The sequence below is a fragment of the Rhipicephalus sanguineus genome, chromosome 4, assembly GCF_013339695.2.
Source record: "Rhipicephalus sanguineus isolate Rsan-2018 chromosome 4, BIME_Rsan_1.4, whole genome shotgun sequence".
Taxonomy (NCBI): Eukaryota; Metazoa; Arthropoda; class Arachnida; order Ixodida; family Ixodidae; genus Rhipicephalus; species Rhipicephalus sanguineus.
The window spans coordinates 102,108,123-102,252,301 of record NC_051179.1 but is presented as its reverse complement, the minus strand read 5'-3'; the positions used below and the strand labels follow the sequence as shown (position 1 = coordinate 102,252,301).

Genomic DNA, 144,179 nt, shown 5'->3' with positions numbered 1-144,179 from the left:
AGTGTCCCGTGCACGTAACACGAAAATATCCGGAAATTAAACGGAAACTCTTAGGGCAATAATGGTGGACACGTGTGATTTCCCTGTGGTCAATAACAGGCACACGTGTAAACAAACGAACCAAAGAAAACAAAGACGGGCTGGTAGGTTGCAGAAAGACAAACGGACACTTTATTTTTAGGTAGGCGAAAAGTAAAAGTCCCCAAGTTTCTTCTGGCTGTTTCGTCCATTTGTCAGAGCTGTAAACTGTTACAGATGCAATGTACGTTGAACATGGGAAAGTAGAAGAAAAAAAGCGCACGCACGGTTCTTAGGAAAGCATGCACTCACGAAACAATAACGAAAGAAAAGAAACACAACCGTTGCCATGCGCTTCATTCCGCGAAACATAGGCGAGGGAAACTTGGGTTGCGGTGTTTTAATGTATATTTTGTCTGGAATTCTTTTCTGAGCTCGCCGTTCCCAGCGAACATGAAACGAACTAGAAGTTGTTTTAGCCGGAGGCAACATTTGGCTTACCGCAAGTGCATTACACATCCTTCAACCTATTCTGCCTCTCTTCTTGAGCCTTGTCAGTGTTCGTGGACACATCAGTAAATCTACCATCAACAAGCACCGATCGAAATGAAAGAACGAAAGCTCGGCGCTGAAACCAGCCCGATGGCACTGGCCGCGTTAATATCTCCAAATTGACTGGAACTTCTTATCTGATTTTATTTAATGTTCGGAACCTTCTTCCCTGACTTATCATCAATCTATTCTGGTTCTGTTGTCCATCACTACCTCTCATTTCCTTGACTCCCGAGTTAAATTGCTTCTTAACCAATTAAGTTGAGTCTAAACCACCCTTTACCAGACAAACTAAAGGTGATTTATTCTTGTTTAGCTCTAACCGAACTTTTTCAGACACCGCGGAGATGGCAGCAATCGAAAAAAAAAATCTTTGCACACTCAGGGGCAAATAACTTTCCTTTTCTGTTAATCGTTCCCCACGTGTAGAACATTTTATAACGGTAAACAACTTTTGCTTTAACGAGAGACCCTAATCGTCTCAGAATGAAAATACCCCGAGGCACGGCAGATGATTCTGCGCGCAAACCTTTTATGTTCGGTGCTGGGCTTTAGTACGCTTTGTTCTTGCAACGAAAGTAAAGACGTGGAGACTATAATCCAGTTAGTCTCATCAAGCTGGTGCCGGAACTGTTACACACTTCGAGCGATAACGACAAATATGTGTATAACCTACTTACAGAATGCTCCAGGCACATTGACATCGGCAATGAAAATACTTCAACGCTTCTTTAATGACGGTGGTAAATGACGGTGGTAATGAAGGTGGTAATTTTCGATAAGTATTGGCTCGATTAAGTAGTGTGTGATTGTCTCGCATTTGCGTGCCCTAGACATTCATCGACATTGTTACAGTGATGACATTTGGACGATAACTCTTGCTTTCCGAACACAACAATTTTCGTTTATTTTTTCGTCTGCTCCGCTACGTTAATATAGTGCAAAGTGGTCGCTGTTGCCAGCAGACAATGACTACTACTGTATCATTTATAACTAGGTGAATAAGAAAAAAAAAAAAGAAAAACGCAATTTCTACTAGTGCACGAAAGTGCCCGGATTAACACAAACACCCTTCATTCACTGAATACTACACGCTGACAGTATTGCCGGCTTCTATGTTTGCTTACGTCTAGATTTCTCTCTTCAGTGAAAACTGATTTTGTCAAATTTATCCTCCTGCTCTTTAAAAAGGGTGAGCTTTAAAATATTTTGGTATGAATAGCTTTGCTTCTTTCGCTAAAATAAAAATAAAGGAAAGAAAACTGCGAGTTTAAATGACAACGTATTACGCACAAGGACCGCAGTCTGTAGTGAACAAAGATTATGTAGCCTGTACTTGGATTACAATATAGTATTTTGCGACTTTTGTTCAGCTTGAAAAAAAAAAGGACGAAAGAGGAAAATGCTCCGTAAATTAGTTTCCACACTAGATGCATAGTCAGCGCCAGAGGCAAGCATGTGTTAACTCATGCGCACGTACCTCGCTTCTATGGCGCACTTCCGCACTTCCGGCATGCGTCGTGCATAGTCCGGAAGTGATCGTTTACACGCGTCAGTGAGCTTTTGTCAACTTAGCTCTTCGGTTGGCTGGCGCCGGATGTTTAGCGTTTTCGCATAGTGAACCCTTTGTGTGGCCTTATTAGCTTCTTGATATATTCTCGGCGTAGCGTCACTAACTACATTCCATCGTTTAGTGGGAAGGAAAGTGCAAAACAGAGCAATTTAAGTGCACGAGTTATAGCACACAGAGATTTGCAGTCGTTCCAAAACAAGAGCAGCAACATGCTGTTTGCCGTCACTGACGCTGTCGCGTATTTGTATATGTAAACATCACGTAGGCCAGCGCGTAAAACAAAAAGCAAGTGACCGTGTTTTAAGTAAAACTCGAGGTTCGCTTAAAACACAGGAACTATTACCATAAGCTATTTTGCTGGAGATCGCGAAAATGAGGCATAGCTGAGATTCTGATTGCGAATAGGCAATAGCGAAACAAGAATCACTAAGTCTGTAGGAATGCGCCAGAGATTGTAGCTCGTGCTCATGTCTATGACTAATATAAACAAAAACTTGTGCTATAACGACTTCCCAACTTTGTTTGTTCTTTATACAACGGCACGAGAGCTATAGCGCGAGGCGCGTGAACCAATTGTTTTAGCCCTCAGCACAGCAGGTTTATGATGGGGCGCACTTAGGTCAGCGCGAAAAGAAAGGCAATTGTGCACAGGCTTTTCCCTAATCTTTATTCCAGAACAGCGGTGCTCTTAAGTGCTCACAGTCCCAGATTGACTGACTATCCTGCCCGTGCATTGCGTAACGAGCAAAGAGGATTTCACCAATAAGACGTTAAGCAGTCTTCTATGCATTCGTCGTCTTCTTCTGTCTTCGTTGTGGAAACCGAAGAAAATTGCCTGCGGTACTTCCCCGGAGAAGAGTGATTGTGTAAGTCCACTTTGGTTGAGCAAGCCCAGTGAATCGATTTCTGGATGAGTCAGGAAAGAAGATGTCAAACGCAGTACAGCCAGATTACGATTTATGCGATCCCTTAATCTGGTGGGTTTCCGTGGAAAAAGAGAAAGTTATTATTGCATAGCTTCAACATTGTGATGCCTGTCACTGTACTATTTCGGGTATGTCAGCCAATCCCAAGCATCGATCAAATCTTATCGGCAGTGTCTCAGATGTTTCCCAGGCTCCATGCACTTTATCACTTCGGCATTCAAGTCGCGGTATCGAGATACAGTTTGAATGAAGCGTCACAGTGTTGCGCAAAATGGTCAAAAGAGAAGCGCAGACAAGATGGTTCCGGAAGGAGTAAAAGTGCAGTGCCTTGATTTACGTGTGTCTTTGGTTTGCTAGTTTTGTGTAATTTACATAAAAGGGGGTGGGGGTGGGGTGTATTGGGTATGGTAAATACAGAGTTTTGTGACGCCACACGAAGTTTTCTAAGACTATGTTAACGGTGTACAGATCCCATAACTCTTCATCTATAAGATCGGGATACCAGCAATGTATTTCTTTTCAAAGCTGCAAATATATACAAGTATGCACTTCAACTTGTATATGAAAAGACCGAGGTGGGTGGCCTCATTGTACGAGGTTGAAATATTTGGCTACCACGACACATCGCTCCGGCCACGCTAGAATGTTTCACTTTTCGCGCAGTGAACTTTAAGTGCAGGCGCCTTACGAGTCCCGCTTCATATTGAGCAACGCGTTAAGATGCACCAATCAAGCACTATGCTTGTTCCTTCAACAGCGGTTAAATATATATTTAATGACAAAAAAACTATTGCTACTGTGGCACAACACTAATGGCCGCATCGCACCGCTTCTGCTAAACCAAATTACGTATTCGTTCGCGCACTGAACATCAACCTAAATTAATTTCTGAAAACCGGCCCATGTGCAGCAAATTATCACAACTTCTGCCGTCAAGTGATATTTCGTCATGAATCCGCACCGGGTAAATATGCATTTAACCTTCCAGAACATCCAGATCGCGCCCACGAGACGCACCACATAAACGAATCATGTCTATCCATCAGACGCACACTTCAGAGTAAAGCTCAGTTCCAGCTGAAGGCATGGTTGCATATACATAGGTGGTCGCATACTAATGTGGCGTCTCCTGAAAGGCAGCGACTTACCAGCAACAGCTGTTCTTGCATGTGAGACAAGCCAGAAACCTCTCCTTCCTCATCACGGTGCTGTCCCGGGCATCGACGTTGAGGCAGGGAAAACTAATCTCGCTTCGACTGGACGGACAGGAAGATGAATCGGCTAAAAGAGTGGTTCCAGCCATGGTCGACAGCTGAGTGGCGGCTATGGGAAGTAACAAACGCTGCCCAGCTTCGTGAAGTGTCAAGATGCTCTAATGCGTCGTATTTCAATGTCTTCTGTGTCATTCTGACTGCATACAACAAAGAAATACTGCTGTAGCAGCCAGCGGCCATAAATGACGAGTTGTAGTTGGTGTTAGCCGGTGCCTCACACTTCAGAAACTGCTATGCATGCCTAAGACAATGGCTTCTTCAGTGAAACTACAAAACAACATTTTTAAAGACCTAGACATCGTTATCTATAGTGTCATCGCAAACAATGCTCCAGAAAGGAGATGAGAAGACAGACTTTCTTTGCTTTCTAAAGCGCTGGTCTTTATACTGACCCTTCAACGTATACGATCTGCACCATATTGCCACGCCCACTTCTTGTCCTATTTTGATGTTTTTTGGGTTTGACCTGCAAGGGCGGTTATCAACGCTCGACGCTGCCCGCGAAGCAGTGTTCGAGAGACTTCTCGATTGTAGTAGATCGTTTTGTTAAGATTTCGCGCCGCACGCGAATGTTCCAGCTTTATCGAGAGATAACGCCGCCACCAGCGATATCGCTGGAAAGTTCCATAGCACCTGTATAAAAACCGACGCACTTGACCGCTTGTCAGTTGATCGACGGACGACGCCCTGTTCGCCGCTATCATTGTACAGCGTGTATTGCTGTAGTTCTAGTTCTCATTTTCCCGGCCACAAGTTCGGCCAAATAAACAGTTTCATTCTGCAAACGCCGACTGCTTTCTTCGTCGACGTCACGACCACGTGACATCTGGTGGAGGTGCTGCTCGTTCATGTTCCGGACGCCCCCGACAAGCCTTGAACCCAGCCCACGTCGCGAAGAAGACACCGACACCATCAGCGGCAGTCGAGCCAGCCGCAGACTGGAAGGACTACCCCCACAGTACGGACCCCTACCGGAGAAGACCAGGATCACAACGAAGACGACAACAGCCACAATGACAACCGCTGTGGCGCCTACAACGGTCGTCATGCATCAACCGAGGGAGCCGCCGACATTCCGCGGATCACCATGCGAGGATCCAGAAAGCTGGCTGGAGGCATACGACCGGGTCTCCACGTTCAACAACTGGGACTGCGACGAGAAGCTACGCCATGTCTACTTCGCCCTTGAAGATGGCGCAAGGACCTGGTTCGAGAATCGAGAGTCCACGCTAACATCATGGGACCTCTTCCGCACCGGATTTCTCAACACCTTCACGAGCGTCATCCGGAAAGAAAGGGCTGAAACCCTTCTCGAGACCCGTGTACAGCTCCCCAATGAGAACGTCGGACTGTACACCGAAGAAATGACTCGCCTATTTCGCCATGCCGATCCAGCCATGTCCGAAGAAAAGAAAGTTCGCTTCCTGATGCGGGGAGTGAAGGAAGAACTCTTCGCCGGACTTGTGCGCAACCCGCCGAAGACGGTCTCGGAATTCCTTTCCGAGGCCACCACAATCGAAAAGGCACTAGAAATCCGCACTAGGCAGTACAACCGCCGCATTCCTACGACGACCTACGGGGAGGTTCAGGCGCTGCAGTCTGATGACCTGCGTGACACCATCAGAGCGATTGTGCGGGAAGAGCTGCGCAAACTGTTACCTTCGCCGCAGCATCAAGTGCATTCAATCGCCGACGTTGTCCGCGAGGAAGTCCGGCAATCGCTTGGAATTCCCGAAACACCGCAGGCTCAGCCAGAAGCAATGAGCTATGCTGCTATGCTGCTATCACTGCGGGGAAGCCGGCCACACATACCGCCGATGCCAGTATCGACAGATGGGGCTACGCGGATTCGCCGTTAACGCGCCGCGCCCGCAGCCAGGCGAACGGCCTCGCGACATCGACGACTACCTCACCGGAACACAGTGGGAAGAACGACGAGCTTCCCGCTCGCCGTCGCCCGGCCGCTACATGTCACCGCACCGCCGGCAGTACACTGGCCCAAACCGGGGCCGGTCGCCTAGCCCGTATCCGGGAAACTAAGGGCAGCAACCGATGGAGGTGCGGTTGCTGTACGACGAACTGCCGAAGATCCTCCGCGGCCGCCGACGACGACAACGCGACGAGACCTTCAGAACACGACGCAAACCGGACGGAGCCCTCACAACGAAACTTCGCGGCCCGAAGAAAACCTGACGACGCAACGTCGAAACAGCGGGACAAATCGACGAAGCCGTGATCCGACGCCACGACCTAACCGCAACGCAAGACGACGAACAAGCGACCTCGATGTTCTTATCGACGGCCACAGCGTCACAGCTCTCGTCGACACCGGAGCCGACTATTCCGTCGTCAGTGGGCCATTCGCCACCAAGCTGAAGAAAGTAAAGACCGCTTGGAGTGGACCAGAAATCCGGACAGCTGGAGGCCACCTGATAACGCCGATTGGTGTCTGCACGGCGAGAGTCACCATCAATAACCGCACTTATCCTGCGAGCTTTGTAATCCTACAAGACTGCTCCAGGGATGTGATACTCGGAATGGACTTCCTAAGTGACCACGGCGCCGTTATCGACCTGAGGTCTGAGTCGATAACACTAACCTCAGACAAAGCGCTCCCGCCCCACGCGACGCCAGGGAACCATGCACTGAATGTTATAGAAGAGCAGGTGACCGTTCCGCCACGCTCCAGCGTCATTATTTCCGTTGGCACCGAAAAACCTGCGAACCTTGAATGCGTAATCGACGGCGATCAGCAACTACTCCTGAATCGTCAAATTTGCGTCGCAAGAGGTATCGCCGAGCTGCATGACGGTAAAGCAAAGGTACTGCTGACAAACTTCAGCCACGAATATAGGCACCTCAACATGGGTACGACGGTTGCCTACATCGACGAATGTGTAGCCGCCAGCGATGCTTTCGCCCTCTTCGATGCTGTCGAACCTGCTTCGACGAATAGAGGTCCCGAACGGGATTTTGACGTCAACCCGAGCCTTCCGAAGGTCAAGCAAGATAAGCTCAAAACCCTGCTCCTGCAATACAAGGACTGTTTCTCGTCGTCATCGCGGGTCCGACAAACGCCCCTTGCTAAGCACCGCATTATAACAGAAGAAAATGCTCGACCACACCGTCAGAGTCCCTACCGGGTTTCGACGCGGGAACGGGAGGCCGTGAAGAAACAGGTCGACGAAATGCTATGCGACGACATCATCCAGCCGTCGAAGAGTCCGTGGGCATCCCCCGTGGTGCTAGTGAAGAAGAAGGATGGGACTCTTCGTTTTTGCGTCGATTATCGTCGCCTGAACAAAGTCACGAAGAAGGACGTGTATCCCCTTCCCCGGATAGACGACACCCTGGATCGATTACACAACGCAAAGTACTTTTCGTCGATGGACCTCAAGACCGGTTACTGGCAAATAGAAGTCGACAAGAGAGACCGAGAAAAGACTGCCTTTATAACGCCAGACGGCCTGTTTGAGTTCAAGGTCATGCCTTTTGGTCTTTGCTCGGCACCTGCGACTTTTCAACGGGTTATGGATACAGTACTGGCCGGCTTGAAGTGGCAGACGTGCCTCGTGTACTTGGACGACGTCGTAGTGTTTTCCTCAAACTTCGACGAACACCTTCGGCGCCTTGAAGCTGTACTTCAAGCAATCAAGACCTCCGGACTCACATTGAAGCCTGAAAAGTGCCGCTTCGCGTACGAGGAGCTCTTGTTCTTGGGTCATGTGATCAGCAAGGATGGTGTTCGCCCGGACCCGCGGAAAACAGCTGCCATCGCTGACTTCCCGACGCCCACCGACAAGAAGGCCGTACGCCGTTTTCTCGGCTTGTGCGCCTATTACAGACGTTTCGTCAAGGAATTTTCACGGATCGCCGAGCCACTGACGCAACTCACGAAGGCCGACGTCGAATTCAGGTGGGAAACATCGCAAGTTCAGGCATTTCAAGAATTGAAACGACGCCTGCAGACGCCTCCGATACTTGCGCATTTCGACGAGCACGCCGATACTGAAATCCACACCGACGCAAGCAGCGTAGGACTCGGCGCCGTCCTTGTGCAGAAGACCGACGGATTGGAAAGGGTCATCAGTTATGCTAGCCGGTCGCTATCAAAGGCAGAAATCAACTATTCCACCACAGAAAAGGAGTGTCTGGCCATCATCTGGGCTACATCGAAGTTTCGCCCCTACATCTACGGCGGGCGGCCCTTCAAAGTTGTGAGCGACCACCACGCCTTGTGTTGGCTAGCCAACTTGAAGGACCCTTCAGGTCGCCTCGCACGGTGGAGCCTAAGACTCCAAGAATTCGACATTACCGTCGTTTACAAGTCCGGAAGAAAACACTCAGACGCCGACTGCTTGTCTCGTGCCCCCGTCGACGCACCGCCGCAGGACGACCACGATGATGACTGCTTCTTGGGAACCATAAGTGCCGACGACTTCGCTGAACGACAGCAAGCCGACCCGGAACTCCGGGGCCTTGTGGAATACCTCAAGGGCAGGACCGCCGTTGTTCCAAAAGTATTCAGGAGGGGATTGGCGTCATTTCTCTTGAAAAACGACGTCCTCGTAAAGAAGAACTTCTCTCCGGCCCGGGCTGACTACCTCATCGTTATACCTTCGGCACTGCGACCAGAGGTTCTGCAGGCCCTGCACGACGACCCGACGGCTGGCCACCTCGGCTTTTCCCGCACGCTCGCGAGGATACAGGAAAAATACTACTGGCCACGCCTTCCTGCCGACGTCGCCCACTACGTTAAGACTTGCCGAGATTGCCAGCGACGGAAGACACCACCGACTAGGCCAGCGGGACTTCTGCAGCCAATCGAACCACCTCACCGGCCGTTCCAGCAAATCGGGATGGACCTACTGGGGCCGTTCCCGACGTCGACTTCCGGCAACAAGTGGATCGTCGTAGCAACTGGCTACCTCACCCGCTACGCCGAGACAAAGGCCTTGCCCAAAGGCAGTGCCGCCGAGGTAGCCAAGTTCTTCGTGGAGAACATCATCTTGCGTCATGGCGCCCCAGAGGTCCTCATCACAGACAGAGGTACCGCCTTTACTGCGGACCTAACTCAGGCGATCTTAAAATACAGCGAGACGAGCCACCGCCGCACCACCGCCTACCACCCGCAGACCAATGGCCTCACCGAGCGTCTAAATAAGACCATCGCCGACATGCTGGCCATGTACGTCGACGTTGAGCACAAGACGTGGGACGCCGTCCTTCCGTACGTGACCTTCGCTTACAACACGGCCGTCCAAGAAACGACGCAGATGACGCCGTACAATTTGGTCTACGGAAGGAGCCCGGCGACGACACTGGACGCCATGCTACCGAATGTCACCGACGAAGAAAACCTCGACGCCGCCGCTTACTTACAACGTGCCGAGGAAGCTCGACAGCTCGCCCGCCTGCGCATCAAGACCCAGCAGCACACCGATAGCCGTCGCTACAATCTGCGACGACGCTTCGTGGAATACCAGCCCGGCGACCGCGTCTGGGTCTGGACGCCGATACGCCGACGTGGCCTTAGCGAAAAACTCCTTCGGCGATACTTCGGACCCTACAAGGTTATTCGACGTCTCGGCGCTCTTGACTACGAGGTCATCCCGGACGGCATTACGAACTCCCAGCGACGCCGCGCACGACCTGAAGTCGTCCATGTCGGGCGTCTTAAGCCGTTTTTTGCACGTTAGCGAATCTGGGGACGCTACTTTTACCTTTGTTATTGTAATTTATTTATGTATGCACTTGTGTTTTTTTCTCTTCTTTGTTCTTTCACAAGCATCGGGACGATGCTTTTTCAGAGGGGGGCAATGCCACACCCACTTCTTGTCCTATTTTGATGTTTTTTGGGTTTGACCTGCAAGGGCGGTTATCAACGCTCGACGCTGCCCGCGAAGCAGTGTTCGAGAGACTTCTCGATTGTAGTAGATCGTTTTGTTAAGATTTCGCGCCGCACGCGAATGTTCCAGCTTTATCGAGAGATAACGCCGCCACCAGCGATATCGCTGGAAAGTTCCATAGCACCTGTATAAAAACCGACGCACTTGACCGCTTGTCAGTTGATCGACGGACGACGCCCTGTTCGCCGCTATCATTGTACAGCGTGTATTGCTGTAGTTCTAGTTCTCATTTTCCCGGCCACAAGTTCGGCCAAATAAACAGTTTCATTCTGCAAACGCCGACTGCTTTCTTCGTCGACGTCACGACCACGTGACAATATACATGGCTTCGTGAACATACAAGCACATATGTACAACAGACGTTATGGTGTAGGCAATGTACAGATTGAATAATGTTAGCATGAAATGTATATATACAAGAACCCACGCGGATACGCGTGGGCTCCCTCGATTCAGCCACTCGGCCAAAGTTGAACCACTTGCCCAAGGGCCAGCCGTCTTGAACTGGTACGGCTGTTCATACTTGTGAACGTTGTCGATCAAAATGTAAATATCATGCATATCTGAGGTGCACATCACTAGGTAAGTATTAGGTGGCGTGTTCCTTTAATAGAAAATGCATACATACGTAATTTTAAGGACCCTAGTTCTTAAGCTGCGCTGAAAATGCATAAGAATGGAAGCTTGAACGAGTTGGTATGCGCTCATCTTTGTTGAAACAGCGCTCACTAGACGACGACGAAGTAAAAGAAGGCACAGGACAGGCAGCGCCTGTCCTGTGCCTTCTTTTACTTCGTCGTCGTCTAGTGAGCTCTGTTTCAACAAAGCTGAAAATGCGACCGCGCTGAAATTTGCCTTCCTCCGTGCCCTTCGCACGAGCTCATTGTTGTGTTTCGGTTTCGGTTCTGTATTGCACTGTACGAATGCGATGGGTTGGTGTTGAAAAACTTTAGTTTTGAGAAGGCCAAGAAGGTGAAAAAAAATATTTAAAAAATGAAAAAGCAGCGTTGTGGGCGGCCTTCAGGCTGCCGGTTGTGGGCGCCGCTCTGGCGTTCCTGTTTTACCCAGGCGACGTGTAAATAAAAGAGTGTGTGGAGAGTACTCGTTGAGTGCGGACGTTTCTCTGCAAAGGTCTTCGCCTGCTGCTGCGCCGGGACTACCAGCACGCAACACAGCACTCATGTTTCCCGACGTATTGCCAGATGGCGTCCATATCTCACACAGCGCCTCTTCTATCGTCTTTACACGACATTTGCAGCGAAGCACGCAGATACGCGGCCAATTTTTTTTCTTGACGAATACGTAAATCCAGTAAATATTTTCCGCAAAAGCAGAGCAAAAGCCGAAATTTTCGTCATTTGCGACTTCGTTCACAATGTGAACGCGGCTCAAGCAAGCCGTGTCTTAATCCGAGACGAGCCCATACCTTTATTACGTACCAACAAGGGGACTGTGAATGGCGACCACGCCTTTCTGAAAGCCCGCGGCCATTTCGGCTGTCCGCGAACGTCGTTTTCGTTCCTTTGAGTCACATTTGCGACGATTCGCGCTGGGCGCGCTCCAAGGATCGTCCGAATCAACCGGGATGCGGCCAAATGTGACCGAATTAACGAGACTTTGATGCCGTTAAACATGCATACGCTGGCCGAGACCAGACAAGACGTCCGAATTATCCGATTTTCCCAATTAACGAAGTTCATATTAACGAGCTTTTGCTGTATATATCGTGATGTCGCAGCCGCTGGCGTTCGAGTATATATGTGGTGTCAAAACATGGCGATCGTGGCGAGTTTACAGTTCCCAAAACTGAATTTGGCGTTCGCATTGCACAAGATAAAACACTTTTGGATACGGTGCTGGGACTCTGTGGGAAAACTGTTGCATGGGGTCGCATTTTACAGGCCGCCTACTGCTGAACGCGACTTTAAAATGTAATTGGAAGTGAACAAGATAATGGACAGCGCTTCGCATCAAGGACGCACTGCACTCATCGACATTAGAAAATCGGTTATCCCATGAACTGCATTTGTTATTTCTTGGGGTTAGGTGCGGAATGCGACTCGGGGATATTAACTGCTCGGATTCAGCATCGCGCGAGAAATTATTGCGAAAGTGGCTACAATTGACGCTTCCATTCCAGCAACTGTGAGTTTGAGCAGGCTCATGCAGTATACTCATCTTCACTGTCGCCAACAAATAAAAACGCAGGTCACGCAAGACTGCAACGCGGCAAGAAACTTCGTTATCCTGCACGAAGTGATTTACAAAATCAGCAATGTATGCTTTAATCACAAAAATTATCATTTCGAAGGGTTTCTTGCTACACTTACTTAAATTAGCACCAAAGGCTCTTGCATGCCAGTCATTTAAATAAAAACGCTGCAGTTATTTTCACACGCGCGCGGCTACTTTTGGTACTTTTACGGCCCTTGGCTCAAGTGGGCTACTTTTGGATAGTTTTTCCCGTTTCTGGGCTATATTCTGTCTCTTCGACCTGGCAACCCTGTATACTTACAAGACGGAGAGGTCGCAACAGGCATAGCCATGCAGTATTCGCGTACGCAGCTCACTTCAACTTGTAATAATAATATCTGGGGTCTAACGCCCCAAAACCACGATATGATTATGAGAGACGCCGTAGTGGAGGGTTCCGGAAATTTCGACCACCTGGGGTTCTTGAACGTGCACCTAAATCTAAGTACACGGGGCTCAAACGTTTTCGCCTCCATCGAAAATGCAGCCGCCGCGGCCGGGATTCGATCCCGCGACCTTCGCGTACACAGACGAGCGCCATAACCACTAGACTACCGTGGCGGGGCCACTTCAACTTGTCCAAAGCGCCTGCGTATGCTGTCCATATCGGGCACGTTGCGCTCGTACCAAAGCTTCGTTGGTTGGGGCATTTGTCTGAGACGGCAACACACCGAAAATTCAACAAAGGTTTCTGAAACTTTCAAAAAATCGTGGAGGACTCAGCCTGCCAGATGTATACCGACATATACGAAGTCACTGGCTGATAAAACAGCTTATTGCCCCAGGACAATGATTATCCCGGTCGTATAGCTTATTACTATACTGGACCAGAACTCTGCGAGCGGCATTCACATCTGAAAGGTACTGGGGCCCACAAGCAGAACACCCGCATGCCTTTTATAAAGCAGCAGCGGGCCTCAAGCGTTCGGTCGACGGCGACGCCGCAGAGGATTGTGTTGGAAAGGCTTACCCCCGCACGAATGAGCGAAATGCCGGGGCGACATGCCGTTACCGATAAGGAGGAGCACAGGTGGAGGCCCAATAAGTGGAAAAGATGGCGCAACAACCAAACGCGGGAAGTGGTTAGAGAATTTGGCTGGTTTTACGGCGGTGGGACGCGTTGTCCATTCGCCAGAGATTGTCGTGGTGGGGGATTAGTTCCAAACGATCGCTGTCCCAACCGTTGCAGAAGAGAAAAGCAGATTAAGGTTTGTCTTCTTTTGAGAGAATGAGTCTGATTAAAATCACTGCAATTGACTCGAAGAACGGGATTCATCCGTTTCCGTGCATTAAGACGGACATTTACGAGTCAAGAGACTCGCCCTAAGAACCTCCGATAGCAAACGACACGCACGAAAAGAAAATCGACCTAGAGCAGTTTAGATTTACGGTTAAGATTAAAGGCACTCGAGTGATCCTCTGTCCGTGTGATTTACCCGGCTCCACGACTCCGAAAAGATTAGGGATGACGGGAAGTGACGGGGCGGGCCTGATCGAGAGATTATCTCGCTACCAACATCTCGGGCATTCGTTAAAATTCACCTCTTCTTCACCTTGTCACACGCGTGAACCGGTCGGAGTATAAATAAAAGCGTCGTTTACTCGGCGATTAAGCGAAAGATAGGCGCACACCACGCGACGATAAAAGAAATAAAGGATATAAGGACTTCCGAACTACGTCACGCTTCGAAGAACAACTTCGGTGTTCCAGAGACACCGCGTGAAACAAGGTCGGGCTTCGTGTGTAACGATGTCTTCTGGGGTACGCGGACCGGAAGTGTAACGGCTGACTTGTTCCGGCGTCCCGACGGTGTCCATGTATACCGGCCACTCGGTCGTATCCGTATCCGCGCGGTCATCTTGCCGAGGCTTTACGGTCAAAACAGTGAACGGACATCGGTGACAGGAAGAGGCGAGGAACGGAACGACAAAAGCAGTATAGCGACTTAATAGCTGGTAATGATTATTGATATACGCCTACAAACAGCACGCATAGCAGAGATTAAGCGTCGAATGAACTCGCGTTGCGTTTTTCATTCACTCATTCATTCATGGTATAGAACTGGAGGTTCCAAATGAAGAGAAGCGCTGCCTGACGTCTGCCCAGAAAAACTGTGCGCTGTACATGTGACTGAACATTGTACGAGGGATTGTGCAATAACTTTCTGGATGCTCTGATTAAAAAATGCTGAAAGAACAGGAGGGATAAACAGACGCTAACTCTAAATTATGTTAACTAGTCAGTCAGTCAAGAACTTTATTCATCGGTCCTGAGGAGTTTAGGCCGCCGGGGGATCCAGGGGGGACACCCTAGCAGCCGCTACCGAAGGCGACGCCCGAGTCGGGGCGGGAACGTGATGGCGTTCCGCCAGTTCTTGGGCCCTCTGGACTGCCTTGAGTTGTTGGTGGAGCTCGGAGCTCCTGAGTGCCTCTTCCCAGTCGGACTCACTGGAGCCATAATTTTTCGCAGTACAGCTTATCAGAGGCGGTATTTTGCAGCGACGCGTTACGCTTTGTTCTATGCTAGTCTTATCATCCATCGCTCACGCCCAGAAGATTCCGTTGATAACACGGCCGGACTGTCGCTCTGACTACTACTGATCAAGCTCCAAGAGACATTACCTTCAGAAAAGGCATCGCTGCAAAATCCTGGCCCACGACGCGAACTTCGGGAATTAGAAAAAAGCACCATTGCCATTTATTTCGACGAATTAATCTCTTCTATCACCTGCACGACGAGAAATAGTCTTATCACGACACGTCGAACCAGGCGAGCTCTAATTGAAGTCGTTGGCACCCTGCTGGACAGAAGCTAATAGCGGCAGTAGACGGCTCGGACAGCAAGGGAGCCGCGGGAGGCACTTATAGCGTTCTGCAGACAAGGTTTCTCGGGCGGTTCGCCGCAACCGCGTGGTTTCCGGTAAGATAACGCCAGGTCTTCCGTCCTCCGTACGTGTGCGCACGATGCAATACAGCAGCGACAGGAAACGACTGCACAACAAAGGCGCCGCGGGAGGGGTGATCATCGTACACGACCGTCTGATGACCAGCGGGGATGTGTGGCGTGAGCTATACACACAACGCGATGTCTTGCACGACAATGACGTGGCGGCATATACACATGCGCATATCGTCTTTCTCGCGCACTCCGTAGGATATCCGCAGCGAAGGATAGAGTTATTTGTTGACGAGAAACGGACAGTGTAAGCGTCTGGTTCCGGGAAGCCAATCGATCTGCGGCGTGGGCCTCAGTGTAATCGACGTGCCTACGATTACAGCTGACGCTGCAGCCCCGAAAAAGTGACGACTTCGCTGCCCGAATTTGGTAACCGATCCGGCCTACGCCGCTACATAAATTTTGGTTGTAGCGGCCGTGGTACAGGTTACCTTGTTCTCTAACTCCGGCAATTTCCCGAGGTGAATGCATTTCAGTTAAGTTCACGGGGTACGTTCCACTCAGTGGCGTAGCCAGGGGGTGACACAGTATGCAGAACTTGTCGAAGTTTGCAGGCAGATTATAGATCAATATTTTCTTTTCCATCAGGAACATTTAGACTATCAGATAAAATTCTTATGTAGTGGTTAAAATTAACTAATAAACCTTGATAACGATCAAATCGAAGAATCACTATACGCAAAATGTTAACAAAATCAAGCAATCTGCCCATCACATTTATGACGGCTTTGTAGAGTGGTATCTTGAAAGTGCGACGAATTGCAAGTTGGTTGCAGTGTAGAGGAGAAGGAAGAGAAATTCAGGAAACGAAAAGGCGCAACTTCTGCCTTTTCCTTTCCTGAACCTTACCAGACCTTACTTTACTTCTCTACACTGCAGCCAAATTGCAAAAATGCAAGGCTGGTGAAGGCGGCGCAGGCTCTCGCGCAATCAGAACGCGGGTCGTTTTTCGTCCTCTTTCAAAGGCGCATACTCATTCGTGCATCTGCTCCACTACAATAATAATATTAATAATTGTTGGGGTTTTACCGTTTTACGCCTTAAAACCACGTATGAGGGAGGCCGCAGAGCGGAGGAAACCGGAAATTTCAACCAGTTGAAGTTCTTTAACGTGCACCTAAATCTAAATACGCGGGTTTCTAGCATATCACCAGCAAGCGGAGCCCTGGACTTTCAAATCAATTAAATTCTTTATTTGCAGGCGTGAAACATACAGGAATATCAAAACTGGTTGGACCCACAGCCAAAGGCTAGTTGCGGGTCCAAAAAGACAAATAAATGCGAGTTCCATGTACAAAAGAAATATATAATACATACATACACACAGTCATCGTACATCCTTAATTTGCACGAGCGATTGTGCCCCAACTTCACACATAGCCAGAATTTAGCCAAAATTTTGCCAAAACTTCGGCAGTTTTTCTACATTGTTGTCAGTTCGCCGAATTATTTTTATCTGCCTGCAATGTGTAGAGTGTAGCATGAACTCGTTTTCCTCCTAGCATTCGCACCGAGAGCCAAACCAGTGTAGCGGCCGTGCCAGTGTTGTGGTCACTGATCGTGAAAACTATATATCGGCGGTACGCAGCATTTATCTGATGACACATCCACGCTTTGCGCATACAGTTTAACCTCGATCGTTATAACGAACACTGATATAGCGAATGACCGGTTATAGCGAACTAAATGATAACTTTGGTTGCCCACGCTTCATTTCAATGACATTGATATTTTTTTTCTTATAACGAAAGTGAAAACGCGAGAGCTACTGTGATGTAGTCTGCAACGAAGAAATATTTGGTTCGAGTGAGGCTCTAAACTAGAACGGTAGCATAAAAAGCGGAATAAATGTTGAAAGATAATTAAATAGATTTTTTTAGATGTGTTTCTGAATTGCTGTTAACAGCCATCCTTCTCTGAATAAATGTGAACGCAGGCCTGTTTTATCAAACGAACTTTGTTGTGTCGTAATTTCAACTTCTCGTGTTTCGGTCTACTGAGTTTGAATTTCCACAAAGTAAGGATTAACGCTTTTATAGTGGGTTTGAAGCCTAGAATAGCGCGTTTTTGTACCGGGGATATTTTTGCGCGAGCCATATTGCCAACTTGTTAGAGCATATTTTTACCCCTGTTGTTGCAATGAATACCGGATATAACGAAATAATTGACGGTATCGATGCTACTTCGTTATAACGAGGTTCAGCTGTATTTTGGACTACTGGTCTTCGGCGCAGTTTACCAACGAGAGCTAACGTGACACTTTCAAGCGCGAAATGTAGATTCTTACTTGCTTTCTCGTATAAGTTGCCCGGCACGAATGCGAAACGCGCGTTCTGTACGAATTAGTGCCCAGCCCTAAGTAAACACGAGCCCGTGGTTATACAAGGGTAAATATTTGTGTCACGTTTTCTGTATGATGCTATCTCTAAGCGCACGACCTACGCTTGCTCTCCGAGTGCCTATATCAGAGTGAAAAATTAACGTACCACTTGGCGCGCCAAGAAAATCATGAATTTTTTGAGGCTATACAGAGCAGCCTAAAGAAAAAGCCTTAACTAAAAGACGACCTTCGGCTGTTTACAGCAGCGCTCCACGAATAGATTTCAAGGTTTGTTATTCCATCGTTAAGATACGTTCGAACGCTGTTCATCCTTCGCACCAAACAAGTCGAGTCCGCTGTATCTTGTATATCCAACGTTAGATTATTCGATAATTGCGACACATTCCCCACCTACAGTCGGGTACAACTTGAGAAGTCTATACAAAATTTCTTCCTCAAAGATGGATGCTCACCTCCTTCCCCTCTCATTTGATGTCCATATAAACACGGAAATATGCACAAACATTTCGTCTTGAGAAAGGTCAGGCGATGACCGAAACGTCGACGCAATAAAGAGTTAGTCTGCCATGGGGGGCACCAGATTTCACTGAGACCCCGCGGACGTCTATAACGTACACCTAAAGGTATACGCACATCGCATTCTGCAGGTATACTTATTCACCGCAGCCTGCGCGTGATTTGACTACGCAATACACGGAGAAAGATTACTGAGCGAGGAAAAGGGAAAAAGATGGTGACTGGTACGCAGCGTTCTTGATGTACCATAGCTGTATTCTTGCCCGGCTTCAACTATCGTCCAAGACACGCAGGAAAAAGACTAGAAATATATAAAATTAAAAAAAAAACAGGCGACACGTAAGGCGCGGGCGGGTATTTAGGAACGAGGTACACCGCCGCGTCGCGAGCTTTTTATAGCTCCGCATCAACGCCTTCGTTGTACACACACAAACACGCCTTGTACAAAGCCACACGAAGGACCTTGGAAGACGCTCGAAGCGACCGCACCGCGGACGGACGCGCTTGTGTCGCGCTGCGCGCGCCCGCAGGAGACGAACGGGCCACCGCCTTTTCCCTTTTCCCACGCAAGCAGCCACGCATCGCCGGGTTTCGCCTCTTCCACGCCTCGACGCCGAAGGCTTCGTCGTCGAGAGAGATTCCTCGCGCGCGCGAAAAAAAGAAAAAAAAATAAAAATAACGGCACGCCAAGGAAGCTTCGACGATGCCGTCGTCAAGAACCGCCACACGAAGAACCATGCCTCGCGAAGGCTGCGACGTCGCTCGGCGGTCGACGACGGTTTTTGGTCGCTGCTGTGACGCGTTTCCGCGTTCCGCGCGTCGCGAAGAGGAACGGCCCGCTTTTTTAACGCCCGCGCCTATTAGTACTCGAGATCGCCTCGGATACACACGCAGTGCGGTAATAAAGCGAGGTTCATTGATGCAGACACGTTATATTCGTCTGTAGACTTGTTTGGCAACAAGCTACGCTGTCCGTAGAGAACACTTATAGGCATTTTGAACAAAAGAAGGCGAATGTTTTCTTCCCGAGGGGTTCGTTTTATATGTTAGACACGACCGAATGATAGAACATCGGACGCGTAATTCGAAGGTTGTGAATTGAGATCCCACTTCAATTGGTTTTCAATTTATGTCCCAATTAGCAGACTACAGCTAAAGGCAGCAATTAACGTCCTCCGTGCTTTCTCTGGCCTAAGTGTCGGCTTGTTTTGTAGGCATTTCTCGTTTTAAGGCATTTAGCCTACCTTGCAAGCTAACCGCGAATCTGCTGAGATTGTCTAACCATCGACTAGCCGATCCCGCCGACTGCGCAGCGTATAGGCAGCCGCAGCAACTGCAACGCACGATATGCTGCCACGTCTTAAGAGTGGTTGTAAGTGTTACCGCTATATCTACCATAACACGGTAAACAGTGGTTTTATGTAAGCGGCGCTGAAGGTCTCTTGTGGGTAAGATCGCTGTTTACCAGTATTAAAGTGCGGTACCGCAATGTCCTGCGCCTTTACGGAAGTACGTAGACATCAAAGATAACCTCCTTGCTTCTAATTTCGCGCGTATATATATATATATATATATATATATATATATATATATATATATATATATATATATATATATATATATATATATATATATATATATATATATATATATATATTATATGGGGGGGCCGGGGGGGGGGGGCGTGAGTGTAGGTGTATGCGCCGTGATATAAGAGCATCGCAGCTGCTGCTAAGCAAACGCGTAGTTAACTGCACGGTGATTCCGCATAACTTGTGCAAACCATGAATCAGGCAGGCATGCAAATCGAGTGCCAGACAGGGTCGAGACACTCAGCGGGTGATTGTGCCCACATACGCGAACTGCGTAGAACACCAAATCATAGGAGCTTGCGGCACGCTGAGAGTCTGAAAGGGGGAAGAAATAGAGGAAAGAAAGGTCCGAGGAGAGGGGAACGGATGAATTCGCAAACCAAAAGTCAACATCGAGTTTACCACAAACTTTTCTGTTCTCTCTCCCCGGTGATGGATATCGGAATACTTCAGTGTCGCAGCTGCGGCGGCAGCGTTCCTCGCGTCAAGAACCGCCCGATCGACCCGCCGCCGCGACAGCGTAAACAAAAGGAAAATGCACACGACGAGATGCGTGCGCCACATCAATCACGTGACACTCAAAACGAAAAGAAGGCACAATGGATGAATGATTCGGGCTGCTCAAGCAGCCACCTGGAGATTTCGGTCATCCACTTATGTATATACTGTCGTGCTTCTTTCTATAGAGTTGGGAAAAGAACGATAGATACCCGTTGGTACTTTCGAGTCAGGTGACGCTCGAAGTAAAACGACAGCAGCGACTTCATCGAACCTATAGCTAGTGTGCTGTATGGAGTTAACGTTAACGGCGTTGTCGGTACGTTTTACTGGCGTCGTTAGGGAGAAAGTTTGCGCTGGAAGGCTATCGATCAGCGAAGGCTTTTAAGGACTTCACGGTCCAGAGCCTGCAGCTGAAGTTATTATAGCTCGTCAAACGCCATCTGGCGTTCCTCACTTCCCTGCTTCCTCCTCCCCCCCCCCCCCCCTCTCTCTCTCGCTCTCTAGAAGCTAGAGGCCTGTGCTAATGAATCATAAGACATGCGACGATGCCGGTACCTGCCATGCTCTTTTGCTCTTTGATCGAGAAAGAAACTCGATCGCGTTATTTTAATTTTTTTCTTTAATTACAGTGTACTAATTACCAGACTAAGCGAAACGAAACTGGAAGGATGTATGAATAAACTTTATTTTGGTCCCTCGGAAAGCGCCCTAGCACGTTGCGGCCGCTCCCATGTCGGAACAGAAAGACCAAGTCTCTCTGGAAAAAAAAAAAAAAAAAAAATCTCCCCGACGATGGGGTCCGAAGCCGCAACCTTCGTTTCACGAGACACGGTAATGCGGTACCGTGCGTGGAAAAATATGATTGCTTTGGCAAATACGAAAGATAATGCGGAATACTTCAATGTACGCAGGAACGTTCCAAGTCGTAAGCGAGAAGATTAGAAATGGAACAGCACGTCATTCCCATATTGAACTTGTAGATTAGGTAGATAAACATCAATACAACGCACGCATATTAAAGTTTTCATACAGGACAACCAAAAGATGTAAGTCGAAACCATGTATATCGAACCCACATATAACTAAGTATTGTATATATCGAACTGCTATAAAATCCCCTACGCGTATATTTTCGATGTATAAAACTTTTATACATCCACTTACCTATAAATACAACGCTGTCGTAAACACCTTCAGATTCGATATATCCAGATGCGACTGTATGTGAACCGATGATTCTTATTGCTTTTAGGCATAACATGCTTTCCATTAGGTATTGGTGTTACGTTTTTATGGCTGTACTGCTATCTGCGCTAAAATAATTTCTGGTCTTGTACCGTTTGCAGGGCAAAGCCAAATTCATGGTCTGACGGCTTAGGCAGGCCTGCAATTTGTACTGCCGCATTATTTTGCAGATATTGTATACATGTGTATATCGGTGCGTGTAAACGCGCCGAAATACCGTCAGACTTCCTTTTAACTCGCTACCTTAACGTTGTTACACCGCCAAATAAACCTCGTTAAACGCATTTTCCCCCGCGATCTTCGAAAGCGAACTCGTATAGTGAGTCACTTCAGCGACATTTGTCCTTATCGGCGACGAACACTGCGCTCCTGATAACCGTCGTCGCGGTCGCGCTCCCTCTACCTTCGAAGTAGAGCAGCAAAAGATCGGCCGCCCCGCCTGCTTTTTAGAGGAACCGAGCTCGGGCACCTGCTTATCAGTTTCATCTCAGCAACGTTACGTGATACGAGATGAAAAGATCAGTGTCTAATACCCTTGTCACACGGGTAAGCTTAACCGCTGTTATACCCAACTGCAGTTAGCGGACGTAACCACAGTTACCGCAAGCCAGACAGAGGCGCTGTCACACGTTTTCAGCGCTTCCAAGCGTTCTTTAGTTGACACATGGCTGCGTTCGTGCAACACCGCTATTACACCGCCTTGTACAGGGCTTCACGCTCGATTATGGACGCGTCAGCAGCGTGTTTTGATGCGCGTCTATCAAATAGCGTGAAGCCCTGTTCAATGAACAAACGCAGCCGTGTATCAATCTCGTGAAATGCATACGAGATTTTTGCAGCACGGACAAACTTGTACCTCAAAGCCGGCAATTCATCTTCCCAAATGCGTATCAACGCCTCCGTCGTCGCGACGGTCCAGTTGACAAGCTTTTGGCTCGATATTTCGCTGGGAGCCGAGCTGCTCGTGTCCGACATGGGGGCCGCCATGTTGTCAGTTTACGGCGCGAACAGGGGTTGCCTACCTCCGTTTACGAAAACGGTCGTTAGGGGATTAACTGCGGCTAGGGTTGTCGTGTGACAAGGTACAACAGCCGTTAGACTTTACGGCCGTCGTACTTAACTGTGGTTAGACTACCCGTGTGACAAGGGTATAACTCACGCCTTACCTAAAATATGTAGAATGAACTGCTTCGGCTATACACTTCAAAACAACCGTGATGTATTCAACAGCAAGTAGTGCTTATAGCATCTTATAGCGCCGGCACCGGGTGGGGAGAGCGTCTGCTACTGCCTTCGACAAAGCGCCCGTAGTGTGCTAGAATGATGGTTGTCATTTGACAATCCACGATAAAGGTGGTGAAAGTGAACAAAACCGTTATGACCTGTTGTGCAGAGAGCTTATTTCTTTTAACCACGAATATCTGGTACGCTAGAACCAAAACGTTCAAGGCCTAAACATTTCCCCTTAAATCACCGGCCACTGCAACCTAAAGCGGGGCTTAAAGGGACACTAAGGAGCAAAACGATTTTTCTCGCATTAGTAAAGTAGTCTTCCACGATACCAAAAACACCACGCATTCTGCGCGAAGACGCTTAATAAGCGAGAAAACGCGCAAAAAGAAAATACAGGTGGCGACACCACCTTGGAATTCCCGCACCATTTGCCGTGACGTCACATATTTTTGACGGCGCCTGCTTGGGCCTACGTAGTTCCTAGTCGGGTAAATCGAAGTACATTGTCCTGTGAGGGGGCCAGAGACTTGACATAACGAGTTTGTGGCGCCAAAATACGTTAAGTGTTCTTTGAAGTCTTTTACGTCACGAATTACAAAGTTCGGCGCAAAATTTAAAAATGAAACTTTGAACTTGGTTTTCTCCTCTAATAATAAACCTACGATGGTGAAATAAACTACACAAGAGTTCTCCGAGCATTCTTTATCAATCTAAACCAATTCATTGTTTCCCTTTAGTGTCGCCTTAAGGGAAGGGAGCTTGGATGGCGACGGCGGGGTGCGGGTCTAAGGAGCTTCGCTCCTAAAAAAAGCAAACCTAACGGTCCTCAAAGAACAAACGCCATGCGCGGCACTTCGATGTGCCTTGCATTTATGTCCTATACACATGTTCCGCGAATTCTCCCGAAAAAGCACTGGAATGCCGCCAGACATTGCAGAGAACGGCAAACGCTTCCAAAGGCGGCGTTGTCCGCACACGCTATAAAAACTCGACGGCCGACTTGGCGCGCTTCCATATATCGCAGTGTATACGCCTGTAACTTTGTTCGCAATGAAATAAAGAGGGGTACGCGCGCGAAAATAACTTCCCGTGGTTTCCTCGAAATGCGTGCGTGGAATAAATAACGTCGCCAGAAAATTGTGAATGAGAGAGAGACTGCGTGCCGCAGTCGGCAGCGCCGCAGGCATTGACCGTTTAAAATTAGACTTTTAAAAATTCACGCCGTGGAATGGCGCACGCTGTAGGCGGACGCGAAAGTAAAGAATTGTCCACCGGATGTAACCGTGACGACCAGAGATTGGAGCGCACACGCTCGCGCATGTAATCCAGCCATACCACATATACAGCTTACTAATTAAGAGCAACGTATGAAATAGGCGTTGATCAACATATAATAATAATAATAATAATAATAATAATAATAATAATAATAATAATAATAATAATAATAATAATAATAATAATAATAATAATAATAATAATTGCTAGAGCTTTACGTGCTACAGCCACAATATGATTACGAGGCACGCCGTAGTGGAGGACCCGGGATTAATTTCGTCTTTAACGTGCACCTAAATCTAATAACACTGGTGTTCTTTGCATTTCGCCCCCATCGAAATGCGGCTAGCGCGGCCCGGGATCGAACCCGCTCCCTCGAGAATTAGTAGCGCGACACCTTATTAATCAAGATAAAACTGGAATCACCTGCAGTAAAAACTGAAATCGTCGGTGTATAGGGGGGAATAAAAGGGAGCCCGGTCCACGCTTCCGGCATCTTACGTGAGCCTGAGTGCAGAGAAATCGAACAAAACAACAGAAAAGTATGCCGCTCATCGAAAGTGGCAATTATTCTGGCTGGATTTGTCCACGAGGAGACAAAGAGACCATCGCCCTCGATACTGGCGCTTTTCATCGATAGCGCATCAGATCTACGCCCAGGAGGCTGCTCCCGCACAACGAACGCTCTTACTCAGGAGCCTGTTAACGCCTCCCCCATGAGCCACCTGCACAGGACACATTACGTGGGCAAGTGTATATATTTGCACCACCATCACCGTCACGCACGAAAGCATACATTCAGTCTTCCTATAGAATGAATGTCAGTCAAAGTTCCTATGCCCCGAGTTAAATTTGTCCCTGAAGATATGCGGTTTTTGTGCCAGAGCCACGATATCATTATGACGCACACAGTAGTGGAGGGCTCCGGCAATTTCTACCATATTGGTGCTCTTTAACATGCACTGACATCGCGCAGCACACGGGCCTCCAGCATTTCGCTTTCATCGAAATGCGACCGCCGGGATCGAGTCCGCGACCTTCGGGTCAGCAGCCGAGCACCGTAACCACTGTACCACCGCGGTAGACGATGTCTTGTTCCTTACATCAGTGGCGTAGCCAGGGGGGGGGGGGGGGGCACACCGCTCCCTCCCCTCGAAATTTATTTTTGCCATGGCATACAGAGCTAAAAATGACACTCAATAACATTTGCCTGGCCGACCCCCACTTAAGATCAACGAGGTGCCCCCACCGAAAAAAATTTCTGGCTACGCCCCTGCCTTACATCACACGTTCATGATCACAAACTCCCCCCTCGGTTCTATACTTCGGCTACTCACATTGCGCCAATGGTTCCGCGGCGAAGCACTCGTGTATCGTGGGCGACCAAGCGTTGACACTGCAGGCTCAACAGTAAAAAGCACACCGCTCGGCGAGAACTTCAGTGCAGCGGCGACACAGTTGAACAGTCAGCGTGGCAAATATGAATAGACACTCGAGGGGTCTTGTATTCCTCAACGAAGGGGAAGTGGCCGATTATGAAGTCTCTATCTCGAAGAGGCTCCGCATCCGCTCCAACGTTACGCAACGCACCAATCTCGAGAAGAAGGAACACTGAAGCGTCACGGCTCGTACGTAATACGGGACACGACTCGCTGCATCTACTACGCGTGTAGAGATACACCAGTGTGCGCTGACTGGAGGGATGGAGACACCGCCCGCTGCAGGTCCCGAAGTAGTCATGCGGCGCCCGTGTGACGACCGATGTCAGGCGCCTAATGCCGCGTGGTGGCGCGCGCGCGACTGGTGTTGAAAAAAGCGGAACTCGACCTCATCCTGCTGTGGCATCCATTTTCGGTTGCACTGCCGACCGGGCGGCACGAGCGTGCGCGCATGACTGGCGTATAGGCGCTCATTCCTTACGTCTTACTTTCGCTTCCTTTTTCCTCCTCCTCTTCTTCGTCTTACGAAAAAGGAGCGCACGTTTTGCGTCGTCGTCTTGCGGGGATGTACACAGTCGTGAAGGAAGAGGTAGCTGGAGAATCTTGCGAACACGAGAGTGACATCGTTGTTACGTGGCGTCCGCTATACCATAGAAAACTTACAGCGAAAACAACACAAACTGCCGAGGAAGAACTGCTGGATTACAAAGTTATGTGTTAAAGAGAGAAAGAGAGAAGGGTAAATAAAAAAAAGGGGGGGGGGAGCGAGTTACGTGTGTACCTTATATACCTCAGTTGTAACAACGTAAGTGTTCGCCGTGACTGACGCTTACCTGGAGTGACGTCGCACGCCACAACCTTTCTTTATGTGTGCACAGCCATATGCAGTCACGCGTCGAAAATTCAGAGACCACTGGGTCTGAGAAAGCCTCAAATTTTCCAGCACTTCCTGACTGTATTCGGTCGAACTGCACAGTGCATCTTGTTAGCGCGTTTCAGAACAGTCAGGAAATCTAGGTTCATGGCTGCCTATCGATGAAGCGGAAATATTCAGCTCCTTCTTTTGTCTCGTGGTGTCTAAACTTCTGACACTGACTGCACCTCCAAGGCACCTCCGCAGGGTGCCATGGACTCACCCCCACCGCAACACCGTGAGGCGCTGCGGTGTGGTTGGCGTTTGAATAGACTGCGTGCAACGTTTGGCGACCAAGCCGTACCGAGCAATGCACCAAAGTATCAGTCCACACGCGCTCAGTGAATGAGCGAGCTCGACAGACCGGAGAAAGACGCCCGCGCTTCCGCGGGAATACGCAGCTAAACGCACCACCAGGCGTCTCACGAATACTCCAAAGCCGATCGGGCAAGTGATCAAGGTCGAAGGGAGCGACCTTTTTCAACGCCAACGCATAAAGAACTGGTTTAGTAGAAGAAAAATTCGTAAACAGGGGGTGTGTGATGGAACCGACGTTTCGCCAAGCGGACTCGTCTTCTTCAAGGCTGCAAGTGCATTGAGTTGCAGCCTTGAAGAAACACAGCTTCAAATCGCCGCGACGGAAGTCCATAATGCACGCAGCATTCCCAGTATATATTTATACAATCCATCAGGCACGTAGCCAGGATATTGTTTTTCGGGGGGACCCAAGGCCTAATTGTGTTCGAAAGAAAGTCTTTCCATGGCAAAAATAAAAAACGTTGCCCGGGAATATAGCTGGCCGGACGAATTTCGGGGGGGGGGGGGGGCGCCCTGCCCCCCCCCCCCTCCCCTTGCCTACGTGCCTGCAATCCATCCAACATATTCCACGGGTTCTCGTTTTTCCGCGCCTCATGCAAGGACGTACAAACGCAAGTGATCAGTATTCCGAAGGAATTCGCTAAAGACACCTTCCGGAGATTCGCCGCGAGCGCAGTTTAATATCTCGGTCGAGAGCAGCTGTCGTATATAGGCGGTTCACTGTACGCACTCGATCATGCGCCGCCGGCGTCAAGGATCCCACGTCATTGGCGGCGACGCACGCCTCGAGTCAGTCGTTTCAAGATCGGCACGTCGCCTCGAGACCGCGACACATCGGGGAATGCGTTCGCGGGACGTATACACGCGAAAGCTAACAAGTTTCGGAATGAGGAAGGCGCGGCGGGGGCCTTGTCAACCCACGCTTGAGCTTTGTTATAGCATCTCTCCTATATCACGTATCTCAACGCCGAGATGACGAACATGTATGGCGCTGAAAATCGCAATATGCGAAAGCATTCATTGAGGAGTTCCTCGTGAAAATCGGAGTAAATGCGTAATGATAATTTGTGGAGTTTTACGTGCCAAAACAAGGATATGATTGTACCGGTTCTTTAACGTGCACTGACATCGCGCCGTACACGGACCTCTAGCATTTCGCCTCTATCGAAATGCGGCCGCCGCGGCCGGGATCGAACCCGCGACCTTCGGGTCAGCAGCCAAGCACCGTAACCACTGTACCACAGAGGCGGACCAGATCAAATAAGTGCCTGTAACGCAAAACGCAAAGTAATGCGTTTCTCACAGCAGGGGCGTAGCCAGAAATTTTTTTCGGGGGGAGGGGGGGGGGGGGTCAACCATACTTTACGTATGTTCGTGCGTGCGTTTGTATGTGCGCGTGTATATATACGCAAGCAAAACTGAAAATTTTTGGGGGAGGGGGGTTGAAACCCCCCTCCTCCCCTGGCTACGCCCCTGTCTCACAGCAACGCGCTGCCCATAGAAATAGTACGTGGGGCACCGTTCTATAGAAAATACATGGGAACGCAATGGTGGGAGCGAGCCAATCCGGAAAAATCTGGGATTGGCCCAAATTTGGCGGCTGTCCTTCACACACTACGCCGATGCCTACTCAGATATTGTGAAGCTTCATAATTTTTGTGGGAATCGTCTAGTTCAGAGAGCCACACTTATACTATAGCGCATCAGCGAGAAGCCTGTATACGTTTACGTATACGCCAAAGGCATCATTGAACTCTTAGTACTCACAAGACTCGTTATGGTGAACGGTTAAAGGTCATTTACCGAACGCACGCGTTTTTGAATGGAAGCAAGTCATAAACCGCGCACAGAGTAACACAATGCCGGCTTATAAAGATCGATGTCGGAGCTGCTGCTGCGTGAAATTTAAGGTCCCGTGATGTCGAGTCCTTCAGTTTCCGAGCACAAGTTTCTGATACACTTGACGTGAGATTAGTTTTATTGAGCTCTAACACAGCGAAAGATTGGACTTGTGGGGAAGGATAATCTTTAAGATTCAACTGACTAAATTTCAAATATCAGCGCTTTGTCTGGCTTTCTGTCACATCCGTGTTTTTTTTTTTTTTTGCGCTGTCAGTTGTAGAACATTGTAGATTGTACTTTTATTGAGGTTGTCGAGATTATCTTCCCGTCGTATTCTCTCCCGCCTATATATTTACAGAGCGCTTTAGTAAAGAAAGTATTAAATGACCCTCGTGTATTTCATATTGCGTGAGCAGTACGCACTAAGAGCTATATAGATTCACTTACAGCAGGTCAGGACTTGTTAGTTCATGTTCTTGCTTGCCACGGCCTTCGTGCTGTTTACACGTACACGGGCTCCACCAATATACACACCGGACAGACAACGTCAACGCCCTCTTTTGCCGGTTGGTGAACTCGGAGACTAAATTAAACGCGTCGTTAAACTCGCCTACGCTTTCAGACTTGTACACTACCCTTACTTCACCACCGCTATTCTTTCATCCATCTTTCCGTATAGTGCAGTAATTCCCCTTGTCTACATCGAGTCTGATCCCCTTTATCCGCTTATCGTGGTTAACCTTTTCGCTGTTCCCATGCATGCAGATTCCATCGCTGTCCCTCCATTCCGATACGACGAGAGATGTGCACTCTGTGGCGCTCTATCCTAATTGCTTTCCTATTCGAGCGCCATTCGGACCACTGACGTCATCACAATTATCGAATAGTCGTATAAAGCGGTAGAAAACAATATAATCGACCCCGAATGAAGAACCCTTCCAATATATACGAGCCCTGCACTCAGAGATGCAGAACACACACACTGTTGTAGCGAACATCTGATGCAAATAACGTGACATACATAATAAGAAGGCGGTTTAAAAATAAAAAGCCCTTATACCTCCTTGCACGATACCATCACATACGTAACGCCTGACATAATGAAAGAATGGACGAGCGCGCGAACTGCAAGTGATAGCTTCTATATAAAGCAGTGCACAAACCGCAGCACGGATACAGAAAATCAGGGCTTGCCCCGTTTTTCGTGTCTGTGCCAGATTGTGCGCGCTGCCACGCAGAGGTTCACGTATACTATTCCTTGGGAATAGTGACACGGGTGAATGATGGCGCTACACTTGGCGCGGAAAGAGACGCTCTGGCCAATCAAGAGTCCTACCCAGCGCCTGTTGCGACATGGCCAACCGAGCTCACGGACCAGTCGTCACCATGACGACGCCAAATGTGACAGGCTCTTGACTACGGTACTCACAACAAGCATATAAACCCAGTATGTAGTTCGCAGTGTCGGTACACTGCCAACACTACACTTTTACGACACCGTCGAAAGCGTTCTGGCTTCTGTTTACATTCACGGCCCATCACGTCGGAGCATACGTGCACGCATAATTTCTCTCTCTCTCTCTCTTTCTCGCCCGAAGGCGTATTACCGCAATCAGCTGCGAGGAGCCATCAACGGCTCGAGGAGCTCATTCCGCGACGATATTTCGCAAGCACGCGCTTACAATTCGACGAATGCACCAACACCGCGAGGCTGTGGACTGCGGCAACATCGACCTGCCAACCGTTGTAACCGCAGCCCCTGCGGGGGAGAGGGGGGGGGGACCACCTGTGCGCAACAATTAAGGTGATGCGAGAGAACCAATCAACGCAGAACGCGTGCCGTTATGTATAGATGTAGAACTCATCGCAGTATCGATAACTCGCGTATTATACAGCGACTGGGACGCTCCGCGTGGAAAAAACGACCTTCGAGTCGCAGCCGGTCGGGGAATGCGCACTCGGGGGCATCGATGCCCGGTGATTGCGACTGCGATTGCGCGCGGAATTATACTGGATGGCAGGCATGCAGGCAACGCAACGGCGAATCGGGCGGAATGCGACCGGCGTGTGAAGCAAATATCGCGCTCGAGCATGCTGCAAGAAAATGCGATACGCGACTCAATGCGGAGTAGGCAAAGAAGGGCGCGCGGACCTGCCCATGCGGGCCACGCGCGATTGCATCGCGACCCGCTCATCTCAGAGCTCGTATAACCGGGATTACGGACGTGGCGTGGGCACCGCAGCTCTCGCGAAATATCGCGACTTTTCGCGTGAGCCCCTCTCGACTCCTCTATATCTGCATGGAAGCGACGTTGTCTAATGCCCCTGTCACACGCAGTGGCGTTTCTGATCGCGCTAACGTTCGATCTGCATCCAACATTTAGAGCGCGTATAATACAAGGCCGAGGCGCGTAGTAGTAAGATGGAAGTGAAGCGCACTTAACGAAAAGTGACTCGTAACGTAGCTTCGTTCGGATCGAGTGACCCCACCAATCGTTTCAACTCTGTGCATGGATTGCTATCTCACTTATCGTCCGGACAGCGCAAGGCAGCGTAGATGACAGGCCCTTAATGGAAGAGGGGGTTTTGGGACAACGGCCTCGCTTGTCTGGAACGCACAAGGTCCCGAAAGCGTCGCTGCGACTCTCTATACGCATTAACCCATGTGAACGCCCGCGACGAATGCGAGACGCTGAACGCCTCCTTTTGTGTGTATGTTAGTACGTAGTACTAACTTCTCTCCTTCTCTTTCTGTCCTCTTTCCCTAGTGAAAGGTAACCATCCGGGCACGGTTTGGTTAACGTCCCTACCTTTCTCTCTTCTATCTCTCTCTCTCATATCGTTCAGTCACATGGGCGATCGCAATCATGGACCAGTATACGATAATATTGTGTTTTATGCGTAAAGATGAGAATTTATGAACACGGGAAGTCGCTGGAGCCGACGTTCCGACAAGCGGACCTGTCTTCTTCAAGGCTGCAACTGCACCTTAGTGCGTTTATGTATATGTGAAGCATATACCGTATTTACTCGAATGTAACGCAAGTTTTCCCCCCAGATTTTATGACATATAAAAGTCGACCCTCGCGCTACAATCGAATACCAATGCTACAGTTTTTTTTATTCCTGGACGCAATGACAAGTCACCCCTCACGTTACAATCGTGGACGCTTTACAATCGAGTAAGCACGGTACAGGAAAGCAGTTGCAAATATCAAATCTTCTACGAAGGCATATAGTTTTTGACATGCAATGCGATTATATGCCTTCGAAAAAAGAAAAAAGCTGAATACTGGATTTATGCGCACTGCGGGTCATAAGAGCATAGTTGCAAGTTTGAAGGCAGCGGTGCTCTGCGACGTCGTTCAATTGTGCGGCGAACGTCAATATATGTGAACACGCTCGCATCACTTAATTGTTCACCCTTTCGTTTTTCGTTTTCTGTCAGTGCCGCTCTCTAGAGTAGGTGTGGTCTGGTTAACTACATGCAGTTAATTCTCTCTCTCTCTCTTTCCCCACTGACCGTCCTGTATTAACCAGTGTTGTAGGCGTTACTGAAAAAAAAGTAACTAAATACGTTACTCGTTACACTATAAAAAAAGGAATGCGTTACCGCCCTACGTTACCTACAAAAAAATGAAACGCGTTACCGTTACCGTTACCGAAAAAAAGTAACGGACGTTACCTCTGCCGTTACTCCGCAATCATAAATTTTAATCGATGTGTCTTTGCTGCAGGAACCCGCAATAGGAATTTTTTTAAATCTCAAATTTACGTTTCACATAAAGCTTAGAACACAAACAACGATTATACCCAAAATGCCGATTTAACGAGAATTATTTGCACAAATGTACCGCACTTTAGCTACGTTATAGTGGCTTAAAGTTGCCTGTAGAATTGCATGTGATGGCTTCTGACTCTGGCACATGGTGAAGCCATTTTTCTCAATGTGACATTATACACACTATGAGACTCAGTTATTAACGCTATCCGCAAAGAAAGCATCACTGAACTTTCAATACCTTTACAGTAATTCTGACGGCGTGCTTCTACTAGCAAAATAGATGCGCAAATTTTGTAGTAATAAAGGAATGATTTAATGGCCTAGTCACGGAAAAAAATATCTGTGAATATACTTTTTTTTTTCACTTTAACCTATATAACCTCTTAACCTGCATAGAGTGTTTAAGATCAGCCTCGTTCGCTCAGGAGTTCAATAACCAGAAACTTAACTGTAGTTGCAGATAGAAAAAAGCAATATTCATTTTCAAAACAAAGTTGATAAACCTTATCAACGTTGTAGCAACTATTATGTAGCAACTATAAAAAATGTCGCATATTTAGACACTTTTCAAAAATAGTTTCCTTCGCTCTACAAGTTCCAAACAATGTTACTTTACTCTTTGTTGCGCATGCATGTCCTACACAAAATGTCTTTGTAACGGTAATATTTGCGTTTTTCATCACTGTGAACGTTTGAGAACAACAGGTAATAAAATCGGTCCCTCTGTATTGAATATATTCGCTATTTTGTGCTCGTAAATTATGCAGCTAATAATAAAACTAGGTTCCTCTTCAGGCTACTGGGTGGCATGTGCATAAAATACAAAATACTCAATTAAATCTCAAACATCCATTTTCGGATCCGTGACGATCTCTCGTGGAATCACCCGTTTGCGGTAACCACCTGCCGTGTAGCTACCTGTAACCGTGGTTAGCCGTAACCGTAGTTAGCTTAACCGCGATTAAAGCTGTTCGTGTGACAGCGGTATTCATGGGTTTTGTTTGAAACAGAGCGACGGCAACCAAGGTAGTGAGTAAGTTTTTTTTTTTTTTTTCGTTACAAGAAAAAGTAAGACGTTTCGCGTCCCGCTCGTTTTCTTTTTGAGGGTCTTCTTGCCGTGGGGTCGCATCTATTCTCCATGATGTGCAGAAATCCGTTGAGGCAGACTTTCGATCGGCAGAGCACCTGTAGACCGGTTGACGTTACTGGCTGTCGCCTGGATGGGTCAGGATTCCACAAAAAGCCGCTTATAGTAATTGGCTTCTAGGTCAACGACGCGGGACTTGTTAAATTCGATGCGGTGGTCTTTCACCCCGCTGTGATCGGCGAGTGCACTCCTTTGTCACTCGAACTTGCGGACGTCGTTTTTATGTTGCCTCTCGGGGAAGTTCTTTGTTTCCCCAGCGTACGAAGCCTCACGATCAGCACATGGTATGAAGTAAACTAGCCTCCACCTGCTACCTGCTACAATCCACCTGCTACAATCCACTTCCACGAAAAACATGTCCGTACAGTTTCTCATGGCGGATTCCGCGGCTTTTTACAAGCTTTGTGTGGCGATGGCCCAACTATTTCCAAAGGTAGTCGGCGCGTCTTAGGAATTGGTCCCCGCATTTTCCTATTAACAAAAGTGATTCCGCCCGCACTTTCTTTGTTAATGCCTGGCAGGCCGACAGCATTCCGAGGCTGCGACAAAAGAATTCGTCGTGGCGAGCTCTGGGGAAAAGGCACCTACAGGATGAAAAAGTAACGAGTAACGTGACACCTCACGTTACCGAAAAATGTTAACGTAAGTACGTTACCCGTTACAGTTCCGAAATAGTAACGAGTACGTTACTAAGTTACCGAAAAAAGTAACGCGTTACCGGTAACGCCGTTACTTGTAACGCGTTACCGACAACACTGGTAACCAGAACAGACAAGCCATCCACACAAAAGTGGGCCGAAGCGCCAATTCTTCTTGAAGCAATACCAACAGGCGAGCACTGCCACACTCTTCGAAGAGCCGAAGTAGGCTTCGTTTCATCGGGATTTCGATCAAACAGCGCTACGCTTCGATGCACTCTTTCGCGGCAAAACGTCAGGCATGTTGTGCGCACGCTCTTCCCTGCCATCGTCGCCGACAATGTTGGCCGAATAAAAACTGACGACACCACGTGCATGAAGCTCTCGGCGATCGATGAACTCGAAAAAACGCTGCAGGCTCAAAGCACGCGTGCTCTTTCGACGCGCCAGTCGATGGTGTCAATCACTGCTCAGAAGCTCGCTGCTCAGCGGCACAGAAGAAAAAGAAAAAAGACATATATATGGCGCCCGCTCTTGTCTCGTTCGGAGAGGTATGCGACGAGGAAAAGTCTATGTATAGCCATATCAGCGCGTCTGAACTCAACTGGAGCGCTTCTCCGCTTCACGCGCGTGCTCGGGAAAAAAAACAAGCCACTGTCGGTCACATCTTCCGTATTTTGTTCTCTTCCGCGTGCCAGCAAAAGAAAGAAATACACGGTAAAACAACGACGGAAGGGCAGGAAGCAACCCGGCAATAAGGACGAACTGAGAAGTGAGGAGAGAGTGACAGTTTCGTTAGCCAGCAAACTGCGCATTATAAAACAAGGCGGATGAGGAAAAAAAAAAAAAGGAAAGCCTTGGATGGACCGACTAGCTGCGCATGTACATATATGCATGTCATATATAGTACACAGGCAGGAAACTGCGCCCAATTTCGAGAGCAAGCGAGACCCTTTTTTGCTCGTTGCTTCGAACAAATCTCGCGTCGTTCGTGTGGGAATGACACCTCGCTCGCTCGTGCCTAGGCTTTTCCGTCTATAGACAAGCACTTTATATTCTAGATTCGTATATATATATAGGGCCGTGGCCGGAAACAATTGATTTCGCGTACCGGAATAGACAGAAGGGAGCCCGTATAAAATGCTTACGCATATACGACAGTCCGAAAAATCATTAGGAAGGCCACCGTCTTGCCTTCCTTTCAAAACACCTTAACGTATGCTGCATTTCACAGCACCTATAGCACTGAGCTACTAAGGAAACGTTTGGCCTAACATACCCAGGTTTGGACATGTCGGCATTCCATGCATAGATTTTAAGAGCACAAAACACACGCAAACCCGTAAGAAGGTTCGGTCCCTGCCGGCGGCAAGTTGTAATTTCGTCCAATTTACTCTCTTCACATTTATGTCATAATTACTACAATACTTTTAAACAGTACAATTAAAGTCCCCCGTACGTTCCTTACCTTCATTATGTTCTGGTTTTAATTAAGGTTGTGTCAAACGAAGAAACGAAGGCTCACAATTCCCCCGTTTCATTAAAATCCGTACAGGGACATTTGAACACTCCCGAACGTATCAATATACCGTCCGTTTATACCGTCCACGCGTGCAATAAACTGAATGGTCGAGTATACCGGCACCGATCTGACAGTTACAGTAGGGCATGGCGAGTGTCTCTTTTTAGCTCTTGAACATTGTTTTACGCCACATTCAACGCTTCCTGTTGTGCTGCTTCAGTGGCCATCGTTTCTGAGGACCGGCGAACCTCGATCAAGATGAATTCTGTGCAGCATTCTCGCGCTGTTGTTGTCAACGGTAATAACTTCTGGGATTTTACGCGCCAGAACTACGATATCATTATGAGGCACACAAAACACCGCGAACTATTATATGATTCCACGAACAAAGCTAGAATATGACGAAGTTATCGCTGACTTAGTGCCAAAGTACACACAACGCCCACGTTCAAGCGTGCACTCACGGCAATTGAGTCTCCACCTGAGTGCAATGCTGCGCCATTCCGTGCGTTTCTTTTCATTTGCATATACGCATACATTAAACGCGCATTCTAACTCACTATTCTCGGGTTACGCTCTTTTACACTTTCTTCTCGCTATTTCTCGACTTTCCTAAATTTAGCGACCTTGCGTAAAGTTCCGCATAAAAAAAAAAAAAAAAAACATCGACGCTGTGTGTGTACCAACCTTCCACGGTGTACGTGTGCCAATGCGAAGCTTATCGGGCTCCCCCCCCTTTTTGCGCAAATTTATTCTGCCGTCCTTCGGAAGTCACGGCGTACTTTCCACGTCTCCTTATCCGGAACCAAATTCGCGTGCATAAGTAATAAGCACGCTTCAATGGCACTTTCTTCGTAGGCGCGCGCATGGGATGTCAGGGAGGATACCCCCCCCTCCCCTCAATACCTAGTATTTTAACTGTGTTTTGATTGTAAGGGGCTCCGTGGGAGGGGGTCCGGAAGAGCAGGAGAAGGGGGGGGGGTGTCCCTGCAATGAAACCTCTCCCCCTCCTCCCCTCTCCTCACGGAGAACCCTGCGTACTCCTATGGCTCTCTCCCTCTCTAGCTGTGTAGAGGGAATTCGAGTTCTCGGACTTTCCCAAACTCCGCCTGTATACGCGCACAACCTTCCTGAGGGTTCCTTAGGCAGCGACGACAACGCATGCATATATGCAAACTCCTTGCGTAAGCATGCCCAATGCGAGGAACAGTGCGCGACGACTCGTTGCTAATGTGAGTGCCTACTTGCAAGAGTGGCCGTAAATATACCAGCAAGGACAGGCCCGGCGACAACCCGAGTGTGTGGGTGGGCGTCACTACACGCAGCGAACGACCGAAGCTCCGAGCGTCGCCCACAACCATTATCACGAACCAAAAATAATCTCGTTCTAAGTAAAGTTAGCGGTTGGCGTTATAGAACACCTATTCACCGCTGAATGGGCAAACAGTAAGGCTTAGAAAAGGGCGCTGTGGTACGCAGTATACGTTAAGCCCCAACAACGATTATTCAAGCCGGCGTAAGCGTTCGTGGGAAGTTTCTGCGCGCCTGCGCCTCCTCCGATGTGCGGCCGCCTTTGCCAGGATTCGAACCTGCTTCCTCGGGTCATGCAACTGAAAGTCATGGCTATGTACTTAAGAAACAGGGCGCTTGTGTGTGTGTGTAACGCTGGCATGCATAGCACTCACACACACAAACGCACGCACAAACGCACATAAAGGGTGGCTTAACGCCCCCCCCCCCCCCCCCCCACACACACACACCATATATATACCGCCACTGGTATATATATGGTGAGCTATTTCAAAGCATTCACTCGACTTGGCATGCTGCACGAAACTCACCTGTATGTACTCTGCAATTCTTATAACTTATGATGCATGTAACTTCTTTTTTATTATTATTATATCGAACGACTACGCACGAGCCGCAGTGGTTGTCTGTCGGAACATATCTCAAAGCAAAAAATGAAAAAGAAACAATTTCTATATCAGGGCACCTCCATTTCGCCGACGCATCACACAAACGCACCGGCCGCCGTTTTCGGGAAGTAATATCCCCATAACTCTTCCAACGCAACATCGCGAGAAGCACAGCGCGTCGCGTTATACAGACTCCCAAATGGCGAAGCTATATACAGCCATTTTTATATCAGTCCCATCCGCAGGCATTGCAGCAATCGTTTAGAAGAGCGGCAGAAGCTAGATCTGGAACCGTTACGGCAATCGCGGTTGCCTACGTCGCTTGTGCAATAAAGCAAGAACTCTCGGCCGATATTGCGTGCTATATATAACATGCCCAACGAGGGAAGGTACCTAGTTTACAGCGACGGAAATAATAAAATTTATTTTTGCTATTAAGGAAACAACCTGCCAGAGATATTGCTCGGCCGCACACGACGAAGTGTTTTTCTTTCTTTTTTGCAAGGCATGTACCACTTTCCAGAGATGGAGAGAGAAGAAACGTTTATTGAAATTCAAGTTGTTTGTGGTTATGGTCTTTCCAGAACAGCGCCGACTATTCTACGTGTGTACATGCAGACGGACGTTTCCGTTTCCTGTATCATTATAAGTGTACATACATAGTCGAGAGTATACGAAAGAATACGACGTCGATCATTCGAGCTTTCAACCGTTACTGCCGATCGCGTGCCGTTCTTCTCTTAAACAGCCTATAGGCCCAAACGCCCCGCCCCCCTCTTGCATGTTGTTGTTGCCCACGAATCTGTATAAGGGGCGCCGCGTTTATACACACGAGCGGTGCTCGTGATGAGCTCGTACATATATATATACACCACCACTTTCAATGTATCTCTATATAACAGATAGAACGATCGTGGCCGTATACAGAAACCTCGCAAATGACCATACATTACGGGCTCTCGTAATGACGTGTACCACCGGCGTTGCGAGTGTTACGGTGCGCAATTCCCTTTGTCCAGCGGAGTCACGCACCTGTTACGTCACGCGAGACAACGGCGGCACGCAGGTGCACTTACAGCAATCACGGAGGCCGGCCGGTGCGACGTGGGCGGGCGGCGTTTGTTTTGTAAGTATAGAAAAAGGACAAAAAAGATCTATACACGTAGTTACAGCAAGCCCTTTCGTACCACACAGCGCGCGAATGAGTGCGCTCTATTTATGAATGCATACAGGAAGCAATGTGGCTATTTAGTCTTTAAAGGCACGCTAAAGGCAAATAACAATTTATGTCAGAGTGAAAGCTCAATGTATGACAAAGTTTAAAACGGCAATATTATCAACAGCAGTGCCCTACTTACCGAGAAATTAAGCTAAATGTATCACACGATGAGCGCCACGAGTGGGACATTTTGGAAGTGATCCCGATGACGTGCGAGAGTGTGCATACAATTAATCACTACTAATCAAACTGGCTGCAATAAAAAAAAGAACATTCCGTGCATCAAGAGACGTAATAAAATGCTGCTTGTTCGTTTCTGTATGATTCATGGAAAAAAGAACCTCTTTGGCGTTGCCATGGGGAACGGCGCGCGTGGTTCAAAAGTTCCGTTTTCGCCGAACTGCGCTTCGCCCGGCGCCCTGCTTCGCTCACGCGGTCGCGTCTCAGTGGTGGTTTCGTGCCGCGTGTGTTTTGCACGCTCGTGAAAGTCGCTCTTACAGCTCGACAAAATACCGCGTGCATTTGATGTTGCCGGATGCCCGAATAGTGCAGGCCGCCAGTGCACGCCGCCGCGCAGTAAAGGCGGGCAAAGTTGGGCACGGCAACAGTGACGTGCGAAATACCGCTTTCAGGCGGGTAAATTGAAGTGCGCTAACGCGATGCAGACCACTAAAACGTTATTTTATTTCAAAATAAGCACTTCCTTGGCATAAAAGTAGCACTACGAGGTTTTTGGACTGCTATTTCAACAATGAACGTCGACTTAATATTTGCCTTTAGTGTCCCTTTAAGCTTGCACACATCGGCTTGATAGGAGGGGGGGGGGGGGGATGGGGAAGCCAGTCCCCTAAGAAGAGGGGGGCGCAAAGTCTGCCCCATACATTGAATTAATAGGGAGGGGGAGCGCCGCGATGAACTTTCGCCTCCTCCCCCCGCCCCCCTGAAGGGGAACCCTGCGGACGCCTATGCTCTCGTGCACAAATTACAGCGCCTGTCCGGTCGCTTCACCGCAATACGCAGCTTTAAGATGTGTACTCCGGCAACACCGCACTACCGGTCATCTTTATGTCTGTTGAAGTAGAGCGTGGACAACTTACGCTGTGGCCACTTATTATATATATATATATATATATATATATATATATATATATATATATATATAATATATATATATATATATATATATATATATATATATATATATAATATGCAACGCAGCTAAAGGGAGCCGACTGCTCTTTTGTGAGGTCTTGCAAAAAGACTAGTTGGTATTCTAATGATTTCCAACTAAGTTTCCACAGCCTCCAATTAACATAGTTTATAGACACAACTGAATTCCAGCTTAAATATTTGTGACGGTATATACGTGTCAGAGAAATCCCGTATAAATAAAAAAAAACATATTTAATTGGAGAATGCCATTAACAGTTGTACCTTGACTGCGGTAAATGACATTTTTAGGGCGTGAAAAAGCTATAGTTCTTTTCCCGTCATAATCCGGCATAGCTATACATGCTAACCTCTCAGACTTTACTTCTGAAGGAACTTTAATCGAACAGCTTCTTAAATTAGGATGAAGCGTAAGCAAAGTCTTTTTTTTTTTTGCATCAAGTAACCGGAACTTTATAATCTCGTGTCCCCAATCACGAACGCAGCCTTGTCAAAAACGATGACGGCGACAGAGCATGCAAGGCCGGAATTGCGTATGACAGGGCACCCTCAGAGGCAACGTTGACCTTCATTTTGGGATCACGTCGTATCAACGTTGTCGACGTCGACGAAACGTAGAAGAAAGATATATAAAACGCCTCGAGGGGCTTCTATAGCTCGTCTCACACTGAAAGTCGCTTGCAGGAGCTTAATTAGTCGAATAACGGATGACATTCCCGGCTTTGAAGTGAGTGGTGCGGCACAACCATGGACTTCGAAAGACAGGCATGGCGTCGAGAGGGCGGTGTCTATGTTCTTTTCACATACGCTTCCTCTATACAATGCGCACGCGCGTGCACACACAACACACACACACACACACCACACACACACACACACACACACACACACACACACACACGGATACTCCAACTGATAGAAAAAAAAATGTCGCCGGAGGCACTGTTTTGACAGAGGGACTTGTCTTCGTCAGCGGCATTTTCTGTTCGACGATTTGTCATCGCTGAAAGCCCCCGTCTTTTCCCGAACTTCTTTCTATATAAAGATATCCCGAAACCTAACGAAACCAAACGAGAATGAAGCTTGAAAAGGTGTAGGGGACTTTACTGGTATGTTTTAACTGTAGTACCGTAGTTACGACATAAATTGAAAGGAATTAAAGTGGATGAAAAATCAACTTGCCGCAGGTAGGGACCGAACCTACAACCTTCGGATAACGCGTCCCATGCTCTATACCAATGGAGCTACAGCGGCGCTCGCTTTTTCATCAGCACTTTATTGGGTATTTATGTTGTTTTTTTTGTAATCCTGTGAGTGTTAGCCAGCGCCGCTCGCAGCCATGACGGCGAGTGTGTAACACGTTTTGTTGGCGATGGCGTCTTTTATTCCATATGGCACTAATATTCGCGTGTTATACCGTTAAGTGCTCACGTCTTTTCATGCCACAGCACGACTTAATTCTGCTCGCCACTTGAATCAATCAATCAATCAATCAATCAATCAATCAATCAATCAATCAATCAATCAATCAATCAATCAATCATCAATCAATCAATCAATCAATCAATCAATCAATCAATCATGTAGAAGAAATGCTATAGGCAGATATATGCACGCAGGAGGAGCTCACACAGCAGAAACCAAATAGGCACCTCCTGTCCTTCGAAGGAACGCAGTGAAATGCACATTGGGGTGACGATTAAGTGATTACTGCGCGTCCATGGCGCATGCGCGTGTCTGCACTCCTCTATGAACTCGCACGTATACCGCGTGCTCTGCAGCCTCCATAGAACGAGAATGAGTTGGCTTCGCGCACGAATTCCCAGAGGCGAGAATGGCTCCGTGTGTATACACAAACGCCGGCACGTCTATCGTCCTTCGCGTATGGCCAGCGTGAACAACTCAAAGAGTGAAAGAGTCAGTGAGGAGAGCGTGTTATTGATCGATGATGCGTATTCATCATCGCTCGGTGCAGCGGAGGAAGCAAATAAACGAGCACAATAATATCACGGCCGAAGGTCGTTCGGTTATTAAGGCGGAATGCTCCTGGCACGGGCAGAGTTAATTGGAACAACGCGAGAAAGGCCCCGATGACGATGCGAAGGTCGCGAGTCTCTAATATGGGACAAGAAGGGCTCGTCACGGCCGCACGGTTGGACGAGAAGGGAAAGTTGTGGCTTCGCATCTGCTGGCGTGGGGCCACACTCTGTAGACGCGTACACACACACCACATTACGCGTGGGAACATTGCTATATATATACACATACGCATAAGTTTAGTTGCCTTGCATCACGTGATTAAAAAGTAATAGGAAGCGCAGGCGCACGTAAAACAAAGAGAGACATTTCGTTTCGGGGACCGGCCTTTCTGACTTTCTCTTGAAACGGCCGAAACGTATATAATTCAAGGCCTTTTGTGCGCCTGCACTTATAAATCCTTATGGTGCAGGGCGGCGCAAGAAGACAGTACTTTCGATCCTAAACAGTCACTGCAGGAGTTGCTGCCATCGCTTGGTGGTCGACATGTGTAGGCGCGAAAATTACGCGTCCCACGCGTTTGCCGCAACTTCAGAGAGAGCCGCGCCTGATTTGACAAGCGTGGTGCAACGGCGCGTCTATAGTCTCGTCCACCGTACATTCTGAATGAGGCAACGAGACCACCGCTCAGTTTTGATTCTTATTGTTATCTTTCCCCATCGTTTCCCTGACAGCGCTCGCGCGAGCTATATAGACGCGGCGGCAGCGCGGACTAAAAATACTCTGCAGCCCGAAAAATAGAAGACGCGCCGCACGACGTCGTGGTGGTGCGCACCCGCGAGGGAATAAAATGAGGGTTATATACGCCTGGGTTATTTAATAAGCAGAAAAAAGTGTAAGGCGGTATACAAGATGGTGTATGGCATGAGCCCATGAGCTCTTTTTTTCTCTCCTTTTTTCTAGGAGAAACTTTCTCCGCTCTTTCTTTTTTTCGCAGGTCTGCAGCATAGACCCGTTCGGCCACATCTCTGCTTTCTTTTCTTTCTTTCTTTCTTTCTTTTTCTTCTTCTTTCTTTCTTTCTTTCTTTCTTTCTTTCTTTCTTTCTTTCTTTCTTTCTTTCTTCTTTCTTTTCTTTCTTTCTTTCTTTCTTTCTTTCGCGCTCTGTTTCTCGAGGGAGTCATTACGCGAGCCGGCATATTCTGCGAAAATGACAAGGCTGAGGCCGCTTTCTGCAGGATAACAGAATGAGTGTGGGGCTGGGGCAGAGAATAGAAAAAAAGACAAAAACAAGAGGTATATAGCCTGATGAGGAGAAACTTCTCGGACAGGAGATATATAACGCTCCGCTGGGTCATTTATATACACCGTCCGAATACGGACGAAGCGTCCGACAGAAAACCCACATAGACACCCCCCCCCCTCTCCCCCTCACCTTCACTCTCATCAAACTCTCTCTATCCCCAAAACTGCTGCATTCTAACTTGCTGAAGTTTTCCTTATCCCCGTCCTCGTTTTTTTTTCTTTTTTTTTTTCTTCTAGCGTTCATGTTATTACGAGCTGTTTCTCTCCGCTTACACACGTCGCACAAACACGGCTTCAAAAAATGACGGCTGCCAGCACGGGCTCTCGTCTGCCGCAAAAATACTAAAAAAAAAAGATCGAAGAGTGAAAACCGCAAAAAAAAAAATGGTTAAAAATGTGAAAGAAACGAAGGCGCGTTGTCCGAGCGTGCAAGCGCGAAGTGAAACGTTAAAGGGACACTAAAGGCAAATAACAATTTATGTCAGAGTGAAAGCCCAATGTATGACAACTTCTAAAACGGCAATATTATCAACAGCAGTGCCCTACTTACCGAGAAATTAAGCTAAATGTATCACATGATGAGCGCCACGAGTGGGACATTTTCGAAGTGATCCCGATGACGTAGGGAAGTCGGCCTACAATAAATCACTAGTAATCAAACTAGCAGCAGTAAAAAAAGAACATTCTGAGCATCAAAAGACGTAATAAAATGCTGTTTGTTCGTTTCCGCTTGATTCATGGAAAACAAAACCTCCGTGGCGTTGCCATGGGGAACGGCGCGCGTGGTTCAAAGGTTCCGTTTTCGCCGAACTGCGCCTCGCCCGTCTCAGTGGTAGTTTCGGGATCGCGTACTGCCGTGCGTGTTTTGCGCGCTCGTGAAAGTCGCTCTGACAGGAAGTTCGACAAAATGCCGCATGCGTGTGATACTGCCGGATGCCCGAATGGTGCACAACGCCAGCGCTGCAGCAAGGAAACCGGTGTGTCTTTTAAGTTTTCACTGGGTGCCGCGGAATGAACCCTTACGCTCGAAGTGGCTTAGTGTCATGCCAATGCGCCAGTGTGCTAAACAGTCAAAACCTCTGCGTGTGTGCTCGCTGCACTTTTGTACTGAGGATTACGAGCCCAACCGCAACTTGGTGACGGCTTTGAATGTGCCCATCCGAGCAAGTCTTTGCCGCAGCGCCGTTGTTGCTACTGTGGGTCCCGCTACATCCGCTTGACTGCTACTAGTGTCGGCGGCCGCGCAGTAAAAGCGGGCAACGTTGGGCACGGCAGCAGTGACGTATGAGAGTCGTATTTTCAGGCGGGAGATTTGAAGCGCGCTAACGCGATGCGGACCACTAAAACGTGATTTTTATTTTCAAAATAAGCACTTCCTTGGCACAAAAACAGCGCTACGAGGTTTCTGGACTGCTATTTCAACAATCAACTTCGACTTAATATTTGCCTTTAGTGTCCCTTTAACGATCGTTTTTGTGCAAAGAAAAATGTACAAGTGAAGAAGAAAGCGGCGGAGAAACGCGCGATACAAGTTGCTCGCGAAAAAAAAGAACGCGGCTTTTCGGTGAGCGAAAAAAAAACAAGAAAACGAGGCGCGAAAATGATTTGCGCACGCGGCCGAACACGCACGCGCGGTGGCCGTTGTTGTTGTGGAGCCCCGTCCGCTCTTTTTAACGAAACAAGCGCTCCACAGCCGCTGCAGCGTGTGTGCTCCAAAAGTGAGCGCGGCGTGCATGCATCTCCGAAAGTGAGAAGTCCTTTGTGATCGTCACTCAGGGACGGTAAAATTTAACGGGCGCGTTCTCGTAACAGTTCTTCACCGGGGCGATGACGTTACGGTAGCGTATAAAGTGGTACACGCAGATATACCACCACGGGTTTACAAATAATAATATCTGGGGTTTAACGTCCCCAAAAAACCGCGATATGATGATGAGAGACGCCGTAGTGGAGGGCTCCGGAAATTTCGACCACCTGGGGTTCTTTAACGTGCACCTAAATCTAAGTACGCGGGCCTCGAAACACTTTCGAATCCATCGAAAATGCAGCCGCTGCGTCCGGGCGGGCGGGCTTACAAAGCCTGCGGGCAATATGCGCACGCCTTGTATCTGAACACGTCCGCCGCGGTGGTATAGCGGTTACGGTGCTCGGATGCTGACCCGAAGGTCGCGGGTGTGATCCCGGCCGCGGCGGTCGCATTTCGATGGAGGCGAAATGGTAGAGGCCCCTGTACTTAGATTTAGGCGCACGTTAAAGAACACCAGGTGGTCGAAATTTCCAGACCCCTCCACTACGGCGTCTCTCACAATCATATCGTGGTTTTGGGACGTTAAAGCCCAGGTATTATATTATTGAACCCGTATATATACAGTTGCTGGGCAGACGAAGCTGAGCGAAAGACAACACACGGCACCAGTGATTCCGAGCGCAGCTTCTTGGAATCACGGAGGCCGGCACACGTAATTCTTGGTCTATCTGCATCCTCCGCCAGGGTGTGTTGAACCTCGTCCGTACTCCAATATCTGAGGAATTACTATTGTGATATTTAACCAACCCCGCCTGTCATGACACGCCGGTAGCTTACTTTGGTCTGCCTCTGTAGTTGCGTACGCGACCGGGCGTTTGCGTCTGCAAGAATTCCAAGAATAGCAATTCTATAAAATATTCAGGAGCTCCTGTCCTATTGGGCAAGCGAAGCTTGGCGTGTGGGTGTCTGACCTATACTGCTTTTCTTTCTTCTTTCTTTCTCTCTCTCTTCTCTCTCTCCCAGGCCCGTAGCCAGGAATTTTTCTGGGGGGGGGGGGGGGGCACTTGGTGAAGACCTTGACTTTTTGAGAAAAACACCTATTTTTATTATTTATTTTTTGTAAAAACATACTTCAACAAAATTTCGGGGGGGGGGGGGGTATTCCCGGCCCCTAAGCCCCGCCCCCCCAGCTACGGGCCTGCTCTCTCCTCTGGTTCTCTCTTTCCTCTCTTTCTTTCTCTGTTCTTTCTTTCGTTCTCTCTCTCTTTCTTCGTTCCTCCGTGCCTTGAATTGGACCTTCATGTGCTTAGCAGCGCAACACTTCAGTTGCTACAGACAACGACGACGATCATGCCTTCACATCCAGACAACAATGAAATGTGGCGACGTGAAATGACAAGTCACCTCGACTCAAATATCAAACTGTCATATCAGAAACCACTGGCGTAGCCGGGGGGGGGGGGGGAGGCGGAAAGGGTTGGGAGGTTCAACCCCCCTCTCCCCCGCGAAATGTTTTCAATTTTGCACGCGTATATATACACGCACACATAGAAACGCACGCACGAACATACATAAAGTATCGTTGAACCCCCTCCACAACCACCACCACCACCGAAGAAAATATTCTGGCTACGCTGTTGTCAGAAATGGCTGATCGCCAGGAAGCGCGCGATCGAGTGAGCATCAGTTATTGGAAAACGGCTCCTATAAATACGCATGTAACCATCGCACATTTGAGGGCCGCAGTCCCTCGCGTACGACGACGAAATCTGTGAGTTCTGAAAGCTTCGCTTAAGGTTATAACGACGCGAAATCAAGACAATAAAGCTACGCAGCTGAAACAACAGGTTGAAAGGCATATATATAGTATCAGGGGCGTAGCCAGGGGGTGGGGGGTTGGGGGGGTTCAACCCCCCCCCCCTCCCCGAAATTTTTCAGTTTTGCTTGCGTATATATACACGCCCACATACAAACGCACGCACGAACATACATGAGGTATGGTTGAACCCCACCCCCCGAAAATAATTTCTGGCTACGCCCCTGTAATAGTATATAGAGACGATTGCAGATTGCAAAGTTATCGTGCGGTAGGCATACGCGCATCTTTAATCACGAAGCACGGAACATTCCAGGCGTTCTATACATTATTCTCACGGCCTGCGTTACTGTCGTTGGTCGAAGGCCAAACATGGGATTGCGCCACAAAATACATGTCTAATCGATCCAATATGCCGTGGACACAACGAAAATAGTGGCTTTCCAGTGAGACGGTCGCACTTATCCACCTAAGCCTTGTTGCTTACGCATGCAGAGTGAAGGGGGCCCACGAGGACAAACATGCCTGCGCGTACTTTTAGTCCGGCACTCGGTAACATTTCGTGGCAATCGCGCAGTCAATTCACGACAGAGCAGGCGTAGGAGTCGTCCCTTGGCGCAGATGGTGTTGCGTCACACTCCGCGGAAGAGGCACATGTACGCGGGGCCAATAAACCAGCAGAGCTGCGCAGAGATACAACGACTCCATTACGCTTATCAGCCGCGTTATCGCTCGCACTGTGCCCACGCTGTTAACTTTCCACAGCCAGGGAGAAATTTTACCGCCGCCGTAACCGGGCCGTGTCGCTGCAAGTGGGTGGCCCCATATGCGATGGCTTGATTAATCTACACTTCGCAGCTGGAGCAAGAATTTAGGCGAATGTGAATCAACCACTTCCAATAGTTCTTTATTGCGAATGCATTATCTCCCTAGGAGTTTTGTCTGTAACGTAACGGCTTTCTTATCAATATACATAGGGCTCCGTGGGAAACAGATGGACAACCAACATACAGGGGTATACGGAGCGAGTAAACGACGCCATCCCCACAACTTACCGAGTGTGTCCGGGCTCGAACCCTCTACCTTCCGGACACGTAGCTCATCGAGCCCTCGACCTCCGGAGTGCGCAGAAAGTCGAACGCCGACCTTCGAAGTCTACGGGGTGTCGCACACTCGATATCTCCAAAGAATATACGGATTCGAACCCTCAACCTTCCAAGCACTTGCACGAGCAATAATTTCGAGGTTATTACGATTGGAGGACTCCGGAAATTTCGACCATCTCGTGCTCTTTAACGTGCACTGACATCGCACAGTACACGTGCTTCAAGCATTTAGCCTCCGTCGAAATGCGACCTCCGCGACCGCGATCGAACCAGCGACCTTCGGGTGAGCAGCCGAGCAGTGTAATGGAATACGAAATAATGCACAAAATCCTAAATGTAAAGGACGGGCGATAACGACCACCACAGTTCATAAACCTATCATGCTTTTCATAGCTTTGAGACCACTTTCGTACTAATACACAATGGTTCCACGAGTATAGAGCAAGCATTATAGGTCAATAAATGACAACTTTCGGCGGTCCAAGCTTACTGGGAGAGGGCTTTATTCAAGAGCTAAAATGTTTGATATATATATATAGTGTGAGAGAGATTTCATAAAATCAGCGACTAGGCAGGATGAAATTTGGGTTGGCACTGCTTGTTGTGCGCTCGTCTTTGAGCTTGTGTCTCCGTTCTTGTATCACGCCTGCGCCGATCAGAAGGAATGATGGACGTTTCGCCACAAAGGCCCTCTGCGTGCCGTGGATGAATGTGGCTTACGTCGGTGTTATTTGTTTGTTTTTTCTTTCCTCTTTGCTTTTCTTTCCTCCTATCTTCACTTCCTCCATGTCACTCCCTTCCCGAAGGAGCAGGCAGGCGTAGTGCCCCATTAGGTGGCAGTTATCAGCCACTGTTCCACTGTGTCATCGTGTTTTCCATGTACAGACAAAGCAAATAAATAAAATAAATAACTACGGCACCAAAAATTGCAATCGCTTTTTCGCATCAGAACTGTACTTATAAACACTTCGAGCGCGACAAAAGGCAGTGGCACGTAAAATCAAACTTATACGTCGTCTTGCTGACAGATATGTGCCACACTCGGGTGCCGCGCCTTCAGTAAATACCGCGAAAAACTTCCGCGTTTAGAGGGCACAGAATAACTCGAGAGGCGTGGTCTCACTTCGTTTAAACGCCCGTCCAAATTCGAAATGGGCTGTGTCGTGCGCAGAAGCGCGGAAAGCTGGAATGGCTCCCCGATTGTGACGAACGCGATAAAGCCGTCCACGCGGTGTTCTCCAGGTTCGTAATTCCTTTCGAGTGCGCCGCGCCACTCCACATCTTTTGAACCATTGAAGAGGAGGGCTTGTCACATACAGATATATATTTTACGGCCACACAGCACACTCGCACACTTACTATATACATCATGACGGGTTTCCACCACATCTCGACAAGTGCGCTGCAATGCTGCTGCTACCCGCCTAGCCTGCGACCCGATTTCTTCCTGACGCGTGGCTTTCGCCCGGTCCGTGTGTGTGTGTGTGTGTGTGTGTGTGTGTGTGTGTGTGTGTGTGTGTGTGTGTGTGTGTGTGTGTGTGTGTGTGTGTGTGTGTGTGTGTGTGTGTGTGTGTGTGTGTGTGTGTGTGTGTGTGTGTGTGTGTGTGTGTGTGTGTGAAAACTGGGCTATTTGCTGGCTCTAACGTTCGTACAGAAGAAGCACGTGCGCGATGCAAGTGGCAGAATTAAATCACACTGAATCCCCGCTTTCACTTTTAGCCCATATTCCGTACTGGCGCAGTATGCGGTCGTGCCTCGTCGTCCTTTTAATGCTTTATAGTTTCATAATGGCATACCGCATGGCTCGAGCGCCTGTGTCGAGTTGGCCGCGCCTCGTATTATAAATATATCAGTAGCGAATGCGTCGAGGAAGACGGTTTCGCGGAATTACCCCTTATCCGTTAAAACGAATTAAATTCTGGGGCTTTGGGCGTCAAAAACTACGACGTCATTATGAGACACGTAGTGGAGGGGGAGCGGACGCCGGATTAAAACTTAACCACAAGGGCTTCTTTAACGTACGCCTATATCTAAGTACACAGGTGCGATTTTATTGCGATAGCAATTATATGGACAGTCTCAGCTGATTTTTGCCGTCGCCGTCGCCGTCATGCTGCGTATATGTATAAGTATGTATATATATATTTTTTTTTCAGACGCTCCTCATTGAAAAGCGTCTGCCACGGTTGGGAATCAAACCAGTGTCCTCGAGCATAACATCGCCACATTGTAGCCAGCTATAAACTGCCACGGTATAGGTCAAACTTACCACTTAATCGAAAAGAAAAAAAGCCATAATTGTAGCGGAGACGCCGCCTTGCTCTTATGCTTTTCACGATAGAAATTTATTCAGGAAAAAAAAGGGGGGGGAGGGGGACAGGATTGGGGAGGTAACAATTCCGTTTTTGTCGTGTACGCAATCTCACCGAAGCCGCTCAGATACAGGAATCATTAATACAGCAGGTCACTCGCAAATCGATGCCAAAAAAACAAGAAAAAAAAAAAGAGCTTGGCATTATTGTCTGTTAGTGCTCATTAATATTGTGTACAACAAAGAAAAACGAGCGCTTAAAATTAACATTTCTGGTCCTGAAACAAGTTGTTTTTGACGTCCGCAAGTGAAGTGACATGCTGTATATTGGAAACTACATTCTTGAAGAAATCCGCAAGAGGAAAAGTGAAAAGAGATTAACTTTGCATTGGTCTAGTTCACACAGATTCGTTATCACTAAAGCGCAAAAAAACAAAACAAAAAAGAAACGCGATAAGCGTGCGCAAGAAACGCGTGGTCGACCACGTGCCCTGTCGTTTGGCGGCTATACTCTTAATGTTCGTTACTTTTTATTTTTGCGCTGTAGTACTAATGAAACATAATGTTCGTTATTTTTTTTCTGCGCTGTAGTATTAACGAAATCAAGATGGCCGACACCTGCACGCAACATCTTTTCCCTCATATACCAGCCCTGTCGACTTCGCCATACTACTACCTTCGATACCGTACAGGCACAGCGAATACGCTATGCAATCAACGTAGCGAGGCGTCATGCGTCGCCGATCACGAAACGCCGCGAGGGCGGTATTGAGGCATCGTCCCACGAGACACTCATACGAAATCCCTGCTGCGCGAAGAGGTTCGACGTCAACTGAGAGTGCCAAATAAACAAACCGAATGCGCATGAAGGACCACACAACTCGCGAGGTCTCTTCCTCAGTCCGCGTAAATTATGCACCAACCAGCTACCCAAGTTGGTACTTTATTGCGATTTATTTTTTTAAGCAGCGCCAGTCTTCACCGTCGACGAGATCCCATGGGACAGTGCATCACAGTTGCGCAGATCAACGAAAGCGTTGCTGAAATTTTTTGAAGGCTCCACAGGACAGACAGACCGCCAGTGACATCGAGCCCAGAAGCATTACCGCGTCGGCAGCAACAATAATGGCCTTTATCTTCTTAAACTTTTCCTTCCCTCCCCCCTTTCCCATTGCAAGGTAGCCAACCAGACTCAGCCTTGGTTAACCTCCGTGCCCTTCTTTTATTTTCTATCTCTCTCTATCTCGTTTTTCTTTCTTATACGCGGTTTCCGAGCAAGGTGTTTGGTCTCCTTCTTTGGCCCTATGCAATCAGTGTACATTTGCACTGACTGGCCTAACTAGCTATGTAAAACTGACCTACACAGCGACTCGATCGCCTATAAGTGTCAACCGCTTAATCACACCGCCGAGACAAACACGCCTATTTTGTCGCACAACAGCAGAACAAAAGGAAATGCTGAACTATACTGTCTTAGCGGCATATATGAATCTCGGCTGTCGTTTTAAGCCTCTGCTACACTTTCACGCCCTCAAAGGCTTATCTTAACCTCAAGGTATCTCCGTTAGCTACGTCGCTTGCAGTTTCATTCTCTAGCGCAGCGCTCCCTTTGTTCCCAGGTTAACACGTGAATATCGGCGTGGCGTACGGGATTTTTTTTTTTTTAGCGCAGGGTGCGAAAGAAAGTAAATACATTCACGACCACGATTATTATTTGGTGCCAAGTGAAAACTTTTCAACGTCTGTGGAAGATCTTGCAGAGATTGGGCAGATAAGCAGAGTCACCACAAAGAGTTCGGGTATATGTAAATGATAGAGCGCGGACGCATCGCCTTATCAGATTTGTTCAGAAAGGCGTACACGCGTGTGGTGCACTAACTACAAGCGATGCATCGGATAGTAAACATAACACGTCTCACATATTCTTCCCAGTGGGTACACGCAATATGAGAAGCTTTACGATTTCTGTTCGCTTATTATAACTTCTCTAGTGTGTGGCCAATTCGTCTTAACTATCGTGGACTAAAAGCCTTCAAAGGTGGCTGACTCGGCTACAGTTGGTATCCATATACGAACGCTATTCCTCTTGCACAGTTAGCTTTCGGCAAGGCCTGAAACTTTGTCTTCATCAACATCGTCGTCATAATAATAATAATAATAATAATAATAATAATAATAATAATATAATAATAATAATAATAATAATAATAATAATAATAATCAGCAGCAGCAGCAGCAGCAGCCCATCCACGTCATTGCAGGACAAGGCATCTCCCAATGACCTCCAATTCACCCCGACTTCAAGCCTTTTAGCTCTTTTCGTATAATCAGTCTTGCATATTCCATATGTTCACGTTTCATACACACTACGCAGAAGGCGTCGAAAAAGTCTACACGCACTTATCCGAGCGCGCTTCGGGGCAAGCAAACTCGCTCTTCCTTTTGTAAAGCATATGACCGCGTACCCGGGCCGGTCGGCCGGCCGCTGCCGCTCTCTTGTAGGCCTCCATATCGGGTCACCCCGGGGCCGACCCAGAAATTGGCGGCGGAGTGCTCAGCACCGTCTTTCGACCCCCCCCCCCCTCCTCTTTTTGGTTAAGCCTCCTATACAGAGCGACGGGGAGCGGCTGGCCGGTCGGGTTCCCTCCTGATATATCGGCCCCCGTCGCCTCCGGGGCGCGCTTTCGGCCGGGGCCCACAGCTCGACGCCGGAGGTGGCGCAACGTAGTACTTGTGCGCAGTGGACGTGCTCGGAGACGCACTTTTTTTTTTCGATAAGGCGGGCTGCAGGCGAACGATTCGATTAGCCGGCGAGGTTTCGAAGAGCGCAAGCGCGACAAAGCCCCGCAAGGAGTGTCCGTGCGAAGCGCACCTCCGGCGTGTTACGTAGATTAAATGTGTTGCGAAGACGACGGCGTTTTATTCTTACCTGCCTAAACGGCGTTCGATCCACAACCAAGCAGTTTACGTCCTCTCTCTCTCTCTCGCTCTCTCCCTTTCGCGGCAAATTTACCGATTGCGACGATTGTCTGATTGTCAAGATCGTTAGATTGCAAGACGTTCATACACTCTAAGAAAAAAAAAATGTCCTTCGACTATTTTTTGTTAGTCCTGATTTGCCACGTATAGGACTTTTCAAAGAGGCACGTGAACTCTCTTTGGAGATCGTTACACTCTCGACGGAGAGTCGTGGAACCCAAAAGAGAGTAAACACATCTCCTTAAAGAGAGTTATATACGTGGCAAGTCGGACTACCCGAAAAGAGTAACACATACTATATTTTTTTTCTTAGAGTATATGGAGGAAGCAGGTGATAACAAACGAGAGATGATATGTAGAGAAAAAAAACAGATAGCTTAACAATAAGTAGTTCAATGATTTGCTATCCTGTACGTAACTATACGAGGGTTAAGGGAGCGAACCACAAACGAAGTAAACAGGGCCAGCAGTCTAACACAGCGAGTGTTCTCAATCTTTATACACCATGCACGCTCGCAGAGCTCAACCACGCCTGTGTGTTTATGTGTGGTGTGCTTAATCTAATACACTGTCCCGCGTTTGTTACGCAGCGGGCTTTGCTGATTAAGGAATATAAATTCCTCGGATTTAAGTGCGCGACCATAGACGATTACCTCTTTCCGAGAGGTTGTGTCGAGACTATAAGGCGTCTGACCAATGGAATTCTTAAGTGCTCTTTATGCAACTTCGGCTCGAGTATAAACGATGCCTACGAACTTGCAGAACTTTGTTGGAATTTAGACTTACAGCATTTACATTCTACCCCCCCCCCCTTTTCTTTTTAATGTAGAGAAACAAAACAAAACGCAAGTTATACTTTCGACATGCAGGAATGCAGACTTTTGGTCGTTCTAACTTTCATGCATTGCGGCAGCGAAAACAAGTCACGACAAGTGAAGACAGCGCTCATCCTGTTTGCGCGTGTCCCCTTTCTTTCGTCTTTCGTGCTTCCGCGATGCGTTAAACCTATCAGAAACACCATGCAACCTGCAGGTGGCCGGATCGACAAATGCGACTGGCGCAGCGCATCAGACACAGGACGAAAGAGCGATAACGAAACACCCACTGCGCCGTGTTTCTGGCTGTCAGGTGGAGCATATGCCATAGGCCCACCGTATGTATACACAACCATGGCCGGATTAGTGTTCCCCTATTGAAGTTACTGAACCGTCCGTCGAGATCACCGCGTACAGAGAAGATCTTTTTTTTTCTTTCATTCTGTCACCTCTGTAATGTTGCAATCACCAAAGGAATCAAACCCACGTACAGGCATGGACAAAGAAAACGCGAACAGGAAATTACGAACAGCTTCGGCAAGCTGTGACTCGCCTAGGCGTGCTCACGGGGAAGGGGGGGGGGGGTGAGCGGACGCCCCCCTAGTCACCTAACAGGGGGGGGGGGCGCAATAAATCTGCCTCGTACATTGACTTAATAGGAGGGGGGGGGCACTGCGATGAACCTTCGCCCCCCTCTCCCCTGATGGGGAACCCTGCGCATGCCTATGGTGTAATCGAGAGCACAGACAATCATGTCGGTAATTATGCGGTCTCAAAAAGGTTGTTTGGGCCCCTCATTATAAGTGTGCAAGGCGAAATCATGCCGACATCAAGCGAAGTGGCGAAAACAACAACGAGAGAACCTGCTTTGGTTAGCCCTAACTCGTTCGTATTTCAGTTTTCCGTGACTGTGCGTCCTCCAGCTCAGAACAGGCGCACAGTGAATATGTCTGGTGCGTGCATCGCAACCAGAAGTCCATAATGTGGCCACGGTTAAGCGAAATGATGCGTGAACCGACAAAAGTCCCGTAGCGGGATGAATTATGAGGTGAACACACCGCGTCGTCCCTTCGCCAGGCAGAACTTCGCAAGCGGCCACGCGTCCATCTGCATACGTGCGTCGCATTCAAGGAAAAGCCGCGGCGTTTTCCGTCATTTCGTTACATCCTGTTTTGGTTACAGCTGTGCACAGCCACGTGCAATGCACGTAGCACACGTGCATGAATCGAGTATTCGGCTCCGATGTTTACGCGCGAAACTCAGTCGCAGCAACTCGGCAGCTTGAGGCAAAAAAAAAAAAAAAAGATCAAACTCGTGACGCCACACACCTGACGCACCATGCAGCGGTGAGCTTCTGAAGAGAAATTTAAGAAATGAATATTTACAGATTTCACTGTATCTTCCAATAAATAAGCTATTACGGTCCGGTTAACCAGAACTATAAAGTTCTGAAAAGTACACCTGACCAGTCTAAACTCACTCAGAGCTTCTGTAGTTAGTGTTCACTGTATCTCTTCTTTTTTTTGTTTTGTTTGTTTTTATCAGTCTCTATTATCGAAGCGCTGTTGTTCCCTGTTTAAAACAGCGAACGCCTGTCCGTACCAAGTCCACTCAAGTCTACTTTACCAACACAAAAGGAGGGGATGCATAGAAGCTGCTATAGGTGCAGCAAACGTTTCCCTTACGGGCAACTCGCGCGTACGACTCCATACAGCCCCGTGTGCGGTTTTATATACTATCGACGCGCATAATCACGACAAGCATATCGACGAGACCCAAACTAGCCTATGGCTATGGGTCCACGCAGTGTATGCAAACTTTCTGTAAAAAAATGTGAGCAATAAAATTCAATTCAATACGGCCGAAATAAATTTCTCTCATACGTCACTTATGACGCGTAACCCGTGCGGGGCGCCTGTAAACAGTTGAAGAAGAGACAGAGAGAGTGAATGAGTGGATGAGACGAGAAGACGCGCGAGGGTGAATAATAATTAAAAAAAAACAAAGATATAAAGACGCGCATAGAGAAAGACCAATTCAAAAGCATGGAAAGAATACCGAATAGACTAGAAAGAGCGAGAAAACAATGGGACGAAAAGAGGGCTGCAACAGTAGTTAGATCTCGTGTACCGTATACTGCGCAAAAAAAAAAAAGAAAAAAAAAGATCGACGCTGTCAAACTGCTTGTTATTTTCGCACGGTCTTAAAAACGGAGCTGCAGGTGAGAGAAGAAAGCGAGCATATATACCGCGCGGTGGTGCGATCCCGTTTTAAACCTAAACCATTGTAAACCTAGACACTTTTCTGCTAACTTAGTGCTGCACGAGAATGGAAAACGGGGTACGCGTGAAACTGTCGCGTCCATATTTTCGTGCCCCTTTAAGTGGCAGTTGGCAACCTGCTCTCAGTATTTCCTCTGTGTCCTTGTGTTCTATATGCAAATCAATTCAAATCAAATAAATAAATAAATAAATAAATTTGAAGGAGAGGAGGAAAGAAAAATGAAAGGAAATGAGGAAGGTCTAGCGGTTCGAAAAGGAGGTAATCGGGTCATAGAAAAACGGCGCGATACAACGGAGACAAGAAAGACCAAACAGGGCTAGCGCCGGCTACCAACCATAGAGTTTCCTACAATACTTACTAGAGGGAACTCTGGCGCTAGTGTCTATGGGAGCTGCAACGCATGACGCTTCAGCCAGCATGGGAATGATGGGTAGTACACAAATTTGTCTAAACTTCGTTCTTTCGGCTCCGTTTGGCCCCGCGTCGGCTGCATCCGCTTTGTCGCAAAACGAAGTTCAGCAAAAGTCAGCAGTTCCACTTCACCACTTTAACTTTTTTTAGGCTAACCAATCAACCCTGGTCACGAAGTTCACAACGGTCTATTCTTTTATCCGAAACGAACGCCAAAACACAGCATAAACAAAGCCACAAGTACGTTTGAAGCCGCAAGCACGAAGACTAGGCAAATTTGTGTACTACCCATCATTCCCATGGTAGCTGAACGATCGCAGCGCCAGAGTCCCCTCTAGTTAATTTTAGGAAACTCTATGCTACCAACAGCTCGGCGGTGGCGTATAGAGGGATGAGATGGAGGATACATCTCGTGGAGCAGGGACGAAATGGCGCCATTGCGTTTCGTATCTCGCATTGGATCAAACGCATTTTCGTGTAGTCTACGAACGTCACAGATAGAGAGTGGTTGGTTTTACTTAATTACTTCACAGTTGCAGCCGCGTATAGATGGAATTCGTCAGCCATCCTGTCTTGTAGAACTCTCTCCTTTCGAGGACCGAACCAACTTGCCCGAAAGCCTGTTCTCTTGGAGGAATTCGTCAGCCACGTAATGATACAGGGCCGCTACCTTTTTCAGCCACCTCTTTTTCCCCTTCGTGTACGAATCCGGCAAAACGAAGACTAGATGAATCAATAAAGAAAAGGCGTGGGAAGGAAGTCACGGGCGTAGGCAGGATATTGTCATTGGGGGGGGGGGGGGGGGGGGGGAGTGCTTCTTTGGCATCCCCTGCCGAGGCCCACGAAGTGAGCAACGCTGCGGTCGAACGCATGCTCGTGCGCGCCACCTAGCGCACTTAAGTTTCAGTAATCGCAGTGCGCTTACGCCGAACCGCGCAGCCTTGTTAAACGTCTCCAGGAGGCTCTACACGGACTGGCGTCTTCCTAGCGGTCGTGTGTACACTTAACGAGGCCCAGATACCGCTCCGTTTGCGTCTCACTATAAGCACCACACAGCGGAGGCAATTGACGGTGCAGGTTATGCCGGGTTAGGCTAACTAAACAACTGTTAGCGAAACTAGCCTCGCGATGCAGCCGGCCTGTGTAATCAAATCAGAGGGATTCCCCGAACATGGAGTTCAGGACGCAGATGAGTCGCACCGTATAAGTGAGCCTACACGGTACGGTTTTAAGCGCGTGCGAATTGGTCTCAACTCCCGTATCTCGGCTCTGCTGAAATAGACAAAAATATATCAATAGGCTGCGATAATTAACGAACCTAATCTGCACACTTGGTTATTAGTTGAGGAGCACGCCTTGGTGAAGGACTCCGGGTCAATCTGACTAACCCGGAGTTCTTTAAACGCACAGGCAAAGCACAACGCGTGAATATTTCCTTTGTTTTCTTTCTTTATCAATGTGTTAAATCTAAATGCAGCCGCCGAGACAGTGTAATCAACAAGCAACTTCGTGCTCGGCGGAAGAATGTCATAGTCCCTATGGAAGCACTGCTTAAATGGCCAGCAGAGACTGACGATAGTTGCAAGATTGGTGCCGTTGCGTACACAGTTTAGTACACAGACGGGCCATGAACTACACGTTCGAATTACCACTTTTTGAATAACTCGCAACGAAAGATGATTCGCTTAAAGGGTGCCAGTAAATGACGCCTCTGCAGGAGCGACACGGTCACGTGACGTAACCATAAAGTTAAGCTCGACAAGTCAGGAAAAAAAAATTCGGCAGATCCCACGTACCGTGGGAATGGATGTTATGCGAAGCATCCGCGGGATGATGACTACGATGTAATTTTTCACATTGAGAATGAAGCAACAGAAATGTGGAAGGGGTATACGCACACTCATATGTTGAAGAGTCGCATATCTCTTATATAACCATGCAGTTGTGTGCAGTTGCATAACGATGCCAACAGCAACATGGGTGTTACTAATACCAGACGCGGTAAGCTGATATGTAGTGATATTCTGAAATACTGGATAGCGGATCCTACAAGCATAGAAGGACACCACAGATGCACAGGACAGGCGTTACTCGCAGCTGAGCTTCATTCAGGAAAGTTTCCCTAGATATATACCCAGCTGATTGGCACGCACAAGCGCACTGCACGTACGTTACAGTCACAGTTGCAGTTGTTACAGTTGCGTTAAGCTGTCACGCTTATACGCGTCCGTTATTACGGAGAACGCAGGCACGTTTCTCGAACCCGTGCGTATGTGTAGAAGGGGTTCTTGACAGTTCTTGATCAAGGTGGGCATCACTGTGTCCAGTGAGCACCAGCAGCTGGACCGGACTTGTTAATTGGATCCATTCGTGACCGCGGCTGCGAAGGGTCGATGTGTCGTGAAGTGCGAGGTATAGCACAGCTGGTGGAAATCCTGGATGCCTCTTAAGATGAAATGATCTATGATTCCTTCTGTCCTGGACATGGCAGCGAGGTCTTTTGATGTCCTGTCCACATCCAAGCCGCATTTCACGCAGTCTAAGGACCGGGCGTTGTTGGGTCTTGATAAATCAATGTTCAAGCCACCGGTAATGATGAGAGGCCTGGTTCTCTCGGCATATTTATTGTAGGAAGCAGTGACCCCGGTTTCTGCGAAATCCACGGGGTCCACGTTGCGGACCACGTGGACGAGTGGATGGTAGTTGAGCGTCTTGCAGGGGTGTTCTCTCTTCAGTTTCCTCACTTTCCTTGCGTCCGCCACGGTGGTGTAGCGGTTACGGTTCTCGGCTGATGAAGCGAAGGTCGCGGGTTCGATCCCGGCCGCGGCGGTCGAATTTCGATGGAGGCAAAATGCTAGATGCCCGTGTACTGTGCGATCTCAGTACACGTTAAAGAATACCAGATAATCAAAATTTCCGGAGCCCTTCGCTATGGCGTCTCTCATAATCATATCGTGGTTTTGGGACATGAAACCCCAACAATTATTATTATTATCAGTTTCCTTGCGTGCCAATGTGTGTGTTCGCAGTTAACGTATTCGTTGAGCCTCTGTATCGCTTGTGGCACATACCCGAATAACATGACCTTGGTATGCGGGTATGTGCCACACGTGACTGAGAGAAAGGGCTTCATGACGTACGTGACAGGTATTTTGCGTTATCCATGTCTTGACCAGTAAATCATATTTGTCATACACTGATCCCCTGCTATGCCAATTTTGGTATATTACAAGTTATGGAGACGACTAGGAGAGCGCTCAGACGTAGGCGGCTAGATAGATAGATAGATAGATAGATAGATAGATAGATAGATAGATAGATAGATAGATAGATAGATAGATAGATAGATAGATAGATAGATAGATAGATAGATAGATAGATAGATAGATAGATAGAAACGGCCAAAGTGCCTGAGGTTCGCTAAGAAATGCTTCGCATTTAAAACGAAAAAAAACAAAAAACAAACTAGTGGTGGACGGCCGTTACCGCCCTGAATTCCTCGCATCAATCCACGCTGACGTCATTGAGTTTTACGGCGTCTGATCCTGCTTATCAGTTAAGTACGACATCGTATTCCCAGGGCACAGGAAGACTCAACCTGCTATAAAAAATTGCAACAACGTAGCGCGCGCTTAAATTAAATCAAAGTACGAGCTCGCGATCCGCGAATTCACCCTTACGCGCACATGCGCACTTCGGCGCGAAACTTAAATCCAATTATAAACAACTGTTTGCGGCTAGAAGAATGACAACGTGGTCTTTTTTTTTTTTTTTTTGCACTGCTGTATTTTATAACTATCCTAGGCCGTTGTTGTTGCAGTTAAAGTATGTGCCCCCAAACGAGTCTCCTATAAAGGAACAACGCGCGACGTTTCGAGTGGGCGCGCGGTAATTGGTATGCGGTGCGTGTCACGCCACTCCCGCCAGTGTGCGACTTGAAAGCCTGCCTCTTACACAATCCGCGAACACGCCCGCGCACTTTCGACCGCGAGCCATCGCGAGAGACAGCTGCTGCGAGACCGGATCTTGACCCACGAACATCCAGATACGAACCGCCGCAAAGCGCAACGCTTACAGGACTATACACGAGTTATTATATCGTACGTCTCACTTCTCTCGGCGATAAACGACTTTCGCTCGGGAACGGTCGACGATACCTTAATGCGTGGGCATGACTGCTGTGACAGCGGAAATAGTAGAAAGATAGGTCGCCGAAAAGGACGGATTGGTCCATACATCGCGCCGCCCATCACTCCACGCGGCTCTGTTCTTATGATGCTCCTCGTTGGCCGCAGTGGAGAAAAGTATAAGAGGCCATCCTGAATGCGCACGCTAATAAATCGTTTCGGATTTCTTTATGTGCAACGAAACGAGATAGTTGTGTATAGGAAGGTTTCGTAGTGCCATGCCTAACTTTTACGGGAAAAAAGAAAAAAAAACAAATTTATTTTATTTTTAATCAATAAACGATATACAGTGGGATGTGAAATAATCTAGCAGGCCGGCAGCGCGGTCCTCCCCATCAACACGATCGTCGCAGTTATTTGTGTATCCTTATACCCCTACCGATTTGTCGTGATCGAGCACGTCTTTTTTTTTTTTTTTGCATCATAAGAAGCAATTCAAGCGAGACTGGCATTATGCGCAATTGGCATGACGACGCGAACGTTAGGACAGACGAGGACAGCCTATAACTGTCCACGTGCATTTTGCGCTGATCGTTCGCTTTCCCGTACACCTCTTTCCCAACGAAGTAAGCATTATTTGCATTGTCATTATCGTAACGAAAGAAAGTAAAAGCTCGCGGGTCTGCAAACCACACGGAACAGAATCCACGTGACCATAGAGAAAGGGCATGTCTATAAAGATATCATGCCCAGATGTACGGTTGGAAACTCCTATCGCATGAAATGTTTACCGTTCGCGACAAGGGGCAGCTTGTGTTTTCTATTGTTGTCCTCGCCTTTGTTTAGCGGTAAACATGCACCTCGTGCAGTAGATGCCAACTACGCCAAATCTAAGTTCTTCCAAGCTCTGCATCATCTTTCAGTTATACGGGCGTCACAGGGTGTTCTTTCGGTCAAGTTTACTGCTTGCGATCTGCTCATCCACGCAAGATGCCAAAGGGAGCCAGTCGCGGTCGAGAAATTCGATGAGGATCGTGCTTGCTCGCAAATGAAAAATTGCGACGCGTTACAACGATAGAACCGGGACAGCCCTTCCAATGGACAGTAATCGGGCGCCAAGACATCATTCGCTCGCTTTACAAGTACACTATAGAAAGAAAAACGATTTTATTTTTTTCTCGCATTAGTAAGTGCCTTTTTCACCATGCCCAATAACGCCACGCTTGCTGCGAGAAGACGTTTGGTAAGCGAAAAAAATGCGCAAGAAAGAAAATGCGGCCGGCGACGCCCCCACGAAGGTCACGCGCCGTGACGTCATAGATTTTGACGGCGTCTACGAGGGCCTATGTCGGTTCCTAATCAGTAAAAATGAAATACACTGCGTTCTGAGGGAGACAGGGACTTAACGTACCAAGTTTCGGGATATTTCGTTCAGCCAATGTGGCCAAAATACGAAAAAAAAAACACTTCGCAATCCGTGAAGCCACCAACGGAGCTATCGGCGGGAAATTTAAAAGAAAGTCTTCCCATTGATTTTTCTCATCTATTAACAAACCTACGGTGGTGAAACAAACTACACCTAGGGTGTTCAGAGTATAATATATCAGTCTAAACTAATTTATTCACTTTGGTGTCCCTTTAAGCGAGCGGATGCTACGAATGAACGAAGTCTCGATCTAACTCGGTCGCTCTGGCGGTCATTTTGCTATTGCAGCGACCTTCTGCAGTCAGATATTTACGACAGCTGATGCTGCGCATAGCGTTCCGGTTCCTCTGCGCATAGCGTTCCGGACTCAATGCCGCACGCGAGCAAACATCCGACGTTATTACTACATCGTCTGCAGGTATAACCCTCTTAAATGCACTGTACGATGCTTCTTCGAAACATCACTCGCGTCGCAACAAGCGCACGAGCAGCGACACCGGTGCAAACGATGCCGTGATCGAACGAGTACGAAAAAAAAAAAAAAAAAGTCGAGGAAGACAGTTTGATGCGCTCAGCCGTGTTTTACGGGCCGAGGTATATAATCAACTAGTGCGATAAATGTGGTTCTTGATTGATAGGGCGCACCTTCGTGTACATTTTTATACGCTGCCCCACAATCAGTACATCAAGGAGGAGGACCGCTGATCGCCTCGAATAACAAGCACATTTCATGAAGAGTCCATCACGGGAACCAACAAGGTGTTTAAAGACAGCAGGAAAGCCCAGCTGAGAATAAGAATAAACGCAAAAGCACCGAAGTGGTCTTTTTTTCCCTTTGCTTGCGAAGGGCCCGATACAAGTGTAGTGGGTGACCTGCAGGTATTGCTTTGCTAGTTTGCCAACTTTACAGACGCGCCAGCGACGTCTGCAGTATAGTGCCTAATCTGAAGCAGGCCTTGTATGCAAGCCACAGGCGGTGTGCCGAACGCAGATGAAATGAAGTGCGATGACGCGTTTAAACGAAGTGGCGTAAAGTATTCCCAAAAGATTCCAACTGCTAAGAGAGATTGCTATTTTTCCGTACTCCATGTAAAGCATGATACAGTTTGAGTGTGTATGCTCTGATAGGAACATCCACCTATGCATAGGTGAAAGAAAAAAAAAATGATAGGAACTACAATGTTTAATTTGTCTCGGCTGTGGTACGCTCGTGGGCAGGGTTGCCACTGACTTTCGAGTAAATGTCGCCAAACGACGAGCAGAAAGTCGCCAAAAGTCGCCATTTTTTTCCAAATTTCGCCAAAAAAGTCGCCATTCTAGATATGTGCGGCATATACTAGTAATAAGAACTTCCAGATGTATAGCCCGTAGAATACAATGCCATTCAAAGCCCTTAAGGTATATTGACATTTTCTCAATGCCAGGCGCATCGCCCCTTCACCATGGGAGTGCTTGGTGCACCTGGTTCTCCGACTAGCCGCAAGATGTGCGCGGAGGCGCAAGTATGAAAGGATAAAACGCTCATGATATCCTTCCATCCCTGTCCGCTCGTTTCATAGGTAAAAGCGTGGTAAACCTTAGGCGAAGGCCGCGAAGGCGTTGTTTGTAGACAGCTTTACATCCCCTCATATGAAAAAAAGGATTAACAGGTTTATTGAAAGTAGTAAGACAGAATTCTTACAGGTATCGTTCATTAGTGAGTCTTGTGCCTTTCAGTGTGAACTAATATGATACCGGACGCCACTGTCCCTTTCATATATAATCACTTATATCTACCCATGTCAATCCAGTGCGTTATAATTGAACAGGTAGACATTGTAAAATTTTATATAGCAATTGTTTTCATTGCACACGCTCACCGAGAACAGTAGAAAATGCCTGAATAAATATTTTTTTATTGCACGAACACCAGCGTATCCGCCCATCTTCGCTATACGAGCTAGATTAGGGGATACTGCATCGGTGAATAGGTCGCCAAGCTATTCAGAATAATTGGAGCTTTGGCGGAACAAATGGCCGGAACACACGACCAACCCGTCATCTAGCCCCTTCAGAAGCGAAACTTAGCGAAGCTCTCAAGCATCTAGATGAATCTAGATGAATTGACTTAGAAGCATCTAGATGAATTGAGGAGATACACACGAGTTACAGGACGGACATACAGAACGGCGCGCAATGTGCACCTCAAAACCCAGAAAAATGCAGAGAATAGTGCCGCTCATTCGTTGGGAAGGCACTGAGCTTAGATGCATAACTCAGTGGAGACCTAAGCTGAAAATCGCCAAAAATTCGCCATGTCGCCATTCATAAATTTAGGTCGCCACGGGCCTCTCAAATTCGCCAATTTGGCGAAAAGTAGCCACCATTGGCAACCCTGCTCGTGGGACCTTGGATGAGAGCTGCTCGGTACGCGGACTTGCACAACGCCAAAACCAGTGGACCTGAAACATGAAACCGAACTTTGAGAGTAGCTGACAGATGACGTAAAAAGTGGTTCCCTTCAAAAGTAATACTATCAAGCGTTATTTGTGTTCAAGACAGTTGCCGGAACTTACCTAGACAAAAAAGCGGCGCGTCCGAGCTGACATGTATCTCGTATAACTATTACAATTAAGATAATTAGCAGGAAATACAAACGAAACGATCCTGCGTTGCTTCGAGCTTCGTTTTATTATATTTCCTTTCTTGTTTTTGTTTTTCTTCCTTGCCCCTTAACCCGTCATGCGCTCACCACAGCATGTTCGCAGTCCACGCCCCCTTGCTTCGACAACAAGGCAAGGCTAAGCTAAAAACCACTCTACTTCGTTAAAAAAACAAAAACAAAAAAAAAAACACACGTACTCGTGGCGTTAAGGTGTAACGGAAAACGCAACAACACGTATCGTCCCAAGGCGAGCTTAGTGGGCGATCCAGTACCCCGTACTCGCTGCCTGTTACAGCCGTTGCCCCGGGCGCGGGATCAAAACAAACGGGCTGCTCACCGGGCCAATCGAGCTCCGAACACAGAACGGGTTGACGTCCTAGCCCGCCCGGTGGGTTCCGCTGTCTTCCTCCCTGAAGTGCACTGACCACCTGATGCACGCAGTAGTAATCCTCTGGTTGTCGCCGTATCCCTTGGCACGAACAGCACGAAACAAGGTAAGACGCAGCGTGTCCGCCGCGCACGCTGGAATGTGGAGCGCTCAGAGCCACACACACACACGCACACACACACACACGGTACGCGCGAGCGTAGCTGCCCGCCGAATAAAATACACGTTATCCCCCGCTCGCTAGACACCGCCGGGGCGCACTCGTTGCTTGCCTCCTTGCTTCTGAGCCCGGCTTGAGCGCCCCGTCTTGTTGTGCCGAGCCGGCAAAAAACGCGGCGGTGCGGCAAAGCGGGGATCGCAGGGAGAGGAGGAGCGGCAAGCAGACGGCCTCGCTCGAGCAATAAGCGATCGCAGCACCAAATGCGAGTGCAGCGGCGAGAGAGGGAAGCTGGAATATTGAAAATTTCTGAGACGGCGGGTAATTCAAATCGTAGAGTTGGAATCGCCAGCGCTCACATTCGCGAATGCAGTTCCGTGCTTGGAGATCGGAGGCACTGTAGGGGTTGGAAGTTATCCGAAGGTCAGTGAGCTGATTGGCACCGGACGGATGAACTGAACGGCACTAGGAAAAACCACAAATGAGGCAGTTCTATGAGATTTCGATTGGGCCTTATTTAAAGTGACAGAAGCGCAAAGAAAAATTAGTTCTGGATGAAGATTTAGGAATATCGATGGAAAAAATGGAAGACTCAAATGCAAAATTTATGGCATCGATGAGGCGTGAACACGGCATGAAGAAAAAAGACCAAGAAAGTTTACATGCAAACAGAAGTTAATTGAAAGCTCAAGAAGGCAACCAGAATTAACAAGAATAAAGTGAGAGAAAAAGAGATGGTAAATTGGATGGACAGGGTAGAAGCGTAGAAGCGTGTAAGCGTACTTATTTTTTTAAATACCAAGCATTTCTTAGCCAACTTCAGCGCGACTTAGAGCGTATCTATCTATCTATCTATCTATCTATCTATCTATCTATCTATCTATCTATCTATCTATCTATCTATCTATCTATATATCTATCTATTATCTATCTATCTATCTATCTATCTATCTATCTATCTATCTATCTATCTATCTATCTATCTATCTATCTATCTATCTATCTATCTATCTATCTATCTATCTATCTATCTATCTATCTATCTATCTATCTATCTATCTATCTATCTATCTATCTATCTATCTATCTATCTATCTATCTGGGCCATAGAGTTTCCTAAAATTAACTATAGAGGGGACTCTGGCGCTGCAATCGTTCAGTCACCATGGGATGGGTAGTACACGGATTTGCCTAGCCTTCGTACTTGTGGCTTTGTTTATTGCTATGTTTTGGTTTTCTTTCGGATAAAAGAATGGATCGTTGTGAACTTCGTGACCATATTTGAATCAGCGAGCCTAAAGAAGTTAAAGTGGTGAAGTGAAACTGCTACTTTTGCTGAACTTCGTTTTGCGACAAAGCGGATGCAGACGACGCGGAGCCAAACGGAGCCGACAGAACGAAGTTTAGACAAATCCGTGTACTACTCATCATTCCCATGCTGGCTGAAGCGCCATGCGTTGCAGCTCCCATAGACACTAGCGCTAGAGTTCCCTCTTGCAAGTATTGTACGAAACTCTATGTAGCTGGCTACCTAGATAGATAGGTAGCTAGCCGCCTACGACCTTGAGCTCTCCTGACTGTATAGTTAATGAGATGTATACCAAAATTGGTATGGCATAGCATGATTGTATGAGGAACATAAATTACCCGTCATAACACGAAAATCATAACATACATGTCATGAACGGCATGATTTACATGCTATGACAATGGAGCTCTTTCAGCCGTTTCGTTAACTTCATATACAGTCGATCCCGGATATATCGAACTCGAAGGGGACCGCGAAATAGTTCGATATATCGATAATTCGAAATACGAAATATGCGTATTTAAGGCTTTAATGAAAGCACTGCAGGCCTCGACACAGTTTTCCGAAATCGTAAAAAGCGCGAACATAACGATTCGCTCACATTTGCTAAAGAACAAGGCGAGAACTTCTTCTTTTGCAAGTTAGCGCAATTTATTTCGCATGCAAATAGTCCATAAACTTGTCTTGCTTCTTGCGCGCCGTGAATTTACCAAGTCATCGTCAATATCATTGAAGCTTTCCAGATAAGTATATTCAACACCTTCGGCCACAACAGCGGTGATCGACGCTGATGCGAGCTCTGTAGCGCGGTAAAGGGTTTAGCGGTGGCAGCGGCGGCTGGCATCTTCAAACCGCATGGGTCCATTTCCGCAGCACCGGCAACGTCAGCTATGATCTCGGCATCGATGCAATCAGAAACAGCTACGTCGTTATCTGCACCGATAAAGTCACTCGCTGTGCTCCCGTCCGATACGGCGCCCGGAAACGCAAGTCGCAAAATTCACTGACGCACCGTACGCCGTAGTCGGCGGTCATGGCGCGCCCAAAGTCGTCACCTGGCACCAAGGCCCGTAAGGAAACAGTGCACGACGGTGCTTTAGTGACGTTGTTCCAAGCACCGGTCTTCATTTTTAATCGCTACGAGCGGGACAATGTTTAGTTCGACTCCCGAATGACGAAATGCAGATCTCAGAGCGTAGCCTCGAGATCTGCATTTAAAACCGAAACTAAAATACGTCACGAGGTTGCGGATCTCGAAGGCCATGCTTTGCAGGCCCGCATGCCATCGTGCGCGAACAGACAAGGAAGGGAATGTAAACATTACAACAAGGCTGCCAAGTCACTTCGAATTCTCATTTTGGTGCCCTCGGCAATAAGCCTCTTTGAAAAAACACTAGCCCATGCATTAAAACCTGCGGATCGCGCGTCAAATATACCGGTGAACTGACAAGCGCTGCGCAACGAACTAAAGCAACGCAATTTCGTCACCTGCGCGCGACGAGGGACTGGAACTTATAAGAATTCGGCCGAAAAATGATGAATATCTGTTAGGATAAATGCACTTTCTGGGCTTCGGCGCGGGGGCAGCGTTCGATATAGCGGATATTTCGCTGTGCGGGAGTTCGATATACGTGCACACCAGCCGCATACTTTTGCATGGGAAATTCAAGGGGATTTCTCAACTGTTCGATATAGCCAATAATTCGATATATCCGAGTTCGATGTATCCTGGATCGACTTATACCAAAATTGGTATGGCGTGGTAAGAGTGTATGACGAACATAAGTAATAGGTCCTAACGCGCAAATCTGGAAACCCATGTCATGTACAGCATGATTTACACGACATGGTCTCGGGGCTGTCGCGGCCGTTTAATGTAATAGATATATGCAAAAATTGGTATGACAGGACATTTCTGAATGACGAACATGACAGGTGGCAGCAAGAAAATCATGACATGCATGTCATGTATGGCATGACATATTTGCCACGCTCATGGTGCGCTCGCGCCCGTTTTGCTAGCTTGCTATACACCAAAATTGGTATTGCGTGACGTGGCTGTACGACGAACATAGGCGTGCGCAGGGTTCCCCATAAGGGGGGGGGGGGGGCAAAGGTTCATCGCAGCGTCCCCCCCACCCTACTAAGTCAATGTATGGGGCAGATTTTGCGCCCCCCCCCCTCTTAGGTTATTAGGGGGAGCGGCCGCCCCCCTGCCCCCCTGTGCGCACGCCTATGACGACGAACATAAACGACAGGTGGTAACATGACACTCATGATATGCATTTCATGTACAGCATGATTTACATGCCATGCTCATGGTGCGCTCGCGGCCGGTTCGCCAGCTTGATATACAACACAATCGGTATAGCTCGACGTGAGTGTATGACGAACATAATGACAGGCCCTAACATGCAAATGATGACATAGACGTCATCTACAACATAATTTACATTATGGTGTTTTCGTGCGTTTCCGGCTGTTTTGTTAACTGAATATATAGCAAAAACTGGTATGGGATAACCTGAGTGCGTGATGAACATGAATGACAGGTCATGCATTGTATACACCAGGACATGAGTTTCATTAGCACGGTATATACCAGAGTGTACAGTACGGTTCACTGTTAAAGGGAGCACTCGAATGAGTAGATTTCATACTGCTGGACTCCTAACTGCAAGTGGATGCGGAAACGTAGTTTGTACACGGCACTAGTCTGACAAAACTAGTCAGAACTTACAACCACCACTTGTCTTTTGCAAATCTAAGCCACTATGCTTTTGCCAGAAAGCGAAACCCGAACACGCCCTGCGCACAAGTGCTCACCTTAACAGTGGACCCGTCCGTACATGCATGCATGCATGACAAACATGCGATAAATAGTGAACTAGATGTCATGACATGAATGACTTCATTTGCCTCAAAGACAAACAAGGCGATGTATGCAGCTATTTGCTGGCTGCTTCGCATTTACATCGATTCCCACAGTGCGTGGGATCTGCCGAATTTTTTTTTTTTTTTAGCAGCGAAACTGTTGTAGCTTGCCATGGTTTATCTGGTGGTGCAAAAAAAAAAAAGCCGGCAGATCCCACGCGTTCTGGGAATCGATGTAATGCGAAGCAGCCAGCCAAGAGCTGCATATATCGTCTTGTATGTCATGGTTTTCATGTTAACTCCTATTATTTATGTCCGTCACACAGTAACGTCGCGCAATACCAACTTCGGGGTCGATGAAGCTAGAGAAACGGCCGCCAGCACCCCATAAGCGTGGCACGTAAGTCATGCTGTACATGACATGCGTGTCATGATTTTCAAGTTAACTCGTGTTTTTATGTTCGTCACACAGTCACGTAGCGCAAAACCAATTCCGGGGTAGATCAAGCTAGCGAAACGGCCGCCAGCGTGCCATGATCGTGGCACGTAAGTCATGCTGTACATGACATGCGTGTCATGGTTTTCATGTTAACTCGTGTTTTTATGTTCGCCACACAGTCACGTCGCGCAACACCAATTTCGGGGTAGATCAAGCTAGCGAAATGGCCGCCAGCGCTCCATGAGCGTGGCACGTAAGTCATGCTGTACATGACATGCGTGTCATGATTTTCATGTTAACTCGAGTTATTTATGTTCGTTACACAGTCACGTCACGAGATACCAATTTTGGTGTATATAAATCTAGCGAAACCGCCGCCAGCGCCCCATGAGCGTGGCACGTAAGTCATGCTGTACATGACATGCGTGTCATGATTGTCATGTTAACTCGTGTTTTTATGTTCGTCACACAGTCACGTCACAAGATACTAATTTTGATGTATATAAATTTAGCGAAACCGCCGCCAGCGCCCCATGAGCGTGGCACGTAAGTCATTCTGTACATGACATGCGTGTCATGATTTTCATGTTAACTCGTGTTATTTATGTTGGTTACACAGTCACGTCGCAAGATACCAATTTTGGTGTATGTAAAGCTTGCGAAACGGCCGCCAGCGCACCAAGAGCGTGGCACGTAAGTCATGCTGTACATGACATGCGTGTCATGATTTTCATGTTAACTCATGTTATTTATGTTCGTCACACAGTCATGTCGCAAGATACCAATTTGGTGTATATCAAACTAGCGAAACAGCCACCAGCGCAGCATGAGCGTAGCATGTAAATCATGCTGTACATGACATGCGTGTCATGATTTTCATGTTATGACTTGTCATTTATGTCGTCATACAGTCATGTTACGCCATACCAGTTTTGGTGCACATTCGATGAACCAAGCGACCAGGAGAGCACAAAGTCGTAGGCGGCTAGATAGATAGATAGATAGGATATATAGATAGATAGATAGATAGATAGATAGATAGATAGATAGATAGATAGATAGATAGATAGATAGATAGATAGATAGATAGATAGATAGATAGATAGATAGATAGATAGATCAAGAGCTAGATAGATAAGATAGATAGATAGATACGCTCAAAGTCGCAGAAGTTCGCTAAAAAATGCTTCGCATTTAAAAACTCCGCAGATGGGTATCCTCCACAGAAATTGGACAAGCCCCAATACCGAGTACAACAGGTAAGGGCGTTAATTTAAACTCTGCTCGTCAAAGTGAAGCACACGAAACACGTGAAAGAGAGAAAGAGAAAGAAAGAGGAATAGAAAATAAAGCGAGAAAAAGAGTGAGAGAGAAAGAGATAGAATAAAGAGAAAAATAGAGAGAAATAAAGGGAATAAACACATAAAAAGATTGACAGGTATAGAATATTATAGAAAGAGAGAGAAAGACATAGAAAGAAACAGACACAAAAAAGACAAAGAAAGAGAGAAGTAAAAAGACACAAAGAAAGAGAGAGAGAGAAAGAAGGGCACAAAGAGAAAGAAAGAAATGAAAACACGTTACGCGTTGTATACACCAGCACCCGTCTTCTTACTCTTTTTCGTCCCGTCCGTTCGCATGCGTGCTGTTTTTTCCCATAGGGCCATAATTTGTCACCAACTCGTCCAATTTTCAGTCTAGCTTCACACGGGAACACGCGCTGAGCGTCAGCATTAGAAACTGGCTCGTAGCGTCAGCAATGATGGCGGGCAGCGTGAACAGCGTGCTAGCCACGCGTTTGCCAACATATATACGCTCAACTTCGTCAGTTTGATCTCAGTCAAAAGGCGCACTTAAATTTCATCTTTAATTTGCGATGGTTACCTTGTATAACCTGCCCATTTATAATTTTTTTATTTAATTTCGTGAAACCACTGAATTATTATCTAAATCCCCCCGGCGGGTGCGAGTGAGATTAACCAGGCGAGCAAGAACATCATCACTCCGTCTAGCAGGCGCGCCGCGCGTTGCGTTGGGGTGCCTCGATGAGCACCAGACTGCTGGCGGGGAGAGGACATGCGCATGCATCGGCTGACACGTCAGAAAAGCTTGAAAAAAAAAAAGGGTAGTCGTTAGTCTTGCTCGGTATTTTATGTGCAAATAATAAGAAAAATGGCTACTGAATGCGCCAAAATAGAAGTTCGAGGTAGCCAGAAAGTAGCCACGGCGCCCACCTGAAATTTTCGTAGACGGAGTCCATAGTAGCCAATTTGGCGCAAAGTAGCCACCAACGGCAACCCCGCCCTGCGCTTCCAGCTGTCCTTTTGTTCTTCAGTATTTTAAGTGGAAATCATTTTTGGGTAAGCAAAGGCACTTCGACCGTTTCCATCTATCTACCTACCCAGCCGTGCCACGTCTGGGCGCTCACGTGGTCGCCTGCTTAAAGGGACTGACAACCAATCGTTTAGGGCACCTATTTTCTTTAGCGCAACGGAAAGCTAACTGGTCAGAGTTTCTATAGCCACGGAATGGTAACGTGGAAAACGCCGTCAAACATTTTTAATCAGTGGCGGTAAATCGGGCTAGTTGGTTGCTCATGATCGTAAAATAACAGCGCGAATACTTTTCTATCCTGCGGCGAATATGAAGTCTTATGCACGCTTGACAACACATGCTGCAAACAATGACCGCGAGAGCAGTTCGTGTCCGAGTGCGGCGGTTTACTGCGCATGCGTGCACACCGCGCGCATGCGCCGCGGCTCAACTTGGGCCACTGGCGGCCACGAAGGCAACGCCACTTTTCACCGTGCAACTCCTCTTACCTCGTAGGCAGCACAGAACAGAGCGAGGATAGATAATAATATGCACACTCTAACACTGAGGACCAATTATGGCGCGCATGACAGCATCAGACTACGCGACTACGTACGGCAAAGTGATCGACTTCATAATCGAGCTTCAAGGCTCTTCCGCTAGGCTGCGCGACGTGCCGGTTTTTGTTACTTTTAAGCGCGATTCAAAAATATAAATCTTACTCAAAATGCGAAAGGATGCCGGAATCTGTCACTATGTTTCACGGTCTTTTCATTTCTACCAGGAACTAATCAAACGTTCTGCCCAGTTGTCGGTCCCTTTATTAACTTGGTATACATCACGATTGGCATAGGAGCTAGGAGATGAGAGTATGACGAACATGATGAATAGGACATGACATTAAAAAATGCTCGCAGTGGGACGCCTATCCCGCCCGTGACGAACATTCTTCGCCACGTGACTCCCAGCTTCCGGTCGATCAGCTGGGATGGAAGGCGACCGTCCAGCACTCGCCTTGTCGAGACACTGGACCGGCTCGTGACAGCTCACTCACTCGGCCTCCCGAAAGGCCAAGATCGTGTGCTCTCGTCCCACCGGCAAGCTGCAATTCCAACTCTGGTGAGAATCTGGAGGATGCGCTCGGAACGTACCTACCAGATACTGACGCTCTCATCAGGGTTCGAACCCACCGCCTCCCAGGGTATGACTGAGTGATTCGAGCCACACGGCCACAACCCTGGTTATGTGTTTAGGATGAAGTCGGATCCATATGTTTGCTGGCACTTGCTGAAGTAGAAAGAAACTGTAGAATGTAGAAGAAACTGTGGATGGCCCTTGGGTACCGTTTCCTGAGCTAGAAATCCTGTGGCCCCAGCCACCGCAAATTCCGTTTGCATTTCGAACTGCCACACACTGCGTCACGGGGGCACGGAGGGCACATAAGCGCTGCAAGTGGTCCCTACGGGTTGGTGGCACCGATATTTACGTGCAGTGCGTCTCGGCGCCACGGTTCTATAAAGGGTTCCTCCTTTGCAAAGATTCTTTGTATGCCGACGCGTTTGTTCGTTGAGGAAGAAAGACAGGAGGGTGGAACAGTTGGGAAGAGAACAAGGGCGGAAGGTTGCAGCATGGTTGAACAATGTTAGAGGGCTTTTAGGCTCAGAAAGGCCGCTGAAATTACGCCTTTCATTCCCAACTCCATGTTAATAATGATGGACAGGTTTAGTTGAGCGTCCGCAACAGCTCTACGGACGCAGCCTGCCATAGGAAATGGCTGGCAGGCTGCGTCCACAGAGCTGCTGCGGACGCCCAACTAAATCTGTCTAATATCTGGGGTTTAACGTGCCAAAACCATGATATGATTATGAGAAGCGCCGTAGTGGAGGGCTCTGCGAATTTCGACTGCCCGGTGTTCTTTAACGTGCACTGACGTCGCACAGTACACGGGCCTCTATAGCATTTCGCCTCCATCGAAATGCGACCGCCGCGGCCGGGATCGAACCCGGGACCTTCGGGTCAGCAGGTTCTCAACTCCATGGAGCTGTCGACAAAAGGCGTTGTCTGGTATGTGCGCCCACGTGTTAGTGGCAAAGTTGAAGGTTCGCTTAGCAATGGAGGTTGTAGTGTCGAGCGCAGGTCACAGTCGGTTCAATGCAATACGGGATAATGGTGTGTGAACTGCCGTTATCGTGTGTAAGGTGCTATATAGCGAATTTAGGAAGTTACATAAATATTAGAATAAAGCATCATGAACACTCAATAAAGAATAACGAAGCAACTCAATCTGGCCTATATCAACGCTATCATCATCACTAGACTGTGTACCCCGCCTCATCGTTGAAGCGTACCACTCACACACACACACACACAAAACAGGATAAGTTCATCGGCGATCCATGAACCACGCTAATAGAAAACGAAATAGAGTTGCTTGACAAATGACAAAAACATCGATCGTATGTGCAAGGGGAACATGCGTCACTTGCAGAAAAAGGATGAACTGCTGATGTTCGTGTGATCATGGATTCTTGTTCCATGATAGTGTCTGCCTATTCCAGATGTTTTCAAAAAGTATAGAACATTTGGTGAGCAGGAATGCATTTCTTGATTCCCTAATCCACATCAAAGTAATCTCCTCGGCAATGTACACACTTCTCCCAGCACTCCCGCCATTGTCAGAAAGATTTCTGAAGCGCATATTTTGAAAGATGATCAGCCGACCCGTAGTATTCAGCATGACGTCTCCTCTTAACTCGAATCGGTTTCCTTTCCACGAAATTTTCAGCTTGGGAAACAGCCAAAAGTCATACGAAGCAATGCCGGTGGAGTAGGGAGCATGCTGTGTTTGCAGCATAAAGCCTGAACAAGATGTGCAGAACGGGCGTATGCGTTATCATGAGGGAGCTTCGACGTTTTTTTCTGCCCACAGATACGGTCGCTCGCGCCGCACAGCATCACAAAAATTTGAAGGTGCTGATACGATGCTTACTCCTACCTCGTTCGCAAGTTCTCGTACCGTGAGGAGATGAAATTTTATGTCGATAGTCCGCGTTTGCTCAATGACATTCGCAGTTCGGCCGGTTGAATCTCTGCCATGGACGCTGTTCGCTGTCCACTGATGTTCGCCCATCTTTAAAGTGGTTGTGCCGCCCCTTCATCCGATAAGTGCGCATATGCCACCGTCACTGAAAGCGTGCTGAATCTTGCGAATTGTTTCCGTGTAGGTAAAGCCAAGCTTTTGGCAAAATATGTTGCAGCACCGCTGCTCATGTTCTTCAATGACTTTACAACCTACCGGAATAGACCTCTCCCGGGGTACGTTACACCGCGGCGTTTACGTCACTGCATGGAGTCACCAGCGCACCTGCAACGGCGGTGGTTGGCAAAACACCACCGCTGGTGACTCAGCGTGGTCGCACGGTGCTTGGCGCAAGTTTTACTACTATTTTTTTTTACCTTTACCGCCACCTTGCTGTTGCAAAATCAGTTGTGATATGTGTCAGATAACATATAGGTGTGCGGTAAACTGCGTGAGGGAATATTTGCCACGCTGGATGTCTAACTTGGAGAAGTGAACACACGTGGTGGTCTGTGCGAGGAACAGCGGCATCGTCTTCGAAAAATGTGCCGCGTTTATGGTGGCGTGTAGTGCGCGTTGTAAGGCGGCTCATCTTGGACAGGTGAAACTGACAATATGGTGTGTCCATGGTGTGTGCTGTGTGAATAACGATGAATCTTGTTTGCGAAAACTATCGGCGCGCGTTGTCTAACAGGGCCAGTTGCTGTGACCGGTTGTCCGCGGAACATCAGGATTCGACGTTTTAGTGAAGGTAAAAAATGAATTTGACGCGATGATCTGCGAGCGCGTATACATCTCAGCGTTTGCGCTGTGTGCAGAAAAAAAAAAGTGCATTATCCCCAGGCTGAAAAGTACGACTATACGCATGAGCTCCCAGCAGCATTGCTGGAGCTGCATGTACTACGCTTCGCCACGGCGAATACGCAAACCCATTAAAGGTATTGCATTTTTGCGGAGATCTCATACGTCTTAATGGAAACAGTGGAGGTTCTAGTTTGTCATATTCTTGTTAGCTCTATGACTCGATCTTTATGTATAGTGACAATGCACATTCCGAGTTTGTCTACAATGTATAAAGCAGCAAAGTAAGAACACGGCATAAGATACAGTGAAGCAATCACGCAAGAGATTTTGTTTATAATTAAATTATCGTGTTTCGTGTATCGCAAAACTGCTCAGCTGGTAATGAGGAATGCAAGAACTTCGCTTTAATTCTTGCGGCATTGGATTTGTTAACCTCAACCGAACGCACGGCAACTATTGTTTACTTCTTTTCTTTCTTTCTTTTTTTTAAAATTCATCTCCCATTAGAATTTTGCGCCGTGAGTGAGAATCTAATCCGTGACCTCGCGCACAGCACGCAGCTCAAAACCACGTTGCCGCCAATGCTGTACATCATTTAAAACTGCAGTGCAGATTTCGCAACGGAAATTGAGTGAGTTCACATTCATACCCATGCAAATATTTCCCCAAACGCATGCCATCGGGAAAATGTACAATGTTTGCTTTCGAAGAACATAAGGTTTTTTTTAATGGTTGTCATCTATATGACAAGAAAATCAGCATATGTTAACAGAATCGTGCATTATAGGCAGTGACTGTTCCTTTTAAAAGCTGCGACTCCAGAAGATAGCAATTTGCGGAAACTTCTGTCCATAGGCGTGCGCACAGGGGGGCAGGAGGGGGAGGCCGCCCCCCCTAATCACCTATGAGGGGGGGGGGGCGCAAAATCTGCCCCGTACATTGACCCTTCGAGTCACCTAAGAGGGGGAGGGGGCGCAAAATATGCCCCATACATGGACTTAATAGGGTGGGGAGGGTGCGATGAACCTTTGCCCCCCCCCCCCCTAATGGGGAACCCTGTGCACGCCTGTGCTTCTGTCTAAGGAAGGCGGACACACGCCGCGCTGCTATGCAGAGAGAGCCCTCACCAGGAGAGATCGGTCTGCCCTGCTGCGCCTGCGGACCGGCTGTGTGTGGACCGCTGCCCGCCGACATGCGAAGGGTCTCTGCGCCTCCCCAGCCTGCAGCCGCTGCGGCGATCCTGAGACCCTCGAGCACCTCCTCTGTGCCTGTCCTGGCTTGGCACAGGAACGCTCGAGGGTCACTAACGGCCTACCGGAGCCAGGGCCTACCTGCCTCCACTCGAACACCTGCCCTTCCCGTCGCGTCCCCACCTGCCAGCACTCCGGAGCCTGGTGGAGTTCCTGGACGAGACGGGAATAGTCGCCTACAGATGAGCTGGGAACTTGCCGCCCCTGCCCTTGCTGCCGTCTTCCCTGCTGCTCCGGCCACGGCGAAGGAGACACAATGACATCCTACACACCACTATCCTCTTTCATTTCCCTTCTCTCTCTCTCTCTCCCCCCCCCCCCCCCCCCCATACTGGGCTGCAGAAATAAGCGTCTCTTCCTCTACATAACCACAAACAACAACAACTTTTAATCGTCGTCTATCCACTGTCTTATGTCGCATGGTCACGCAGGGGTCAATACAGGCCTAAAAGAAGGCTAACAATGCTCAATGTCATCTAGCAAGGTATAAGATAACGTAAACTACAGAAATAACCAAGAATTAATCGCAATGATTTACCTAAAATCTCGAAAAACGCTTCTGAAATATCCGGTTGATACCCGCGCCGCACTAGAGAGGGCGCCCCCGCCTCGGCAAGCGTGCGATTACCGAGGGAATCGCTGGGTTGACCGTGCTGCGCATTTCCTCGGGTTTCACGGAAGTGGAGTTGCATTAATTATATATACTAGCTTCGCATTTTTCCCGGAGCATCTGTCCTTGAGCGTCTTCAATGCGGAAGGGGTTGCGGTGTAACTCGTGGTTGGGTTGCCAAATCAATTTTGACAGAGTCCGGCAAAGCGGCCCGAGGCCGAGGCCCACCGAACACGTATCCGGATGTATAGCTGCGGAGGCGGCAAGATGGTGAATGCTATCCGAGAGCGATGTAGATCGATACACTCTGCGCGTATCGTGGATAGCTTGCGTCGAGCCGGTGCGAATGGTAACCTGAGAATATCTATCAGCTGAGAGGGACTGTCTCTGAGAACTGTACGGAGGGCACTGACATAAAATATGTTCAGTGGTTTCGTCATTGTCGCAATGGTCACATGCAGCGCTGTACGTTGAACGATTGTGACACGCCTGTGTGTGTGTGTGTGTGTGTGTGTGTGTGTGTGTGTGTGTGTGTGTGTGTGTGTGTGTGTGTGTGTGTGTGTGTGTGTGTGTGTGTGTGTGTGTGCGTGTGTGCGTGCGTGCGTGCGTGTGTGCTTCTCTCCCTCCCTCCCTATCCCATTCCTCTCTCCCTTACTTTTCTGTCTCCCCTTACTCCTTCCCCAGTGCAGGCTGGCAAACCAGGTATGTTTACTGGTTAACCTCCCTGTCTTTCCGCATTACATTTCTCTCTCTCTCTCTCTCTCTGTCAGCTTGCAGACAACGAAGCAGCGCGGCCAGTCCGTCACGTATGTGGCGGCAAGCTCAGCAAGATGTGCCGGTGGTGAGGAATCCGCAACGTACAAGCATATCTGGCCAGGCTCTTGTATTTAAAGTTATCCTTGCGTAGGACAAGCGGTGGAACGGATACCAAGGAAATGGGAAACGCAGCCGATGATTGCAATGGGTAAGGCGGGGTGAAGAAATTAAGAAGTTTCTAGGGGCATCAAATAGAATCAGCTCGCGCAGGAGGGGGTGAATTGGGTAAAATGACAACCTTTTCAAGTAAAGGTAATGTGCCGCACCTCTTAAAAGAGTTACAGGCATCTCTTGAGAGAACTGCAAGAAAAATTCATAGAGAAAAAGAGTTTTGTTATGAAGGGTAAAAGCTTGGGCGTGTTCGTAGGTCGTAATAATGTAATGACAGCAGCAAGATGCAAAGCAATTCCGTGTCCTTCGTTACTTACTTCGTTTTTTTTTACGAATGACTCTTAGTTTCTTTTTAGAGAGAACGGTTGTCTGAATCGTCACCATGATTTCCAAGTACGAAAGGCACTGTGCGATATTCTACTGACAGATTCAAATAGTTCATCGAGTACCAAAACTAAAACGTTCCCTGCAATCGCGGTAGCACAAGTCCTACTACAGATCGCGTAGTAACAGATGTTCTATTACCTATACTCGGTTACAACTAGGGCTCTGTGTTTTCGTAATTTACTTTTCTTGAAATTCGAAGGGTGTTTTTCAGTGTTTATTTTTTGGGCGAAATTTCGGCGTTTATCGTACTTTGCTTTTCGTAAATCCCCAACTCACTGAAATTCGGAGTTTTGCATTATTCTCAATACACCAAAATGAAATGATACCTCAACGAAAACATCAGTACACACGAGGAGTATTTTGGTACTCTGGAAGGTTTAAACGCACAAACAGATATACACACAAACACAAATACTTCAATACCTATATACGTTTTGTGTATACTGCAACATTAAAACTTGTTGTAATAGACGGAAGCATACTTTACTAGCTTCGAGAGAAACCTAGACGCCTAAGCACCACCAGCAGAAAGAAGAAGCACAAGAAAAGAGCGCGATGCTTCAACAAGTTCTGCTTAGATACTTTACTAAGTTGCTAAACTAATGAAACCGACAGACATTTAAGCTAAGGAAAGCTTATAGGGGATATTAATTGGAGTTTCTTAATTGTAGTGTAGTGATTCTTAGAATCTGAAAACGAGCCCCTCGGACAATTCCCCTTCTTTCGTACTTTACGAAGTTGTTGTCACCATCCAGAGGGCCCGCGACATGGCCGTGGAGTTTAACCTCCCCGTCCCGTCGTGAGACTGGCCCACCGGTGTCACCCGGGGTCGAGCGCCGCCTTCGGATAATAATAAAGTTTTCTGCCTGCCTGCCTGCCTGCCTGCCTGCCTGCCTGCCTGACGGACGCGCGTTCAATTCAATTGATGATTCTCAGCTTTGAATCAGAGCAGAACACAGCTAGGTCGACTAAGGCCTTTCCAACCTTCTGGAGAGCGGTTTGTATCAACGTGCCAATTGATACTGCGTTACACCGCTGAACTACTTGCAAGTCTATGTGATGAGTGTCCTACGTCCAGGAAGCTCGTGATGGTAGAAGTGTGCAAGCAACTGCCAGTGCCAGACGTCCGCGGAGATACGGCAAGTTGTCGATGGTGATGGAAATGGGGCAGTCTTTCATCGAAGAGCTTATCGTCACAGTGTCTATCGCACTGACCTCATGTAGCTATTTCCCATATAGTTGAAACTGATCACTACTTGGCATTGTGCGTGCCGCTGGACATAGAGTTTGCTAAAATTGATTAGAGGGGACTCTGGTGGCGCTGCGATCGCTTAGCCACCATGGGAATGATGGGTAGTACAAGGATTTGCCTAGTGTTCGTGCTTGCGGGCTTCGAACACACTTGTGGCTTTGTTTATTGTTGTGTTTTGGTTTTCTTTCGGATAAAAGATTGGATCATTCTGAACTTCGTGACCAGATTTGAATTGGTGAAGTGGAACTGCTGACTTTTGCTGAACTTCGTTTTGCGACAAAGCGGATGCAGGCGACGCGCGGAGCCAAACGGAGCCGAAAGAACGAAGTTTAGACAAATCCGTGTACTACCCATCATTCCCATGCTGGCTGAAGCGCCATGCGTTTGCAGCTATAGACACTAGCGCCAGAGTTCCCTCTAGTAAGTATTGTAGGAAACTCTGTGCAGCCGGACACATGCTTTGAAAGAGGCTGCCATGAGGTCCATCAGCCTGGCGCAGTGCAATCCCAGCATGACAGAGTGCACGGCAAAACTGGTGCGTATGGTAAAATTTATATCGGCCAAACCGGCCAATGTATCAATCACCGCTTAGAGCATGCCCTTTCGATAAAGAATGAAACATGGTCACACTGGCCATTGAAATCGGAGTTTGTCGGATAAAATCCGAATTGTCCGAAATTTTACGGGCCAGTGTTTATCGGATTTTTTCGGATAAGTCCGAAGACACGGAGCCCCAACATACAATTACCCTAAGAAAAATTGGCCGCATATCTACGTGCTTCGCTGCAAATGTCGAAAGTCTGCCCGCCGTACTACATGAGTCCTCCTCCTTTATGTTGAATCGCCGCATCTGGCTCATAGCGTCGCATTTGCAGCGCAGCCCCAAAAAACACTAGCATTTTCCACGCAGCCTAAGAAACAGTAGGGGCTTTAGAATTACGTATCTATGTATTTTCTAGTGAAGGAACACACCACCTAATACTTATGTATTGATGTTGCGCCTCAGATTTGCGTAACATTTGCTTTTTGATCAACAATGTTCACAAGTATGAACGGCGGTACCAGTTCAAGATGGCTGGGCGTTCCGCAAGAGGTTAAACTTTCGCCGAGTGGTTGAATCGGGTGGCAGACAGGCAAACAGAAAGGCAGACAGACAGACCAAAATTTCTGCGTTTAAGTTCCCCAAGAAAGACTATCGTCTTTAAAAATGTCGACTCCGCCCAGAGAACCGCGGCGCGCCTGCCCGTCACATGCGAAAGACAGTCGTGCTTGCTGGTTTCCGCTCGAACCGTAAGTTATTTTTCTCGGCTAATGTAAATACTAAGCGTATTAAGAGTTAAAGGTTCGTCGTTACCACCTAAAACATTGCGTTTGGCTGAGCAGCGACTTCAGGATCCCTGACGAGAATTTTAGAATAAGAAAAATAATCAGAATACGTTTCTGATCACCTGTTCATGAATAGCGCGCGTATAAATCACTTCAGAACACTAGTGTTTTTGCATTGCGCCCCTTTCAGGATGCATTCGAACCCGCGACCTACATCTCTTCGTTATACAGAAAGAGTCGTGCGGTGAGCACTGCAGAGCACTTCATCTGGTCTTACAAATGATTTTGTTCTGTAAGGAGCAAGGCTTCTGACATAATGAGGAAAAGATAGGGGTGTTAAATATTCTTTCGGAAGAGCAGCGAAGACGAAGAAGTGACAAAAGAGCGCGCGCATTCCATTTTTAGTTTTTTTTTTTTACTCAGCGTCAAATAAACAAGACGTTCTCTATACTTCGGCTCCACTTCCTGGTTTTCAACAAGGGGAAAAGACCTTCCGGGGAACTCCTAAATTTTGCATGCGTCTACATACATGCACAAATACAAGCACACGTATGAACATACATAAAGCGTTGCGGAACACCCCCCCCCCCCCCCCCCACCCCACACTTCGAAAAAAAATTTCTGGCTAAGCCCCTGTCGAGGTTCCAGGCCATGCCGAGCGGTGAGTAGTGGGATCTGTCCAAATTTTCTGTGGCACATACTCGTTCATGACAGGCACGTAGGCGGGGGGGGGGGGGGGGGGGAAGAGGGAATGTCTACGTGCCTGTAAGCCTTCTATATTCGTCCAGCCTTCTATATTCCCGGGCAACTTTTTTCTTTTTGCCATGGAAAGACTTTCTTTCGAACAATTAGGACTTGACCCCCCCCCCCCCCCACCCGAAAAAAAAAAATCCTGGCTACGTGCCTGGTTCATGATGATGATAGTTTTCTGGTAGGCCGTACACACAAATTACGGCGAGCTCGAACAGCGTCGCTGCTAAAAGGCACTTTCAGAAATTCCGGGTGTGTGTGTGTGTGGGGGGGGGGGGGGGTTGCGTCCCACCTTTGCACCCCCCTCCTGACGCGCATGGCTCCATTCGCCTACACCTCCGCTATTTACCCCTGGGAACGATCCTGTAAAGCATATGTTTATAATTTATAATTTTATATCCACCGGTGATTTGATTCTTTTTGGAATTAACGGAATCATAGTCGAGCAAATCGGATTGATAAATGATTGTCAATGGCTTGTACCGAATCGTCGGAGGCCCCCCCCCCCCCTCCCTGTGGTTTACGCCAGTGGATACGTTGTACGCCAGTGGATACGTTGTTAACTTTTAACAGTTGTTTTTCAAAGTGGATGTCGCTGATTCTTCCACGTTTCCACGTTAAGAGGTCAGCTGCTACGCTGAACACTCTCAATACATGCGCTGAAGGGCGGTATTATGACGTAGGAACGCCTTGCGCACAAGCTCGTAGTTGCGCAGTGCTTCGATGCTAGTTTCCATGTCCTCTATGAAGCGTCGCGCTTCGCAGTTGCTGGTGAGGCGTTGCATGTAAGGCCACGGTAAAGGCGAGGCGAAAATACAGGCTCCGTAGGGACCCCCGTCTGACAGGACGGGGCGATCCGCACAGAGCGGTCCCATATTTTTCGGGACGAGAACTGCCGTAGAAGACTGGCTAGAACTTGATTTTGGAAAAAAAAAAAAAAAAAAAAGTAACTGATTGCCAGTAATCAATCACACGGAAACGTAATTGAATTACCCAGAACGTTACAGCTTCGAAAAAAGTAACCGATTACATTACAAAATTCATTACAAACTCAGGTTACGACTTATTACCATATGCGCAAATCGGGAAGCAGACACCAGACCGCTGCACACGAACATTCGGCGCCTCTCTTCATGTGTGGAACCTCATTTCCGATTTGCGCATTTATTGATAATTAGCAAACCTCTGGAAAAAGAATACGCAAACAAAAAAAAAATATGAACAGGTTTCTTGCAATAATTCGTACGTTAAAAGACAAAAAAAATGTGGAACGCTTCACGATTTTGCGTGTCATCCTTGCGCAGGGGCCATGCTAATCTTCTCTGTATCGTTCCAATTTTAGTATATGTACTTTGGAAGTACAGCCGAAGAGTTTGCGTTCAGCTATATATAGCCACCACTTCGGCAGTGCATCTGCCGTGGTGAGGGTCTTTCTATAAGAAAAGTTTCTGAAACACTGCTTCTAATATGTCAACCTAAATTAAAGAAATTGCAGCAATATGTCAGTCGGCAAATGTCTCTTATGCGACTCTTGTTGAGAACTACAAGAAAACGTTTCACTTTATAATATTCGCTTGCAAAACGAGAAGAATACGACGGAGGGCGTTTCAGTTGCGAATGGAGTCGCCCTCTCTCGGGCAACGATGCAGTTAAAACGCCAGCTGACATCTGGCGGCAGAAACAAAATAATGCGCGCGTTATTTATATGTAGCCTTCGAGATTGGTTTGTACAAAAAAATGTTGTATGCTTTAAGTAACTTCACGTAGATGGCGCGGGCATCTGAATACTCGCTTGACTTTTGCTTACACTGTACAACTGTACCTATGCACTCTACTTTTGCTGGTGATAATAATTTGCGAAATTTATTGTATGTGCTTATAACAAATTATAGCGCATAAGTCCACGCAAAACCACTTATGAGTATTTCTTGAGTAGGCTGCGCACTGAACTTCCTTATTATCTCAGCAATCAGAATAAATAGACGCGTGGTGTCGCCAGGGTGTCGCGCAATTTGTGGACGTCGATTTATTCAGCCTTCGACGGCGCCCGTCTATTTCTCCGTCCGTGTCCGCGTCGACCGCTGCGGCTGGCTGCGGCTCATCCGGCGATAGCAGCGGCGAGCACGCATCGACAAGGAAGATTGTGACGAGGAGTACGTAACGTCTGCATGAGCGGACCGCCAGGCACGATGCAGTCGCGCGTGAACATCGACGAACCCCGCTGGGACCAGAGCACGTACTGGGGCCGCGCGCGACACTTCTTCACGGTGACCAACCCGCTCAATCTGTTGTGCACGGGCCACGAGCTGAACGAGTCGCGTGACATCGTGACGCGCTACCGCAAGGGCGACCACATCCCCGGACTGACGGAAGAAAAACTATGGCGCGCCAAGCACATCTACGACTCCGCGTTCCACCCGGACACCGGCGAGAAGGTGACGCTGATCGGCCGCATGTCGGCCCAGGTGCCAATGAACATGACCATCACGGGCTGCATGCTCACCTTCTACAAGACGACGCCGCAGGTGATCTTCTGGCAGTGGGTCAACCAGTCGTTCAACGCGGTCGTCAACTACTCGAACCGTAGCGGGGACTCCCCGATACCTTTGTCGACGCTGGGTCTCTCCTACGTGCTGGCGACTGGCGGTGCTCTGGGAACCGCGCTCGGTCTCAACAGTCTCGTGAAGTCGCTTCCGCCGCTCGTCGGCAGGTTCGTGCCGTTCTGCGCCGTGGCGGCGGCCAACTGCGTCAACATCCCCATGATGCGGATGCGGGAGATCAGGCACGGAATTCCCGTGGTCGACGAGAACGGCAACCGCCTGGGCGAGTCCAAGGTCGCCGCGAAGTGGGCCATCGCCATGGTGGTCCTGTCCCGGGTGGGCATGGCTGCACCCGGCATGGTGTTCCCGCCCATCGTGATGAACACGCTCGAGAAGAAGGGGGTGTTGCAGCGCTACCCGTGGATCAGCGCGCCGCTGCAAGTGGGCATGTGCGGCCTGATGCTGGTGTTCGCGACGCCCCTGTGTTGTGCTATCTTTCCGCAGAAGAGCCAGATCGAAGTGAACCAGTTGGAACCAGAATTGCAGGAGGTCATCAAAAAGCTTCCCAGTCCGCCTACCAGAGTGTACTATAACAAGGGGCTCTGAGGTGCATCTCATAGACCGGTTTACTGCAATTACATTCTAGAAAACACGGTGCATGCGCTGTGGGTTGGGGAGTACATTGTGAGAAGTTTCGAATTCCAGCCTGGGGTTGACACTGAATTGGCTTGCTTTCCTTGAATATGTGTTTCACGGTGTGAATTTCAGTTCAGTGCCCCTAGGCACGCACCCAACTTTTGTGGCTGACTGCTAGCCTGCTGAATGACATATGAAAACATGAGCGGGTTGCTTTGACACCACAGTAAAAAAAATTTGGAAATAATGCTGGCATTCAAGATGCAGTAGTTGCGTCTATAATGCCCTTTATATACTATTACGTAACATTGCCTAGCTAATGCTACATCTTTGCGTATTATATGCATCTGTTGCGTTTTATATGCTGGCTTTGGAGTTATCCAAATCTTGACATAACGGTGCTTTTGTGAGCCTACACAAAAGTGGGATTGTCTTTCGTGTGGTTAGCTCAAATGAGCACAGTTATTTGTGGCCCCACAGACACTGGTAGTAGCAACTCTGGAACAGCTGTAGGCAATGCGAGCTGTACTGCAAGAGCTGTGATACCATTGTGCTTTACATTCGACACAGCAAGCACCGCAGTTCTTTTTTTGCGTGTGAGCATTGCAAAAAGTGTAACGTACTCCTTCCATGTTGCCGACTGGCAATTTATTTTGCTGTCAGAGGTTTATTTTTATGCAACTTTTCTGGGGGCTGTTGTACCTTGTGGGCTTTCATGCTGTGATTGCAAAGGGCTCAGCAGAAACTATATATATTTTCTTCAGGGCAACTATTCCTGGCACACTGGCAAGTGCTGTACATATAATGCCAGCCCGATCTTGACGAGAGGAGTGAAATAAGTCTGTTATTGTTTCTCGATGGCAAGTGTGACTTGCACCTTCCTACGTATCATAGTGACGTGGCTCGCAATAAATGTTCTTTGTTCCTACTTATACACAGCTCTGAAGGTTTGCTATGTCATAGAAGTGCATGGTATTGATGGACGAGAATGTTTGAGACAGGTCACAGATGCTATGGTCGCCCGTTTTACTGTGAATCTGTCTTGTTGCATACTCAGATACATATAGGTAACATCAAGTCATAAAAGGACATTTAGGCCACTACCACGGCAGTTTTGAAGCATGTGTTCCTTGATAAATAAGTGTCTGCATTTTAAATCAATCCTTAAATTTCTTGTAGGGCTACCCCATAATAGTTTTTATGTTGTACAAAAATGACTTGAGCATATAGCCTCAACACTAACTTTCCACCATTAGCCAGATATGGCTGGCCAATAAGCTTGCACATAGGGACAAAGCAAATGGTTTTATATAAAAGACCTTGAAAAGAAAGTTGGTGTATGTAATGTGATTTCCTTATTTACTAGCTAGTTTGTAAGATACAACTTTAAATGCAGAGCTGTCAACACAAGGTACACCGCTGCATCATTTGACACAGAAGCGATTGCTTTTAGGATGCAAGCACCTATGCGTGACCACTTAATTATTAATTTTGCAATGGTTTGTGCATAATTCTACGTGCCTTGTGAAATTAAAGCACTCGCACGGGTAAAAAATGCTGACATTCAAGAGCATGATTTCATTAAATTAAGTGCCACAGGTTAAACAATTTTTTTATGTTCCTGTAAAAAAGATGTGTAATTTCATCTTTCAGAATAGTTGCTTTTGCTAAGTTTAATGTGCCAAAGCTATGGCCACTGTACTCGACGCACATATCGCGATAACACTCTGGAGAGCTTGTTCAAGAAGGAAATAAGAGCTGGGACATGGACAACCGAGGACCAAGTCATTTATTACAACCACAACATCTTATAACTGTGTGTATGTGTCATTGAAGGGGGTGGCTGTCAGGTTTAACGTTCACAGTGATTGAGGATGGAAAAGTAGCTTTGGCAACTTTGTCTGCCATCGACTTTATCAGTCTTTGTTCGCTGCAGGATCTGCGCTGAGAAATACCATGTTTAGATTGGCTGTACATGCAGGTGCCTTGTACGGCCATAAGCAGGTTATTGTGTGTTAACACTGCCGTGCACATTGAAGGTTTCATCGCAATACATAGAGTGCTCCACTTTGTGGTACAACTGGAACTTGGCCTCTGCAACGCAAGTGGTGTTTAGTGCTTTTAGTAATATAATTATTTGATGATGCATTGTTTTTAAGACTGCTCTGAAGTACTAAAGACAATGGCAGGGTGTGCAGCACCTACTGCATCATGCTGAGTGATGTCTCCCAGTGGCACAATAAACACATTTAATGCAGCATAAACTTTTTGGTGTTATCTGTGTGGTAACAATATTTTTCACAAATTCACGTGTGGAAGAAAAAAGCATGTCGAGGACACATTTAGCAAATTTCAAGTTTTACATGGTTCCCTAAAGTGATGAAGTGAATTCAGCATTGTTCTCCTGATGTACATTTATCGAACACCAATTTTAATTGTTGCATGCGATTTATTTTGCATGTGGCAGTCATTTTCTTCTCCTGGAAAACGTCGAGAAGAACCGTATTAACATGAGTTTGATAACTGTTGCAGAACCCTTACACAGCATTGAAATTAGTGTGGTATATATCTCGTAAGCAAAACCAAGTGTGTCGTACAGTCAATAGTTCAAGAACTATGTGCTTGTACGTGCTGTATAAGTTTCGAAGTGCAATTAAAGCAGTCATAATGAGAGATGCAAATTATGACACAGACAAATGAGACAGGACAAGTACAGTCCTATGCTGCTTCATTTGTGTTTGTCCTAATTACACGCCTCATTGCCTAGTTGTGTTGCACCAACTAGCCCCACAAGAAATCCTCCTGCGATAATAACTAATCTACAAGTCACAGCAAACTACGCAACAGATTGCAATCCCAGCTGTCATTGCTCTGCATTTGTTCTTCTGAACTTAACCATCATCGAAATTTGTAGTGAACATTTGGAGCAGGAATTTACCACCTCATCCAGTCACAATAGCTTCAATGTAAAACTGTCAAGTCACGCCTAGTGGTATAATGTCACTTCAGGATGAGAACATTATCATGTCTAAATATGTAGCGAAGAATAATGATGCATGACCTGATTCAAGGATGTAGTCAGTAAGCACATTACTCAACATGGAAAGGCTGTCCCTACTGTTTATGTTCAAGAAAGTTATTTTGGTTCCTTCATTTATTTCGGATTTTCCTCAAATGTGTCTCTGTTTAGACATTAAATGAGAGGTTGGGTGAATGGGATAGTAGGAATATTAACATTTGGGTGGTATTATACCAGTAGTTTGGTTATTATGTGTGAGTAAACATTGTTTTCATGGTGTAACAGCGTAAAAATACGGACGACAACTCGAAAGAGGAGAAGAAAGCACAAACAAGCTCTGACTGTCAACTGAAGCACTGTTTTCGTTCAAAGGTTGTCATGAGCGAGCCCAGTAAGGATGAAGCTGGCATTTTAATTGGCGCAGGGTGGTGGAAGGAGAAATGCTGCACTGTAATCTGTGCATGATGGTGTATAATGAGTGTAAAACGTTCTGGGTACCTCAGCCTTGTGCATACGGGCAAGGCAAATGTTTTTGTATGAAAGACCTTGAAAAAAAAAAGTAGGTAGTGCAGTGCCTCAGTCTCAACGGAGCCTTCACTCTCACTGTTGCAAAACTTACAACCGGCAAGTTGCTGTACATTCACTTGAGGGCTGCTGCACTGCATAGAAGACAATCAGTGAACATGCGTTTAACTGTTCAAGCTATCGCACAGTGCCACTGGTGCTACCTCGCCCGTGACCTTAAGGCTGGATAATTACGAGAGCCTCGCCTGCCTTGCACTGCGCCGAGCGCGCGACATTGTACTTTTATCGGGTGACAGAGATTACACAGGGAACAGGCGAGACAAGGCACTCGACGAGGACGCGCCGGCGTATAACCACTATTTCAACGACGCCGGCGGGCTGCCGCAGATAAGAGCTCCTCTCACGTTTACACAGATTCGGCCAGATTGCGGGAGGGCCGCGTTGCTTGCGAAAGCAGCTCGTTCGAAAGCGGATTTGTAGCGACGGCACAACACATCTCACTTTTCCCTTAGAAGCACGGAAGCTTGGACGAGTTTGTAAGACATGATGGAATAACTTCACGTGTTTCTTTTTTTCTTCTTTTCCGTTTTTTTTTTCTTTTGTAATAAATTCAGTTTCAAGCCAGCGCTCGCGTCGTCTGCTCTTTTTGCTCTGTCCTCGTTTTTCGGCGATGTGAAGTTATTTCATCACTTTTCCCATCCCGCTCTCTCGGAAATCCGTGGCCGAGCTACTGTTTACCGAGATCGAGACACACGCCTCCGAATCGGAGGATAAACATCCCGGGCATCGTTAAGCTTATCTCGTCGGCTCGCGACGGCTCGCTTTTTGATTTTTTATTTCGTCCGCTATCGCCATCTGGCAAGTGGCTAGACGCAGATTATTCGCTTTGTCGTCGAGACCTGTAAGCTTTATGGCATATGCCTCAGCTGCGGAGGGACAGTGAAAAAGAGAAACACGATGTAATGTACAGGGTAGGCCAGTTTGAACAGCGAAGCCGTTGGTTGGTTGGTTGGTCAAACTTTTTTAAACTGTCCTGAGAGAAGCGACTAGCGCGTTTAAGCTAGCCGTAATTTGTGCGGCCTATCAGAAAAATATCATCATGAACGGGTATGTGCTACAGAAATTGGGCGAATCCCACTACTCACCACTGGTCCACTAAAAATGACAAAGGCAACAACTAGCCCAAGAAATGGCATCATCACGGGTATGTGCCACAGAAATTGGGCTAGTCCCACTACTGACCACTGATTCACTAAGAGAGAGAGAGAGAAAGAAAGCTATAGAAAGACACAGACAGAAAAATTTAGAGAAATAATGGGAATAAAGACATGCAAAGATAGAAAGACAGAGAAAGAAAGAGAAACACAGAAAGAGAGAGAACAGATAGAAAAAAATAGAAAGATCAAGAGAGAATTGAAGAGAACGAAGGAGAGAGAGAAAAGAAAGCAGAGATAAAAAAGGGTCGTTCTGTGAGAGGTGCGAACGCAAGGTTCTGGAGTTTGGACCTCCGTGTCGTGACAAACCTAGCATTGTCACAGGGCTGGGCGAAGATACTTTGAAATTGTATCGCGATACGATACAAGATACTCAGCCAAGAAGTATTTCAGATACAGATACAAGGCACTACAACACTGATTGTATCCAGTACGATACATTTCAATTGTATCTTAAGATACTTCGATACATTCGCAAATTCGTTATTACATATCTATATAGTGTAGCACTAAACGCCTATGCACAAAAATGTCCGCTTGAAAATTTATTAACTGCCACCAATTTTGTTTCATTTGAATGAAATGTCTGTTAGTACTTCACAACTTTTGTACTTCTTCTTCAAGGTACACTAGTTTCATTCCGAAACAATTGGCGTGGCTTAAGCGCCTTAAGGACTGACACCTCTTGATACGCCTCGCTGAAAGCGGTTTTTGCTTTTCGCTTTTGTAATTGACTGTGAGTCGCTGCTCTGCTTGCCGACCAGCTAGCGGGTTGCCATCTAATCCCAAGAACTTCAATATGAAGCCTCCGCACGATGGTGCAGTTGACTGCTGTGGATGTCTATGTACCTTTCCCGTGCAGGATCCTGCCCTATTACTGTTTTCGCGGTAACGGATCACAGGACAGGTGCACGCCACCAAGAAAATGTGCAACCCAGAAACGTTTCAGACGTATTGCACCGCTTCACAAAGCACCGCAGGACACTGCCGCTATTCGCACTATTGCCACTTCTAGCTCCGATTACCTGGTGATTAATAGGGAAGCCAAAACAAGGAAAACAAATATATCTCGGGCCGCCGGAGTAAAAATTCGCAGATCCCACGCCGTGGAATATGCTATGCGATGATGCGCACTGTGGCGTAATTTTTCATATTAAGCGAAACATTACGGAATACTAGAGAAATGTGTAAGTGATACACACACCTCATATGCTGAAGAGTCGCATATGTTTATATAACTAGTTGTTTACAGTTTTAACGATGCCAACAGCAACATGGGTGTTACCAACACTAGATCGCTTTGGTGCTTATATTCTTCAGTACTGGATAGCGCGAATCCGAACAGCACAAGGAAGAAACACAAATGCACAGGACAGGCGTTACTTGCCACTAAGCTTCATTCAGCAAAGTTCCCCTGGATATACACACAGCCGAGTGCTGCACGCGCAGCTAGTACGGTTACAGTTCACAGCAGTTATTACAGTTGCGTTAAAGTTGTTATGCTTATACTTGTCCGTTATGACGGAGAACGCACGCACGTTTCACGGACCTGTGTGTATGTGTAGAAGGGGTTCTTAGTTCTGAACAAGTCATCATTACGATGATCAGTGAGCACCAGCAGCCGCACGATCGGATCCGATCGATTGCGGCTATACTTAAGTGTAGTGGTATGAAGTTCTACTGGTGGAAATTCTGGATGCCTCCTTACGATGAAATGATCTAACGCCTCCTGTCCTGGATGGCATCGAGACTATTGATGCCCTTCCACATGCAAGCCGTCTTTGCGCAGTAAAGACCAGGCGTTGTTGTTCTTGATAAATCAATTTTGATCACGGTAATGATAGAGGTCTGGCTCTCTCGCCAGATTTACAGAAGCATTGACCCCGTGCGTGATCCACGTGTGGACCACGTTGTGGACCAAGTGAAAGCTTCGTCATGAGCAACCCGGAAACGTTGGAGGCAAAATCTAGATGCCCGTGTACTGTGCGATCTCGGTGCACGTTAAAGAATACCAGATGCTGGCAATTCCGGAGCCCTTCGATACGACTTCTCTCGTTATCATATCGTGGTTTTGGGACATAAAATCCCGACAAATATTATTATTATTATCCATTTCCTTGCTTGTCAATGTGTGCGTTCGCCGTATCACCTGTGGCACAGACCCGCATAACATGAACTCTGGTACTATGTGCCACCGTGACTGAGAGAAAGGGTTTCTAGCTACGCGGCGATTTTGCGTTACATGTCATGATCAGTGATCTTGTTCGCCATACACTGATCCCCTGCTAGGCCAATTTTGGTATACTACAAGTTATGGAGACGACCAGGAGAGCGCCCAGACGTAGGCGGCTAGATAGATAGATAGATAGATAGATAGATAGATAGATACGTAGATAGAAACGCCCAAAGTGCCTGAGGTTCGCTAAGAAATGCTTCGCATTTAAAATAGAAAAGCGCTTGCGTATCAAACACAGCGAACAAGTATAGGAACGCGATACAGGCGGCACCTCCAAGAACAAGTGATGTATTTAAGAGCTAATAATATGATTAAGAATAATTGTTGCGTTTTGCATTGCAAAACCACGATATGATTATGAGAGACGCTCTAATGGAGGGCTCCGGGAATTTCGACGACCTGTGGTTCCAAAACCTAAATATAAGCACACGGACCTCTAGCATTTTCTTTCCATCGAAATGGGGCCGCCGCAGCCTTGGGGTCAGCAGTCAAGCACCATAACCACTAGACCACCGCAGCGGGTAACTCCTAATAGCTACGGCAGTTAAATTCAGTGCCTATGGAAGATTGCGTGAAACGGCTCGTTGGGACGCTCATGAGGAAAGCGGAGCATTTGGTGAAAATTCACAGTGAAAATTCACAGCGTACATGTAAAATTAAAGTGAGCTGCAAGTCGTCATAACTCTCATCGAACCTTTAGTATAAACGCGCCCGATCTCACGTCGGTGATGATGTACTGGGCAGAATTCACGGAAGATTCACGGTTTACCGATGAACCTCCGCAGCTTCGCCCACTAATCATCATTCACTCCGTGGATATGCTGTGATTTTTTGTTACTGTATTCATCAGGCTCTCCCGCATTATTATATATTTGTTCTTAACATCGCCTTTACATAACAGTAAATTCAAGTGGAATATAAGTATTTGAACAGTAGCAGAAATGACGCACGATAGTTAAAAATCAGTATAAAGCAGAAAGCTTATCTTGGCAGCACGTTAAAGACTTACTGCAGTAAGCAGACAGGAAAAAAGCAATATAGAGACGTAGGTAATGTATGGGATGGAAAAGAAGGACAGCTAAGAAAGAACTTGCGCTAATAATCAAGGTATGATATTAAAAACTCCTTGAATAAAAGAATAAGTGACGTACTCCAGGATAGCGTCTGTTATGTGAATGCTTGTTTTGTTGGATGCAGCATCGGTACCGGTGGTGCTATAGCTGTTGGAATATTACTTGCACATAAGTCAATCTCATTGCATGTAAGTCAAACTTACATCCACGAGATCCTTCAAACCACCGACGTGTGAAAGCCACGAGACGCAAAGCAACCCGCCATTCTTGCATTCTTCAGACTTCGTAATGAAGCACCACGCAAGAGAAACGTCGATAACGACACTACAGCGGCATCAGAATGTGTGCGAAAGACACCGCACGCATTGGAGTACGCGGCACAGGATATAGTGCCCTTTTCATCGGTGGGGTCCTTGAGACGGTAAGGGTGAGACACACACATCTACCTTCGCTGTGGATCTTTCGTCTTTCACACAAAATCCTATAGGACCACCTCGGAGCCAGGCCCGTAGCCAGAAATTTTTTTCGGAGGGGGGGGGGGGCACTTGCTGAAAACCGTGACTTTTTGAGAAAAACACTTATTTTTATTATTTATTTTTGGTAAAAACACCTACTTCACCAACTTCACCTACTTCAGCCAAGGGGGGAGGGGGCGGGCCCCCAGCTTCCCCCCCCCTAGCTACGGGCCCGCTCGGAGCTGTAGGTCTCTGTACTAAATCCAACGTCTCTCTTCTGCTCAAGGTGCTGGGCAAGATCAGGTAGGTAACGATACCTCCAAGCAAAATGTCTAGGCTGGGATGTTGCAATAAAATTTCTCTCTGCCGCGACTGGGGCTGAGAGAAGACCGGATGGTTAGCTAGCTGCAGGGTGATACTGACCACTACAGACTGGGGAGGATTGCTTCCCCCCGCACATCAATCAATAAGCTGCAGGCATGGCACGGCGCCTCCTCTACACCAATACGCATCCAACCCCGGGACTATCACCCAATACAATATTCGGCCAAATGTAAATTTTGTCAAGAAAGGGCGGACCTAGATCACATTATTCCGGTCTGCCCATAGGCGCCCCGACAGGGCCGAAAAATTCAGGATGGGTAGCAGTGGGAGACCGTGCTGCTCATCAAGACCCCTAAAGACGAACCCAATCCTCAATTGTATACATTCTCGTTGGTCCACGGTGGTGCTGCCACCTCTCATTGCCTAAAAATAGCGCCATCAGAATGAGGAAATATAGCGGAATTCGCCGATGCACAGAATAGTACCTCGGGACGACAATTCGGAGAGAGAGAGCTGGTGGCGACGAATTGAAATTTATTGCACTGCGTGCCGAAAGTTATTCCTGTAGGAAATGCGTATGTATGTGGAAAGCAGTCAAATTAATTAAAAGCATATCATTTACTGCGAAACGCGCACGCGCGTCGTTGCCCTTCGCTGTTCTGTCACGTTTTGACAGACAGGCGTACGTATCAGGGCAAGTAACTGGAGGCCAGTGTAGAGTGCACGTGAATGCAGATAATCATAGCGCTATTTTATCGGCATAGAACTAACGCAGCTGTGCCGTTTGTTAACACTTCTGAGCGCATTTATAACTCTGTGGGTGCAAGGCCAGTAAATTAAGGTTTTCACTGCCTTGGAGTTTGCCACACAGGCTTAATTGTCGTGCACGAAATGTGCACCAGAAGCCTTTGATTCCGCACTGCTGCATGGGTATCTAGTATGCTCCAAAAAGGAATGCCGATACTTGTACATGAACCTTAGCAGTTCAAGGTGCCGTTGTAGTCGCATTGTCACACTTTCTTGGGCGTGAGACTCGCGCTCCTTTGCAGTATTCGACCGTACAACTCCTGCAGTCGCTCGAGTAGCGCTTCGTACCGCTGAGAGCCCTTCAAGACGCCGGTCAGAGGGCTCGGGTTCAAACCGAGCTGGGAGCTGGCTGCAGTTTTGTACTTGGGATATTGCTCGACGAAGTGTTTCATCACGGCCTGCTGCAGGACGTTCGGGTACGACGAGTTGCCCAGGAGGCAGTCCTCGAGCACGTCGCAAATCGCGACCCTGAGGGTCTGGAAGCGCAAGCTGGCGTTGTAACCGGTCGTTTTTTCGAGCCAGGTTCCGAACTCGCGTCCCAGGCCAGGTTCGTTGGCCAAAGGCTGCTCGATGAGCAACGACTGGATTGAAACGAGTACAGTCTCAAGAGTCATGTCGGGGGTCCACGAGGGCCCGGGAAACGTGCCCAGGATGCTGAGCGAGACAAGCCCGCTGCTGTACAGGTTCGGGCTGAAGCGCACCCTTCCGGCATCCGTCGTCATGAACCGTACCAGCGGCGGCCTGGCCGGGTAGTCGGGGGGGCACTTGAGCACGAAATGGAAGAAGCCTCCTTCGTACGGCGTGTTGTCGGGACCCACGATGACGGCGTGGACGTTGGTGATGTTGTTCTCTTCGGGCTCGACGAGCACTCCAGGCGCCGGGTCGTCGAAGATGTTCACGAGGTCGCGGTTGAGTCTCAGCAGGCACTGCACCGACGGCTGCTCGGGCTGGCATAACGCGGGCTCCAAACCGTACACGGTTGCAGGTCGCCGCGATTCGTCGCTGGTGGAACTAGAGGCAATGGCGGCTGCGGCTGCGAGCGGACGACGCTGCATTCCGTTGACCGTTTGTGCTGAGGGCAGCGAACTGACCGTGCTCGTGATGATGGCAATGATGTTGGTGCTGGTGATTATATTCATTTTGTGGCACATACCCACAACGGGTGACGGATAGGCCAGGAAGCGGGTGGTACATCTAAAATAAATGATTACTAAATCAGTAAAGAGAAGGACACGAAACATTTAAAGGAAAAGAACGAGATAAATCGTGTAGGAATTCTTAAATAAAACTTTTAAAGAAAACGCAACTTCTTCTTATTATTTTTATTAGCAAGAGGAGGAAATGGACGTTGGCTGAGATTCAAGGTCAAATGCTAGCACAAAGGTGTTTTCTGGGTTTGTACCAGTGTTGCGGAATGGGCGCCTCCATTCCATTCCAATTCCGTTCCGGGCAATTAGAACTAGCCGCAATTCCATTCTTTCCAATTCCTCGGAATGAAAAAAACATAGCTCATTCCCACTCCGGGAATGGCTGGGCAGTTCAATTTCATTGCTGTAATTCCTCAACGTGGGAAAGGCGTCTTGATGGTTTTATCGAGTTAAGAATGAACGCACCATAAAGCTGATGTCATCAGATGCATTAAGAACTGCAAAAGTACGTGGCCGTGGATACATGGGCTCTCCTGCTTCGGCTGGCTTCCCGAGCCAATGCTTTCAAAAGTTTATTCTCTCTCCCTCTCTATACGGAGGGGGAGGGCACACAGGTCATCGTGTACGACTGTGTGCTGTGCTGACATACCGACAGAATTTCGGGCAAAGGCGCCCCTGTATCTAGGCAGGGGGGACGTTATTGCAAAAGGGTGGGGGGTAGGATGTGAGACGGCGCGCAAGCTGGTATACGAAAGCTTCAGTGAACACAAGTATTGCGCTAGCGTCCATATCCATCAAAACTTAGAGAAGCGCTTTTTAGAGTACGCGTCCGAGTCGCCGACGGTGACAGAAGCCAAAACAAATAAGTGAAGAGTGGGGAGACAGCAGTCGGCTAGGGCGCCGCCGAGGAAAAAAAAAATCACAAGGCGTTGGGGAGTGGGGGGTATGCCGCCGCGGTAGTTCCACACTACTAATACCGACGGCATAAAACCGCGGTTTTGCGCGAAGAATAGAGACAAACTTCAGAGCAACACACTGTATATAAGGACATAACTGTAGTAGGCGCATCGCTCATAAATGCACCGTGCTTGTAATCAGCCAAGCCATTTTAAAAGTATTGCTTTTTTGTTAAATTCGAGGCTCTGACTTACTGATGTTTGAAGTTTGAAAAACAGCGCGTAGACGAAAACGTGCTCTATTCTCGGAAAAAAAGACGTAATTCCATTCCCATTCCTTTCCGTGCAAAAGGCGCTTAATTCCATTCCCATTCCATTCCTCCAAGCGTTGTCCCCATTTCATTCCCGTTCCATTCCGGGGCCGCGAAAATGGGGAATAATTCCGGAGTCATTCCAATTCCGGAGTGGCAACTCCGCAACACTGGTTTGTACCGAGGAAGTAGAGCTATCGCCCTAAATATATTCACGGATTTCTCTGCGAAGGTTAGTCATGTTACAGCAAATGTTAAAATATTTTCTCTTTCTGGGCTTTTTCTTTGGGCTTATGCCGTGGGAACGTCTACACGGCCACTTGCGAAGCCGTGTGCAGTGCTAGAGCAGGTAAAAGAGAAGTTTGTATCACAAAAGAAGGATGAAACACAAAAGAAATGTCGCTGTCATTCCCTATGTGCACAAGTTCTCCCATTGTCTAAAAAAAGTTGGTGCCCGCTACGGCGTGCAAGTGGTTTTTAGCGCCCCTAACAGACTTGGAAAGATTTGCGCTGCTGTTCACAATAAACTTGAAAGAAGTTCTACCTCACGAAAAGGGGATTGCATCACGAAGCATCAAAATCAGTTTGTGCCGTGTGCTTCAGGTGTTGTCTACAGCATCCCAGTGACGTGTGGGCGTTGTTACATTGGACAGACGGGACGCTGCGTAAACACCCGTCTTAGAGAGCATAAAAATAATCTAAGTAACAATTATGGGTCACATCTAGCTGCCCACTGCAAAGGTTGCAAATGCACGCTTCTTTTTCATAAAACTACTGTTATTTTTTGGCACAGGGATGATGCTGCGCGTGAGGTTATGGAAGCATTCTTCATTAAGAATGCTGGGGAGAGTTGCATCAGCTCTCCTTCAGTGGCGCTATCGCGAACCGAAATTAGTTTTTTGGAGGCGGGGTAGATAGACGCTTTTTGGCTTTTGTGTTTTTGTTTTTCTGGTTTTGTTGGCTTACCCTGCTGCTACCTATCTGGTATTATGACGGTAGAGTTTTACCTATCGCTAAAAAAAAAAGCGCTCGTCTGTGAACTTCTTGTCCTTCGTCCCGTCTTTTGCGCTGCTCTAAAATATTATAGAGAATAATAGCCTAGGTAATTGCTCTGATTCCATAATTCGGTCGATTATCATACCGACGGTCACTTACCTGACATTATTTTAATACCACAAAATCATCTTTATATACGCGGTTATCATTTTAAAAATGGCAGCACATCCAAGACGCCCTGTTACATACAACGAAGCTTCGATTCGCAGCATATCGAATTTGTTCTCACTCGACTCTACGCATATCTTTTGCTCGGCTTTCTGTTTCTCTGTCAGATATCGTTTAGGTCACTTGACGGCGAGGACGGTAATGGACGTTTAAAAGTAAACAGCCTAAAACGGTTTCAGAGGCAAGCTAGCTTCCTGTGCCCTTCTTCGCGTACTCGGCTTGCCATGGAGGTGCACATGGAAGCGCCGACGCGCCTTCCGACGTCAAGACGGGCAGCAGAGCGCATGAGCAACGTGAGGCGCCACTTCCTCCAGTGCACTATCTCCTGTTTCAGCGCTGCTCACCGTCGGGCAACACCACCTAGACACATGGTGGGGCTGCATCGCGGTCTCTCGCCCATCAGCATCAAACGTCCCGCCTACGCCTGCGCAGGCTGACTTCCCTCCTCCACCTTCCACTGCTGTAGGCGAAGTGAGATGTGAATGGTCTCGATAGCCTACGTGGCCCTCCCTTACCCCTCACCCCTTCGATCGATAAAGTCGTTACTCACTCACTCAACGATCAGTGAGGGATCGGTCAAGAGCCTCATGACAAGAAAGCAGCAGCCATTGGCATGGAAAACCCCGAGAGGTTAAAAAATAAGTTTCGTTTTAAAAGTTTCTGTCTCTAGAATTTCTTTCCAAATAGTGTAAACGAATTTTAACTTAGCATATGCCTTACTTAATAAATTTGCTATTCGCCTTCTCTTTAATAGCCATTTTCTTTGTCCATCCCCGTAGTGGGTAAGCACCGTGGGATAAACAACAATCAAGCTACCATCCGGCATCGGCATTGGCTCAAAATCTACATCTACAGCAACAGCCATGTTTTGATCGGTCAGTGGCCTGTTGAGAAATATGACGGAGCGCGCGAACGAAGCGACCGGAAACGGGCAAGAGAAAAAGCCGCCAGCGCGGGCTCCGACAGCCTTCTGGGACCCGATCCAGTACGAGGACAAGGAACCGACCGAGAAATGCCTCTCGACCGTGGTGCGACAGATAGCGGACTTGGAGGAGAACCGGCCCCGCGGAGTATTCGTCGAGCCCGAGGACGACGACGTGACCAAGATCCACGCCCTCATTCTGGGACCCGCCGGCACGCCCTACGAAGGAGGCTTCTTCCACTTCGTGCTCAAGTGTCCTTCGGACTACCCTTCGAGGCCGCCACTGGTGAGGCTGATGACCACGGACTCGGGTAGGGTTCGTTTCCACCCGAGCTTATACGAAAACGGCAAGGTCTGTCTGGCGCTTCTGGGCACGGACACTGTCGGGCCTGCTTGGACACGGTACCACAGCATCGGAAGCGTGCTGACTATTATCAGGTCGTTGCTGGACAAAGAGAATCCCATCGCCGAAGGGTCGGCTTTCGGTGTGCTACCAGCCGTAGGGACGTGGCTGAACAGCGGCATCTGCTACAACACCGTCTTGCAGCACGAAACTGTAAGAGTCGCGGTATGCGACGCGGTCGAAGACTGCCTCAAGGGTACTTCCCCTTGCCCGGACACTCTGAGGAACGAGGTGTTAAAACAGTTTCGGAAGTTATACGGCCAGTACGAGAAAGTGGTCAAGGAGCGGCTACCCCTGACAGGCTCCTTCATGAACGACGCGTTTGACGGTGGCGTCGCCATGTACCAGTACGAGACACTACTGGCGCGTCTGCAGGAGCTGCACGAGAGGGTGGGCACGGGAAATTAATCCTCCCGCCCCTTGTGCTGAACTGCGTACTAATCCTCTAACGCTGGCAGCTGCGTGGCCGCTTCCATTCTTGGACGTGCCACTTGTGAACCGATAATTTCGGCCATCAAAAACGAAATTCATTGACGACACTCCATGCACGAATGTCCATTTTCGCAAATATATTCTGATTGTTAACGACGAGAATGGCGTACATCGTGCTCCAACCATCCCTAGAAAGCAAAAAATTGCAAGACTATACGCATAAACAGTGACACGAGTGTACGACATTCCCCATCCTCAGAAACTTCTTCCATAGTTAGCTGTGTCTTCTCTTCGATCAACACCTTATACTTCACGTCTGTCTGCCCTTTACGCTTCGAAGAAGAGCAAGAGCGGTCAGAAACGCGTTTTACGCTCGCAAGCGCATGTGTAATCATCCGCCGTTTTCGTGAAGATATTTACCGTGGACTGCCATAGCGTGTGGTCATTTATACGAGACCCGTCTTTCAGCATTATGGCGTCCTCCAAGCCTTTAGCTCTGGGCCAACTTCGCTTTCCCTGTGAAATTAATGTTAAGCACAGCAATACTCTCACGAGCCAACCCACTGGAATAATTGGAATAAGATACACGTTGCATTTGAAATAGAAAGTTGAATTCCAGCAGTTGTTGGACGCGATATGTTGATTTAGTGTCTCGTACTTTTTAAATGCGAAGCATATTTTGGCGAACTGAAGGCATGTACATTGAGCGTATCTGTATCTATCTAGTCGCCTTAGTCTACATGCTCACATTGTCGTTTAGTTAACGTGGTATATACCAAAGTTGACGTGGGTGGTATGACATGGTGCATGATGAATAGATTACTACGTTGTAGCACGAATATCATGAGATGCATGTCACGTACGTCATATTATACACGAAAAAACGCCAGGCCTGCGCGGAAAGCGCAGCACAGTCACAGCGAAAGCTGGAAGAGCGGCATTTCTAGAGCCCGTTATAAACTCTCCTGTGGCTACTAATACAGGTACATACATTAGCAACGTACCCACTACGCAACAAAGCGTAATTTTTGGGAAGTTGGGAAGCACCCAGCACGACATTATTCGTTGTTCTGCGGAGAAGCGAGGTACCATATGTAACCGATTATGTGCAGTTTGTTGATGCGGCGGTTGATGACGATGAATAATTATGGTTGCGCCCTTTGTAATGGGTTGGAAGCTTTAAACGACCCACTAGTTACGTAATGCATATTGTGTGACACCCGGTCGTTATTTATCTGTCCCACCACGCTTTATAACACACTTTAACCAGAGAAACGTAGAGCGAGAGAGAGAGAGAGAATTGACTTTATTGAGACCCTGAGGAAATGGATCATGGGAGCCTTATTCTCCTTGGCAACCAACAGAAGTGCACTTGCGAGGAACCCACTACGCTATAAATCATTGTAATTTTTGAGAAGTAGGGCAGTAGGCACTGTGCCATTTTTCGTCATTCTGCAGACAGCCGTGGTACCTGCTAAACGCATGTAAGGCATTATGCGCACTTTCTTGATGCTGTGCGTGATGACGATGAAGAATTATGGAAGAGCTCTTTGTAATAGGTTGGAAGCATTCAACAACCTACTCGTTGCGCAATTCGCATTGTGTGACGCCTGGTTACAGAATTCGCGTTGTGCGACGCTTGGTGCTTATTCTACTCTTTTACCACGCGGGCAGTAGGCACTGCGCCATTTTTCGTCATTCTACAGACAACCTACTCGTTGCGCAATTCGCATTGTGTGACGCCTGGTTACAGAATTCGCGTTGTGCGACGCTTGGTGCCTATTCTACTCTTTTACCACGCTATATTGCATATGCTAATGTGGTTCCTTCCCGACATGAAGCCTGTATAGGACCTTTTTGCAAAGCAGTTTCAAGCACCGGCATGGCTCAGAGGTTGAATACTGGGCTCCCACGCAGAGGGCCCAGGTTCGAACCTCGTTCCATCCTGGAATTTTTTTCTTATTTAGTTTTTTTCTTATTTCGAGCGATACTGGTTACGGACACCGGCGGCGGCGGCGGCGGCAGCAGCGGCGGCGGCGGCGGACAACTACGGCACCAAAAACGGCCGGTGAAATGATCTCATAACAGCTTTCGCTGTAAAATCGATGTCGTGATGCCATGGTGGTCGTTTCATTGCCTTGCTGTATACCAGAATGTGCATTACATGACATGCGCGCTTGGCAAACGTGAGAGACGGGTCGTGACACGAACTGTATCATGCTGTATCATGACGTGAATTGGCCAAAAAACATGACGCGTATACGCCGTGAAGCGTTCGTGGTTGGTTCATTAACATGGTATGCCACGCATCAACGCGTATGCCAGAACGTGCATGCATGCCTCACAGAAAGGAGTAATTAATGTGATGTCATCCACCGCATTAATGACAAGACATCACTGCGGCCACTTTTGAAGCTGGCATATCTCAGTATGCACGACACTGCGTAAAGGATGTAGCATATGCCATGACATGTACTGCATTGACTTGCATAAAACCAACAGCAGATGGCAAGGTTTTGGATATAGTGTTGTGTAATAGTGCCTGACGTCAGCTGACCAGCTTTGAACAACCTTGGCTAATAGCTGGCTTCTTTTGGCTAGCGCTCGCTAATGTCGGCTTGTGGTAGATAATTGTCGGATGGTGTTGGCTAGCGTGGACTAATTTTAGCTATGTGGTGGTACAGTGTACTAGTATATGCAGTATATTCTGGTACACTGTATTAGTGGTTAATTGATGGCTTTTGGCTAGCACTGCATCATGTAGGCTATTAGCTTATGGTGGATTGCCTGGTAACGTTGACAAGTTTTGGATTGCCACTCTCTAGTACTCCTTAAGTGGTGGCTTGTGTTTGCTAATGGCAGTGCTGGGCAGTATCGAAGATACATGTACCTTAAATACTATCTTAGATATTCTGAGCATCTTGTATCTGTATTGCGATACGTTTCGCCAGGTGTGTATCAGTATCTGTATTTTCGATACACTAAAGAATGTATCGTGTATCTTCTGATACAAAATACATCAATCGCAACACCACCGTGCAAAGCAATAAACATTGGCTGAAGTGCGCTTCTCAAGCTAATACTGCGTCAATTAGGCACCTGAATAAAACTAAAGGCAGCGACATTCTTTTATCTCTCTGCCGGAGTCATGCAGCGAAGGCAAGCGATGAGGTATGCGCGTCCCTATTGGTGGAGCATAGTCACGTGGTGGCGCTCGCGCCATGTCAAAAAAAAAATAATACAAGCGCGCGAACGTCTACGCCCAGATGACCTTTTGTTTTCTTTCTTTTTTTAATCTCTGTCAGTGTCATGAAACTTGCTCTTAGCCAGTGACCTACTCCGCGTACTCCGAGGCGTGGGTCATCTACTGCGCAAATTTTCATGCCGCTTAGTATGGTTATCAAAGTTGCTCTGTGATAGTTGCAAAGGTCTAGCAATTACAAAGTACACAAGCACAATTAATTATCTATAATATCAGCAACAGCATCAACAACACGTGCAGCCGCTCAGGTGCGCGTGTTCCCTCACGGACGCGTAGTGGGTTTTCGCCAATTCGCAAAAGGAAGAATAATGTCGAAGTGGCAATTCGCAACTGTACTTGCACTAGGCATTCTCGGATCTTTTGAAACGGCCAATTTACGCGACTAAAGACGCTCCTTTTCTTAGCGTACGGTAGAGGTGTCCACCGAGAGAAGAAGCCACGCTTGCAATTGTGAAGGCGATGCCGACGGGGCCCGATTACGCTATCGCGTTCTACTATAGAAGGCGAAGCTCACAGGCGTGCGCACGAAGGGGGCAGCCCCCCCCCCCCCCCCGCCCCTCCAACCTGTCTCACATAAAGGGTGAGGTGGGGCGCAAAGTCTGCCCATACTTTTACTCAGTCGACCTGCCCCGTCATTGTTTACACAGCACGGTTATGGCCACGCAGGTTCTTGACAATAATGGCGGAAGAAAGCCCCTGATGTTGCATTCCGATAAGCTGTTTACTTCTCATCTTTACTTCTAAGGCAGGCTATTGGAAGAAGCACGTCATCACTTCATTTTCGGTTTTTCATTCATTGTTAAGCATATTGTCTTTTACACTTGTCCAACGTGTAGGAAGGGGGGCGCTGAGATAAAACCTTGCCCCCTCCTCCCTGATGGGGAACCATGCGCACGCCTATATCGAAGTTCAAGTGTCCAAGTCTTTTTTTTTTTCTTGTACCACACGTCGGCCTTTCGCCCTTTTCCCCGAGCAACCATTTTCATGAGCCGTTTAAGGCTTTCGTCCTAATACATGAAAAATAGTGGAAGTGGACGAAAGAACAATTCGCCGAGGGTGGGCGCCGAACCCAAAACCTTTGCATTACGCGCGCGATGGTCCACCAAATGAGCTGCGGCAGCCGTAGTTCTCCCGTCTACCTTTCCGATTATTTCCGCATATATAACCCACACTAGCGCAGTCCAGGCAAATATCCTCACGAGGACAACGGCGCACTACACATGCGCTAGTTAGCGCAAAACGCGTTTGTGACAACGCCTTCTCTAATTTAAAGCGTGTACGTGAGGTATATGATCTGAGAGAAAACACAGCGAACCGGCAAGGAAGCCTTGTTTGTCCTGTCTCAACAATGTCGCTCTAAATAATAAGGGAGAGTTTCTGAAGACAGGAACGTCTCTCACCCAGGCCTTCAGAATTTTGCTTAAGAACTGCAGAAACGGAACGTACACCATTCTGGTTGAAGCTAGAGCGTATATTTAATCTCGTCAATGATGGCTGATACGGCCGGTCGCAGATTGGAATGTCCAAAGATGGCAGCGGCTGCGCATCGGGCGGGATGACATCATTCATTTGTCGGACCGACCCTTTCGCGCAGTTTCCGCAGACGCACCAGTAGCGTCTCATACTGGTACATGGAGATGCCCCCGTCGAACGCGTCGTTCATGAAGGAACCTGCCAGGGGCAGCCGATCCCGCACCACTTTCTCGTACCGGTCGTAAAACTGCCGAAAGTGTTGGAAGATATCGTTCCTCAGAGGGATCGGGCAAAGGGAACTGCCCTTGAGGTAGTCTTCGACGAATTCGCACACCGCGACCCTGATAGTCTCGTGCTGCAAGACGGTGTTGTAGCAGATGCGGCTGTTCAGCCACGTCCCCACGCCCGGTATGACACTGAAGGCCGACCCTTCAGGGATGGGATTCTCGTCAGCCAACAGCGACCTGATAATGGTCATCACGTTTACGATGCTGTGGTTCTGCGTCCAAGTAGGTCCGGTGATGTCCGTGCCCAGCAGCGCCAGACACACCTTGCCGTTTTCGTAGAAGCTCGGGTGGAACCGCACCATACCTGTGTCCGTGGTCATGAGTCTCACCAGCGGTGGTCTCGAAGGGTAATCCGAAGGACACCGGTGCACGAAGTGGAAGAAGCCTCCTTCGTACGGCGTGCCGACGGGTCCCAAGACGACAGTGTGTATCATGGTCACGTCATGGTCCTCGGGCTGGACGAATATTCCGAGGTGCCGGCCGCGGACGTGCAGCTCCTTGATGTGTCGCAGCACGGAGACCAGGCCTTTCTCGGTCGGTTCCTTGTTCACGTACTGGATCGGGTCCCAAAGGTCGGTCGGAGTCGGCGCTGCCGACGAACGCTGCATGAGCTCGGTTCCACTCAGTTCGTCGGCGAGCTCATCCAGCTCCCGAAAGAGGCCGATGAGCGATTGGAACGAGGTGATGATGATGATGACGATGACCTCTTGCTGATGGCGCTTACCCACAAAGGGGGATGGGCCTAGAACCGGGCTGCAGGATCTTTGAGTTAAATGCTTATGAAGCTAATGACAAACGCTGTAACTTTAGACTAAAAGATAGAAAAAAAAACATAGCCAATACTTGAAAATTCCATAGATCAAACAGTCAGCCTATCAGATGTGATGGTTGACGGACGTACGAGGGGCGTTCAATAAAGATTTCCCCTGACCTACTTCCTGTGGACGGAGAGCAACGAAACTTTGCAGATTTATTAGTCCTTCTTTACATAGGTGACAGCCCGGGACACACACTTCTCCCATCTTTTTATGCAACTATAAACACCTCGCTTGCAGAAGTCGACAGGTTGCTGCAAAATCTATGTTGTAACTTCAGAAATCAGAGTCTCATGATCTGTAAAATGCTTGCTCTTCAAGTATGACTTCAATGTTGGAACGAGGTGGAAGTCCGCTGGTGCGAGGTCGGGTGAATAAGGGGAATGCGGTAGAATTTCAAAGCCGCAGGAGCGTGCTTCCGTCTGGGCAACATGTGAGTTGTGAACTGGGGTATTGTCTTGCAGAAGGCGGACGCCTTTGGTGAGCATGCCACGTCTTTTGTTTTTGATGGTCTCTCGCAATTTCCGCAGCAGTGAAGCATAGTATGCCCCAGTAATCGTGGCACCCTTTGCTAGGAAATCCATCAAGACCACTCCGTGCTGGTCCCAAAAGACTGTGAGCACGACCTTGCCCGCCGAGGGCTGGGTGCGTGCCTTCTTTGGAGGCGGTGAGTTCAAGTGCTTCAATTGCATCGACTGGACTTTAGTCTCCGGATCATAATAATGGACCCAGCATTCATCCTGTGTAATCAGTCTGTTGAAAAAGTGTAGCTGGTTTTCATGGCACATGGTCAAAAGAGCCTGGGAGCATTTGACTCGTTCCTGCTTTTGGAAAGGTGTGAGCAGCCGGCGAACCCAGCGATCGGATACCTTACGCGTATGAAGATGGTCCTAAATGATTTTTTCCATGGACCCCACACTAATCTTGACATGTTGGGCTAGGTCTCGAACGCTAACGCGGCGATTTTCCAAAATGGCGGCCTCCACTTGCTGGATGGTGTGTTCATCGACAGCGGAGTGGGGTCGCCCTGCAATCGGAGCCGCTTCCACGGAAATCAGACCGTATTTGAATTGGCGATGCCAGTTATTCACTACATCATATGATAGAGAATCCTACCCATAAACCTATTTTTTCTCATCGAACGTCTCCCTTGGAGTGCGGCCTTTCAAGTACGGGAACTTGACGGCTGCTCTGTCTTCCACTGCATCCATTATCTCACCTCACACCACTTCAGCACCTCTAAAAGAAAGACCGTTATTAGTTTAGGGTTGCAAATTGGCACGTGACCTACAGTGACTTATGTCATTACGCATGCGCAGTTTCAGCATCCTGCAATAAATGGAAGTCAGTCAGGGGAAATCTTTATTGAACGCCCCTCGTAACAACGGGTTAATAAGCCAATATACACTAGCATGGTAATTTTTTTGTTTCCTGTATGTAATCAAACACTGCAGAGTGGACCTCCCTGTGGCTATAACATAATGTAATGCCACCAAAAGATAAAATTTGCGCAACATTGATTTGTAATCCTAATTTTTGAAGAGCAGCGACGAGGCATCTTTTTCTCTGATTAGAATACCGGTGACAGAATAAAAAGAAATGCTCTATTGTCTCTATTTCACCGCAAAACTGGCATAACGGTGAGCAATCAGAGCTTGATGATGGTGGTATCATCCTCCTTCTGATGGCGCTCACTCACAAGGGCCAAGAACCGGGCGGCAGTATGTTCAAGGTAAAAACATATGAAGCTAAGGGAAACTGGAATTTAGTTTAAAAGGAAATGCCAAATAAACCAAAATGCTAGATGAAGAAGCGGTCAGACTATCACATAGGATTTATGACAGAGATATAACCCACATGGTGACGAACATATAGATATGAATTTATGTAAAGAATCGAGTGAGACGTTGGTTGCTTGATTTCTCATCTTCCCAGAGCCGCTACGGGAGATTGGACAAGATGCGGGCAGTTAAAGAGAAGGCGAATAGAAAACTTGAAAGAGCACTATGTCAAGATTACGATACAAGTGCTTGAAAATTTTTGAATATATGGTATAGAGAGACTGGAGGCTCTCTGTTGGTGTGCCTAAGCAGAAGATATGGCGTTATTAAAATAATTTCGAATAAACCATCGTAGGTTTGGTAAAAACATATTTTCCTAAATATCCATTTGGAGAATCAACAGGTTATCCTCCTTGCGTTTCGCGCGAATTGGCAAATGGCCATGTCAATTCGCGTAGTCGTTTGGCTAAAGCTCCAATGAAGAACCTCTGAAATATCTGAAGGAGATATAATGCTAGTATTAGTATATTTATTATATCTGCGACAATAATATGGGTAGTTAGTGTAAAGCATTCCCTTCGAAATAGAATATCGCAATAATTTTATTTATTTATTTATTTATTTATTTATTTATTTATTTATTTATTTATTGTACCCTCAGAGCCCGAAGGCATTACACAGGGAGTGGGGATACATAAAGAATACAATAAACAGCAAATCATAAGGAACAAAAACAGTAAAAATACAAAGTGGCTGGCGAAAACTCACAACAAGACAAGGGAAAATAGCAGCGGGAATAAACGAGAGCAATTTTGATAATGAGAGAAAAAAATTATACAAAGAGTAACAAGCATAAATATATTCACAAGATAGCAATTGTTTCACGAAACATATTAATATCTGCTATGCCAGCAATGTCATGGGGAAGGGCATTCCAACCGACAGGAGTTCTGGGTACGAATGAGTCATGAAAACATTTAGTGTGACAAGATGGAATCCCAACTTTATTGCGGTGATCAAGGCGAGCTGATATGTACTAGGGCCTTGTGAGTAATTTGTTATTCAGATAGTTGTTGTAGTAAATTTTATGAAAAAGACATAATGAAGCTACAGATCTGCGATGAGAGAGAGGAGGGAGGGACAAACTTAATTTCATGGCGGTTACGCTACTTGTTCGGTGATAGTTAGAGAGTATGAAACGACAGGCACTGTCGTTTCAGGCAAAACCTGAAACGACAGGTTTTGCACAGCTTCCAAGTCTGAAATGAGTGAATCAATGCCAGGGCTCCAGACTGATGCAGAGTACTCTAATTTCGAGCGAACCAGTGTTTTATAAAGCAGTAATTTTATTGAACTGGATGAATGAGAAAAGTTCCTGTGAAGATACCCAAGCATGCGATTGGCGTTATTTATGATATGATCGATGTGAGTTTTCCAGGACAGGTTAGAAGAAATGTGAACACCGAGGTACTTATAAGAGAACACAGTTTCAAGAGTAACATTGTTAATGTGGTAAGTAGGAGGTTCATTGGAATTACGAGAAATGCGCATGTGCTTGCACTTATAAATGTTTAGTTTCATACTCCAAGTGTTACACCAATCCAGAACCTTGTTAATGTCGGATCGACGGCAGGAGACGTCGTTATTGTCGTTAATTTCGCGGTAAATAACACAATCATGAGCAAAAATATTTATTGAAGATGAAATGTTAGTCGGTAAATCATTTATATAGATGAGAAAGAGAAGGGGCCCGAGAACGGACCCCTGAGGCACGCCAGAACCGACAGGTAAGGGATGTGAATCAATGTTATTCGCTGTTACGAGTTGAAAACGGTTTGAAAGAAAGCAGATCAACCATGCAAGTACATTAGGGTCAATGTTAAGATTGCGTAATTTAAAAAATAGCAGCCCATGTGAGACTTTGTCGAATGCTTTTGAAAAATCTAAATATATGCAGTCTGCCTGGGATCCGTGATCGAGGATGCAGTGAAGGTCACGTGTGAAACATATGAACTGGGTTTCGCATGAAAATGACTTACGGAATCCGTTCTGGGCTGTGCTGAAGAAGTTATTAGATTCTAAAAAAGAGACAAGATGAGAGTATATGACTTGCTCCATGATTTTACACGGTATACTGGTGAGGGAAATGGGTCGAAAGTTGTCAGGGCAATGTTTATTTCCAGACTTGTGCAGAGGAATGACCCTCCCTACTTTCCAATCACTGGGAATACAACCTCTTTCAAGCGATTGTTCAAGCAATTTAGTAAGGATTATGGAACAGTACGACTTGGTATTAATAAAAAATTTGGGGCTAATGTTGTCAACGCCACAGGAAGAGGAAAGTTTGAGATTTTCTATAATGCTCTGAATGCCCGGTGCGTCAAAAACAATTGGGTCCATGCGAGGAGCGTCAAAAACAGGGCAGTCGCTGTTAACACAAAAAACATCGTTAGAAAAAGCCGCCGCAAAGACATTGTTGAGAACAGAAGCACATTCGTTTGATGGGAATGAAACTCCATCAGGGGATGTAAGTAGCAATGAGGTGGTGCCCTTCTTATTTATGACGTTTCAAAATTGTTTAGGATTGTTAATCAGCATAGCAGGCAATGTTTGGTTGAGGAATGTGTCCTTGGCGTTTTTTAACGCAGCTTTGTACTCAGCGGCCACGAGAAAGTAGGATTCCCAGCGCACCTTAGAATTCAACACCTTTGCCGAGCGAAACAAACGTTTCTTCCTGTTCGACAGTCTTTTCAAAAATTTATTAAACCAAGGCGATTCTCTGTCACACCTCAAAGACTTAAGCGGCACAAAAACGTTAGTAAGACGTTCAATGGTGTCCTTAAACAATTCCCAATTAACGTCCACAGAACGCAGTGAAAAATTCGGCAAATATTCATCCAGAAAAAGACCTAGTTCACGGTTAATCGCATTGAAGTCTGCCCGTTTATAGTTCCTAATGTGTTTTGTCTGATTAATGTGTTTACATACTGGAATTTCAACATCAAAATGGAGCAAGGAATGATCACTGAGGCCAGGTAGATGCGTGACTGAAGAAATAAGATGCGGTACGTTAGTTAGAACGAGATCTAAAATACTTGATGTAGTTGAAGTACGAGTAGGTTCAGAAACAAGCTGTGACAGGTTAAAATCCAAATAGGTCGTTAAAAACTTGTTACATTCAGTCGAGAAAGGGCTAAGATAAGGCGTTGTACTATTCCACACAATAGTGGGGTAGTTGAAGTCCCCAGCTAAAGTCTCGTGAAGTATCGTGTTTTTAAGTTATAGGCAGGCAAGTAAGAAACGGTCAGTGTCACAAAACCACTAAGCGGTCACAAAACCTCACCATTATACGCTAAACATCTTTAGTTGAATGCGGCGGCCGTCATTTTCCGATGAATTCATATTTACATATGAGACACCAATGAATGGCCCATGCCCGAAGAGAAATTGGTTAAGTCTTTGTGTTGCTATCTTTAGTTCTGTAGATTTCTTTAATCGTGGAATCTTGGATTACAGAAAGTAAAACGGGATGGTTTCCATTCAGGAATAGCACATACGTCGTACACATGTGGGATCAGGCAAGAATATCGGACGTGTTTTTGCGATGATTGGTAAGTAAAACTTGTAATCAAATTTTTTAGGTCTAAATAGAAAGTACGGAACAGTGACGATGAACAATTTAACAAGACAATTTTCTCTGTTCAGTTAGAATCTTCGCCACAGCTGCGTAGCAATCCGTGTGACAACGTTGAAGGAAGTAAACAGTGCAGGCAATAGGGACAGCGAAAGAAGAAGACACGAGAAGACTAGACAATTTTCGCGTCTTCTGTCACAATCTCACTGTTCCTTGTAGTCTTCTAAGATGTTCCAACTTGCACAACTAGCTAATTTACTGCGTCTCACAACGTCACGGTGAGGAGGCTCCGAAAGAGAACCCGAGGAATGAAAATGTACGATTGAATTCGGTAATAACTTCTGAGTTCGTCTCCGCCTTTCTCATCATTAATAGTTGTCGGTTTTGTGTGGCTCTTCATATTTCGAAACTGCTCAGCCGCCGTTCGGTGAACAGACGTGGTATTTCAGCGCATTTTGAAAAATACTTGGTACGCTCACGTGCGTGGCGTGGTTTGTTGTAGATTGAAAGTGTAAGTTATGAGCGATAGCCCGACGTATAAAACAAATTGAAAAAGCTTGCGCAAAGTACACTTTAGGCTTATGATTTACTGCGGGATTGTGGCATGAAACAAGTTCAACGAACGCGTTATGGCCCTTAGTGAACAGAAATAGAAATATTGAAGATAACTCAACATTATGCCTTGCGGGGAAATAGGCGCTGAAACTGCTAGAGGCTGAGTGACAATATTAAGGCACAGATAGTCAAATACGTATGTCAATGTATGGTGGCGCCGGTGCTTCCATATTCAACCAAATGACAACAGTAGGTAACATTCCCGAGAAGCGGAAGATAGCACGGCTATGCACCACAATAATTTCGACTACTGTACTGCCATATTTATATCTTCCTTGGTTTCTCTGATGTTACCAGAAATGTCATAAACATGCACTAACTCCCACACATTGCGAAAATTAACGCGATACTAACGCAATAATGCTTCTTTTTTTAATCAGAAGCTCAACAGAAATGACATGTTAAAGAGACAGGGCGTGCAAACACTGACACAAGAGATAAGCCAAGACACCACAAACCTCCCTCTTGTGTCCGTATTTGCACGCCGTGTCTCTTTAAAGGTGAATGCCCAGCAACTACCTCTGCTCTCTGTTATTTTAAGAAATGACATTATTCGCGCGAAGGATAAAATATTTATTACCATAGAAGGTAAGCTTATGCTGTCCTTCTACTTTTTAAAAGGTTTCGACTCTGTAAATCATATTATATTCATACTCGAGCTGCCGGGATATGGTATAACAGGTACACCACCAGACCACATCGTCAGTTAACACAATCCGTGAGTGGTGGGGCGCCCAGATGAAAAATATTTTCTAATGACTCCTAACGCACGCCTTGCAGCGAGAAAATCAAATGTATCGCTGATTGAACTGTCGGAAGCGACTTATTACTAAAAATTCCTTGAAGTTCCAAAGGACAAGTGATAGCAAACACTTCTGCATTCTAACTCCGTAATAAATAATTAAATCGTACTTCTATAGACCAGTCTATATACTAACGACATCTAAGTCGGGCAAAAATGATTCATTAAGCACTTTGTAAATGTCGCCAATTTAAGAGTACAGCACTTCGCACTCTGATATATCACTGTTTCCGGCCTAGAGCAGATACATCTATAATTTACTTGGTTGGTAATTTGCAGAAGTCCACTAAGTGGGCTGTCCATTTGAAGAAAAAACAGATGCTTTGCACTTAAGTCGAGCGGAGGGCGACTTGTCCCTGCATGCTCCCACAGGAACACTATACCGTGGTCGCCGTCATCATTTCATGGTTTATGCTACAGATGGCACTCATCGTCTCCTCGCAACATTGCTGCTCTGCCTGCTCGCACAATCACTGTATTATAGTTCTCCCCATCATTGCATATCGGCAGCCTGTCATAGCTTCACGTGACCGTCTACCTGGCCTGCACAGCCCCGACATGGAACGCTCAATGTCCATGTCTGGGGAAGGATAAGAATTGGGGGGAGCGTATTTTGCACATATTCTCAGATCCTGAGTGGCAGTTTACGAGTGTCCCTCAAGAGAGAGGTATAAAACAGCTGTATCTTACCGGTACTTGCTTATGGGGCAGAAACCTGAGGCTTATGAATAGGGTTCAACCTATATTGAGGACGGCGCAGCAAGCCATACAAAGAAATATGCTGGGTGTAACCTTAAGGGACAAGAAGAGAGCAGAGTGGGTCAAGAAACAAGCGGGTGTCAAGCAGAATCAAGAAGAACAAGTTGGCATGGGCAGGGTATATAGCCCCAAGGCAAGATAACAGCTGGTCATAACAGACCGGAGTCCAAGAGAGGGCAAGCGCGCGAGGTGTAGGGAGAAAGGTGGATGGGCAGACGAGATTAAGAAGTTTGCGGATATAACGTGGCACCAGCAAGCACAGGACCGGGTTGATATTGGAGGAACATGGGAGAGGCGTTTGCCCTGCAGTGAGCGTAGTCAGGCTGATGATGGTGATGATGATGTCTGGGCGAGTGGGAGGTTGGAGAGTTAATATAAATGACTTCCGCAGGGAGGTGCCTGCGGGCACCATATATACAGTAACATTAGGAGGTTGCATCTCTGGGCCCTCCTCGCGGACATTTCACACGCCCAGGCGTAAGTTAGCGGGAAACACAATGCCGCGGTAGCTGTCGGTAGTCAAAACGTTACAGTTCCACTTTTCCAAGGACGGACAAATTCCTTTCTCAATTTTACGAACTTCCGATTTAACAAAACACAATTCGAGCATTATCACCAGTTCATTAAATCGAGCTTCAACTATATTATTAACCCTCGGTCAAACAAGTCTGGACGTAAATGACCCCACAATAGTGCAGTCCAGGGCAAATACCTTCAAGAGTACGACTGATGACTACACGTGCGCTCGTTGGCGTAAGGGCATTTCTGACAGCGGTCGCTCTCCTTTAAAGCGCAGAGCGCAGCTACACGAGAGCTATAAGGTGTCGATTTGAGAGAAGACACAGTGAACTGCAAAATACGTTTTGTTTGCGACTGCTATATCTCAACGATGTCGCTTTAAGTGGTAAAGGTGCGTTTCTGAAGATAGAAATGTCTCTCACTCAGGTTACTGAATCGGCACAGGGTTAAAATTTTGCTCGTTAATAACTGCAGAAGCGTAATATATAATATTCTGGCCAAGAAATGAAAGTACAATGCTAAAATCAAAACTCGTGCAGAAGTGTCGTCATTTAATTTCGTTCCTGATGGCCAAAAATACCGGTTGCAGATTGGCGTGCATGCACATGCAAGAATGGCAGCGGCTGCGCAGCTTCCAGCACTAAAGGCTTTTACGAAGCACGGCGCACCCGGCGGGGATATCATTAATTTCTCGAGCCGCTTTGCCTGCGCAGGTCCTGGAGACGCGCCAGTAGCGTGTCGTACTGGTACACGGCGACGCCACCGTAGAGCGCGTCGTTCATGAAGGAACCCGTCATGGGCAGCCGTTCCCGGACCACTTTCTCGTACTGGCCGTAAAACTGTGGGAAGTGTTTCAACACCTCGTCCCTCAGAGAGTTAGGGTAAGGGCAAGTGCCCTTGAGGCAGTCTTCGACCGCGTCGCACACCGCCACCCTGATAGTCTCGTGCTGCAAGACGGTGTTGTAGCAGATGTCGTTGTTCAGCCACGTCCCCAGGGCCGGCAGGACACCGAAACCCGATCTTTTGGCGACGGGATTCTCGCTCGCCAGCATCCACCTGATGGCGGCCATCACGTTTCCGATACTGTGGTCCTCCGTCCAAGTAGGTCCGGTGGTGTCCGTGCCCAGCAGCGCCAGACACACCTTGCCGTCCTCGTAGATGCTCGGGTGGAACCGCACCCTACCGCAATCCGTGGTCATTAGCCTAACCAGCGGCGGTCTCGAAGGGTAGTTCGAGGGACAGCGGATGACGAAGTGGAAGAAGCCTCCTTCGTAGGGAGTGCCGACGGGACCCAGGACCAGGGCGTGAATCTTGGTCACATCGTAACCCTCGGGCTCAGCGAATACTCCCAGGGGCCGGTGGTCGTTCAGCTCCGCAATGTGTCGCAGCACAGTCAACACGCATTCTTCGGTCGGTTCCTCTTTGCCGTACTCGATCGGGTCCCAGAAGTCTGTCGGAGTCGGCGGTTCCGGCGACAGATGCTCTTCGTCGTCGGTCTCATCGGTCTCTTCGTCGTCGAGCTCATCAATTCGCCTGAAGAGGTCGACGAACGATCGGAACATGGTTTATGCTGCAGATGTAGATGTGGAGCTTATGCTGGTCCGGGACGCGCCATCAGATCTTGCTTGCTTGATTGTTCTTTGGCCCACAGCAATTGCCCACTACGGGGTATTGGCGATGCAGGTGGCAGTCAAAAAGAAGATGAATATAAAGTGTTTAAGAGAAATTCTATCAAACTACTCGAAACTGCAATGCAGAGAGATTGAAGGCGTTTGCATGTGTGCGCAGGGTTGGTGGTTTAAAACTGAATAAATAATCGCGGGTGTGGTAAATTACACAATTTTCTAAATGTATATTCAGAGAAATAACAAGTTCTCTCACTTGTGTTCCACTCAAATTCGCAGATGGGCACACACTGCAGACGTTCCTGTGGCTAAAGGCGAAATACAATGTTTGTAATATCTGAATTAGATAATATTTGGAGTAGTGGATGCAAATCATTAGAAATTGAATTTAAAATACTTTTTCTCTTGTTTATCAGTCGACGGCAGAGCATTGAGAAACGGTCAATCCTTTCATCTTTGACTGGCAGAGAACGTCATTACGTAGGATCTCTCTCACGCTCGTGGAACAAACGCACGCAGTACACACCGTAGTCCAGCGGACATGTGGACATTTATTAGTACCTTTTACGCTACAGCGATACCTCCAGCCGAATCATAGGAACAACTAACACAGCAAATAACAATAAGTAACACAAATAGCACGATTTCGCAGATAGCACGAACACGGCGCCATCTTTAGCTCGGCGCCGACTGCGCTTCCATTAGTGTCCCGCGATGAAGCCGGCCCGCAGAACACATGGGCGCCATGAGGCAAAGATAAGAGACGGTCTCTGCCGGCGGCAAGTTATCTTTTCGTCCACTTTACTTTCTTCACATTTATATCCTAACTACTACAAGTAACATCCCCTATACTTTCCTGAAATTATTGTCTGTTAGTTCTAATTAATATTGTGTTTAACAAACAAAAAACGAGCCCTTAAGAGTGATCTTCTTTCCTACAAATATAACACACACACACAAAACATCATTACACAGAATACAACACGATGGCTGCGTCGTCGATGTTCGACTCTCCGCGGGAAGCAGTTCGTGAGCACGACCCGCGTAATCGCCCCCACGGACCTCCTCACGAGAGACGACCGTCAACGAGCAGCGCCAAGCACCAAAGGCGCAGCTCCTCAAGGCCCCATGTAAGAACGTCGTCAGATGGCACCACCGCGGGAACACGGCGCCATCGTTCGCTCGGCGCTGACTGCGCTTCCATTAGTGTCCCGCAATGAAGCCGGCCCGCAGAACACATGGGCGCCATGAGGCGAAGATAGCCTTACAGGGGGTGCGAGCAGCCCCACAGCCATTATACCTTAGAAGAACAGACTGTTGAGCGAGTTGGTAATGCATTTTGCGAAAACTGCGCGAAAAACGTAGACAAAGCGAGAAACGGACGATATGTCGTCCGTTTCTCCCTTTGTCTACGTTTTTCGCGCAGTTTCACATAAGCCATTATACGTGATAAATTAATGCTGGAATGTGGCAGTGGTAATTTTGTAAAGATTTCAGACTTACGCATCTGACACCATTGATTGCCCTCGGAAAGGCGGACAGACGAGCCGATGAGCGCAGCGTAGCGAATGAAGGAGCGAAACGAGCGAATGCGTGTAACTCCGCTAGCGTTCACTGTAGACTCGTGCACGCAACGCCACAAGTAAATTTCGACCACTGGGTAGTTTAGGGGCCCTTTGACAAATAAAGGCAAACCACATATCTTTCTTTGTAATCAGGCATACAAAATAGAGCTCAGTATCCGTTTCAATAAAGCAAACCACAAAACAAGCATAAAAACCGCATGCTATAAGAGCCACTTGCATCTGCTAGAGCCACTTAATGGACTCCGTAACCGCATGGGCGCCGCCATGATACATTTATCTGACGCTTGATCATTTGCAGGCGCTTGCACAAGTGAGAACTTAATAATGACAGTTCACATCATGATTGTACATGTTCCAGACGTTTGCTACATTATACTGCAAAGTTCCAGTGGGCTCCATCATAATTCATGACACACATGGCGAGATTATTTACTTCTTTAAGGCATTACATAGGGATGAGAAAGAATATACAGAGTGTTCAATGATAACATGTTTCGGCGAACAACATATGAAGGTTTGCATGACATAATAACGAGCTAGGATGAGCCATTCCATACATGTCAGATTGAAAATTTATAACAGTTAGCAAGCAACTTTCATCACAAACCACTATAGTAACCACCAGAGAATAGCTTATCACTAAAGAAACACTTTTTAAAGCTATGACGAATATTAGAACTAGTGTCCAAGGTAGCATCGCTACCCGTTCTTCACCTTTGCGTCCCTTCTGGTTTGCATTGCAAACTTAATGCCTTATCCTTAGGAGTGTCTCAAAGTAAAAAAGAGAGTATATGTTTGATCGCGGTGAAGCTGGTTTGATGCACAGCTATAGCGATATAGAGAGCTAAATTAAGTGCTAATTAAAGCTTAATAACGTGCACTCCCGAAGTGTGTTAGGTATAGGCAACAAGTGAGTCGATTATAACCTTAATTGGTCAACCAGGAGTGGTTATGCAGGATGTGGGAAGGGGAAGTGAAATTAAGACCGGGAGCGTGAGCTACAAGTGACGCCAGGACCAGACTAGGGTACCTGGAAGTCACGCCACAAAAGTGTGATGTGCCTGTCACCCAACCCCGCTCACTTTCATTAGTTCCAATGTTCACCATGTCACTCATCTTTCTCCTCCTCACAATTACTTGCATTTCATTTGTATTACTACGCTAACTTTATTTCACGCCACGTTCATGAGCGTTCGGAGGGGGGTGCAAGGGGTGCGGCTAGCCCCCCCCCCCCCGCGCCCTGGAATTTCTGATAATATTTTTCTAGGCAGTAGCAATAAGCTACACAGCTTGATAAGTACACTCAGGTCCCGCATATCTGCGCCAAACGGCCTTCAGGATTGCCAGCCAACATTGCACCTTACACACTATTGACTAATCTGGCTGCCTGTACTGGAAGCCCCCGTCCCCCCGTGCGATGCACCCCCCTAGCAAAAATTCTGCGGACGCCCTTTGGCCACGTTCACGGAACTTCACTATCATTGTCCTTCATTTTCCAACTATTACTTTCAAATTTCTAAGCATACAGTCATACAAGTTCACACCGGTCCCCTCACCGCCGTCTCTTCGGCACCTGGTACGGCTCCCACTTCTTCGCCCTCAAGCCTTTGCCTACCATGTTTCATCGAAAGTTCCGGGGACTTCTTCACCTGTGTGCGGTCACCTTCATTCTTCTTTTGCCTTTTATCAAATAATAAATGGCAACCGGTCTGGGTCACTGCCACATCATCCAGTTGGTAGAAAAGCGAAATCTATTACCAAAATTTTACTAATTGGAAGCGCATTCACCACCTCATTCAAAATTTGCATAGGGCGCCTACTTCTTTGTTTTCTTCGTACAGGCGTTGACTGCCGCAATGATAATTTTTACAGCCAACGCTGTTATGAGATCATTTCAGCGGCCGTTTTTGACGCCGTAGTTGTCCGCCGCCTCCGCCGCCGCCGCCGGTGTCCGTAACCACTATCGCTCGAAATAAGAAAAAAAGAAAAAATTCCAGGATGGAACGAGGTTCGAACCTGGGCCCTCTGCGTGGAAGCCTAGGATTCAACCTCTGAGCCATGCCAGTGCTTGAAACTGCTTTACAAAAAGGTCCTATACAGGCTTCATGTCGGGAAGGAACCACATTAACATATGCAATATAGCGTGGTAGAAGAGTAAATTAAGCACCAAGCGTCGCACAACGTGAATTTTGTAAGCAGGCATCACACAATGCGAATTGCGTAACGAGTAGGTTGTTGAATGCTTCCAACTCATTACAAAGGGCTCCGCCATAATTCTTCATCGTCACCAGGCACAGCATCAGCAAAGTGCGCATAATGCCTTACATGCGTTTAGCAGGTACCACGGCTCTCCGTAGAATGACGAAAAATGGCATAGTGCCTGCTTTCCTACTTCTCAAAAATTACAATGATTTATAGCGTAGTGGGTTCCTCGCAAGTGCACTTGTATTGGTTGCCAAGGAAGCCCATAAGCGCATGATCCATTTCCTCGGGGTCTCAGTAAAGTTCTTCGCCCTCCCCCCCTCTCTCCCACGTCAACGTATGTTATACAGCATGGCGGGAGAGGGAAATAGCGACTGGGCGTGACCCAATGCAAATTGCATAACTGGTGGGCCGTTTAAAGCTTCCAGCCCATGACGGTGCCATCAGTCGCCGCGTCAACAAAGTGCACATAATGCCTCACAGGCGTGTAGCTGGTGCCTCGCTTCTTTGCAGAATGACGAATAATGGCTTAGTAGGTGCTTCCTAACTTCACAAAAATTGTGATTTATGGCGTAGTGGGTACCTTGTTAGTGTACTTGAGTAGCCCCAAGAGAGCTTACAACGGGCTCTAGAAACGCCGCTCTTCCAGCTTTCGCTGTGGCTGTGCTGCGGTTTCAGCGCTGGCCTGGTGTTTTGAGGTTTAACGTCCCAAAACCTCGATATGATTATGAGGGACGCCGTAGTGGAGGCCTCCGGAAAGTTCGGCCAACTGGGGTTCGTTAACGTGCACCTAAATCTAAGTACACGGGTCTCAATAATTTTCGCCCCCATCGAAAATGCGGCCGCCGCGGCCGGGATAGGCGTTGACTGCAAGCTTCCGGAGTTTTAAATGCGAAGCATTTCTTAGCGAACCTTTGGAACTTTGAGCCATCCATCCATCCATCCATCCATCCATCCATCCATCCATCCATCCATCCATCCATCCATCCATCCATCCATCCATCCATCCATCCATCCATCCATCCATCCATCCATCCATCCATCCATCCATCCATCCAGCCAGCCAGCCAGCCAGCCAGCCAGCCGGCAGGCCGCCTGCGTCTGGGTGCTCTTATGATCGCCGCCTTAACTTGGGTTCCTATACAGACGCAACCAGTATTTGGGAAAAACTTTATTAAACCGTCGGGATTAACATAGTCATAAGCAGCGTGTCCGCACGTTTCAGCTTCACTGAAGCATCTGTACGGAGAGCTTCAGTGGTACGTACAACGAGAAAATACCAGGTCGCGCATAGCTCTACCCCTCAGCAGTGGGAGGCCACGCTGCTCAGCTACGGCCCGCAAACACAAGTGTGGGTCACGGAGTGGGCAGAGGCAGCCGCCAGGGCCCAAGGTCTCCCGGCCGCCTGAGCAACAGTGGACTCTCGCACGCTGAACATCAGCTCCATGTATATGGTGTTTCTCCTTCTCCTCCTAGGGAATGGGAAAGGCAACGGCGGCTGCGAGAAGATCCCGAAGCGATGGAAGCCCTACGTGAACGACGACGTGCCTGTAGACCTACCCGAGGTGCCAACGCTCGGTTTCAGCTCGAGTTTCTGTCTCTGGTGTATGGGCATCCGTGTCGTGTCTGTAACTGTCTGTGGTTTACCTCGAACCTCACTGCTCTGACAAGCAACCTAGGAAAAACCTAGCATTACCTAAGTAAAGTTTTAGCAACAACCTAGAAGGAACCTAAGAGCAACCTAGCATCACCTAGCTGAAGCCTAGCAACAACCTAGAAGCAACCCGATTAGACTTCAAAATCCTCCAGCTTCACTGTTCCAAGCCTTGCACGGCTCAGTGAAACTTTCTACTTTTTTCGGTGCCTGAACGTGTGGTAGAATTTCGACAAAATTAGCTGTGGGTGGATTTTTTCGCTATGTATATGGTAATATACGTTACTCGAGTTGCCGTGACATGGATTTTCTCCACTAGCGCACATGAACATTAATGCACTACGGCAATTTGTTGTTCCTGTAAATGCTCCCACAGAACACTAGGGTGGTTGCTCTCGTAATTTTATGGTTTATGCAAGAGATGGCACTCAACGTCTCCTCGCAGCTTTCTTGCTCGACCTGCTTGCACAATCACCGCGTTCGTTCTCATCGCCTTTGCGTACCGACAGCCTGTCATAGCTTCATGTGACCATCCAACTGGCCTGCACCGCCCGGACAAGGAAGGCTCCATGTCTGGCCAAAGTGGGAGGCTGCATGTCTGGGTTGCCCTCACAGTCTTTTCACAAGCGCAGACATATGTTAGCCGGAAATACTGCGGTAGCTTTAAGGAGTCGCTACGTTACAATTTTACGTTTCGAAGGACCGAAAAATTCCTTTCTCGATTTTACGAACTTTAAGATTTAACGAAATAATTTGACCGTTGTCATCAGTTCGCTGAATCGAGTTTTTACTGTATATGTAACCCTCGGCAAAACACAAACACGTCTCTGAATATAAATGACCACACACTTGTGCATTTCAGGGTAAATATCTACAAGAGAACGACTGACGACTACACGCGCGCTCGTTATCCTAAAGCGCGTTTCTGACAGCGGCTGCTCTCCCTTAAATCGTAGAACGTAGCTCCGCGTGAGGTATAAGATGTTGATTTTAGAAAAGACACAGCGAACTGCCAAATAAGTTTTGTTTGCGTTTGCTATATCTCAACAATAGTAAAGGCGCATTTCTAAAAATGGACATGTAACTCACTCAGGTCATTGAATTGACACAGTGTTCAAAATTTTGTTTGATAACTGCACAAGCGTAATATATACTATCCAGGCCGAGAAGCGAGATATGTGTATATTGCGAAAATGAAAACTTCTGCCGGAGTGTCGTCGTTTAACTTCATCTCTGATGGCCAGAAACACCGGTTGCAGACTGGCATGCATGTACATGAACGGCAGAGGCGGCACAGCTTCCAGCGTTGAAGGATTTTATGCAGCGTGGCGCATCCGGCGGGAAGATTATGAATTTCTCTAGCCGACCCGCTTACGCAGGTCCTGCAGACGCGTCAGCAGCGTTTCGTACTGGTATGCGGCGATGCCACCGTGTAGTGCGTCGTTCATGAAGGAACCAGTCAAGGGCAGCCGCTCCCGGACCACTTTCTCGTACTGGCCGTAAAACCGCGGGAAGTGTTTCAAAATCTCCTTCCTCAGAGAGTTAGGGTAAGGGCAAGAGCCCTTGAGGCAGTCTTCGACCGCGTCGCACACCGCCACCCAATCTCGTAACGCCGCAACGTCAACATAGGGTTATATTGGTACTACGTAATACAGCAGTAAATGTGCAAACACTTCGTGTACTATCACAAATATTAGTTTTCACAAGTTATAGTACAAGAATATAAGAGCTCATTAATGAACTCCGTAACTGCAAGATGGCCGCCACGGCACATTTACCTGACGCTTGACTAGCTGCAGGCACATGCACAAGCTTAGCTTGAAAAATTAATAATGACAGTTCACATAATGATTGCACATACTCCAAACGCACGTTAATGCACTGCCAGCTTCGAGTGGACTCAATCAAAATACGTGACGTCGTGGCGAGCTGATTTACTTATTTAAGGCATTAAATAGGGGTGGGAGTTAATACACAGCGCGTTCACTGATAACATGCTTCTGTATACATCGTCAACATGTTAGGACATAATAGCGAGCAAGCTACTATAAACTATTCTAAACATGTTAAGCTCAACATTTATAATAGTTAGCGAGCAACTTTATTATAAGCCACTATAGGAACCACTAGAGACTGCTTTATTGCTAACTAAATGAATTTTAAAGCTGTGAAGGATTTTGAACTTGTGTGCAAGGTAGCATCGCTACGCTTTCTTCGCCTTTGAGTCCCTTCTGGATGCCTTAGCCTTATGACTGTCTTAAAGTAAAGAAGGAAAGAAGATAGCTTTTAAGGGCTCATTTTTCTTTGTTCCACACAATATTATTTAGAACTAACAGACAGTAATGCCAAGGAAATTATAGGGGGTGTTATTTGTAGCAATTAGGATATAAATGTGAAGAAAGTAAAGTGGACGAAAAGATAACTTGCCGCCGGCAGGGACAGAACCTGCGACCTTCGAATAACGCGTCCGATGCTCTACCACTGAGCTATTTCGGCGGTCATCCTCTCGTGCACTTTATGGGGTATATATGCGCATTTAAACCTAGGAGTGTTAGTCAGCGCCGATCGCAGCCATGGCGGCGAGTGTGGAACACTCTTTTTTATGCCTGTTGGCGTAGCACGTGTTCTTTTTTACGAGCCGGCAGCTGACCAATAATCCGTCGCAAACTACCTGAAGGCACCAAGTCTGCCAGAACGAGACCCTCGCTATGAATGTATGTGTTGATCGCGGTGAAGCTGGTTTGTTGCAGGTGCATACCAGTGAGGTAAATGCTAGTTAAAGCTGAATAAAGTGCAGGCCGTAAGCTGGTTAGGCACAGGCCGGAAATGAGTTTACTTAACTTTCATTGGTCAAACAGAGGAGGTTAAATAAGGAACTGGGAAAGTAAAGTATGTCTAAGGCTGGAAGTGGGAATCGAAAGTAAAATTAGTACCAGAACAGGGTACCTTGAAGTCACGTGGCAAAAGTGGGAAAATCATCCCCATCCCCCACGCTAGGTGCAAGGGGGGTAGTGGTGGTGCGTAAACAGGGACACTGTTGTTGTTCATAGTCAGTGTCACTCACGGCTATCAGCCACATGCTTGTAGTGTATGAGGTCCGTTCGATTCGCCTGTGTCACCCGGGGCCAGTACTCCAGGGCCCATACAAGGCCGTTCATTTCAGCGGAGCAGCAATGTCGTCCTTTGAACCACACCATTCGTCTCAAAAGCTGCAGAGCTGATTCACGATTTTCCTGCGCCCTCCCTGCTGACGGTTCCGGCTTGGTGCACGCGGACATAGGATGCGCTGTTAAACCCCGCGTACCTGAATCTGCTGTGTCTGCACAACCTATACGAGCGCCTTTATAGCTCAACAAATCGAATACAACGCGGTTCTTCGGCATTTCAAGCTTACGATGGACAGTGTGCATTAATGGGACAAAAGATGAAGCCTCCACCGTGTCTCGGTTCTCCGCGTTTCTATATAGCCACGTTGTGCCTGCACAGCTGAACTCGAGCAGCGCAATTTTAGTATGCTCTGAAAAGTGACAGTGCACGGTGCAGGCTAATCGAACAAACCTGCGGTTGTCGCGATCATGGTGCGGCATGGGCCAGCAATCTCGGAGACTCCGATACATTCCGGTGTCGTCAAAAGATGGAGCGATGGGTCCGGTATATCTACGATAATGTGACGTTCTAAGGATGTGTGACATCCTTAGAACGCAACTTCATTATTGTTTTAGCTGTATTTAAAGAATTACGTCGGCGCTGAGGCGCCGTCAAACTTTATGACGTCACCAGGAGCTGGTGCGGGAACCGCAAGGTGGTGTTGCCGCCTCTATTTTCTTCTCTCGCGTCTTCTTGAAAACATGGTAAGAACGGCACTTTCTTGCTTTCGGTAAAACGAAAGGGTAATTTACTCATATGAAAAAACAAACAAACAAACTTGGACGACGTTTGAGCTTCGCCTTCAAGAGTAGAACGCGATAGCGTAATTGGGCCCCGTGCGCATCGCCTTTTCAACTGCTAGCCTAGCTTCAGTTCTCGGTTCACGCCTCAAACATGCCGCAAGGAAACGAACGTCTGTGCGCGTAACAATGGCCGTTTCAAACTATCCTAAAATGCCTACTGCAAGAAGGGTTGCCCAGTGCCCACTACGACATATTTCTTCCTTTTGCGATTCAACGAAGGGCCCGCTACGCGTCCGTAAGGCGACACGCGAACCTACGCAGCCACTCACTATGTTGATGCTTTTGCTGCTGATGAAGATTAAATATGTTTTAGCACTTTGTAATGGGTGGGCCTTTAAAACACCCACGCGTTGCGCAACTGACATATTTTGACGCCTGGCGCGATTCTACGCTTCTTCCGCGTGATATTACATGCATTAAGGACACTCCTCCCATTACAAGACATTCATATAGTGTTTTTTAAGAGCAGGCTGGCCAGGTTCTTAAGCTGGGGCGAAGTCCCGCGCCGTAACCGTAACCTTAGTTCCATAGGCGACCGCTAGCGGCGCAGCTCGCGCGAGAGAGCGTTCTATGGATGTCACACATCCTTACAACGCTCTTCTTCCTCTTGTTCTTCGAGCGCCTTGATGATGATAATAACGCAGGCAAAACTACATATAACATAGCCAACTGTAGCATGCGGCGCTCGCTACACTCTGGCGCGTACTTTAGTTTGATAGGAGACCGCCAGAGGGCCACAACTGCGCGCTTCCTCTTTCTGTTTCGACAGTCGTCAGTCAGTGCGCTTCTATACTACTAACATGAACGAAGAAGACAAGGCGGCGAAGCGGAGGACTCGCAAGGCAGCAGCAGCGCGGGCACGCCGCGAAGACCCTGCGGTGAGAGCTCGCGAGGCCGCAAAGAGACGTCAGCGTCGTGCGGACCCCGAGATACAAGCCCGCGAAGCCGAAGCAGCGAGGAAGTGGCGGCAAGAGAACCTCGAAGAAGTACGGGCGCGGGATTCAGCGGCCAAGCGCCGAAAGCGGTCGCTACCTGAAGTTGGTGGCGCCTACGCGCGCTTCAAGCGCGATTTCCTCGACCACACGTTCGGCCACAGCTGCAAGGTCTGCGACCGCTTGTGGTTCGACAACAACCTGACCACAATCGTTACTATAACAACGTGGCACGTCTTATATGACAGTAGAGGAATTGTACGGAGCATTCACGGTTTACCCGATTATCTCCGAGCCAGCTCCTCAATCATCATTCACTTGGTGGATATGGCGTGATTGTTTTTCGAAGCAGTTTCAAGCAATGGCGTAGCTCTGTGGTAGAACACCTGCTGGCCACGCAGAAGGCCTGGGTCCATTCTGACTGGAACCTAAGATTTTTACTATTTATTTTATTTGCATCTTTCTCGAGTTTTCGCTCACGGACAACGCTGATTTTTCGCTCACTACCAACGACGCCAACATCGACGCCGGAATTTCTGCGAAACAAGCTCTCTAACGCTACCGCGTTAAAGTGGAAGCGACTATAATCCTTGACTAAGGTGACTCGTAGTGGCACTCGCACGTCGGCGCTGTCCTTGGGTTAGCTTTGCGTCTCTTCGCGCTGCCGAAGCGGATCTCTGAGGCCACGTAGAAAGAAGCGCGTGGCTGAGATCTGCTCCGTCAGGTGCCGCAACGATCTCAGCTGCTCAAAGGAAAATCGTCGGCTCTTTCAATGAACCCGTTCAATTATTTTCATTAATTATCGTAAAAGTTAATTCGCTCTTATGTAAACATGTGCTCTGATATTGCCACGTGCGTTTTTATTATCACTTTTGCTGTATTCGTTTTTCGCCCACAAAGACTGTCAGCAACGCTTAGCGCCAACCGCGCCTAATTGTTCTAGATGCTTCGCGATTATTCTGGATCGTTTTGTTAAGATTGCGCACAAGACGCGAACACTCGAGCTTATTCTAGAACTTGCGCGACAACCAGTGATAACGCTGGAATATTCGACGGCACATGTATAAATGCCGACGCGCTTCACCGCTTGTCAGTTGATCGACGGTCGACGCTCTGTTCGCCGCTATCAGTGTATTGCTGTAGTTTGACTTTCTGTTTCCCGGCCACAAGTTCGGCCAAATAAAGAGTTTCATCTCTGACGTGCTGACTGCTGCCTTCGTCGACGTCACGACCACGTGACAATATCATACGTATTCGATATAACGCTTAAGTTCTACCACAACCATTGATTTTGTACCAGTTTTGTTCCTTTTTTAGACTTTTTTCTTAATATTCGGAAAACGGAAGTAAGTGCTCGACCGGAAGTGCGTGGAAGAGAAACAATAGTCATTCGGTTCTCGTGCCACGAAAAATACATTCTGCGTGGAATAGTTCTCCAGTTCAGACTTGAAAAGTATCCCTGCTAGTTAGAGACACAGAATTGTTGCTAACATAAGGCATTGACGAACATTTGGCATTTGCAAGTATATGAAGCAGCCATAACCAATAATTATCACCAGGATCATGGCCGAGTAGTACAATACGCGGATTACCATGAATTCTGGGAGGCAGTGGGTTGAAACCAAGGGGGCATACGACGCCGTGAACCCAACCTGGGTTGCAGCATATCGAAATGATCGTGCCGCTTAGATGTCGCTTGAGTATGATATCCCTGCCGATGGGACTGCGGGCCTGCTTCACTTGATCACAGTGAATTGTAGGGCTGCAGCAATACGCTGGATTAGCTGTCCGGAAGATGCGCAACAACGTCCCATTTTTTTAGCTCTTATAGTCTAAATAGAAGACTTCATAGGGAACGGAAGTGCCAGTTGATGCGCCGGATCAGAGTGTGGGCCACACACAGTCAGGGAGTTGTCAATTAGTCGCATGTAGCCGTGAATCTAAAATACAAGTGATTAATTAATTGGCAAGGAGTCGTAGATGTTGGACACTTTTTCTATTACGCAAGCATAATTTTGGCAACGCAATGGAAAACCCCCGCCTCCGGCCGTCTGAAGACGACGCCTATACATCGCCACTATAAGGCTTGCGTAACGAGCACCGATGCCGAGTGGAAAGCAAATGGAAGAAAATCATGACATGCGCTATATGACGTCATACAGTCGCTATAGCACAGGGTTCCCAAACAGGCGGCCCGCGGGCCACATGCTGCCTGCAAACCTTTCGCCAGAGGCCCGGCCCGCATTTGACTATCTTCGTCTCATATTTTTAGGGGCGAAGCTCCTTAAGGCGGCACCCGTTCGTCCCTCGTAGTCGTAGTCGTAGTAGTCGTAGTGCGTAACCAGTCTTACGCTTTGACCTCCAAGGTGGTGCCGGTGGGAGATTTTTCCTGTGCGTTGTTGAACAATAAAAAATTCGCAGCGTGCGCGTTAACTAAAAGCCGAATTCTTCTGTCTCTCATTCCCCATTAGCAGCCATTGGCATGTTCCAGTAGGAAACGTTAGTAGAAGTAGAAGTGTAAGTGTTAGCTAAAAGCCGACTTCTTCTGTCTCTCATTCCCATTAGCAGCCATTGTTTACCTCCAAGGTAGTGCCTGGTGAGATTTCTCCTGTGCGTAATTAAACAATAAAAATTTTGTTCAAAACGCCATTGATTGATGAAATAAACCAACGAAAGACGCCAGATGTTTTGTAAAAGCAAAACGAAAGAACGCCAGATGTTTCTAAAGCAAAACGAAAAGACGCCAGCTGCTTAAGAAAAGACGCCAGATGTTTTCTAAAGCAATGGTTTTCTAAACAATGAAAATTCACAGCGTACATGTAAAATTAAAGTGAGCTGCAAGTCGTCATAACTCATAGAACCTTTAGTATAAACGCGCCCGATCTCATGTCGGTGATGATGTACTGGGCAGAATTCACGGAAGATTCACGGTTTACCGATGAACCTCCGCAGCTTTGCCCACTCATCATGGTTCACTCCGTGGATATGCTGTGATTTTTTAATATTTTCTTAACAGTATGTTCATGAGCTACACAAACAATACTGGCCTAAAGCATTTTAAGCGCGATGCACTTATAGACCGAAGGCGAACGGCGTCCGTCCGTGGTTTACGCAGTTCCATGCGAAACAGCCGCCGAACTTCGCCGCTAGGTTGAGAAAGGGCGCCACAATCCCATCATCGGAAAGTTTTGGAGGGTTTCGCCGCTAGGGGCCCTCCCACGCTGCAGCAAGGTGCCGGCTGGCGGAGGGTCTTTCCGTTATGGACGTCGCTGAGGAGGCTCGCCGAGAACGACAGCGCTCGCTCGCCCGAGAATGGCAGTGCCAACGAAGAACGAATTTCACTGTCAGGGCTAAGCGAGCAAATATAAACACAAGAGACATATAAGGGCAGGGCATGCATTGCACTTCCCCAGCATTCGCTTAGAGTGGAGCTGCCCACAATTTCGTTTTTCGTGAGGCACCAAATGCGGTCAACAAAATGTAACCGCGGAACGAAAACTCTACATTTCAGAATGGGTGTCCAGATTTCAGTCGTTTTGGAGATCCGTATCCATACCAGGGCTAGGCAGTATCGCGATACAAGAGTATCGCGATAGTATTTCAGGGAGACTTTTGGGTATCTGTATTTCTATATCGAGATAGATTTGATAAGTGTATTTGTATTTCAGTAGTGAAATACCTTTTTACGATGTATCGTTTGTATCGCGATACTATGCAAGACACGAGTATCGCGTTACCTTTTTTGTCGGTAATGAGTTCAGTGGTGATTCAATTAAACATGGCAACTAACCGCCCCTATACTAAGTGTTCTTTTCAGATTACATTATCTGATGTCCCGTACAGCCCTACTCACAGTTCTGTCCAATGCAAGAGCAACGCCGCGCCCCGATATTGGTCAAGTGTGTTCGTTGGAAGCCGTTGTGTCCATCAAATCGCGTGTCTACTGTTGATCGCACATATCGAATACTATGGGACTCTTCCGTATCCTACGAACATGAACATGTGTAGTACACGGAACATATCCTACATCATACCTTCTATACTTATCTATTTACTACAAATATTATTTCTCGCGTTCCCTTCTCTCCATCGCGAAGTTACTTCTTATATAACTTAATCTTCTTTTAAGTTACCTCTCCTATATAACTTAATCTTGTTAGAATGTCAAACATAAATTTATGTGGACTGATTGTGATAACTACGTGCTTTTGACAATCGCTCATTCCGTTAGCAAAATCGACGCAATGGCGAGCCCGCTGAACTCTTGACTGGAAAGGCCAATCCATTTATCTATTTCACTCTTATACGATCATATTTACATTAACTTTTTCTGTCATCTGTCAATGAGCCTTAATCGAGTAGTTCGTTTTAAAAAAAGTTAGGATGTACGGCCTTTTGGCAATGTTACGTTCATAGAGGCTGATATGAATATTGAAAAAAGGTGCAGCGGGCACGCATGTAATCTTAATGCCCTCAACACGGGGAAGGGTGCGCCAGGATGGGCGAGGGAGAGAAAGCGTGTGCGGACGTGATAATAAAGGAAACCCGTCCGAGGTCGTGTTCAATCTCGACATGCTTCACTGCAGTACATTTTGTACGCGTCCGCGCAATATTTTTTGTGGTCTCCTTCGCCGCATACCGGTGCTGTGCTGCAACAAAACATTCCATGGTTCACCTAAGAGCATGCTTGCATCACGGCAAAGCAAACTTTAAAAAGGTTGCGTAACCTTTGTTGCATAGCATCACCGTAGCGTGGCAAAGCTAAGTTTAAAAGAAATGAATTCCTCTTATGCGTATGAAATTATCGTTGCTGAATTTATGGCTCCTGGCTAGCCTTCCCAACCTCGCGGCTCTGCTGCGCCATCTTGGGTTATAATAATGCCCCGTAATATAGCAGTGAATGTGTAAAACTTCCTGTACTATAGCAAACATTATTTTACACACGTTTTCATTACAAAGTGTCATAAATAATCCAAGACTATAAAAGCCAGGTAGTGGACTCTGTTGCCGGATGGGCGCCGCCATGATACGTTTATCTCAGGCTTGATCTTTTGCAGGCGCCTACACAAGTGAGAACCTAATAATGACAGTTCACATCATGATTGCACATCTTCCAAACGTTTGATACATTAAACTGCTAAGTTCCAGTGGGCTCCATCATATTTCATGACACCATGGCGAGATTGCTAACTTCTTTAAGGCATTACACAGGGATGGGACAGAATATACAGTGTTCACTGACAACATGTTTCAGCAAACAACATATGAACGTTTGCATGACATAATAGCGAGCTAGGATGAGCCATTCTAAACATGTCAGATTGAAAATTTATAACAGTTAGCAAGCAACTTTCATCACAATACACTGTAGAAACCACTAGAGAATAATTTATTACTAACGAAACACATCTTAAAGCAATGACGGATATAAGAACTTGTGTCCAAGGTAGCATCACTACCCGTTCTTCGCCTTTGTGCTTCTTCTGGTTTACATTGCTAGGTTAATGCCTTATCCTTAGGAGTGTCTCAAAGAGAAATAGAATGCATATGTTTGATCACGGTGAAGCTTGTTTGCTGCACAGGTATGGAGATCTAGAGAGCTAAATTAAATGCTTATTAAAGCTTAATAAAGTGCAGGCTGGAAGTGGGTTAGGTATAGGCAACAAGTGAATCAATTACAACCTTAATTGATCAACCAGAGGTGATTATGCAGGATGTGGGAAGGGGAAGTGAAATTAAGACCGGAAGCGTGAGCTGGAAGTGACACCAGGAGCAGGCTAGGCTACCTGGAAGTAACGTCGCAAAAGTGGGGTGTAACGTCACCCAACCCCACTCACATTCATTAGTTCCAATGTTCACCATGTCACTCATATTACTATTTCTCCTCACAATTACTTGCATTTCATTTGTATTACTATGGTAACTGTATTTCAAGCGTCGGCCGTCAATAAAACTGATCATGGCTGGGACGCGCCGTCTTTTATACATCACGCATCGAACTTTCCACCCTTATCACTGGTGGTCGCGCAGGCTCTGGAATAATCTTGACTGTTCGCGTCCTACGCGCAATGTTAACAAAATGATCTACTACAACCGCGAAGCTTCTCGAACACTGCGGCACGGTCAGCGTCGAACGTGGCTAACCGTCCTTGCAGGTCAAATCTGAATACATCAAAATAAAACAAGAAGCGGGCGTGGCAATATTGATAAAAGTATTTGTCTCCCCATACCTAATCGGCAATGGCTGATCTTCCTTAATAGTTCGACTGCCCGAACACCCTTTGCTGCGATGTTTTCATTATGAGCCTTCCATGTCATAGATCGGTCATATATGACACCGAGATATTTTACCTTCTCTACTTGTGAACTAGGCTCGAGATGATAGGATAGTGACATATGGATAGGGTCTTTCAATGGAAATGTCAGCACGGCGCATTTACTGACATTCAAATCTAGATGTATACTATCAAGCCAGCTTTCTACTGCTGACAAGTACGATTGCAATATTTGGAACAGCTCGTGAATATCACCTGCTGATGAAAAAAATGCGATGTCGTCAGCATATACATAAGTGTGGACATCGTCATGTAGTGAGATAGAACTCATTAGGACATTAAATAATACTGGGGAAAGGACTGCGCCTTGCAGGACACCTCTAGTTTGAGCGTACATAGAAGACGAGATGCCGTTTTACAGCGAAAGCTGTTATGAGATCATTTCACCGGCCGTTTTTGGCGCCGTAGTTGTCCGCCGCCGCCGCCGCCGCTGCCGCCGCCGCCGCCGGTGTCCGTAACCAGTATCGATCGAAATAAGAAAAAAAACTAAATAAGAAGAAAATTCCAGGATGGAACGAGGTTCGAACCTGGGCCCTCTGCGTGGGAGCCCAGTATTCAACCCCTGAGCCATGCCGGTGCTTGAAACTGCTTTGCACAAAGGTCCTATACAGGCTTCATGTCGGGAAGGAACCACATTAGCATATGCAATATAGCGTGGTAGAAGAGTAAAATAAGCATCAAGCGTCGCACAACGCGAATTCTGTAACCAGGCGTCACAGAATGCGAATTGCGCAACCAGTAGGTTGTGAAATGCTTCCAACCCATTACAAAGATCCTGCCATAATGCTTCGTCGTCACCAGGCACAGCATCAACAAAGTGCGCATAATGCCTTACATGCGCACAGTGCCTGCTGCCCTACTTCTAAAAAATTAGAATGATTTAGAGCGTAGTGGGTTCCTCGCAAGTGCACTTGTATTGGTTACCAAGGACGCCTATAAGCGCAGATCCATTTCCTCGGGGTCTCAGTAAAATTACAATGCTTTATAGCGTAGTGGGTTCCTCGCAAGTGCACTTGGATTGATTGCCAAGGAAGCCCATGAGCGCATGATCCATTTCTTCGGGGTCTCAGTAATGTTCTTCGCCCCCCCCCCTCCCGTCTCTCTCCCACGTCAACGTATGTTATGCAGCATGACGGGAGCGGGAAATAGCGAGCGGGAGTCACCCAATGCAAATTACATAACTGGTGGGCCGTTTAAAGCTTCCAACCCATTACAAAGGGCTGAGCGATAATTCTTCATCGTCATCAGTCGTCGCGTCAACAAAGTGCACATAATGCCTTACAGACGTGCAGCTGGTGCCTCGCTTCTCCGCAGAATGACGAATAATGGCTTAGTAGGTGCTTCCCAACTTCACAAAAATTGTGATTTATGGCGTAGTGGGTACCTTTCTAGTCTACTTGTATTGTAGCCCCAAGAGAGCTTAACGGGCTCTAGAAACGCCGCTCTTCCAGCTTTCGCTGTGACTGTGCTGCGGTTTCAGCGCAGGCTTGGCGTTTTTGAAGCAAGAGAATGTTTTATTTCTTAAGAATACCGCATTGCACGCCTGAATATACTTTGGAAAGTTAAGGTTGTGAAGCCGATTGATTAAAACTATGCGTTCAACGCTGTCGTATGCTTTTGCGATGTCAAGAGTGACTAACGCCGCATGTTTTCTTTCACGCCTAGCGAATAGTATACGACTTTCGAGTTGCCCACTACTTTTCCTAATGCCTATTTAGGAAAAGTAGTAAATTTAGAATATTTCCTAAATGTCTATTTAGAGAAGGAACAAGTTCTCCACCATATGTTCTGCATGAATTCAGAGACGGCAGCGCAGAAGTTTCGGTGGTTAAAGCCCAATATGGAATGTGTGAAATATCTGAAAGACAACCTCCGGAATGGCATTTCCATCATTTTTCTGTGGTGTATAAGTTGACGGCCGGCTAGTAAAAAATGGTCAGTGCGTTCATCCCTGTGGGGCAGAAGACCTGACCATTATACGTGAAAAATTAATGGTGGAATGCGACAGCGGGTAATTTTATAAAGGTTTCCAGTTAAGGTACGGAACCATTGATAGTGCTACATGCAAAAATAAAATGTGAAATTTTTGGGTTGGTGTCTTTAGTTTTGCAAAATCCTTTTTTTATTGCAGAAACTTGGATTAGAGAAAACTTATTGGATGCTTGAATTTCCATTCATGATTGGCCTGTATTCCCTACAAATGGGGGATCGAGGGAAGAATGGATGAGTTATCGCGATGACTAGCGTGTAGATCCACTAATCACATTTTTAGATCGAAAGGGAAAGTTAAAGAGTAAAGGATTAACAATTTAGCAAAACTATCATCTTGATTAGGTTAGAATATTCTCAACAGCTGCGCAGACATTCGCATGACAACGTTGAAGAAAGTAAAAAGAACAAAATGGGACAGCGAAAGAAGAAGGCATAAGAGGAATTTAATTATTCTAAGTTTTAGTCGTGATTAGTAGTCTGGTCTGAATGTACAAATAATTATTGTACTCTTTCATTTATGTTTGCTTTTCCTTTGTCTTTAATCATGAGTTATAACTTCATATCAACAATTTTTGGCCAATGCCCCAGTGTGGGTATGAGCCATGTGTAGGGGCACAACAACAACATGTCACGTCTTGTTTAACCGTCCCTTGTAGTGTGCGGTTTTCACATTCTTCAAAGATGAACGAACTTGCACAAGTAGCTACTCCACCGCGTCTCACAACATTCTAGCGAGGAGGCTTCCAAATGTAATACCCGGAATGAAAAGGTAAACCTTTTCATTTCGGAGGACCACAATCATCATTCACAATCAGTCTATCTTGGTGCGCTGAAAGACCTCGGGCAATGATCTGTATCCACCATGTCCTGCGCGAGCTGCTTCTATTTTATGCCTACAAATTTCTTAATTCCGTCGCGTCGCCTAACCTTTTGCATTCCTTGGCCGCGCTTGCCATCTCTTGGTATCTATTCTGATCCTCTAACTGACTATTGGTTACCTGTCCCCATGACGTGGCCTGCACAGGTCCATTTATTATGTTCAATATCTACTAGCATACAGGTTACCCCTGTATGTTCACTAACCAACTCTGCTGTCTTCCTATCTCTTGGAGTAATGGCGGTCATTTTTCGATGCTAGAAATGCTAAAATCTGAGTCTCTTCTTTCCATGTACCTCTAATATAAAGTAGCTGTTGACATACATTTGATTTATTTTTGATTACAAAGAGTATTTTAGTTGCAGTGAGCGTTAGAGGGCAAAGAAATAATTGGTCACAAGAATAGCAATGGTGTATTAGAATACGTAATCAATCACGCGTAATCTGTGGCGTCAGATTCGACAGCGAAGGAGGGTGGGCAGGAAAAGCGCTCGCCACCACTCCCCCCCCCCTCTCCCCCCGGATCGCATCAAGCATATTTAAATACGGTGAATCTTTTTCCAGTATAAATATTGCTGAAATGAACCTTGACAAACTTTCAAATTTTGATCTTAACAATGTGCAGATTTATTTTGTGTACCTCACACTGAATGCCTGCCCAGTTATTCCTGCTCAGCTGCCCCGAGTGGTCGTCGGCTCAGCGGCGTCACCTCCTCTGGGCAAATTAGAAGCCTACTTTTCAGTATTGCGCCGCGTTTCAAGTCTGCTTTAGAGTTGCTGTGTGGCATTGTATGAATACCGGAAACGGCCCAGGTTGTAAGAAAATAGGCTGAACCATTCTTAGAAAAACAATAAATACGACACAATTTGCTGTTGTCGTGACCGCCGTCGTAATATTATAAGCTATCGCCGTTGCCGCGTCGTTGCCTTTCGGTTTATGTAACATATATGCTCCAACGACACATACACCAATCCGCCTTATACGTACAGGTTACGTCATGTGATAAAAAGTGTGTGAACTCCGTTCTCGAACTATGCTTTATAATTATGCAGGTATATGCAAAGCGCTTTTTACAAAACCTATAACCGCAGTATGCGTGAGTCATTTTGCTTTAGGTTATCGTAGAACTACTTTATGAAGAAGCAGCACGGAGCACGTTATAATTGTTCTGTGCGCACAAGAAAACTATCATAAAGGGCACACAACCACAAATAAAATCAGATTCTGGGGTATTACGTGCCATATTCCTGATGTCGTATATCATGTATATGTATATACGCAGACACTTAACATGACTAAAACTACCTAGGGGTGTTTTCACAAACATAAGCTTGCGATTAGTGTAGCAAAATAAGTAAACTACTCATGGGCAAAACGAGACGCACAGTAAAATCTAAAACGAGATGACCTCACCTGCGAAATGGGATGTGTGTGCTTTGTCCTACTGAACTGTAGACATATACGGGGGAGAAACAAGACGTCGTCTAAGTAAGTGGCTCTGTGAGTCGTTGTAAATGCCACGGAAGAACTCGGTCGCACACTGCTGCAAAAGAAAAACAGAATGATACCAGCCGAAAAAGACAAGAAACATACTTTGGCGCGATATTTTATTCAATACTCAATGGGTCTGTGAGACAGAAATACTGAGCAAACCTCATATAACGTCGAAAAAAAAAGTTACGTGCCAGAGTGCTCGGTAAATTCAATGGCAAGCTTATCTTTTGAGACATGAGATAACGTGCGCACAGTTAGGCTCACGGTTTTCGCTTCTAAAACATGCTCCGTGCGGGCGCTGAGCTTAATTTTATATTTTGCACCGCGCGGGCACTGAGCTTAATTTTATATTTTGCACCGCGTATTCATAAACTGTTCAGCGTTGTAGTTCCTCGTAGTTCCTTTCAGCCTTGGTACTCATGAACAAGTGCAACTCACCGGAATATGGCGGATAAAAATATCTCGTCTGCTCTAACCCATTTCAACCATAAATAGTAGGATTGCGGTGATAACTTCTGAGGCCTGTGAGCGTCAGTCAGATGCGATTTATCTGTGCTACAATATTTTAAGCTGAGCTGCGTCCTTGCTATGATATGGTAATAGAACAGTCTGCAGTGCTCAACTGTCTAGACTATGACCGCGTGAGGTACACTAATTCACATTCCGGGCTCAGTCAGCGGGCGGTTCGGCGGTAACGAAGTACTTTTAGCAAGAACACGCCAATGATTGAAGCGCAGACTGCGAGGTACATTTTCACGAGTAAGTTTGTACGCAGCTTCTGTGCAGGCACATCTTGAATGGCGGTGCAGTTGAACGTTTCGAACCGCTCGTGGCGAACGTGCCAACCTGTCTCGAATACCCTCCGAATTAGCGAGACGAATGGCCCTTGCAGATGGTAGTACTTCCTAATCGGAAATCCGGCAAACACGCTCAAAATCGAGGATTTACCTTCGACTGCGGCACCCGCGAGGCCTGACAGCTGGCAGGGTTCTTTGTCGAACGTGATCAGTAAGTGCGTTCCCTTCGTCGTCCTGTCGGCGCACGCGTTAATGTTCCCCGTGAACTGATGCTTGTTTCGAGCCCATCGTTTGGCTGCAAATGACAGGGCGCCGAGGAAGTCGTTCCGTTGCTCAGAAGTCTCCGTAATTAAGTAGTGAAAGAAGGAGCCGCGTTCCGTTCGACGCAGGGAAGTAGGTGACCATGACGTAGTTTCGGCACCAACTTGTCGACAGTGTCGTCAGCGTCCCACGTTGGTTGGGCACTGAGCGTTGCTGTGAGAAGGCTCTGTGTGAAGGCGGCCAGGTAGAAGCCGGCTAGCAGCCAGCACGCAATGACCGTCCGGCTGTACGTGCATGGCTCATTGGCTTTACGAACGGGAGAAGCGATCAGGAGTACTGCTGCCACTAGTGCTAGTATCAACTGGCTGATGCCCTCGAAAGGTCGGTGACCGTGACGCACGTTGAGAAGTACAAAAAAGCCTGCGGTGACGAGTACGGACAGCGTGAGCAACGATGCCCAGGACAGTGAACCGGTGAGTATAAGACCGCCGCGATTCCACTTATTCTGTACGAAGAACGTGGCTCGTCTGAATTCATAAGTCGCAAAGTCGAAACGCTGACAGCGCGATGGACTTGGTCCCACCGAATAAGCCATGATGTCGATCCTTCGTGTCGCCATGTATTCTGCGATGCTGAGGACTTGCACTACGCGAAACGATGTGTTGAGCCATCTGAGAGCAACAAAAATATTTTCTTCTTCGTGTGACACAGAACATTCTCTGTGTGATGCTGAACTTTTCACAAAGCATCCAAGGAGAGCGTGTGGCCAGAGAGTCCAGGCCACGATGACGTTGGGACCTCGCCTTCTGTCGGTTCTTGCGTTTTGGAATAATTCATCTCAACGAGGTTTAGAGAGAAGTTTGAGGGAGCAGCGAAACATGTCCAGATTTTCCAGCGCGTGCTTCCTGTGGCTAGATAACCTGCGACCTCCTCGTCCGTGATTGTAACCCAGGTCATGCGAGGACAGATTTCATGGTAAAAATTTAATGGATTGGCTAGCAAGGTGTTCCATATTGCGTCTGAGACGATCACGATGGCACGTTGGTTGTGGAGGAGCAAGGAACTAATTTGATGGATATAGTGATCCCACGCGGAATACCAGGACAGCACCTTGACCGGTCTGTTAACCGTGTTCAGAAATGATCGCGTGAAGTCTCCTCTCGCACACAGGAAGTGAACGTCAAGGTCTTCGTAGTTGACCACGTCAATTACCTCGACTGAGCCAAGCACTTCTTTTCCCAACGCGAATGAAAGCGACGTAGCGTGCGTAAGAATAATGCAACTTTCAAGAAGCAATGACAAACGCATCGCAAAAGGTACCACTTTCACACTTTTAAGTTCACTTAGGTTGTATCAGGGCGCTTCGCAACTCGAATCATACCTCGAGTACCACGTCACAATGCCGTAGGTGAGGCTTTCTTAATACTCGGTCGTCGCGAAAGCGCTCAGTCAGCACGAGCTTACATAAGCTCTAACTGAAGACCTGTCCTCTAGAATGACCACGAAACTCTCAGGCGTATTGACACGCGAATTCAATCGACGTTTTCCGGGCGTAGGTGTTTACAAATGTTGCCGCGGAGACGTGTTGCCGATGTCGTGACTGAGGCATTTTCCCTGTTGTCATTCACCGTGCATCGCTCTAACATTCATCTCGATTTTTCTTACCAGGAATGAAAAGAAACGCATAGGGTAGCTTCGCTGTTTTCACGTCTTGCAACGATCGGTTCATGAAAGCGGCTTGATGACATGGCCGCAAAAAACGGCTTTAATCTGGATCTATACGCTCTCCATGGCAGCTAAACATTTACTTATTAAATGCGAAGCATTTCTTAGCGAACCTCTGGTACTTTGAGCGTTTCTATCTATGTATATCTATCTATCTATCTATCTATCTATCTATCTATCTATCTATCTATCTATCTATCTATCTATCTAGCCGCCTACGTCTGTGTGCTCTCATGATCGCCTTCTTAAGTTGGTGTAGACCAAAATTTCCATGAGAGGGTAAGAGGATTTGACGAATATGATTGCCGGGTCATGGCATGAATAACGTTAAAATCCTGTCGCGTACGTCGTCAAACCCTTTCCACTAGACACGTGTGGCACATACTCGTTTACCACGGGCCGCGGTGTACGGGTATGCGCCACAGGTGATTGACAGTCTATATCTACCCAGGAACGGCGAGAACAGACGTTGGTAACTTAAATGCTAGAGCGTTAAGGAAAACGAACATCGGCAGCGTTGACTCAGCGAATGGAAATAATAAAAATTAGGATCCCAGCAGGAATCGAACCCAAGAATTCTGCGTGGCAATCAGGTATTCTACCACTGAGCCACGCGAGGTCTATAAACTGGCTTGGAAAAACAGCCTAAGCAGGCGTACTATCGGTGCAACGTCAATTGTGGTTGTGGTGCTGGCTATCTAATTTTACAAGACAGCAATAAACACTACATGATACTCCTACGATGTGTACTCCTACGATACAGGCGTCATATCAGATGAACGTCTGTAGTTCCAGTGTTGGCTCCTCTTTTATAGCAGTCTAATAAACATTACATTTGTATTCCTATGATTCAGGAAGCTATATTGGAGCATTGCTCGACCCCGGAGGAATACATTAACGAATGTTACATATGATATCCACATCACAGCACCGTAAAGTGCACTTCGTCCACCAGAACGACGCAGTGTCCTCTTCATTTCGTACGAGGCTGGGCGATGGCCTCATGCTGACGAGGATGATGCCAGATTAATTGACAGCCGCTTTGTAGACTAGTCTACGTAGGTCACATACGCCCAGGTAGTCTACGAATACGACAAACACCATCCACTGAAGTTGGTCTACGTAGCATTATCCAGGCCTACCAGCCTCGACGGCCTATACCTCACCAACACGAAGGGTGGCTTCAGGTTCGGACATGTCGCTGGCTCTGTCGACAGATAATTTGTCGACGAAATGACCGAGGCATCCACGAATTCCAGCAGCTCTACTATACCACATACTTCACTACACATGGACCCCTCGTCACCACGATCACGACCGGATCCTATAACAAGTCATGACCAGCCGTTGGTGCTCACTGATCATGGTGATGATGCCCTTGTTCAAGAACTGTCAAGAACTTCTTGCACACATGCACACGGGTTCGTGAAACGTGCGTGCGTTCTTGTGACACATATAAGCACTACATATCAGCTTACCGCTTCTGGTTTTGGTAATACCCACGTTGCCATTGGCTGCGTTACCCAACCGTAAACAACTGGTTATATAACACGTATGCGGCTCTTCAACATATATATGTTTGCGTGTAAAATATATACAAATCTTTAGCGTCATTTTGTAAGGTGTCGCTCAGTAAAAAAAGTTACGCCACAGTCAACTACCCGCCACATGCTTCGCATAACATCGACTCCCACGGTACGTGGGATCTGCCGAATTTTTTATTTCTTGCTCTATATTCTTTTGCTTATTCTAAGAAAATACGCGAAAGCTCACTGGGTCCATTATGCAATCGCCTAACATGACTCGAAAGCGAAAACCATCTCCTTCTTTTTCTTCCCAGTCGATGCATTGATCGTCACCCGCCCCTCTCTGAAAGCTTTTTGCACTTAACGTGGATATGCACTGACGGCAAGATCAGAGGCATTGCAAGCCTTCTGCACCCCACCTGGTTTTGCACTGCCTCCCTGATCGGCCCTTTGACCAAGCTACAATGCAATATCATGACGTCATAATGACGTCACAATTTCTGCCTATCTGCGACGTCGTGGTGGCATTATATAGTGACGTCATCAAGTGATGATTTTTTGCGTAACTCGTGTTGACGCCGACTCCGCGGGACGCCGCCGACGCCGATGGTCAATTTTCCCGTTTGATGAGACAACTAAGGTTTTCGCCTTCAAGGGGCACTAAAGGGCAAGACGATTTTTCTCAGATTAGTAAAGTACTCTTTCAGGATACCAAAAACACCACGCTTGCTGCGGGAAGACGCTTAGTAAGCGAGAAAACTCGCAAAAACAAAATGTGTGTGGCGACGCCATCTAGAAGTTTCCGCACCATTCGCCGTGACGTCACGTGTTTTGACGGCGCCTACTATGGACAACGCAGTTCCTACTTAATCGGTAAAAATGAAGTACATTGTCCTCTGAGGGGGCCATAGATTTAACATTCGAAATTCGGGGTAATTTTGTTGGAGCCAATGGCGCCAAAATACGATAAATACACTTTGAAATCGGTAACATCCCGCGGGGAGATTTCGGCGCGAAATTTAAAAATTAAATTTTGAACTTGAGTTTCTCCTCCATTAATAAACCTATGATGGCGAAATTTCATATCGGAGGAAAGAAGTTAGATGAGTAGTACGTGTGGACATCGGCTGCCACGAAGTGGGACGAGGTATTAAACGTAGAAAATAGATAGACAAAGTATCATAACAATGTTAGAGTAAAAAAAATTCGGCAGATCCCACGTACCGTGGGAGTCGATGTTATGCGAAGCATGTGGCGGGTAGTTGACTGTGGCGTAACTTTTTTTACTGAGCGACACCTTACAAAATGACGCTAAAGATTTGTATATATTTTACACGCACACATATATATGTTGAAGAGCCGCATACGCGTTATATAACCAGTTGTTTACGGTTGGGTAACGCAGCCAATGGCAACGTGGGTATTACCAAAACCAGAAGCGGTAAGCTGATATGTAGTGCTTATATGTGTCCAGAAAACGCACGCACGTTTCACGAACCCGTGTGCATGTGTGCAAGAAGTTCTTGACAGTTCTTGAACAAGGGCATCATCACCATGATCAGTGAGCACCAACGGCTGGTCATGACTTGTTATAGGATCCGGTCGTGATCGTGGTGACGAGGGGTCCATGTGTAGTGAAGTATGTGGTATAGTAGAGCTGCTGGAATTCGTGGATGCCTCGGTCATTTCGTCGACAAATTATCTGTCGACAGAGCCAGCGACATGTCCGAACCTGAAGCCACCCTTCGTGTTGGTGAGGTATAGGCCGTCGAGGCTGGTAGGCCTGGATAATGCTACGTAGACCAACTTCAGTGGATGGTGTTTGTCGTATTCGTAGACTACCTGGGCGTATGTGACCTACGTAGACTAGTCTACAAAGCGGCTGTCATTTAATCTGGCATCATCCTCGGTCAGCATGAGGCCATCGCCCAGCCTCGTACGAAATGAAGAGGACACTGCGTCGTTCTGGTGGACGAAGTGCACTTTACGGTGCTGTGATGTGGATATCATATGTAACATTCGTTAATGTATTCCTCCGGGGTCGAGCAATGCTCCAATATAGCTTCCCGAATCATAGGAATACAAATGTAATGTTTATTAGACTGCTATAAAAGAGGAGCCAACACTGGAACTACAGACGTTCATCTGATATGACGCCTGTATCGTAGGAGTACACATCGTAGGAGTATCATGTAGTGTTTATTGCTGTCTTGTAAAATTAG

At 47.3% G+C, this 144,179-nt stretch overlaps 5 protein-coding genes and 1 non-coding gene across 6 annotated transcripts; 2 read left to right on the top strand and 4 right to left on the bottom strand.

Moving 5' to 3' along the window:
- Positions 1-84,147: 84,147 nt before the first annotated feature.
- On the bottom strand, positions 84,148-84,250 carry LOC119392071 (U6 spliceosomal RNA). Its single transcript, XR_005183663.1, has one exon. It is a non-coding gene; the product is annotated as a U6 spliceosomal RNA (small nuclear RNA).
- Positions 84,251-84,945: 695 nt separating this feature from the next.
- Positions 84,946-88,736, top strand: LOC119390476 (sideroflexin-3). The gene has a single exon (XM_037658093.2). It carries the CDS (start codon positions 85,057-85,059, stop codon positions 86,032-86,034), a length of 978 nt encoding a protein of 325 aa, XP_037514021.1. The 5' UTR covers positions 84,946-85,056; the 3' UTR covers positions 86,035-88,736.
- Positions 88,737-95,920: 7,184 nt separating this feature from the next.
- On the bottom strand, positions 95,921-96,856 carry LOC119391450 (ubiquitin-conjugating enzyme E2 Z). Its single transcript, XM_037659131.1, has one exon. It carries the CDS (start codon positions 96,854-96,856, stop codon positions 95,921-95,923), a length of 936 nt encoding a protein of 311 aa, XP_037515059.1.
- A 3,336-nt stretch (positions 96,857-100,192) lies between these two features.
- On the top strand, positions 100,193-101,029 carry LOC119391449 (ubiquitin-conjugating enzyme E2 Z). Its single transcript, XM_037659130.1, has one exon. It carries the CDS (start codon positions 100,193-100,195, stop codon positions 101,027-101,029), a length of 837 nt encoding a protein of 278 aa, XP_037515058.1.
- A 4,847-nt stretch (positions 101,030-105,876) lies between these two features.
- On the bottom strand, positions 105,877-106,683 carry LOC119391448 (ubiquitin-conjugating enzyme E2 Z). Its single transcript, XM_037659129.1, has one exon. It carries the CDS (start codon positions 106,681-106,683, stop codon positions 105,877-105,879), a length of 807 nt encoding a protein of 268 aa, XP_037515057.1.
- Positions 106,684-115,683: 9,000 nt separating this feature from the next.
- Positions 115,684-116,562, bottom strand: LOC119391447 (ubiquitin-conjugating enzyme E2 Z). Its single transcript, XM_037659128.1, has one exon. The coding sequence runs from the start codon at positions 116,560-116,562 to the stop codon at positions 115,684-115,686; it is 879 nt and encodes a 292-aa protein (XP_037515056.1).
- Positions 116,563-144,179: the final 27,617 nt, after the last annotated feature.

Coding starts and splice junctions, on each gene's coding strand:
- LOC119390476 (XM_037658093.2), top strand. CDS start 85,057: ATGAGCGGACCGCCAGGCACGATGCAGTCGCGCGTGAACATCGACGAA.
- LOC119391448 (XM_037659129.1), bottom strand. CDS start 106,683: ATGCAGCGTTCGTCGGCAGCGCCGACTCCGACCGACCTTTGGGACCCG.
- LOC119391447 (XM_037659128.1), bottom strand. CDS start 116,562: ATGTTCCGATCGTTCGTCGACCTCTTCAGGCGAATTGATGAGCTCGAC.
- LOC119391450 (XM_037659131.1), bottom strand. CDS start 96,856: ATGAATATAATCACCAGCACCAACATCATTGCCATCATCACGAGCACG.
- LOC119391449 (XM_037659130.1), top strand. CDS start 100,193: ATGACGGAGCGCGCGAACGAAGCGACCGGAAACGGGCAAGAGAAAAAG.